We start from the raw sequence: 121,896 nt of genomic DNA, 5'->3' as shown, positions 1-121,896 counted from the left end.
TTGAAAGCAAAAAATGAGGCAGCTTGAACTCCAGTGTAGTGCGGTCTAATGTGATGCTTTCCTGGAACAGATTGGCGCTATGAATCATGGATCGAGTACCATAAAACCTCGTTACAAGAAACACTCAAGGGACCCGAGGAACATGTCTCGTGTAACCCAGCTCTCTTGCAACCAAAAAGACAAAAAACACTAAGGAGTCAGGCGAGATCTTTCCATATGCATCAGGATCGAACTGTGCTTAGGTGTGTCTAAGGGTAATTGCTCAGGGTAGCGTAAAGTAACTGTTGATAGTAGTTTTAGTGATTGCAGATTGTATTTCAGCTTCCTTCCCAACTTCTGGAGGTAAGGCACTTCACTTAGCAAGCCTTCCTGTTGCTCACAATAAATTTGAAGTGCTGTTACATGTTTGTCAGCCCAAGCTGCAGACACTTTCTGCCCTGCAATGTCTTCGTCATCACCCCTCTCCTCGATCTGGTTCATCCTCTAGGGCACCATTTACTTGCACGAATATCAAATGATCTGCACGCTCTTTGTAGCACACCAGGTACACATCTGCACACACCAACTCCTCAACAGACACTTGAACTTCTGCAGTCTCTTGGATGCTGGCCCATGCTTCATCTTCAAGGCAGTTTACTGCAGGACCTTCCACATAAGGCCCCTTTGCCATCTTGTCTCTTCTAAATATAGTGAAGAATTTGCTCTAAGGAGCTGAAAATGTTGCCCCGAGTAACAGTGTCTCTTGTATGCAATGCTGCTAACATGACGAACGCAGGCAAACCAAGCCATTTTCAAACGTCTCTTGTAACCAAGTGTCTCTTGTAACAAGCTGTTACTGTAGATGCATGAGGAGTTCTGGCTTTCTGCACGTGGGATACGAGACCAGCTGTAGCCGGAAGACTAACAGGTTAATTATTGGTATACTAAAATCTCGACACCAACATTTTTTTGCACCTAACAGAGAAATGACTACTCCAGTTAGGATCAACTCCATGTCGTTGTGCTTAGCAGCTCAATGCCTTAGCCACTGTGGCAGAGTAGACAGTTGGAAAGAACGAGAACCTAACCTAGAATAACCTAACCTAATCTACACGAAGTTCTGACCAGGTTGTTGGTGAAGGGCTCCTCAAAATTGTGGTGTCCTGCTGCTTGCCCACCCTCCAAGCCGCTCCAGAATGGCATCCTTGTACCTGCAATGTTCGGGCAACTTTTCGTTTGAATATACTCTTCCCTGTCAGTTGCTAAAGTGCTGTCATATTGGGGGTGGCGGGTATGTTTGCTTGGTGGCACTACCACTCTACTCCAATGGTAGGGCAGGGATAATGGTGAACTTCTAACACCCGAGAGTAACAGCGCTGGCACATTTAGCGCATGGTGGCACCTAGATGCATGGTGATCTTGTGGCAATTATTTAGATTGAAGCAGCAGGGTCCGAGGTAGCAGTGCGATTCTGATTATGTGACAGATTTGCGTTGAACTGCCCTCCCCCTCCCGCTTCCGCACCATCATGTCCGCACCCTAGCCGCCTCTCCACTTCATCACACCATTTTCTCCCCAGCCACTTCACTCCCTCCACCCTCCTAGCTCCTCTGTCCTCATCTGGGTTAAACACTGCATCTAGAAAACGCGGAACAACTGCACCACAGGAAAAGGGCCTAGAGATGCCCTATGCAACAGTGGTGCTGATGCTGCGCTGCTGCCATTGCGACCAAAACAAGAAGAAATACATATAAAATTAATCTCCAAAGATAGTCGCTACATGCAGGTGATTCTTTGACTTGGGAGAGATAGTGCAAGTAGTGAGAGTGTGTGTTGCACTTCTTATACTTACAACAACTGTTATGTATTCCAGCACACTTTTTGAGGTGGAAAGCTTGCACAACTGGATTTTATTTGGCTTTATGGTATATTGGAGCTGGTCAAGGTAAAGGTACTGCAGTGGATGTGATTGCAACTTTCCTCCCTAACTAGTGTTTAGAATGGAGTCAGGAGAAAGGTGAAATTCATGCAATGTGCTCGTTAAAGCATACAAAATGACAGCCTAACACTGAAATGTTGGAATATGGTTCCAAGAGCAAGCTCACACTCACCACAATTATCAATGCCGGCAGCCATTATATTTATCTGCATTTTGCAAGGTGTGTTCCAGCATGATTTAAATAAATGGCACAATGATATTTACATAAATTGCAGTTTTGAATGTAAAAGGAATGGTGCTAAATTCTAACCCGGGCATTGTGTTTTAACATTAGCCAAATTTCTCTGTTTCCAGGCTGTACAACTTGTGAGCAACACATACCCAGCGCGAGGTTCTTCAGTGTTCCACGCCATTTATGACATTTGCGACTTGCAAGCTTTGTGAGGTACCACCGCTACAAAATACTTTCTGGTACCCAGGACACTTAGCTGTTGAGGCTATGGAAAAGAGAAGCATGAGATGCTTGCACAACACAGCAAGTAAGTACACAAATTGGAAGGCCCTTGTACATCAGCTGCCGGTAGCTCCATGCAACTGGTGCGCACCTTTATTCAGTAAAATAGAGTAAAATAATAAAATAGAGTAAAATAAAATATAAATATCTCTAAATCTACGACTTGAGACAGTGTGTGCAACTTTTTGATCAGTTCCACAGGCTTCGCAAGTGCAGCCGTGTGGCACTGCAAGCTAGCCAAGGCTCAGCGGATGCAACATGTGGCGACTGCCTTCACTTGTCCCACGGGGTAACTTTGCGGTCATGCCAGACAAACTCTCCCTTGGGTGACTTGATGTTTGGGGGCAGCAGAGCTAAGTAAGTCGCAGCATCAGCACCTGCATTGGAGTGTGCGGAAAAAAGAACATAAAAAACTAAGGAGCCGAGCGACGACCTTACCTTAGGCATTGCTGACATCTGCACTGTGCTGTTCAATCAGGCTTTTGGAATTATAATCACGTTGGCTCCATATAATCCAACTTTTATGCAAGCCAAGGAGGCACCGCCAACGGCAGCAGTAGAGGAGCGTGCACAAAAAATTCAGGCATTCAGGCACACTGGCACTGCTGATCACTTTGTGCCTGCACTGATGTGCTCATCTATCACACCACATATAGGCATGAAAACAACTACAAAGCACTCCGAACCACTGTAGAATGGGCTGGCAACACATCATCTGCAATGCTTGCGCACACCACGACTGGCTTTGGAGATAGAGACCTGCCCATGCAGCCAGCGCCTAAGGGATCCTGCGCACCAAAAAACTGCGTCAGGTGGCACTGCGACTGCCAGCCTAAAATGCAGTGGCCATAACAGCCAGTAATGACCGTTACCAATCAGTACTTTCAGTAATATGCGGCTTTTTGCTACACAAACATCAATGTATACAAGTTTCATTTGTAATCTGTCAAAACCTTGCCAAGGATGAAAATTATATCTGCTGACACCGCTCGCCATGCCATCACGCCTCTCTTTTGCGTACAAACCAATGAATAATTATGACAGCCTCCCTGCTTATAACATATATAAATTCCTTAATCACGTCAATAATTTAAACAATAAATAACAGCTTATTTCACATGGAAATGAGCATGCCTTAGTATAAAGCACTTATCAAGAAGCAGTTCATAACCACAGTTGAGACAATGACCAGCGAGATGGTTACCTAGTGAACAGTTTAAAGAATGTGCATGTTTAGAGACTGTGCAAGCTCTTGAAGGGAAGGTGAAGAGGTTTTAGAATTAAAGGAAAAGTTGACTAGCAGCAAGTACACATTGAATAGTTCCCGTGTACGAAATATTTTCGAAATACGTGCAATAGAAGCGGCGCAATGCTCAAACAAAAGTGGCCCGATGCCCCGCCCCCATCTCGACGCGCGATGCCGGAAGACCGAAGAGCGCAGGCGAAAACCGGCCGGAAAACGTCATACCTGGACTTCCGGCCCGATCGGCCGCCTCTGCCATGCTCTTTTCGCCGTGTTTCCTGTAGAGGCTCGCCACAGGAAGAATGATACTTGTTGTTGTTTATACCACTTATTTGTACAATTTTCGTATTCAAAAAGTATGCACGAACGTCAAACGAGGACTACGTTACCATGCCGTATTCCTAAGCAGGATAATACCACCCCGGGATGTTTTATAACATACGGAAGCGACAATCGAGGTGGCGGTGCTGGATGACAGAGAATATACTACACTACGTTAGATACTTTGTAAAACGCTCCAATGCGTTTTTCCTTTTTTTTTTCTTTTTTTGATGCGACAGACATGAATGTTCACATTAGATGCTAGATTTAGGAAGGATGGTGAATACTGCTATACTTTGGCCCGGGATGTTTTGTTCCGTTTCAGAAACAAAGTCACATTTATTCAGGAAATACCTGTTTTGTTAAGCGCGTCGGCTTTCTTTCCCTATGGGCTTAGAACAGTGTTCAAAAACCCAATTTTTGGCGAAACTAAAACAAGGCATCAATGCTGATAGATGTTCTCTCCCGGCTAGTAGGTAAAAAGTATTCCTACAAAGCAAAAGAACCAAGACCACCACATTACTTATTTTGCAAGTACTATACATGCCACGATAACGTAATATTTGTCTGGATTGAAAAAAAAAACACCGCTCCGAATAATTTGTGTTGACTGCGGGGGCCTAATTCTTTGCCCAAGATTCTGTGTGCCTGCATATTATAACCTCGCAAGCACTTGTTGCCGCTGAACCTCAACTGTGCTCCAGCGATAGTCGTTGATATATACAACGATGAGACTAAAAAAAGTAGGAGCGAAGAGTAAATATACGGCCTTTGTCCAACTAGCGCGGTAAATGCGTAAATCTAGAAATTCTGAAACAGGCCAACTATTCATTATCACGAACGTTTGGCGATTGTTACCAAAAGTAACGTAACTACAACGTAACTGCCTTGTCCGACTGGTCTGTTAATTATAATCAGGTGGCCGTAATACGGTAGCAGAATGCGCAACGCAAATGCGAAAATCAAGCCCTACAAGAGCCGATAATGCTGCGGAGGCACCAGTATGTTACAGTGTTTTCAGAATGAATGCAAGTCAAGCAGTAAGACGCCACTCATCAAAGTGCAGCTAGCGGTCGCGGAGGCGCCTTAGCGCCGCTGCCCAAATGGCGCGCGCACGCGTGTGGGTGTGTATATGGGGATGAGTAAGGGGGGAGGGGTGGGCGACAACGAATAAAGAAAATTCGGAAGCAGAGTCCACTTGTTGGTTCATGCGTGTACCGGCAACATACGTTTCGCATATACGTTTACAGCGCAGGAACACTATTTTTTCGCGCAGTGCACGTACGTGCTTTTCGCTGGTAGATTGTTTATAAAACGCCACTTAATCTTGGGCATAAATGGATTCGTATATAGTAACAAACAGTTCAGGCAGTACCTAAGATTAACATAAGGAATATAAACCCCCTATGCTGGTTGCCAAATTCAGAAATATTTTGACGGAACCCTCTAGCCGACGCTACGGTCACTGCTTTGGGGTTCTCAGTCGTGTAAAGCAAATTTAAGCTCCAAGATACTTGAACCAACAGCACGGGAAGTTGGAAAACAAACTTGCAGTCATGTGCGAACATTAAACTGCACGCTAAATTGCCAAAAAGGCAAGCGCTGCTGCAGTGCGATCGTTCCCAATGCTTCCGACAACCCGCACGGCCGAAGGGTGTCCTCCTTCAACGTCATGACGGGCGCAACCAATCAGAGGCGTCAAAGACGAAAAGCGCGCGTATTTCGAACGGAACCACGCGTTTTGCAAGATAAATGCCGGTTGGACTCATGTACAATAAAATTCGAAGTGATATTTGGAGTCAGCGGGCAAGAAACTACATAAACGTGCCTCAAACTCAATTTTTTTTTGGAAAGCGCTTCAGCTTCCCTTTAAGTGACATACTGGTCATTGCCTCAAGTGTGGCTGTGAGCCATACCTTGACAAGTGGGTTATCCTAGGGAGACACAAGGCATGATTAATTTTCTCGTTTAAAATGTTATGTGGCCTACATTTGCTTTCAAAAAGCAAGAAACTTTGACCGTGAGTACAGTGGTGTGTCTGTCCTTTATTCCGGAAATTGTACCTTGCTTACTTTTTTTACCGTGAATACATAAAAGCCAGCCCACTTCCGTACAATTGTGCAACTTGACGGACACTTGTTATGCAGGTTACGTCATCACTTGAACAATCACAAATCTATGGGTTTGCTTTGAAGTTACCTTCTGCTGTAAAGTGGTACCTCTACACAGCTTCGCAGTAAAGTAGTTTGAAAGTGCATGAGGTGTGCACTGCATGGCCAGCTCCTTTGCCAGGAGAGGCTGTGCACCCACACCACACACAGTTCCCCATCAGCGCAATGCCTCTTCTGTCTACAACATTGACTGATACGGGCGAAATCAGAAAAGGCTTTTCATAGTTCCTCGCAAGAGTGAACAAGCGAAGCTAGGTCAAAGAAAAAGATCATAGCATCACGTGCCAACTTCCAATCTATTAATCTATTTCAAAAACACACCACCGGTGCTTTTTAAACAAATAAAGTGATCGGAAACGCACATGTGGTGCTGCCATCATTTTGTGGCACTTTTACACTTTCAAAAAAGAAAAAAAGAAAAAGAAAAAAAGACGGAACAGTTTCTCACCTTGGTCAGGTGTCAAGGGCCCCTTGTGGCTGGTCATGTCAGTGTCCACGTAACCTGGGTGCACCTTTTGGGGGAAAAAGTGAGGAACCCCGAGAGAAGTGCAAATTGAACTCAGCAGAAGAGAAGCAGTTTATATATAACGTAAACACTCGTTAACTCAAACTCGCATATCTCGAAATCTTGGTTAAGTCGAAACTTTTGTTCGCCGTGCATTAAGCTCTCATAGGTGCTATGTATTTGCCCCCTCTTATCTCGAAATGTTTTTCGGAGGGGACAGCGGATATCTCGAAAACTTGACCGGGAGGGCAGAAGGCAAAGTCCACTCCCAACAGGAAACGAGGGCTCCGTGCGAACGCTTAGCTCTTACTATAATGCCAAACGCGGTCGTGAAGGGCGAATTTGAAATTCCCGCGGACACAGCCGTTTCCTATCTGCCTTGTCAAGCAACTGTGGGAGTGATCACGTGTGCGCACCTGCGCGCGACTTATGCGCGATGGGGCGGCGTGTGCAGCGTGCGCCCGTCAGGACGCAACCTAGCCCTTGCATGTGCGAGCTGGTATTCTTTGTTTTCCCCGCGATCTGCGCGCGACGCATCTTGATTTCACTTTTTCTGAGTAGTGAGTGGTCTGTGCAACGGACGCTTCTGAATATCGACCAAGATGTCCCGCCCAAAGCAGTGCAGATCTCTGACGTTGGAGAGAAAAGTCGCGTTAATCAAGGAATTTTTTTTTCCCTGCAAATTCTTGTGCCTTTACTACGGTAGCTCTCTCATGCAGTGGAGCTTTTCCTGGCAGCACTGGCTTTTCTTTTACAGTGACCTGGGCAAACATTTTCAGCGTTTTGCTTAACTCGAAATACCGCTTATCTCGAAATTTTTCCCGGTTTTTACTACTTCAAGTTAATGAGGGATTACTGTATGTACAGTGTGTTGCGACGATAACTGGAACACTTTAAAAATTTTTCCTGAGCGATCCGCCGCTCTGTTCACGCTCAAACTTCACACAAAGGTCGCATTTTGTGGTCTATTTTGTTTGACACCCGGAACAACAACGGTACTTACCTGTTTATTCTGAAAATAAATAAAAACGATTTTTGCCTATGGGAAAATGGCGGCGATTTGGACGTGCGAGCCCGAAAACCGAGTTTTCTGATCGTCTGTTAGCTCATTTCTAGGTGCATTTTCTGATCGTCTGCTGCACCATTTGGCTCCGTACGTGAATCCCAAACATGCGTTTCACTCTGCAGGTGGTTCCGTCGTTCCAACATCAACTTGCGCTGGCTCGCACGTCCAAATCAGCGGCCATTTTCCCATAGGCGAAAATCGTTTTTATTTATTTTCAGAATAAACAGGTAAGTACCGTTGTTGCTCCCGGTGTCAAACAAAATAGACCACAAAATGCGACCTTTGTGTGAAGTTTGAGCGCAAACAGAGCGGCGGATCGCTCAGGAAAAATTTTTAAAGTGTTCCAGTTATCGTCGCAACACCCTGTATGTGTGTGTGTGTATATATATATATATATATATATATATAGTATAAGTAAAGAGTCGGATACACAGCAAGAACAATAACAAACAAGGTTTACTTACGTAGCGGCAACAGAACTTGCCTTCATCAGAGTAAAGTTACATGATTTTGCTGTCACAGCAAAATCATGTAACTTTACTCTGATGAAGGCAAGTCCCGTTGCCGCTACGTAAGTAAACCTTGTTTGTTATTGTTCTTGCTGTGTATCCAACTCTTTACTTATACTATTTCTGCGCGCTTTGTGAGTTTTATCTTTCTCTAGATTTATATATATATATATATAGTGAAAGCTTATTAATTTAAACTTCAATAATTAAAATTTCCGGATAATTCCAACCGGCACAATTTTGTCCAGCCAAGTCTCCATAGAAGCCCAATGTATTGAAAACCCTGTTAATTCGAATGCGAGGGGCCTCCACCACGGTTAATTCAAATTAAGCTGCACATGGCGGTAGCTTGGAGCCCGGCACACGGCTTGAGAAATTGCCCCGCTGCCTATACACGAGGCCGTGTTGCCTCTGAAAAGAGAGAACAACGGAGAGAGAAATTAAAATGGTTAAAAGCAACCTAAATCCACCACGGTGTAAGTTTTGCAAGAAGTTTATTTTTGGACTGCGTCAATGGGGACACAAGTTGAGGGTGTGAGGCGTGCTGACAGGTGACATCATTTCTGAGGTTAGAAGCGTAGAACCTGTTGCTGCCAGTGACCCCGAAAAGGGAACGGACATACACCAGTGTGGCCATCACTCAGAAGTAATGCCCGGCTAGAATGCCGCCTACCTCTTCCTTTAATTTTTGGAGCACACAAAAAGGAGGCCTTCCGCTACATCAGCTTCTTATTAGAGCAAGCTACAAGTGCTGGCTTTTGCCTTCAAGGATAAAAGGCAGGCTTCAATCGCTGCCTTTTTCAAGCATTCAGTTGCTGACATGCCCTGCTGCTCCACAAATGCATTGCAAGTCTTTTCTACTTCACTTTCGTCAATTCGAGCTTTCATTATTCCAAACTGAGGTGGCATCCCCTTGAAGTTAAAATTACTGGGCTCTTACTGCATATAATGAGCTTTTGGATTTGAGCGTCATCTCTGACTTCCTACAATGGGGTGATCTTCAGCAGATGATAATATCTACAACGAAACTTCATTCACAGCACAGAGCCAGTCACTGCACTCAAGCATGATGAAGAAAAGTTGTTCTGTTGCATCAATGAACAGTGCTGATTTGTTGTTGCTGTTAAAGCGGGATTCACACGACGGCGGAGGAGACGCGCGGAGGCGGACGGATATGTGACGTCAACAGCATGTGACCGGATTCTCCGGCTTGGCGGCGCATCCACACGTGCGGAGCTACGCGGAGTGACTAGCAGACGACAGCGCGGAGGAAGTGAGGAGATTCACGGCGAGGCACCCTACGGAACTGTATTTTTTTTTTTTGGCCTTGCTTTCATTCGCCCATTGCACCCCCAAACGCCAAGGCGCTCTTCTCCCTGTTTTACCGACAACAGCACCTACAGTAATAGCGATATTCCTAGCGGAGCCCGCACCTATTGTCACTTCACCACGTGTCGACCACACCACGTTGAAAAAGCCGCCCTTCCACCCGCTTCGACATAAAACCACGTGACCGCAATGACCACGCGCTGCCAGACTCAGTGCCGGCCTATGTGCGAAAAACAGGTTCCATTCCCTGCGGAGGGCCGCCGCCGCCGAGCGAAAACATGCGGAGGCATTTTCTTTCCCGGAGCATCCGCGGGCGATCCTCACCGAGGGGCGGAGCCTAAAACCGTTCACGCGAGCGGGTGCCGCGGACCAGAAAGAGAGGGTTTCTCCGTCGTGTGAATCCCGCTTAATCAACAGGCGGACCTAGCCTTGCATGGTGTGCCACCAACTGCTCCCCCCGATCAGCACCTTTTAACTATTGCACTCACTGACAAAAACATGTGGGGAAAACAAACAGTGAACATTTCAAATTTTTCACCCAGAATATTTAGCATAAAGGGATGCTAAAGGGTGGAAACAAGTTGGTCCGTACCGATGGATTATGGTGCAACTCACAACTAGTAACTAGCAGTTCTCACAACTAGCAGTTGTTCAATAAGGCAGAAAATGCCAGAAACGTGGAAACAGGCGACGACGCCCCGTACAGTTTTGGGTACTACGGTTTGTGACATCACAAAAGTGGTGTACGGCGGGAACTCATTAGGAAATGTATCTACAGATGTTCTTCTGAAATAATTAACAGTTCTGAAAGTAGTTGAGCACATGGAATAAATGTCAATCAAAACTTTCTGTGAGCTCATTGTATCTAAAAAAACACATACTACAGCATTTGTGGACAGTGCCTAGCTGGCTGCTTCCCTCACTATTCAGAGAGCCATAATGCTTTAAGTTTCATTTTTGAAAAGCATTGTTGCCCAACTAGCAGTAGCCTACGACGGTGAGCGCCCAAGCTCCTGCAAGCGATATATCCAGCAGGAAGCAGCTACAGTCCCGTCATTAGAATCGGCAAAAGGAACAAGACTCACTGCAGTTGGTCAAGCAAGCCGCCTGAGCTTCCATCTCCCGTTCTCCGAGCGCGGAGGAGATGGAGTAAAAGAAGGAGTAACACTTTGTTTAAAATGTTGCTGTCGGCAAAGCGCGCCCAGTTTGAACATAATCGCCCGTGAAATGAACTTAATGTTAGTGGTTAGCTGTCCGATCCGCCTGTTCACCTCCAGCCGCCGTTGATAATTCGTAAAGCGTGCGTCGCTCTGCCCTTGTTATGTTTCAGCCAGGGGAAGCGCAGGCAATGAGTTGGCACAGCTGCTGTAAGAGTGTTCATTTGGTGCTAGGTTTGGCCACACAAGAAAAGATAATATGAGATGTTTGAGATCGCCAGACGAGGTGAAGTGAAGGCGCCCTCCTGAATGACGCCAGCCGGGAGGCTCGCGACGCCGCGCTTGGTATTCAAAACGGCGCTCGTTGCTTCAAAAGCGACTTTGCCACAGACCTCTATGCTTCCAGCCAGCTCTACGTGGTCTGGGACACCGCATTAGGTGGGCACAGTGGCGCATAGGCTTATGCTGGTAAAAACAAATGCACGTTTTTAAGGAATCGGCGGAGGACGTTGCACAATCCCTGTGTGGCTACCATCACAGGCCAGATGCCTTCGAAATTTGAAGATCCAAACACTTGAGACTGAGATTGTACCTTTTGTGATTGTGACATTGAGGTTTTAGGTGGGCCCAAATTCTGCCCTTGTAGCCAAATATAAGCCTGGAATGAAAGCCCGGAACCCAAGGCAAGCTATTATATGGGTGAAACACTCTATGCACTAGCCTATTACGAGTTTGTGCCAAACTGCTTCCACTACAAGGACATGGCACCACCCGAGGTGTATGCATTGTGAAAGTAAAGCAGCAGTCCAGTGCTGCAACATCAAAGAAGGGCTGTACCACTGCATAGTCCTTCAGCGGCAAGGCATTTAGTAAATTTGGCGTTGGTTCCATCGAGTCAACTGACACCTGATCCTCTGCGGTGGCTTTGGCTAAGCTGTTGTGCTTCTGAGCCCAAGGATGCCAGTCCAATCACAGCTGGAGTGTTTGCTTTTCTGACGAAGACGAAAAACGAAAATGCCGGTGTGTCGAGATTTCGGCGCATGTTAGATACCCCCGTGGCAAGAACCAATCCGGAGCCCTCCACTACAGTGCACCTCATAGCTCAAGTATATCTTTGGCACATTAAATCCCATAGTCAATTAAACTGACAGCTGAAGCACATTTCAAAATGGTGGCAGTTGAATACAATGTCACCATTTTTAAACTGTTTCATTGCCATCGTTGCATTAACATTCATTTGGGTATCCACACTGCATGGTCACCTTTCCTCAACCTTTTTTTCTGAATCCTTTTTTCAACCCACATGGTTTTGAGGCTTATTCATTCCTAGCTCAGTGCCCAAATAACAGTGAGATTGTCCAATCCATAGAACATTTTCTTCTTTTGACTTTTAAAGACGATAGTCTTTCTTGGGCTACTAAAACGCAGAAATTTTGGTCTGCGTAATATTCTTATGTACTCAAAGTCAAATCTAAATGTCTATATCCGATGTAAGTGTTCATACTTAAACATTGTTGAGCAAGAACAAGACATTACGCAAATATAAGGCGGAAAATCAATACATAAGTGCTATTTGCAGTGTTCCTTTATTAAAAAATTCATGGATTCTTGGTTTTTGTGATAGCAAATAAAATACTACATCAACAGCAGAAAATCGCCGCCTGCTGTTGCCAGCACTACCTCCTGGCGGCATTTGAGAAATCAAACGGCAATAGCAGGGGCATTTTTTTACCTGACCTGGTGCAGATTAGTGCAGTGTCGTGCAGACCAGTGCAAAGTGTCACTGGGGATATCAATTAGTAAAAAAAATGAACATATGCTGCACTGCTTGCACCAGTACAGCTCAGGTAAAAAAAAGGCCTCTAGCAACGAAAGGTTCCACTAGATGGGATCCACGTTCCGCTTGGAACGCTCGTGGAGTATGGCAACGTGGTTCTATAAATGTTGTAGTAGGGTGCCTCGATTCACGCGCATCTCCGCCGTACGGCAGCGCTGGCATCGAGACACCCGACTTGGAGCAGTGAAACACGGCAAATTTAAATTGACTTGAAAGAACCCTTAGCGTGTTATCTTAGGAGGAACGAGATGGGAGAGGAACAGCATGAGAGATGAGCGGGAAAGAGAAGGGAGGCCTTTACTTGGCAGGGGCGCCAGTCGACTATTGTCTTTCGGTGAAATTTGTAATGAAAGAAGCCGATACGTGGCCTTTTTTTTTTTGTTACAGATCAAACCTCTTGCTATTGCTGCTATGTACAATGGATTAAACGGACACTGAAGAGCATCTGCCAAACTTATGCGTACCACATTGTTAGTTTAACCCGTGTCGTCCTTTATTTCACTGTTAGAAGACTGTAACCTTAGTTCATTCGTACTGCAAAGAGAAAACGTGATGCGCCTTTAGCAATTCACTTAAACGGCAGTGATGTGACATTATTTCCGATACGGTATTATGGTTTCGACTTTTTTCAAAATAAACATCCACTTTTGCTATTTCATGCACACATTACACAAGTTAAACATACTCACAACTTGTAAAATTTTGCTCTGCATATTCAGAGGTGTGTTGTCATAAGTAACACCAGTATATAAAGAAAATAAAGAAAACTTCACTTTTGAACGTGCTTTTCCAGTGAAAAAAAAAAAAAAATCCACGTAAATGGGCCAGAAAAATTTATAAAGCCTGCTTGTTAAAAGCTGCAGTAACCTAGAAAGTTATTTTGGCACTGTTGTAACCCCCTCCGGCCTCATTTTAAAGGGGCCCTGAAAGGCATTTTGAGCACACTAAATGAACTAGAGCAATCGCTAGATTGGGTCGCCAACGTCACCTGTGCCAAGTATTACTCTTTTACGCGCAGCGGAAAGCTCACACTTTTGTTGCAAAGTTTGTCGCTTTTTTCTCACCCTTTCCTTCGTGTTTTTGGACGCCGCCATCTTCACATGTCTACATCATCGATTCCCAGATGTTCGTCATGAGCTAGACATCCTGCTATTGGGCGGCTTTTTCACGCACTTCCGGCAAAGAGATGAGTCGTCTGCTCAGCGTCGGCTCGCCGGCTGATCTGCCAGCGGAGTGCCGGAGTGCTTTGACATTTTACGACAAACGAAACAAGAGTAAACAAACGCTTAACCGTTTGTATTGAATGCAACACGGCCATAACACGACGTGGATTTTATCTTACGTGAGTACGTACCATAAAGAAAGTCCCGTGGCACTTCTTTGGTGCAATCGCAGAGAACGCCCTGAGCCGAATGCCCGGGTTTGACGCGTACATTTTATTCAACTTCAAAACAATCCAGAGATGCGTTTCGAACGAACGCAACGTCACAACATGCGTTGCAAGTCTGAACCGCGATTGACAGACGATGAGTTGCCTCCTCCTGCCCGTCGTAAATTCGGCACTCACCTCACACCCGGTTTGCGGGGACGAGCAGCAAGTCACAACTCTGGCGCGCAAGCGAGAAGGCTTTTAGCCAGGCACACTGCACATACCCCATGCGAGGTTGAGTGGTACGTCGTTCGAGAAAGATAATCCAGACCATGGGAAGCACTATCCACCCGCAGAAGTACAATGTCGCATTTCATCGCGAAACGAACGCGTCCACAACACACAGGAGGCGATGCACACACACACACACACACACACACACACAGCTTCGGTCGCTGCATTGGCTTAGCTGCAAGCTTCGTTCGGACAATCAGCGATGCTACGACGATACAGAGCTGCGTGAGGACGACGTGCTAACCACTTCACGTATTTAAAAACACAGGGGCAAAGAACTAGGTTCATCGGAAGCAAAAAATCTTTCCTCCATTATAGTGCCTGAAATATACTGGCTAGTGTGCCGAGGGCGGGCTCCAGGCGGGCGCCGGGAGCGGTGTACGCGGCCATCTGCCGCTTGGGGCGCTGCCGTGCGGGAGTGTGCGCGTTCATCCGGCCCGAGCAGATCGCGCGGTTACCTCCGAGCTGCGTAGCAGATGGCAGCGGCAGAACTTTCCATTCCCGCTTGCGACGAAAGCGAGCGAAAGCGACGGGAATTCTGTCGCGCAACCAAAATTTGTCCCGACCATTCGACAAAAACGATCGTCGCGCGACAAAGCGACGGAATTCCTGCCGCTCTCACTCTCTTTCGTCGCAAGTGCGAACGGGCCTTTATGCGCAATCTCCGCCCCACATAAAACAAGCTCTTGCTTGTCGCCTGAGCATACGGTTGATATCTGACTACGTTACACTGTGCTTGCCAGTGTATTTAAACGATGTCACTAGGTTTGAAACGTACGCGCTCGGCGTGCAGCTTTGTAAACGCAAGCGGTTTCACATATGCACGCTATTTTGCTGCTAATAGAGTTTTAGTACAGCGTTTGTGGCCTTTGCATACGCTAAACGCTAAATTTTTGCGTCCCACTACGTGACACCGCGATGGGAGTTTTAGTAGAGCGTCTCATCAGTTTGGCGTAGCGACACACTAATGCATACGGCGCCATCTGTCAAATGTTTTCCGAAATGTCTCGCCGGCTGATCTGCTAGCGGAGTGCCGGAGTGTTTGGACATTTTACGACTATCCAAACAAGTGCAAACAAACGCTTTCCCGTCAGTGTTGAATGCAACACATGGGTGCAGCTTGTCAGAACACGGGTTCTCGCTGATCGAGTGCAGCGTTGGTTTGCTCTTCGCCTTCACGTTCATCGCCGCTGATAAAGCGATCCGATCCGGCGCGTTTTGTGCACGGGTTCTGTGTCGGTTGAAAATGTCTTTTTTCACATGCCGCCAGTAGTAGGAATTACAACCACCGCAAAATAACACCCGGCACCAGCGGGGCCACATCTGAGACCGCGCTTTTTGGATAAACAGTGCGCGGTGCACCAAAGGGAACGAGCGCACGATTCTCCCCACGCGGCTGCGAGTTCGCCGCCGATACCAACTGCAGCTACGTATACCGCGAAAGGGCGAGGCCAGGCCGCACACATGCGGCCAGGTCATTCGTTCGCTTTTCCAGCCTGTGTCCATGGTGTCTACAGAGATGAAAAAGCCGAAAGAGCTGGCCCGTAGCAGACGGCAGTCTGTGTGGGAGCGCAATAGCGGAAGTACGTCACCGCTGAGGAGCGGAGCATCATGGGAGGGGAGGCTAACAGCGAAGAAACAGTTGAAAGGAGGAGGAAATACGGCGCGACGATAATTCGCGGTTTTTGATTTACGATTTCTCAGCTAATACTCATCGCTTTAACAAAATTCTTGCAGGAGGAGATTGCTAATACATTGCTTTATTTGGTTACATGTACATCCATGCATCGGCGGAAGGCATTTCAGGACCCCTTTAAGGTCCGAAACACCGATTGCTGGACAAGAAGAGTAGCCACTGTGCCCACTTACAGCGTTCACAACCAGGTCCTCGCGGGGGTCTGCATCAAACTGGCGCTGCTGGATGAAGCTCAGAATGGTGACGCCAACCTTGGACGCAATGTAGGCAGAGTGTCCCCACCCTTTCTCCTCGTTCTTGCCCTCCTTGGCTGACCTGTTGAGTTACGGTCAAGGGTGAACCAAAGGCGGCGAGTAACAGTAGACCCTAACAAGCAGTGACAATCGTGCTACCCAAATCAAGAGAACCGCAGCCTGTAAACAGCCAACAACAAAACTCTCACACGATTTGGGGCAGTTTGATCTCGAAGTGCAACGTTTGGCCCAAGGGCTTGCGTGTTTAGGCCTAACAATAGCTAACCATTAAATTCCACGTTGCGGCATGTCAAGCAACGTCACACTCACTGCACACCAAGCTGCGGCTAGCGGTTGGCGACAGACTTCAAAATGGGACTTTAGGCGTAATGTTGGGCCGTCACATATTGCCCCCCCCCCCCATCTCTACTGCACATCAAGCTTTGCGCAAGCGAGTTAAAACTGGAAAGTACGGAAAACTTCACCGAAAGTTTCTGCTTTTACATGGGCGTAACTAACAGAGAAAGGAGCCTGGGTAACAAAAATAAATCAGGACACACTTCCACAGCCATTTAAACAATCTTTGCAGCATTTATGTTCGTGCAGCTCTAAAACTCTTATAAAATACGAACATGAACATTTAGGTGTGTTAATGTCCCTCCAGAAATTTAACCATGATTGTTTTATGAACTGCAGGTCTCACATATTGCTGCCACTTATCTTTTCCCGCATTAAAGAGCGTTGCAATGGCCTTCAAATGCACGTAAACAAGACAACAGAGGCTGCATGCCACAAAACCTGCACCGTGACGTTTGTGCTTTCTGGGCACACCAAATAATAATGGACAGCGCCAGAGGACATTGGTGAGAGAAAGCTATGTCACACGCTCAAGGCAGTCAACTGGAGTAACCGAGCTACTCACTGCACAAACTCATTCATAAGACTGCAGAGTTCATCCAAAGTGATGTTGGGGTTGTTCAACTTCTTCTTCAGCTCCTCTCCAGGTATCCTTTTCAGCATGCCACTCGAGCTGCTTAAATTGACCACCCTGCGAGAAACAAAATGCACTTGCACGTGTATGAAAGATGCAGCGATTATGAAGAAATGTTGACAACGTCTGTACTTGATTTTTACCATATTGTTTTAATGAACCATATTAATAGGAGCTATCACTCATTGCCCACCCCAGTCTATAGGTTGTATTCACTGGTGTGGCACGCATGCAGGCAACCATGCACATGCATGCCCTGCTGCTGCCGAAGCGTCTGTGTTGCTAAGGCAAAGCCGCACTGGTTACATCAGGCTCCACGAGATGGCAGTACTTCTCCATGTTGGTGCCTGATAAAGTGCAGCCAGCACAGCCCATGACAACAGCGAGCTGTTCGATGTTCCAAACTATCCCCACCAGACGCGAATACCTCGACACCAACTGTTACGTGCAGTACCCTACAATCTGCTTATTGCCAGACATGGTTGAAATTCTCGCACAACTAGGTAGAGCGGTAAAAACTTCAGAGCCTACATATGCGTGCCACTGTGTCGTGATGGGCCAGGACGCGTGCGTGCGCAAGTGAAAGCTGATTGCCACTCAAGGTCTTTCACGTGTTCAAGGTGAAAGCTGATTCGCAGGCGAAGGAGGAGAGAATAACAACAGAAGTATTGTTGCCGAAAATTTTGCCACGTGGAAGTCAAACTTAAAGGGGCCCTGCAGCACTTACCACCGACTACTCGTAATGTTTTTTGGGGCAAAGTCTATTGTCCAAGCAATCTCCTCCCGCAAGAATTATGGAAATCCGTTCACTATCACCGAAACTACGCGCGATGAGAAATCGCGCATAATCGTTCCCTCTCAACTCGATCACCGAAACTACGCACGATGAAAAATCGCGCAAAATCGTTCCCTCTCAACTCGACCGAAGACAACGCGACGAAAGCTGTGCGCTCTCTCCCGAAGAGGGGGCGATTCGCGGCGTTTTCTTCAGCAACCTTTGATATGCCGCAGGCTGGGAAGTTTTCTCCTTTCCTCCACAACATAGAGGGGTCTATTTACGGTCTGGTGCCACAAATAAGCAGGCATGGCTGCCTGCTCGCAAGCATGCGCTCGGGCTGGTAGGGCGCTTTTGAAGCAATAAGCGTTTGTTGTCGAGTGGTCTAATTAAAAGGGAAGTATTGAGCTCATCACTCAAACTCAGCGCGCACTCAAAACATAAAAAATTACGCCCACTGTCCCTCGCGGGAACCCTGGTGTGATGCGACGCTGAGGGGGGTTCAAGCGCAAGCGGAGAGCAACCGTCGACCGAAAGGCCGCCGGAGAGCGGCACACCGGTTATATGCGCAGCGCGCCCGAAGGAGAGGAGACCGCAGAGAGAGAGAGTACTGCACATGCGCAGCACCGCGCGCAGTGCCGCCCACCGGCCGAGTGAGAGCGCGCTGGGCCACACACCCGCAGATGTTGAGAGGGAGTGTTCGCTCTCACCTGGGCACGCGCCGGCGCCAGTGCGTCTGCCGCGGCTATGACGCAACACAATCCAACACAATCAACTTTAATCCAATCCAATCCAATCCAAGCCAATTGAATCGAATCCAATCCAATGCCCCTCGCGAGAGAGTGTTCGCTATCGAAGAGGATAGGGGGTGAGCGGAGCAGAGTGCGGACGCCGCCGCCGCCGACGGACGCACGCAGGAAGGAACGGGTTGCCGACAAGAGATGCTCTCAGCGTCGCATCTAAAAGAAACAGAAAAACTGTGAGTACAGGTTCAGGCATAGAAGAGGTTCGTACACAGCGCTGATGACGGTGGATCGCCACAGGAAATGCGAGAAATAAGCCGCGAAGTTGACCAGTGACAACCACTCGGACAGCCATGGCCTCAACGACGTCGTTTAGGCCGTGCCAGGGGTACATAATGAGAATTGAAGGGAGCGCGGCTAGTTTTTCCGTGTCTTTCAAAGAGAATTGCGCACTCACCACTTCACGTGCACGTGTAATATTTGGTTCAGGTACCCCTGGCCGTGTTAAGCTAAACGTTGCACAGGTTTACTTGCACTGCTCAAAAAGTGTTGCAGGGCCCCTTTGAGTGATTTGTCCAAACGTCGCTCGCAATAGTGCTGGCTGGTCAGACGACCTCACATGCGCAAGCTGCTGTGCTACTATTGTACCTAAATCGGCGTAAGCCGAAACTTTTCTTAAAAACCATTAATTGGTTGCCGAAACATTTCTTAAAAACCATTAATTGGTTTTTCTACTCAATCAAGCATTAGAGGGCACTTGTGGCGACATCCATAGTCGCAGGCAACTGCAGCGTCGGCCTCTTGCGTGTTGTGTCACTTCCGTTCGCAGCTGCAGTTTCATCCTCCGGGGATGTGAAAAGCTCAAAGGCAAGTAGAGTGCCACAAGATAATCTCAGAGAGTGCGTTGAATAATATATCTGTTGACGCCACTGCCAAGACTTGGGTTGAAATGCAGCAGACAATGCACGCTAGCATTTTTGTTTTTTTTTCCTGCAAGGTACGGGTGCAAAGCAGATGCACAGGCATAGCAGGCACAGTCATGGTAGTTTTCAGTGTTGCAAAGCGAAGAAATCGCCAGCTAAACTTTTAAGTGAATACCAACTATAAACAAACACAGAACAATACATGAAACTCCACCCCATGAACAGGTTCCTCGAAGACTGTAGTGAAAAATATGGCACGTGTTGCGAATAGTATGCCATCGAGAAAGAAGACATTGTTGGCCACTTCACAGGCCCATGTCCACATCTCTTCACGTCCTCACTAACCCTCATGCGAACAATACTTATGCAACCATTTTATCGTACAATGCCTTTGGCTTTTAGGTGAAGTAAGAAAAATTTTCACAACAAAAAAGCAAGCGCCAACAAACAGTGCTTTCATAGCAAACAGCAGGTCGTAATACAGAAAAAGAAGAGTGGCCTACCTGGCATGTGGCCGCAGCAAGGGAAACAATTCCTTGCAGACATTCAGGGTGCCAAAGAAGTTGGTCTTGACAGTAACGTCTGCTTGCTCAGCAAATGGCGCAGTTGAGGCTTGCTAAAGCAGAGCAATTGAGAAAAGACGCACAAACCTCATAACTTGCTCTGAGGCACTCTCATATCAATCCCCACAATGCGAAGAAACGTACAGTATTTCTACGCTTCGGTTTCAAATTTTCGTTTACGTTGGGCCGTAATACACAAAAGCTATTCATCCATTGCATTTACATTATTAGTATTGAAGTTGTACACATTTCGATCTCAGTCTGGTTTCTCCTGACCCCTCCCCCTGCTCTCCCTGCCACGCACTATTCACACAAGCATAATGCATAAGAGGTACTGTCGCAATCCAGAAGTTGACCTATAATAGGAACCGAAGAAATCCTACCCATAACCATAAGTATTACCGTACAAGCAGAAATTCAGACGATAGCATTGTTTATGCTATCAATGTCAGATGTCAAGGAGTGTGCATGGTAGAATTAAACCACCCTCTTAAAATTTTGATCTGCTTTCCTAAAATGCTTTGGCTAAAAGTACACCCGACACATCAAAATCCCAGAGGCTAAAGGTGCGTCAAACATACCAGGGACTGGGACTCTGTACTAGCAGTGTCTAAAGGTACATCAGAAATGCTGAGATCCTAGAGGCAAAAGGTACCTGGTCCAATGCGAATCGCAGAGTGCATCAAACATACCTGAAATTGAAAGGCTAAAGATACGTGGGACATGGTTGGTGAATGCCAGTACCACCTGCTGGTATATTCCAAGCAGCCCAGAGGCACTCCCCACTTGCCGTCCACTTCATGGCTCACAGCGAGAGCAGCCTGTATTGATTTCTACCCAGCCAGTCGAATCACTAGTGCTCAGTGACTGATCAGTCACAGTTTATTTACTATTTTTGGCATTGTGCGGGCGGGGAGGGGGGGAGGGGGGGGGGATCAGGAGTGCATCAGGCTGGTCAGTGAGTGGAAGTGGTTTGGGAGGTTAGGTAGAAATCAATACAGACTGCTCTCACTGTAAGTTGTAAAGCAAACTTTGAGCGTGGAGCACTTCTGGACTGCTTGGAATACACTAGCAGGTACGTCCCAAAGACCACTACTGACATTATATACAATTTGGGTACGTCAGGCGCACTTCCAGCCTATGGGATCCAGGTACAGTTGACAGAGACACTTTGTCTCTGAAATTTCTTGTTGACAAACAACCAAAACATGACTTTTCACTTCCAAACTCCCACAAAAACCCATACCCATCCCCGGCTTTATATGTGTGTGCGTGGCTAGGCGCGTGTATGTGTGATGGGTATATGAAGCACTTCAAAGGAGCAATACATAAATCCTGTACACACCCAAAACAAGTTGGCTTGCTGCCAGAAATGCAAGATAAAACAAGTAGAATTAAAACGGGGGATCCACTTAGGTTGAAGCCATTTTGCTGGTGAAGTGATGACTACAGGGGGACATTTTCTTTTCTTTTGGTTGGAATGTTGGTGAGCAGTGGCATGCATCGCAAAATTAGCGGCACTAGTTCAGAAGATCTTTGGGCAAGGGGGTTACAATTGCCCGCACCGCTCCCTGTTTGGGGTTCATTAGTGTATTGAGACATAGATGTCAAAATAATGACAAAAACCACTGAATGCCCACAATTGGCAGCTGTGTACCTACAGAACTAACAGTGCTAAATGAATTCACGCATTAAGTAAATGTGGTTCTGCTCCTTGAAATCCTCAAAGCTGTTTAAACATGACCACATTTGTGAGCATGCGTGTAAACTGCAGCTATATGTGGCACACAAAAAAAGAAGAAAAAAATAAAGCCCCCCTTGCCTTGTAAGCAATGCCAGCATTGTTCACGAGCACGTCCAGGCCACCGTAAGTGTCCTTGAGGTAGTCCCGAAACTTTTGGATGCTGCTGACATCGTCGATGTCGAGCTGGTGGAACTTTGGATGCAGCAGCTGCTTGTTTAGCTCTGCCACAGCATCCTTCCCTCGTTTCTCGTCCCTAGCTGATCAAAAAAAAAAAAAGACAAATTAAAGAACTCGTGGGCCGAACCATTCATCTGGTGATGGATTACCATAGCAAAGCTGTTTCGGTTTCATTGGGTTGACAGTGAGAACGCACTGTTAGTTCATTGACATTTTATCTCAGCAAGATTCCCTACATATGGCCATGGGCTGAACCTACAAAAGCAAAAAAAGGGGGAGGGGGTTATGTCCATAACTGAATCGGGGTACAAGACCTGCCGTAGTGTAAGGCTCCAGATTAATTTAGAGGGGCAATCGAGACAACATACAACTTTATTTTACTCAAACCACTTCATGTTTTGTGGTACCCTCAGTGGTTATTAAGTTTAGAAGAAACCAGCTGAACATGGAAACAAAGGACTAAATGTTAACAAAAACTGACAGGGACAATGCTGGCCCTGTCAGTGCTTGTCTGGCAGCCAACAATGCATTATTCACTCAGAAATCCAATGATGCAGCCAAAGTTTCAATTTTCCCACTGCACCGCGTGTTTTGCGATGTCAGCAATGATGCATTGGAGGCAGAGACCTCAGATGGGGAGAAATGCTGCAATTCAACAGAAACTGGAACTGAGCTTTCCTCCATGCAGGAGGCTATGCCAAAAAGCATTTGGTTTCTGTCGACCTTTTTAGATGGCGTAGTGATGCCACTAAGCGACCACTGGTGCTCAGTTTATTTCTGATCCAACCTGTACATGCCGTATTTTGTTACGGTTCATAGTAATCGTTTACTGAAACATTAGGTATGACTTGACAAACAGGGTATCGTCAGGCGGTGTGTCAAAAAATCATTTGCACACTAACGATGTTTTGCAGCGCCGACGGACAGTAGTTCCAAAGTATGTGGTGTGCTTATATTTTTACGTATTCATTTAGAACTTCTATTGTTTACCACATCATTGTCACTGCTATACAATAAGCACTTAATTTCAAGCACATATAGCTTTCTTAGCAATCTCTGCTTAATTTGTGTAACTTTGCCAGCCTAAGCCAATTCCATAAACGAGTCGTAATGTGTCATGCATTATGTGAAGTAGCTAGTTAACCACATGACGACTGCTTGGTTTTCTCACTATGTATACCTTGTTTCAGTGAAGTGTGCGTTCAAAGTGGTGTTGGTGTTATTCTAGTGATGCAATCTTTCTAATTAACCAAACTTGCTTTTGCCTTCATTTATTAAGCTGTGCCAAACCTTGACACATTGAGCCTGCAAAAGCAGCACCACACCATACAGCTACAGCAACCAGAGGGGTTGAGATAAGGGCTGCGCTGTGATGAGATAAGGGCTGCAGGTTCAACAAACCATGGGTGGGTCTACAATAACCTGTCACCCCAATTGCACCATACCTCAAAGTACAGGTGTACACCCAGTGCACTAAACATTAAAACTAAATTTAATTCCTTGTTTCCGTAACTAAACTAGGCCCCACCAAATACAACCAGCACTCGCCTGTCAGGAACACATCACCATCAAACTTCTGACACAGGAACTTCACAATGCTGAAACCGATGCCCTTGTTGCCTCCCGTAACCTGCACACAAAACAGAAACAATGGTTAGCAAAAAAAAGAAAGATCTCTTTCAAGTATGTAGATAATAACTGTATTTTAAATCCAATACACAATGTAGAACTTCAAATTCCATTTTCACGGTTCACAGTGCAAAAAGATGAGGAGGAGAAAACTTTTTTCCACAGTAAAATCAAGCTGGTTAGTGGGTGGGGTCCTCAGTCCAGGACTCCAAAGGTGCAGCCTTCACCCTTTCAGCAAGCCAAAGATACTTAGATCCGAGCTAGCAAGTTCTCTTTCCCACTGCTCGTATTTAGGATTAGGAATTGGTGCGAGGTCTGGGTTTGACTGGCGTGCTTAAACCATATGGTAGAGTGTTGCTGGATTTTCAGTTTCCTTTTAGGGATTTATATTGTGGGGTGAACCGCATGTTGAGCTCTGCCACAGCACAGTGGGGTGTGGAAATGCGTGTGTTGGAGGGTGACCTCTTGTTCTTTTGTGAACTTTTCAGCTGGTGGTGGGAATTCGGAGCGTCGTGTGAGCGTGTAGTGTTGGGTGATATCATTGTACGTAATGAGCGAGTGTCTGGCCCTCTCATTCTCCTCCGAGACCTTGAAAAGTACACAACATGAGTGCTTGTTGTGCACTTCTCTATGTCTTGTCTTTTTGTGCTGTGAACTGTGAATATAGCCCAACTGAAATTTTTTTCTCGGTTTTTTGTACTTCAAATGTAATTGCTTGGAATTACAAAATGTAATTGCATAGTAATTGCTTGGAAGCATATTTGCATTGTGAGCAGAGCACCACTAATTTATGCACAAGGAACTCACTCTAAGCTTATTGTTTTGATAAAATTTAAACAGACATGGTAGTTGTTACAGTGCGTCCCGATAAAATGAATGAGCAACCGGATACAAGCAATTGTAGTTACTTTCACAAGGTTCTCATCAGTGCCACAGTACCAAGGAAAAGGTACAGATGCTGTGACCTTGGCCACACATGCACATAAAACAGTGTTTTGGACACAAAACTGGCAAGCTTCATACCTCCACCGGCCCACTGGTATGATTTCTCAAAAAAATTTGGAACAGCCCAATCCCGTATGTCCAACAGCCATATCTGTGTGCACAAATGGTCCAAACAGTTTACAAAAGGCAAGGTAAAAAAGGTATCTATGACACAATTAAAAATACCATTGTATCAGCTATAGTGGATCACATTTATGGATATTTTGGTGACCTTGAGGCCACTCAAATTGGCAACGATTCGCTCACGCTCACTCAAAATGTTTTCATCGAACACTAACTCACACCCGCACTCCCCATTCAGCCTCACCACTTTCACTCAGAATAGCTCGCACTCGTCACTCCCATTATGCACTCACAGTCACATTCACACCTCACACGTACTTGTGTTCAAACTCAATACTCTCGTTTGTGGCCCACACACACTCACACTCGCCACTCGCGTTCACCAGTGCACCTGCACACACTCCACACCAGAGGCAAATAATGAATGCGGCTCACGAGTGGCCACCTGGTTGCATGGCACTCAGGTGCTATGAAGCCAGCAACAATGAACAAAGAAAACATGCTGCCCTGCATCTACGTCAGCTGTAGGCCCCTTGGAATGAACTAATAACTGTTCAAAGCATCAATGTGCACAAGATTTCAGTGCATTTCAAAGCATCCGAGGCGGTCAACATAAAATCTGCAGCACACCTAGCAGCATCGTGCAGTTTTGGCATGTCAAATCCTATTCATTGGGGTACTCGAAAGAATTCTGTGTCGAACTACTGAGAACTAATTTACTGACAGCCCAGTGTAGCCAAGAGAGTAAAGTGTTAAGCCAGATGTTTTCAGTTTTGCACACAGAGGTAGCCATTATTAATCGTATAATGTGGAAGCAAAAAATGAATGATGCTTGCTTGAGGAGTGATAGAAGGGAGAAAAAAATGGGTAACAGGACTGCAAGGGACAAGAAAGCTACATAAAAGGCAATGTCATGCTCCCTACTTGCCTTTTTTTCAGTTTTTTTTTTCCAAAGCTATCCTTGAATAAAAAAAAAATCTACGGATGGCTATGTGACCGTGGTGAGGTATGAAAACATTGGTATAAAACAGAAAGTAGAAACTACTTTTGATTATAGCTAAACCTTCAACTCCAAGCAACGTAATTTTAATACTCACCGCTGCTCAAGCAGTCAAACACTAATGAGCCCCATCAATAGGCATTGTAAAAAGAATAAAATTCAAATTCATTTTCAAACGTACCGAGTCTTTTTCACCAGATTATGTAGGTGTACTGTAACAGTTAAGCTTAGGATGAACATACACTGACAAAAGAAAGTAAAAGGTGTGGTTGATGGCAACCAACGAAAACTGTAAAATTAGCTAGGTATACGTGCAAGCCAATGGATGGCCGCCTCAACCACTGCCTTTGGTGGTTGTTTGCATGTACGTTTTTATGGAGCATCTCCTTGAGATGGAGAGATTGAAACTGCCACTGGAGTCCCTACATAAGCTTTTCAGTGACTAACTGCAACAATGGAAAGTATTCTTGCCACTGAACCACAAAAAATTCTGAGATCTGCAAACCCAAGCACTGGTTGCAGCAATGTCACAAAAGCATAAGAAAAACGTTAACTCAAATCCTTAAAACTATCCTATGCACAATCACTCGCATACGGTTCTGCTAATTTATGTTCAGGTCGGGATCCGGACAGTTTATCGAACGCCGTTTTATCGAACGCCGTTTTATCGAAGTCGTTTTATCGAACGCCGTTTTATCGAACGCCGTTTCATCGACGGACGTTTTATCGAAGCCGTTTTATCGAAAGTATTCTTCTCGGCCTTTTCGAGTAACAGAATTTCCAGTACGTTTTTTTTTAATTTCCTCCTTGCTATGTAATTTGCAAATTTGTAATTTTTTGTTTTTGTGATGCGCGAAAAATGTCACCAGAATTTTTTGTTGCGTTCATTGCGCAATTGGTACTGCCATAACGAATCTCCTTGTGTCTCTATCCCCTCTGATCCGAAGCATATCACGTCATTGTGGCGTATTGATTAAAATGCCTCGATATGCTTCGTACCTTTTTGTATACACCACTTTTGTGTCGACACATAATCTAATTATTTCGCCGCGTATGTTGTACATAAAAAAGGCACTTCTTGGCGCTTGGGGGTCCAATGTCAAAAGCTTAACTTGAACGCTAGCAAACGTCTCTCCTGATTTCTGCATTCCTAATTTTTAATTACTTAGTTCAATTGCTAAGAGGTTACCAAGCCATGTACAACTGTTCTCCATGCCTTGCATGAACTAACGAGAAAAACGTTAGTTACAAAATTGTCACCGTACTGCAGTTTGGTTCGTTTTCATCTTCCTCCGGTTGCACCCCACCATGTCTGCTGGGGTGCATACTTTTGCCTTTTTATCATAAAGCATAAAAACACTAAGATCAAAATAGTAAACACCAAAAATAGAGAAATCATGAAGGTCTACTCAAAATACAACGCCATGACCCGATTACCTGTAAATGAAAATGGAAAAATAAAAAAAAATGGGGACGAGCAATACTATGGCCCATGCGATTACCTGAACAAAGTACACAAAAACCAACGAAATGCGTTTCCTGGTCGGGCGCGTTCCTTTAAGGCCACCACGAAAACGTAAGGTTGGTGAATCGAAAGAGGGGCGAAGAGTGTTGACGCAAAAGTAGAAAAGTATACGAAATCCTGTATTTTTTTTTATTTGAGCATGATTAACAAAAAACGTAAATTGTGACGGGATGGGCAATTGTCCAGTTGTACTAGCTTACGAGTTTTCCTAGTGCGAGATGACCTCTGACGACTTGTCCTACTTGACGAGTTCATCTATGAATCTATGATGAGTTGGCTGTGACGGGTTCCCTTGTGACGAGTTCTCCTAGACTCCACCACCTCTGTTGGGGTCTCACTATCACGGTCGGAACGCCCCTGTTCCAGTCGTATAGCGCTAATCTTTCAGAAGTTCTTGGCCCAATATTTCTCCAGATGAAAACAATGTGACCCCAATGTCCAAGTAGGAGTCGCGTGTAAACCACGTGACTAGAACAATTAGGGGGGACAAGAGTCTGGATGACGTAATGATGAACCCTGGCGCAAGGGATATATTTGGCACCACTAACCTAAACACGCCGATACACATCTAAGGAATATTGCGCATCGGGGTTAGGGTTGGTACTATAGGGGCAAATTCTGTAATATAAACAAGGAGGTCATACATGCTTGAGTGAATTCAATAGACTCAAAAATTAAAAATAATTTAATAAAACAAAGGTGATCGAAAACACGGTAAAGGCGCACGGTAAACACGAAAACACGGTAAAATGTAATGCACGACAGAGACAATGTAGAATGAAGGTTACTGCAGTTTAGGTTAATGCGATGGCCAGTTAAACAATATAAACACCGAAAATTACAATGAAAGCCGCAAACCCGCACTTTCGATAAAACGGACGTAGGTGGTTCGATAAAACGGCATTCGATAAAACGGCGTTCGATAAAACGGGCATTTTTTCGATAAGACGGCGTTCGATAAAACGGCGTTCGATAAACTGTCTGGGAACCTTCAGGTCACGGCTTCTGATGTTCATTTTTCAAGAGAATAGTAAGCTTTCTGGTTGCGCCCAAATCGTTCCCCAGTTCCCCCCGTTCCCCGCAGGTTCCTGCAGTTTTGGAAGAAGGAAAGGCGGTCACGATCAGGGAAGGCACCTTCAAAATTGAAAATGGAGGCCGGGAGATCCGAGTATTCATGGAGGAAAGAAAAGGTTCTTTTCTTTCTTTCCTTTGAGTATTGGATTGTACTGTGATAATTCATCCTGAAAACTGCTAGTTTGCAGACAAAAACCCCAGTCGCCTGCTTCTCTTCTTTCGATTTAGTTTCGGCAACTTACATATGGCGACTAACGAATATCACGCCGAGGTTTAAATACTTCTGCGTTGTTAAACAGTTGCGGTAGCACTCATACCGAGTGGGCGTAACTCCAAAGGGTATAGCTCGTCTCGATAAAACTTTAGGGGATCTTTCGTTTCGTCTGGACAGAGCTGCTTTTGTCCCGTTTGTCACACTTGCCATGCGCGAATGCATGGCTTTTGTAGGAACGGCCGATGCTCCGCGTGGCTTGATTATGTGCGCAACCAACGAGGCGTTGGCGCAACATAAGCAACAGAACTTCAAAGGCAGCGAAGACATTTTCCGTTCTCTATGGAGCATCACCGCGCCCGTATGTAAAAAAACGCCGCACAAAAAACATTCTACAAGGCGAGTTCCGGAATGATGGCTTACCACAGCGACACGAGACGACGACATGGTGCGACTAAACAAAAAGCTGCACCTGCACTTTGCTGAGAGAAAACGATACTAACAACTACTTTGCCGACACACTCCTTTGCCGAACCAGACACGGCGCCAATGGCGTGGCTAACGTTTATCTTTGGGCGTGGTGATACCAGTGATACGTTAACGTACCAAATTCCGCGCGACTTTCACGAACGCGTGGATGAATGAATACACAAAGGGTAAAATTTCACACAATGAAACTCTGCGACGCTGAGGTGTTTTTTTCTTTTTGAACGTACGTGACCACTGCTATTTTAGCTCTTCTGGGGCTTTTGTCCATTGTACATTTTATATTTGTGCCCACTTCGAACGAAGATTTCTCAGAGCAGACGACACGCATGTGACGCAAGAACAGCAAGACAAGCAACGTCACGAATGTAGGAGGCGTTGGTCAGGTCAACGAGGCGTTGGTCAGGTCTTGAAGAGGACGCCAAATTGGCATTTTGTAGCGAAGATGTTTACCGCCATGGAGGAAGTTTTTACTTCCTCCATGTTTACCGCTACCCCGTGCAGGGTCATCCGAGCTTGGAAATGTTCACCAACAGAAAACCGGGCACGTGAAACCGGGTAGGGAGATAGCGCAGCGCGAGAGAGGGTGGAGAGTGTGTGCGTCGGCGATCGGCGTTGTGCGGCAGCGTTTTACCCATCTATCCACCCCAAAAAACGAGCATGCAAGAGCGGCAGTGAATGCAGGTGAATTCCCCTGAGGAGCTCAGTCCCCAGTATGGCATTTCTTTTCCCATTTCCCTTAAAAATCGAACCACAACCCCCCCCCCCCCGCATCGAGAGAGAGAGAGAGAGAGAGGAACTTCATGCGCGGGAAAGGGTTGAGTTTGGCGTCGGCGCTCAACGTTTGGCAACGACACCTCCCGCCGCCAATCATGTGAACACTGCCAGCCAGCAAGACGCAGCAACTGAGGTATTCTGAGTTGTGTTCATTTCGAAAATGTTCATTTCAATCGTGACGTAGCTATATGCACATGCGAAGCCTCTGAACAATGAATTTGCTGCGTCACATTTGGTCATCTACTTTCAGCCAATCAGGGTGCGCTCGAAATGGACATGAAATGGACACAACTCAGAATTCCGCTCCGGTTTCGTGCACTTAGGCTTGCACCCTGGTAATTCGTGTTTTGTTTCACGACTGTGTGAAACCTAATAAAATAAAAACAGCTTTACTATGTAAACCACCTCCACATGAACGGTTCGGCCAACATAAAATTTTTTGGGAGACACAACTCAGCATCTTACTGGTGGGGTCAAATTGCAGTCTTCTGTAGTTGGCTCCGTGTGCTGTTATCCACAACGTTTTTTTGCGCGCAGCCAATTATGTGAAATGCGTAAAAATCAACCCCAGAAAAAAAGCTCTGGCACCCCACTGAGAACACCGCGAAAGCTCGATTAGTACATCATTGTCCGACGAATCAAGCAATTTTTCTAAAGCAGCGCAGACATGGCACCAGTCACAATTTCTGTTTCGATTAATCAATTTTATTGATTTGTATAACTTTAAGATGTGAGCAATTTCAAATGCACCATATTTTAAAACACGGTGCAATCGAAATAGCTCCAGTCTTCATTTTTTCTGTTCCACAACTAAACTGCCCTACAGTGCGACGTAATGAAAAGTGGGCTCAGTTGGTTGATGTGCTTCGTGCATCGAACAGATCAAGGATAAGAGACCAGAAAAGGGCAACGATGTTGTGCTTGTTTTCTGCTGTTTCGCCCTTGCCCTTGCATGCTATGTAGATCGCAGTGATGTATTGTACTGATGGAATCAGCTCAGTTTACACTTGTCACATGCAAATTCTAAATTTGCATGCTTGTAATATGTACAATTTTGAAATCCGAGTGTCACCCTATTCTGAAGCAGTCACAAAACTACTGTTAGCGTCAACCTTTAGCAGCATCAGATGGCCAACACAGCTTGTGACTCCGTGTGTGCTCAACTGCACCATTGCTGCCAGTAGGTCATTGTCATCATCACCTTAATGTGAAATCCTAAAAAGATGGCAATATAAAAGTCACGAGTTCGTTGTCACCATAAATTTGAACAGTAGCTCAGAGAGAGAGAGGACGTTGCTAAAAAGCAGAGTTTTACCAGTGTTCACAGTTGTCTGCACACTCCTCAACAGAGGCGTGGGGATGTTGCTCTCCAGAGGAGGTGGGAAAAATTTAAACTGGCATGGACTCTGCGTGCAATGACGGACTATTTTCTTTTTGTCTTGTGTGACAGAATTTATAATTTCAAACTTAGGCCAATGACATGCAAATAGAATGAACCTTCCAGAGCTTGGCGCTGTTTTGGTGGACAAGTCCATGCTCCTAGAATCTTTAGATTTACTAATCTTTTTTCGAGGTGCGCAACATCCTAAAGAAAGTGCATGCTCAGTGTCAGATATGCTGCACATTCTAACAAAATATGCTCAACCATTTCTATAGAAGAACAATTGTCGCAATAGGGGTTTGTCGTCAGTCCAAGGTGATCAGGTAACTTTTTGTGTAAGTTTACTTTAGTTACAGGCAATGCAAAGTTTCCCACCCAGTAGTCTTGCATGCGGTGACAGAAAACCAGACTCGCTGTCAGTGTACGGGCAAGTTCCCAAACAATCGTGCCTTACATGCCGTCTGCATGTCTGTGGTCAAGGACGACACGTCACAAAACCCCTTCCTCGTAAGCAGCATCCTGCTGATGGAACTGCGCCTCTGGTCGGACGTGATGAACGTGGCCACTCCTGTGCCAGCCGTTCCTGCCCATTTTTTGCTCGCCGACATGGATCTGGACCTGCTGGGACAGACGTGCACCACAGAAGCCTGCAAGGGTTTCCCGAGATATTGGGCCATGATGTGAGGCCCAGACAACACTGTGAGCTATTGTGAGGTCTGTCTGCCACCGCAGCAACCTTGAGGGCCACATGCTACCAATGTGTCGCACCCACTCACTTCTTGGCTTGTTGTCGTCATTGCCGCTCGGTGTGACATCAGTGCCAGGCGTGGATGGCAGGCATGGCTGGCGAGTGGGCTGGAGTCACAGAACTGCGCCTGTTAACACTGTCCCTAGACCCTAGTTGTTTGTGGTTGCGCTTTGGAAGATAGTTCACTCTTGTGCAACATGAGCGGCTAGTTGGTTTAAACTGTAGACACGCTAGTTGAAAGCAAAAAAATGAGGCAGCTTGAACTACAGTGTATTGCGATCTAATATGATGCTTTCTTGAGACAGATTGGCACTATGAATCATGGATCAAATATAGTAAAGCTTCATTAGAAGACGCACTCAGGGGACCCGAGAAACATGTCTTTTTTAACCAAGATATCTTGTTATTAAAAATACAGAAAATATTAAGCAGTTAGGCTAGATCACTTTATATAAATCAGAACCAAAGTGTGTTTGTGTCTAAAAGAAATTGCTCAGGACGGCTTAATGAAATTGTTCATAGTAGTTAGTTTTAGTGACTGCAGATTGCTTCCATCCCAACTATCGGAGCTTCCATCCTAACTATCACTTGGCAAGCCTTCCTGTGTCTCACAAAACCTTTGAAGTGCTATTACATGTTTGTCAGCCTAAGCTGCAGACACTTTCTGCCCTGCAATGTCTTCATTATCACCCCTCTCCTCTGGTTCATCCTCTAGGGCACTGTTTACTTGCACGAATATCAAGTGATCTGCACGCTTTTTGTAGCACACAAGGTACACATCTGCATACACCAACTCCTCAACAGATTCTGGAACTTTTGCAGTCTCTCAGATGCTGGCCCATGCTTCATCTTCAAGGCAGTTTACCACAGGAAATTCCACATAAGGCCCCTTTGCCATCTTGTCTCCTCTAAATAGTGAAGCATTTGCTCCAGGGAGCTGAAAAAGTTGCCCTTAGTAACAGAATGTCTCTTGTATGCAATGCTGCTAACATGACGGACACAGGAAAACCAAGCCGTTTTCAAACGTCTCTTGTAACCAAGTGTCTCTTGTAACAAGGTTTTACTGTAGATGTATTAGGAGTTCTGGCTTTCTGCACCAGGATATGAGACCAGCTGTAGCCAGAAGACGAACAGGTTAATTATTGGTACACTAAAATCTCGACACCAACATTTTTTTTGCATACAGCAGGAAAATGAATGCTCCAGTTAGGATCGAATCCACGTCATCGTGCGTAGCAGCTCAATGCCTTAGCCACTGAGCCACTGCAGCAGAGACAGTTGGAAAGAACCAGAACCTAACCTAAGCTACACTAAGTTCTGACCAGGTTGTTGGTGAAGGGCTCCTCAGAATTGCTGTGCGCCACTGCTTGCCCACCCTCCAACGCTGCTCCAGAATGGCACCTTGTTATTGCAATGTTTGGGCAGTTCTTCGTTTGAATATTCTCTTCCACGTCAGTTGCTGAAGTGCTGCCATATTGGGGGTGGTGGGTATGTTAGCTTGGTGGCACTACTCCTATTTGATCATTTGGGGTAGCCACCACTCTACTTTATGGGCAGGCAGGGATAATGGTGAACTGTTAACAACCGAGAATAACAGCGCTGGCACACTTGGCGCATTGTGGCACCTAGATGCATGGTGATCTTGTGGCAATTATTTAGACTGAAGCAGCAGGGTCTGAGGTAGCAGTGCGATTCTGATTATGTAACAGATTTGCGCTGAACTGAATTCACATCTCGGCCCTCCACCTTCCGCACCATCTTGTCCTCACCCTAGCCACCCCTCCACTTCATCACATCTTTGTGTTCCCACTCTGTTCACCCAACCAGTCCACTCCCTCCACCCTCCTAGCTCCTCTGTTCTCATCTGGGTTAAACACTGCATCTAGAAAATGAGGAATAACTACACCACAAGAAAAGGGCCGAGAGATGCCCTATGCAACAGTGGTGCTGCTGCACTGCTGACGGACCATGCGACCAAAACAAGAAGAAATGCGTGTAAAATTTATCTCCACAGGTAGTCAATATGTGCGGATGATTCTTTGACTTGGGAGAGATAGTGCAAGTAGTGAGGGTGTGTGTTGCACTTCTTATACTGACAACAACTGTTATGTATTCCACCACACTTTTTGAGGCGGAAAGCTAGCACAGCTGGCTTTTATTTCGCTTTACAGTATATTGGAGTTGGCCGAGATAAAGGCACAGTGGTGGATGTGATTACAACTTTCTCCACTAACTAGTGGTTAGAATGGAGTCAGGCAAAAGGTACCATTTATACGATGTGCTAGTTAAAGTGCAGAAAACATCAAACTAACGTGGACTATAATGGAGTACAGTAGAGCATGGTATGAAGGATATGTAGGATATGGTAGAATATGGTACCATGGTGGAATATGGTATGAAGAGCAAGCTCACACTTACCAATATCACCAATGCAGGCAGCCATTATATTTATCAGTGTTTTGCAAGATGTGTTCCAGCATGTTTTAAATAAATGGCACAATGATATTTACGTAAATTTCAGTTTTAAATTTAAAAGGAATGGTGCTAAATTCTAACCCGGGCACAGTGTTTTAACATTGGTCAAATTTCTGTTTCCAGGCTGTACAACTTCTGGGCAACACATACCCAGCCCGAGGTTCTTGAGCGTTCCACGCCATTTATGACATTTGCGACTTGCAAGCTTTGTGAGGTACAGTCTTTGTCAAAATTTTGTGGGCCAAGTCGGAAACGCGAATTAAGACTGCAAAAAATTCAATGTACAAGCTTACGTCTTGAGCGAGGCTGAAACTTTTTATGCAATAAAGCTAGAGAAAACACCTTTATTTCTTACTGCCTTAAAACATTTTTGCCTCATTTAAAGGTAAAGCCAATTATTTGAATTCTTTGTGGTCGAGAAGGCTTAGGATTGGCCCACAAAATTTTGACAAAGGGTGTACCACCGCTACAAAATACTTTCTGGTACCCAGGACACTTAGCTGTTGAGGCTACAGAAAAGAAAAGCATGAGATGCTTGCACAACACAGCAAGTAAGTACACAAATTGGAAGGCCTTGTACATCAGCTGCCGGTAGCTTAGCTCCATGCAACTGGTGCGCACCTTTATTCTCGTGGGAAATACAGTAAAATAGAGTAAAGTAAAATATAAATCTTCTCTCTACAGCTACGACCTGAGACGGTGCGTGCAGCTTTTTGATTTGTTCTTCGTGCAATGGTGTGGCAGTGCAAGGCCAGGGCTCGGCGATTGCAGCATGTGCTGACTGCTCTCACTCGTCCCACGGGGTGACCTTGCGGTCATTCCAGACAAACTCTCCCTTGGGCGAGTCAATGTTTGGAGGCAGCAGTGCCAAGTACGTCGCGGCATCGGCACCTGCATTGAAGTGTGCAGAAAACAGAACATGAAAAACTAAGGAGCCAAGCGACGACCTTACTTCAGGCATTGGTGATACAGTTAAATCTGGATGTAACGAAGATTTTCAATCCCCTATTGCCAGCCCCATTGAAGCCCATGCGTTTGCGACCTCTATGTAACGAAGGCGTTGCGGCGGTGAACCTTGAGGCAACGAGCTCGCTGAGCTGATCAGTCATTGTTTTTTGAATTTTTACAGAAAAATAGGCTGCTAAAACGCAGTAACTTACCGAATACTAGCCCTATTTTAATCAGCCAGCAGCTACAAAAACGTATAGAATCCCTGGAAACAAAATTCGTTATGGTGATGATGGTGATGATGAATGGAGCAGCTAGCCCCAACCAATGCCTAACATAGCGCCCACTTGAGGTTTTGGTTGTGTAGCGTGACACTAGGAGGCATCATTAAGTACACTTCCCTTTTTGTTTCGCCCGCACCGCAAACTACGGTGCATTCCCACATCTAAGTGCGGTGTCACTTCGACACAAGTTTTGAGGTGCTATAGGCCTGCCTGTCGGCGTGTAGTCATGCGTCTCCACTGCTATCTGTCGTGTTGGTTCGTCTGTGACGAGTTCTGCTGCCGGAAAACAAAACCTTTTCACTTTTCAAGACAAGCAAATAAGTGACATCGCCTCCCTGTACCGTATACCAGCTAGCACCCTCTCAACAGTTTTGAGTGCAGAAGTGAGCATCAAGTTCGCGAAAAGGCGCCCTTTTCAGCATAACTTTGGTTCTTGAAATGCGTTTGGATTCAAAAAGCTTCGAAAAGCAAACGTGATAATTAAGCTCTGCTTGTGAACATGGGGGTAAGTGACCTTGCCTCTTTGGAGCGCCGCGTAGTGCCTGAGCTCGTGCAAAAGCAGCAGGTGCAAATGACGCAGTGTTCTACCGTGAAATAAGTCCTTGAAGAGTGAGTTCACCTTCACTGATGTCTAGCATTCTGGTTTCGTTTCTGCTTCATTCGCACGAGCCTTAACTCGAAACCTGCATGTAACGAAACCCTGGATGTAACGAAAAATTGCGAGATTTTGTTAACTTCGTTACACCCAGGTTTAACTGTAGCTGCACTGTGCTGCTCAATCAGGCTTTTTGGATTATGATCACACTAGCTCCATATACAACAACTTTGATGTAAGCAAAGGAGGCACTGCCAACGGCAGCAGTAAGGGAGTGTGCACAAAAAATGCTGGCATTCAAACACACTGGCACTGCTGATCACTTTGTGCCTACACTGACGTGCTCATCTATCACACCACATGTAGGCATGTAAACAACTACAAAGAACTCAGAGCCACTGTAGTATGATATACAGAATGGGCTGGCAACACATCGTCTGCAATGCTTGCGCACAACACGACTGGCTTTAGAGATAGAGACCTGCCCACGCAGCCAGCACCTAAGGGATCCTGCGCACCAAAAAACTGCGTCAGGTGGCGCTGCGACTGCTGGCCAAAAATGCAGCAGTTGTACCAGCTATTAATTACTGTTACGAATCAGTTCAGTACTTACAGTAACGATCATACCGGATTGTTATACAAACATCAACATACACAAATTTCATTTGCGATTTGTTAAAACCTTGCCAAGGATAAATATTAAATCTGCATACACCGCTCACCATGCAGTCACCCCTCTCTTTTGCGTACAACACAATGAATAATTATGACAGCCTCCCTGCTTATGAAACAAATTAATTAATCATGATTATAATTTTAACAATAAAGAGCAGCCTATTTCACACGAAAATAAACATGCCTTAGGATAAAGCACTCATCAAGAAGCAGCCTAGAACAAGCTCTCTAGTGACATTTGCCTCAAGTGTGGCTGTGAGCCTATCCTGGACAAGTGGCCACAAGGCACAGTTAATTTGTTTACTTTTCACCTTTACCTTTACCTCGTTTACTTTTTTTTTACCGTGAATACATAAAAGCCAGCCCACTTCCGCACAATTGTGCAACTTGACGGACCCGTGTTATGCAGGTTACATCATCACTTGAACAATCAAAAATCTATGCGTTTGCTTTGAAGTTACGTTTTGCTGTAAAGTTGTATCTTTACACAGCTTCGCAGCAAAGTAGTTTGAAAGTGCACGAGGTGTGCACTGCATGGCCAGCTCCTTTGTCAGGAGAGGCTGTGCACCCACACCACACACAGTTCCTCATCAGCACAATGCCTCTTGTGTGATACGGGCAAAATCAGAAAAGGCTTTTCATAGTTTTTCGCAAGAGTGAACAAGCGAGGCTAGGTCAAAGAAAAAGATCAAAGCATCACGTGCCAACTTCCAATCTATTAATCTATTTCAAAAACACACCACCGGTAAGAAAAAGATCACAGCACCATGTGCCATCTTCAAATTTGTTAATCTATTTCAAAAACACACCACCGGTGCTTTTTAAACAAATAAAGTGATTAGAAACACACACATGTGCTGTCACTTGGTTTCAGTTTTACACTTAAAAAAAAAAAAAACACAAGCTTGGGAGCAGTTGCTCACCTTGGTCAGGTGTCAAGGGCCCCCTGTGGCTGGTCATGTCAGTGTCCACGAAGCCTGGGTGCACCTTTTGGGGGAAACAGTGAGGAACCCCATGAGAAGTGCACATTAAAGTCAGCAGTAGAGAAACATTCTTATATATATAGATATAAGAGAGAAATAAGAGTTGGCAGACAAGAAAACCTCGGAAACAAAGGGAAGGATGTGGTAGGTCATTGAAACAGATAAAGAATTTGGAAAGAAAGAAAGCGGAGAAAAAATGTCCGCCAGGGAGGACCTACCACATCCTCCCCTTTGTTTCCGAGGTTTTCTTATCTGCCAACTTTTATTTCTGTCTTATTTTCAACGAGCCCCTCATTTCCCATTCTGATTCGATATATATATATATATATATATATATATATATATATATATATATATATATATATATATATATATATAGCGCTTGACTCCCTCGTGGCGCTAGCGTTCGGGGACTGGTTTCGAGACGGAGTGGGGTGGTCCCCGTAGGCAAGCGCTTGCGCCGACTGAGAGACAGCCAGCGCACAGGTTTTAAAAGATGTTGTTGTCATTCCTGGGCTACTCAACCGCGAGAATTGTCTGTACGTATGTATGTATATGTCTGCCCTGTCGCTCGATCCAACCGCCCGGCTGTGACTGAAGCAGCCAGAAGTTAAAGTAATTCTTGAATGAAATATAGGCAATACATTTTCAATCTAACAAATCTAAAAACATGCCTCATATTCAACAACATTGTTAAAAAAAGATAATATTCAACAAAAAGATAATAACCACGGGTTAGCTTTGTCTGAAAACGTCTCACACACAGCACGTAAACCGCGTTGCACAGTTTAAAGCCGCAAGTTGATTAGTTACAGTTCAAGCGGCAGGTATATGGTGGGAATTTATTCGTCCGAAATTTCAAAAATGTCACCTTTTCTCGGGAAACGCGGCGTCGACACACGGGAGAGCGATGAATATTTGCCGGCGATGGATTAAAGCTTGCCTTAAATACACTACTTTGAAAAAAAATGTAGGCCGGGCGGAATGCGCACCTCATAAAACGAGGACACGCGATAGGATTGGTTGAAAAAGGATTTGAGAAGACTCAACATTTTGCTATGCGTGTCTTTTGATACTCTTATACTGGCTCGATCATGTCTTGCCGCGCATAGAGATTTGGGTTGTTTCATTTTCGCAGGCACGACAATGCCTTTAAATGCGCTACTGAAAACTTGATGACAGAGGTTGTATAGAAAGAAAAATAAATGCACCGCGCTGTGTTCAAGAGACAGTGCGTACGGTCCACGCTCCTAGCTGCTAAGCATTTTTCAAACTTTGCAATGAGAACTACCACTAGGTACATTTCCTCCGTTATTTCACCGCCGATTCAAACCCATATGCATTTATCCCTGAAGCTAGCGGTCGGGCTCTTGGAGCAGCACAAGTATGTGCTCAAATTAGCGCGCTCTAAAGACGTTACGATAGTTTTGCTCTGTGAACATACTGCGCTTCAATTCGAATCAATTTTCGTAGCGTAGGAAAATTTTCACATACGTTATTATTATGCCAGCTTTCTTTTTTGAGTACCCAAGCATAATCTCTACGTAATGCAAGAACTGTACTGCCTTGTAGCTGCACAAAAAATGCGTAATTCACGCAGTTAGAACAATTAATAATTATGATATTCAAGATGTAGATTGTTGGTTTAAAATAGCAAAGAAAGGAAGAAAATGTGAAATGAAAAAACGGTGTTTGAATGCTTACGCATTATTAGGAAATTTTTGGAATTTCTGTACAATTTCACTTTTTGCTTTTCTGTCCGGGCAAAAATTTAGCTTGCCCAGCTCGCCAAATATTTTTTTAAAGTTTTTTGTGGACCCGGACATCCCATGTGCTCTCCTTAATTTTTTTTCGAGGCTACAGGGAACAAGTAATAATATCAGGTAGAAACTGGAATCGCTTTTCATTCAACTGTATATATATATATATATATATATATATATATTGTCAAAATAAAAAAGGTCCGACATAGCTGTGATAGTAGTATTACTTCATGTATGTATGTATGTATGTATATATGTATTGTTCTTAGGAAAAGGAAAATCCACCAACAGGCGTAAACTGTCTCGCCTAGGGGGCGGACACCGGAACGCCTGCTGGTGTAGGGGGGGGAGGATAGGGAGAAAAGAATAACTCATAACTAAACAACGTGTAATCAAGTCACATGTGCCGTGAGATTAATACGAATTGTGGTGTTTTATTTGTGCACGAGGAAAAACCTACATAAAAGTTGGTTATGTCTTAAACATTGAGAAGTGTTCGCACTCATAAATAACAAGCGCCGTCACAAAAACATTGTTCCCGTTTGTCCGGAATTTTAATATATTCTCTGCAGTCGCAGCTTGCAGACAAAACGTAAATCTCTGCCGGGGGTGAGGTCACAAAGAGCATGCCGGGCGATGTAAGACACAACGACACAGCAATGCGAGACAGAAGGCACACTATCAACGCGTAATGCTGCTGCTGCGAACGGAATTTAACTTCCATCTTGACCAAATGAAGCTCGGCAGCCGCTAATCGTGTTTGTCTTTTAACAGGCGTAACATTAGTGGTGGTAGATGCCTTAAGTGGAGCGTGGAACGCCGATGATAAGCCCACACTTCGAAATAAGCGGCCCGAAAGACGGCGTCCCGCGAGCCGCGCTCGCCGCAACCAGTCCCGGAATGGTGGCGCCGCGGTGGCAGTATTTGGCTCTAGGCGCACTCACGCCGCTTTGGAGGCACGCGGCAGGCCGCACGTCAGTGCGCCTTTCATCCAGCGGCCGTGCCTCTGGCTTCCTACAGTGCGGTGATCTTCAGCAGATGATAATACTAAAACGAAACTTAATTCACAGCAAAAGCTGGTCACTGCACTCAAGCACGGCAAACAAAAGTTGTTCCATTGAATTGATGAACTGAGCAGATTTGTTGTTGTTGTTAGTTAGCAGGCAGACCTAGCCTTGCATGGTGTCCCAGCACCAGCAATTGCTCCCCCCCCCCCCCCCCATCAGCACCTTTTTAACTGTTGCACTCACCGACAAAAACATGTGGGCAAAACATAAACAGTGGACGTTTCAAATTTTTCACCAAGAAGAATTAGCCTCAGCACAATAAGCTTTGCTGCTAATTCACTGGCTTCTGCCTTTGCTGCCCTACGGTTCTCAACTTGCCCACGTCTATTAAATTATTAGTGAGCTTATTGGGGACCATAATACAGGCCTGTGAGGATTGGCTTATGCTGGTGCAAATGCAAATTTGCAATAAATCGGTGAAGGATGTTGCACAATCCCTGTGTGGCTACCATCGCAGGCCAGATGCCTTCGAAATTTGAAGATCCAAACACTTGAGACTGACATTGTACCTTTTGTGATTGTGACATTGAGGTTTTAGGTGGGCCGAAATTCTCTCCTTATAGCCAAACATCAGCCTGGAATGAAAGCCCGGAACCCAAGGCAAGCTATTAAAGGAATGAAGCACTTTATGCACTAGCCCATTACGAGTTTGTGCCAAACTGCTTCCACTGCAAGGCCATGGCACCACCCGAGGTGTATGCATTGTGAAAGTAAAGCAGCAGTCCAGTGCTGCAACATCAAAGAAGGGCTGTACCACTCATCGCCTTTCAATTGCAAGGCATTTAGTAAATTTGGCGTTGGTTCCGTCGCGTTAACTGACAGCTGACCTGCCATAGTGACTCAGTGACTGAGGTGTTGTGCTGCTGAGCCCAAGGATGTGGGTTCAATCCTGGCCTGAGTGGTTGCTTTTCTGATGGGGACGAAAAGGGCAAACGCCCGTGTGTCGAGATTTCGGCGCACGTTAGATACCCCCGCGGTAAAACATAATCCGGCGCCCTCCACAACAGCGCGTTCCATAGCCCAGGTGTAGCTGCGGCGCAATAAGCCTCAAAATCAATTAAAATGACAGCTGAAGCACATTTCAAAATGGTTGGCCCCAGAATAAAATGACAGCATTTGAAAATCGTCCCATTGTCACATTAACATTCATTTGGGCATTCATGCATCTTTCGTGAATCTTTTATTTTCTTTTCTTTTTTTTTTTTGTACAACGATTCCTTTTTTCAACCCACCTGCTTTTTCAGCTTACTTACTCCTAGTTCAGTGACCACATAACAGTTTCCTTATCATTTTTTTTTTTACTTTTTTGTTACAGATCAAACCTCTTGCTATTGCTACCATGTACAAATGATTAAAGGGACACTGAAGAGCATTACCCAAGCAGAATTTCAGAAAAAAGCGAAACTTTGTTATGGGACCTAAATGCAACGATGTCAAAGCAATTATGTGATATGTGTTTTTACATGTCAGATGGGGGAATTTTATGGCCACATGTGATTAAAAATTAGTTAGGTAATTAATAATTGTTATTTTAGATTAATTAATATCTTAAATGATTATTTTATTCCACCTGACAGTTCGAGCTGTCAAGCGGGAACTCACAAGGAGGCTGTCATGTTGGTAACAAAGGCGTTAAAACCAAAGGCACACTCCCATCGGGAAAATGGACGTGGCTCATTTTGATCTGTGCCACAACAGGATCTGGCTCATTTTCGATCCGAAATACAATTTGCATACATGTTCGCCGGGCATTACCTGACCTATTTTGTTGCAACCTGTTTTCTAGGGAAAAGTTGCCAAGTTTTTGTTGTCATTACAGATTTATCTGATTTAGTTTTGGTTTCTGGATTTGGCTCATTTCAAGGGGGAAAAAAAAACCTCATATGAGTACCACATATTGTTAGTTAAATTCGTGTCGTCTTTTATTTCTCTTTTAGAAGACTGAAACCACAGTTTACACATCATTTATACTATATTCTGGTTTCCACTTTTTTCATAATAAACATCCACTTTTTACCCTTTCATGCACATATCACACAAGCTGACCATGCCCACAATTTATTAAGTTTTGCTTTGAGTATTTATAGGTGTGTTGACACAGCTAACACTAGTATATCAGCAAGGATAGTCTAAAGAAAACTGCAGGTTTGAACGTGCTTTTCTAGAGGAAAAAATTCGTGTAAATGGGCCAGAACAATGTATAAAGCCTGCTTGTTAAAAGTTTCAAAAACCTGGCAAGTTATTTAGGCTCTGTTGTGACTCCTTCCGGCCTCCATTTAGAAAAGAAACGCCGATTGCTGGACAAGAAGAGCAGCGGCTGTGCCCACTCACAGCGTTCACAACCAGGTCCTCGCGAGGGTCTGCATTGAACTGGCGCTGCTGGATGAAGCTCAGAACGGTGACGCCGACCTTGGACACGTTGTAGGCAGAGTGTCCCCACCCTTTCTCCTCATTCTTGCCCTCCTTGGCTGCCCTGTTGAGTTACGGTCAAGGGTGAACCAAAGGCGGCGAGTAGCAGTGGACACCAACAAGCATTGGCAATCGTGCTGCCCAAATCAAGAGAACAGCAGCCTGTAAACAGCCGACAACGAAACTCTCACACGACTTGAGGCTCTTTTATCAAGCACGATGCTGGATCCTTACACTTTCTGGCCACTCCCCTCGCTTTCAAAGAAAATGTTGGCAAGCTTCTGCAGATCTTACAGTCAGTGAGGTATCTTAATAGAGTGCACTTCTCAGTGGGACAATCACTAGCTTCAAAGTGAAGTTACAACACACAACTGCACAAGTATAACAGCGTTGAATTTCAATTACAGCTTCTCATCTGCACCACATACCTTTGAACAATTTCTAAGCTTCTTTGTTTTAGTCACTCCATGTTTGATATGGTCGGCTATTTCTTTTTTTCTGCGCTATAAAAGCATTAGAAGGCCTGCAACTGCAGGTACAAGAGGCGACAGCGACTGCAGCAAACAAATGGTATTGGGCAACGCCAGTGAAGAATAGTGAGTGAAAACTGTGTGTCGAGTGCACTAGGCAGTCAACCGGAGGACTGAGCTAAACCTTAGGTACTCACTGCACAAACTCGTTCATAAGACTGCAGAGCTCATCCAAAGTGATGTCGGGGTTGTTCAACTTCTGCTTGAGCTCCTTTCCAGGAATCCGACTCAGCATACCACACATGCTGCTCAAATTGACCACCCTGCAAGAAACGATACGCACCTGCACGTCAACCTCGCAAAGATGAAGCCATTGGGAAAGAATGTGGACGTCCCCTCAATTTTTACCATTTAATTTTATTGAGCCTTCCTAGCATGGAAGAACCATCACTCATTGCACACCGCAATATATAAACAAATTCAAAAGGAGACACAACATTCTGTCACTGGTGCAGTTTCTTTGAAGACTGTAGTGTGCTATGGCACACATAATAAATAATGTGCCAAAAAAAAAGGGGGCTTTGCTATGCCCATAGCTCCTCAATATCCTCACTTGCCGCAACGATACTACTTTACCTTAGTATACCTATTGAATTTTTGTAAATAAGGAAAAATTTTGTCACAAAAAGATAGCTGCAACAAACAGTGCTCGAGTGAGGCAGACAGCAGGCCGCCATAGGGGGAAAGGAGGATGCCCTACCTGGCATGCGGTCGCAGCAAGGGAAACAGTTCCTTGCACACGTTCAGAGTGCCAAAGAAGTTGGTCTTGACAGTGACCTCTGCTTGCTCAGCAAATGGAGCAGTGGAGGAATTCTGCAGCAGTGGAAAAAATACAAGAAGCATGTCATCACAAAACTCGTACTAATTTTCTCCGAGACATTCTGATATCACCCATCACACTGCAAAAAACATGCAGTACTTCTCCGCCCCATTTCCAGATTCTTGCCTGTGGGAGTCGGGTAGTAATAAACACAATTCATGAGCCATTCCACTCTGTGACGGTGGATGACTAGAGAAGCTGGAGTCTGGATTTGGTGCAGTTTCCCCATTACAACAACAGAAAAGAAGGGAAATTCAAAATGGAGTTGGGAAATTTGTCTTGATGATGGATCATGGGACCGCTGTCCTGAGAAGCCGGAGGAAATTAGACACACACGTGCTTGGAACACCAACAAAGTGAGGGCGGTGCGAACGTAGACAAGCTTTTGCAGGTCGCACAGCAGCGAATTCTTGGGAAACCTTTATTACCTACCTGAGAGTGTCTTGATCTTGAAAAAGGGGCCTATCGACAACTAATCCACCAAAATGCATATGCAAGTGATGAGACTTATAAGCATGAGGTCCAAATCATGTTTTGAGCAGCATGCGACTTTGATGGTGACCACGTGCTAATAGCGCTCCCACCAGGACGTTCGTTTTCCCTGCGTATGGAGCTCATGACTTTGCTTTACGTCATGCACAAGGTAAAACTGGACCTTCTGAGTTCTTGTCTATGTCCATGGCAAATCCACAAAACCCTAGTCATAAACAGCATTGCTGTAAAAAAAAAGCAATATCCACCACATTTATTGCAATTGAGGTTGTACGCATTACCATCTCTGTCTGGTTTCTCCAAAGACCCACCCTCTTTTCCGCACACCATTTGCAGAGGCAGTTGTAATGCAGAAAGGGTGAAGCCATTATCTAGAAACCTACCCATAGTAGAAATTAAAAAAATCTTAGCCGTAACTGTGGAAACAATTGCCAAAATATGGTTGTGCATTTGAAATTAAAATGACAGTGCGTCGTATGATGTCAACATCCAATGTAAAGGTTTGTGTATTGTATAATTAGACCACCTTCTAAAGTTTTTATCTGGGATCCTTAAAATTACTTTACCAACAATGAAAACATTACTTTTTGCTTCCGATCTGGAAGACCATCCTATATCTATAATCGTACATATGTTTGTGCATGCGGGTGCATGTGTGTGCGACCAGTATAAGCGGCATTTCAAAACAGCTACATAGAAATTCTATACACTAGCAAAGCACATTCACAACAACAGCATGTATTTTTTTTTAATGCGATATAGATTGCCCTACGGCATAACATGCTAATAACATAATAACATGCTAATTACAAAGGTATCAAAGAACGTTTAAGGTAATATAGAACTAGCTGGGGCAATTGTCAGCTTGTCAGTCATAGCAAGAGAGAAGAAAATGACGCAATAAGAAAAAAAAATTACAATGACTGTGCTGAGAGGAAGCAATCGCACTACTGGTCATGTTTCTGCTGTTGGTGCTGTCCCTACCGCAAAAGTCTGCAGAGCGTCTACCTCAGTGGCACCTCACAAACGTGGCAGTATTCAAAAGTACACCTCAGAGGAAGATGCAAGGGAACACGAAAATGCAGCAAGGCAAGCGATCTAGCAGGATCTTCCTACAGCTGAAACTACTACCAGCCGACGCAACAGCAACCGTTACGACGTGAAGACTACAAGATACACATATCCCCCTGATGACAAAGACATTGTTGCAACAGAAGGTGACATAGCTACGACAGACCTTCCATTAGACAGAGAATTGCATAGCCTGAAACAAAACACAATCCTTTCGCATTTCCGCACATAAGCACTCGTGAAATGCTCTCTGATTACCCCATTAGATGGCTACATTGCCCTCTTAGCGGATATGTTAAGCCCTGTACCAGTTCTAACAAAGCTGGCAAACAAGAATGCTTTGTGAAGGCAGCATTGAATTCAACAACGATGCAGGCTACTTCACTGTCTAAACTGAAAACCAACACCAGCGCCACCTTTATGCATACTTGTGTTGCAACAAATGAACTTGTTCTTTTATCTAAATGCTTCATTTTATTTATTATTTGTGTTTCTGCCCTTGCCCACTTTCCAATTGCATATGTTTATTATAATAATGTATTTGCCTTTTACACAACTGTAGTTTAAGGGCCTACTGCACTCAAATTTCACGCTGGCCAAATTTACTTTGAATGTACAGTAAGTACCACCAAACCAACTGGGACATGACTGGTAGCCCCATGAAATGCATCGTTAATTAGTTAGAAATGTTTAAAATAGTTCCATCTCAGGCGACGCTGCACCTGCCGGCAGATTGCACAAACAGCCATAAAGCGAGCGGAAGTTACATTGTGGCCAGCCAGGAGAACCGGTCGAGCTCCACTGGGCGAGCTTCTTCTAGGGCGGCAGCAAGGGCGAAGCGTTGTGCGCAGGTTCGCTTCAGCCGGCTGGCTGCGTACGGCCACTTGCTCGCTGCGCTCTTCGCAATTTACATTCCAAAATCTCCGATCTTTGATGGTCCTTTTCCCCACGGATACACGTAATTCAGCAGCCATATTTCGTATCTCGCACTCTTTTTAGACAGACTATACACAGGTAACATTTTGAGGAGGTCGAAATTTTGAGTGCAGTTGGCCTTCAATTGCTAAGGGGATGTACAGCACAACAAAAGACGAAGGACAATAAGTATGCACAAGGAATTTGCACTTTGTCCTTTCCATCCTTACTGTCCTTTGTCATTTGTTGCACTGTACATCCCTTTCGACCAACTAGCCCAACATTGAACCTTATCCTCGGTATTCAATGGCGTGGAACGCATGCAGGCAACCAAGTGTGCGCCGCCGTATCTGTGGCCAAGCGTCTGTTGCTAGGCGACGTTGTGCGGACGGCCCGCAGATCAGGCACCCCTCTTCTCCTCCATGCAACCGTGTGAGTGCACCGTCAGGCCCGTCACTCGCTACGTCGGGCTCCACGGGATGGCGGCACTTGTCCGTGCTAAGCACGACTGTGAAACACATGACTGTGTTTCACGTTACGAACTCTTCGCCGAACACAAAGTATTGCGTCGAGTTCACTGTGAGTGCGATTAATAACATCTCTGTTGGTGTCACAGTTTAGAATCGGATTGGAACGGAGCAGATGACGCACGCCGGTGTCTTTTTTTTCTTCGGCGTGCGGCCGCAGTGGCCCAGGTAGCGCCGTTTCCGTGGCGCATCGGCCATGTCTGTGGCTGTTTCCAGTGTTGCCAAGCGAAGAAATTGACCGCTAAACTTTTCAACGAATACCGTCTATAAGACTTCAATTGCATTTGTTAAAGGAGTACTGACACCAAATTTTGACGCCTAAAAAATTATATAATTGGGTTCAGTAGTTTGTACAGATGCCTCTCAGAAATTTTTGCAGCGATCTGCGGCCGGAATCGCATCTAAAATCGATTTTGATTGTCCAGGCCGTGAGCTTCCACAAATCGGCAGCACTAGCGAAATCGCTTTCGGCGTGACGAAACATCGGCCTGCGTGTCTGGCCGGTTCAGGGTGACGTCATGTAGTCGTTTTCGGAACCGGAAAGGATATCCTGCGCTGCTGTTGTCGGTGGTATTCATATGGGCAGGAGATGTGGGCGTAGCTGTATGAGCAATGCTTGTAAACGTTGCGTGTTCGACGTCTTTGCTCTTCAGTTCGTGGCGGGCGCATGGTGTTCCCTTGCACTGGTACCGACAACTGCGCGGTGCCGGCACCGCGCGGTGCACGATGTCGACGGGCATCGCGGCGACGCGGCGGTGCGCGTCGCCGAGCTCGCCCAAGCTGTGCTATGGCAAGCTCGCGGTATACGAAGTACTGCTCGTGGAAGCCTGTCCAAGCAAATCGACGACGACGCCAAGATGCATTATTTTCCACGCGACGACATGCAGCGCTAAACGTGGACTGAGTTCGTGCGCGGCGGCGGCCACAAGAACTGTCGCCCAAGCCAGCGGGCTCGGGGTTGCACGGGTCACCTTGGGTGTTGGGAACTTTAGGCTTAGTATCGTGGCGACTATTTGATCACTGGTATCTGTACAACTGCGAAAGACCATCCCTTACACAACTTTTCACCACACTATCATCCCCTTTTTCGCATATGGAGCTTTATTTTGGCAATAATTTCAATTTCAGCGATCGGTGACCAAGACATCTGCCGCGGCCTGTTTTGATTCTAGCGCGCAGGTGGCACCATCTTTCGGCCGCTCGCCGCACCGCAGTGCCGGCAGTGCTGGGTCGGAGCGCCGAACCTCCGCTGCTGGTCAGCGTAGGCTTACCATCGCGGCAAATATCTGAACGCCACTTTTAAATTCAGCGCTGATAACAAGCCCTAGCACAATTTTTCAACACACTAACATCTACTTTCTCGCATGTGGAACTTCTTTTTCGCGATCAGATTGATTAGAAGAGTGGCGACAAGCTGTTGCTATCACGGTCTGCGCCGGTTCGAGCCGCAGTGATATTAAATAACGGACGACGGCGAAAACATTGCCGGCCTAATCGCCTGGCCAAATAAAGTTGCTCTGTCTGTCAGGTGGCAGCGACTCATTTTAGTCTGACGATTCAGACGACATGTCGACTGCGCGGGCGAGTGCGGACCATGTGTAATCGTAGCAAACGATGCGGCGAACGCACGGAGGAAAGAAAAACGTCCCTGACGTCACGGGTGAGACCGTGACGTAAGGCTGGCCCGCTTGCAGGCTGGCCTTCGAATGGCCATTTTCCCGCGCGGCGACCAAATTTGAAATTGGTTGCAATAAACGTGCTATAATTAATTCTGTGTTGGCGGCTGACGGCTTTCGGTTCGATTTTCGTAATTACTGGGCCAATAGGTATTCTTTACAGCATAAAAACTGAGAGCGAGAAATTTCGTGTCAGTACTCCTTTAATGTGCTTGCTACGTTGTTTTCGTGTGATGTGGTGACTCGTGTATCCTGTTCAAATTCTTGCTGCTTCATGCATGCAATTACACTGCATCCTGAGCTGCCTGCCATGCTGTCCGTGAATAGGAATGAATCCTTAAGGCCATGAAGACAAAATACAACTTTCTTCAATATGTAAGAACTAGACTTTGGTGGTCCACTCAGCTCCATTCAAGTCACAAGACGTTTTTTGAACTGAAACAATTTCAAATTTCACACTACAGTGATGGAATATGGGAAAAAGTCATACCATAGAAGTCAACACAAAAAAATATAGTTGACAGTGTGTTAACTGCCCATTAGCGCACAAGTGATGTGATAAAATGGAGCTAGAGGCGCCACACGAATCGCTCAGACATGTTTCTTGGCGGTTGTTTTGATCGGCGGCCGCTAATTGTACAAACAAGATTCTGCAATATAATGGAGAAGTGCCAGCGTCTCACCTGTTTTCTTGAACATCTACATTATTTGTGTGAAGCTTGTGAGAAAATTGGTGTGATCTTTATTGATGCAAAACAGTCTTTTTAATAAACCGAACTTGTATTTTGTCCTCATGGCCCATTTTTAATTATCTCTCGAATTTTCTTTCTTTGGGTGAGGGGAACAGTGGCACGCATTGCAAACCTACCAGCGCTACTTCAGACGGCAGAACCCACCACGGTGGCTATGTGGCTTAGGCTTAGTGGTGCTGAGCCCAAGGTCGCGGGTTCGATTCCTGGCCGCCGCGGCCGCTTGTCTGATGGAGGCGAAAAGCAAAAACGCCTGTGTGTTCGAGGTTTCAGCGCACGTTAAAGATCCCCAGGTGGTCAAAATTAATCCACAGCCCTCCACTATGGTGCGCCTCATCGCCTGTGAAGCGTCGGCGCGTTAAAACTCATAATCAATCAACTTCAGACGGCAGAAAGGCAAATGCAATCACCTACACCACTCCCTCTTCGGAGTTTGCCACTGTACTGACGCATGATGTCAAAATAATTACCAAAACCACAGAATGTCTCCTACCTATGGGTATGTACGGTGCCTGCAGACCCAGCTGTAAGGCATGAATTCTCACACTGAGTACTATGTGGTATCTGTTTCCTGGTAATTTAAAAGTAGTTTAAATCTGGCAGCATTTGTAAGCATGGATGTAATGTTGCTATATATGGCATTTCAAAAACATAACAAAGCAACCCCTTGCCTTGTAAGCAATGCCAGCATTGTTCACGAGCACATCCAGGCCACCGTAAGTGTCCTTGAGGTAGTCACGAAACTTCTGAATGCTCTCAACGTCATCGATGTCGAGCTGGTGAAATATGGGGTGCAGCAGGTGCTTGTTGAGCTCTGCCACAGCAGCCTTTCCTCGCTGCTCATCTCTGGCTGATCAGGGGAAAACAGAGAACGCCAGGTCATGCACTCCATCCAGCTGAATGGCTGGCAGCACACAAATGGGATGGCAGCACATACATATAATGAGAGAGATTTACATTCTGAGACCATGAGTACAGAACAAGGGCAGAATTACTCCAGCAGCTAGCAAAAATCAGCACACGTTGTTGGCACAATCATTACAAACAGAACAATGAAATGTGGCACTTAACAGCCAAAAGCAGCTGCAAACTGTGAATGCTGCCATGGCAAAGAAAAGAGAGGCGATTGAGCTTATTGAGGCATATCTGCCAAACAGAAGAATTCAATGTCAAGCAGTTTCCTATAAATTATTATCTTAAATTACAATGCCAGCTGATAATGAGACATTCCAGGGTTTGTGCCTACAATACAAAGGGGTTGTGGCAACACTACAAAGTGTGACAACATCCAAAAACAATTTAATTGCATGCGCGTCCATCCGGACGACCTCCCCTCGAGACGCCAAAGAACTCGCCATTGCCTTAGCCCTCATCCAATACTCCAGCAAAGCCATCGTCACTGACTCTCAAGCAGCCTGCCACAGTTTCCTGTCAGGAAGGGTGGCATCAACAACCCTACAGGTACTTCAACACTACCGTCCAACTTGCCGAGTGGCGATCGTTTGAGCACCTGCCCACGCCTCTGTAACGGACAACAACTTTGCCCACCAACAGGCTCGCGAACTGGCCCGCTGAGCCCGTGAGGTGACCGCAGCTCCGACGCCACTTCTCACCTATCAGGACATTACTCAATTTTACCGGACCACCAGACAAAAATTCCCGTGCCCTCACCCATCCCTCAGCAAAACTCAGGAAATAACACTCCGACAATTACAAGCAGGGATGCACGTACGCCCGGTTCGAACGAATTTATTGTTTCCCACACAGTACACTGCTCTATGCAAACTTTGTCTCCAGCTAGGTACCCCCCAGCATATACTTCTGGAATGCGCCCACCCATTACTTTCCTGAGCTGAGGGAGACACTGTTGACCAGATGTCAACCAGAGGACCAGGCTCTCCTGGTGACACGAGCCAAGGTGCCTAGGGCAACGCATGGATTCCTGGACTAGGGTTCCACTCTCGCATTGGAGCTCATAAAAATGTTTTATCTCTCTCTGTAAAAACCACTTCACTGCTAGCCAGCAAGCTATGAAGGAAAGCAACCTCCACAAAAGCAAGTTAGATAAATCATTTCAATGCAAGAAACTTCCAGAGCTGTCGTTAGGCCAAGAAGCAAACCAGAGGCAAGTTTAGCACTTTATAATAACGAGTTAAGTAAATATGGCTGTGTATGTCAGCATGATGCACATGTGTACCAGACCAGAGAGGGGGCCCTGGGGGCCAGGCCCCCCTCCTAAGGCACTTGTTCTATCCCCTTGCTTTCCCCTTTCATACCCATCTCCAACGAACCGTTTCATTTGCCAAGAATGTGATGTTCTGTGCATGGCTTAAAGGCTCATAATAGGCGCTTGTCGATTTCACCGCCATCTCACATTTGCTTAGAAACGTTGGCAGCAAGCACAAAATGGTGCCTCTTCAGCAGCTTGTTTCAAAGCCACTAACGCAGCGAAAGAAATTGCTGGGAAAGGACAGCAGCCTCATGCAAAAAAAAAAAAAGCTATCACTCGGCTATTGTGAGTTCTGAGAGAGAGTTTTCCCAGCATATTAGTGCACCTGAGAGAAGCGTAGAAAACCAGCTCAATGCCCATCGATTGCTCAAGTTCAAGAAAATCGCCGAAAGCTGGTTTCAATCACCGATCCTATCATTGTTCTTGGCCGTCAAAATATTTCTTTGTGGGGACACAGAGATGATGGGGAGCTCTTGAAAGATGGTGAAATGAACTTTTCTTCTTTCGTTAACGAAGGAAATTTCAGAGAACTTTTACGTTTCCGGCTTGAAAGCTGAGACAAGGAGCTCACTGAACACCTTACTCGTTCGTCATGCCAGGAAACGTACATCAGCTTACATCACTACATCAATGAACTTACATCACTACGAAGAAAAACAGGACAAAGTAAGGAACCACAGAGAGAGAGATGAAACGTTTATTTGAAATGAAAGGTCTTGATTGAACTAGGGTAGGTTCCCTCCTTCCAGGGCCCCTGTTTCCTCTGCCCCAGTCTTGGCCCTAAAGATCAGATACTTCTGAACCCCAGGGTCAGAGCTGGCCAGAGCTGCCTCCCATAGCTCATATAACTTGGTGTTGGTGTTTACTGAGGGCCATATAGTACGACAACCCCAGGATGCATGGAATAGGGTGGATATTTCACCGCACTTATTACATGCGTTTGAGAATTTCTCGAAGAACATCTTCAATAGTCTGAGGATGTTGGGATAGGTGTTTGTCTGTATTTGTCTGAGAGACTGATGCTCTGCAGCTGTTAAGCTTTTATCTGGTGGAAGAAAGAGAGCTCTGACTTTTCTTTGAATGTTGAGTCACTCACCGAAGGTATTGGGGAGAGGGGTGAGGAAGCTAAGACTACTGGCTGAGCGGTTAGTAAGTTCTCGCGCAGCTTGGTCTGCTCTCTCATTACCCTCACGCTCCTCATGTCCCGGTGTCCAAATGATATTTTGGAACTTAGTGATATTTAGAGGTAAAATTTTTGCGAGCCTTTTGTGAATTTGGCCATTTATAATGTTTTGTACGGCTTTCTTAGAGTTCAAAATTATTTGGAGGCTTTTTTCTTGGAATTCTCCATACCTTACGGCCAATAGAAGGGCGCCAGTTTCGGCCTCCTCTGTGCTGGTGTTCGTTAATGCGAGGCAGTCCCTGATTACTCCTTCTTGGTTGACTATCACTAGGGAAGCATTGGTCTTGTCGTAAAAGGCAGCGTCTGTATATACAACGTTTGGGTTTTTTTCCAACTTTCTGTGTAGGAAATTGACCCTGGCTTTCCTTCTGTCTTCAAGTAAGTGGGGGTCCATGTTTCTTGGAATGGGGAGCGCTTTCAATTTCTCTCTGGCGGCATTGCTTAGGTCTTCTTTGTCAATAATTGATTGTACATCTAACCTGGAGCCTACTCTTTGCAGAATGGCCCTGCCAGTTCTCGTCTTTTGCAGCCTTTCCTTTTGTGAAACAAGGGTAGCTTCACAAATTTCTTCAAAAGTGTTAGACACGCCGAGATTCATGAGTTTTTCATTTGCCGTGTAGAGCCGCTTTGTATGCAGTACGCAATACAATGTTGGCCTGTTCCTTTTCCTGCCTGTTTAGAGAGTGAAAAGGCAGACTGCAAGCAACTCTGCTTACTACTAATGCCTGCATGATACGCAAGGTTTCCTCTTCCTTCAGCCCTGCTCTCTTTTTGGTTATCCTCCTAACTATCTTTGCAATTTGCAGCGTTGATTTTTTATAACAATTTTTGCAATTGCTCTGCCATTGCTTTGAACAATCATCCCAAGGATTCTTAATTTATCTGTCTCTGCTATTTCGTGGTCCCCAAGCTTGATTTTTATCTCCCCTGGGCTCCTATATCTGGCGTCGTGGACTCTGATAACTTCAGATTTTTCTGGTGCGCACTCTAGGCCGTTATCCCCTGCCAGCTTTTCCACCCAGTTCGTGGCTTATTAAAGTGCCTGTTCCTTTTGAACCAGGGAGCCTTTAGTGGCCCAGATGGTTATGTCGTCGGCGTACAATATGGAACCTATGTCGGGGATGTCTTGGAGTTTCTTTGCTATGTTAATCATTGTAATATTGAAAAGCAAGGGGGAGATAATAGATCCCTGTGGTGTTCCTTTGTTTGGCATTTTGAGTGCAATTCGTTAAGTGCTTGTAGAATGGCCCTGTGGGACACATGATCAAAGGCTCCCTTTAAATCTAAAGCCAAGATAAGGTGCTCGCCTCCTCTCACAGGTGCTGACGAAAATCTGAGCGCTTGTGCTTCGTGGTTCTGTACTTTGTCCAGTCTTTTGCACTGTTTTCCTTCATATTGCAATGTACCAACTGGCCCTTGAGCAATTCCTTCTGGAACTTTGGTGTTCCAGAATGTCCCAAACTTCTGAAGTTTGGGAATGGGCTACATTGACATGAGCGCTTTCTGCAGTGCACTGGCCTGGCTTTGCGCAGTCTGAGTAGGAATAAAACTATTAATATTAGCATTCATATCTACCACTTTAAATTATCCTCACTGGTTTCAATGACTACGGTTTCCACACAAGCCTTGACGCTGGGATACCTCGATATGTGTGCTTAGAACAGAAAGGCACTTACGAACGAGATCAATTACCGTGTGGTCGGGGAAACGTCGCAGTAGTTTACACTTTCTTTCTGTAACTGTGAGCTTTCTGCCTTTAATTTTGGTGAGTGACACTGTGACAGCATGGGAGCCTGAGAGCCGAAGTGGAACTCCCACCTTTGTAGAGGTCATTTTATCAAGAGCCAAAGTTATTCAACTACCCAACAGCCCAAGCTACAAACCATCTCCCCTTCCTTTCCCATTTTACCACCTGCGTGGAATAAAGGCTGGCACTGGGAGTTAAAAAATGTGTCAGCGTTAACGTCAGCCTGTGTTTTTTAATGCTTAAGTATTCTTTGCTGAATACCTAAAAAAATCGTGTAGTGCCTTGTGAAGAAACCAAAAATGCGCGACTAGTTGAATGAAATAGGGGTGCATTAGCCCGAGTCACCCAGCACAGACGCATTTCAGACACACTGTAAGCAATTAGGATTTGGAGAGGGGTGCATGGAAGTGAAAAATAAAACAGCAAAATCATCCAGCCCTCCATTTAATGACGACAATGTCTAAACGCGAAGCTTTCTTCATGCGAAATATAATGGGAAAGGGTCAAAGTCAAAGACGCTGCAATCAAAAAACCAAACTGCGCGCTGTTAAAATTCAAAGCTCAACTAGTCAAAGTTTAAATCCAGAAGGCAACCAAGGAAACCCACTTAAGAAAGCTTTGCGATAAACCATCATCGTCGTACAGAGGAGTGCATGATTTTTCAAGTGTAGGTGGAAGCTTGTAAAACTTGACCGCAGCATTCAGTCGTGAAACTGAGGGAAGGTTTTTGGCACCCTCCTGTCTCTCATCTTTCAGCCACGCAGGCATTGTTTTTTGAAAGACCATTAACCAACTAGCCAGCAACTTTTGCAATTCTTGTAAAGCAATGCTTTTCCACGACAAGAAATAACGTTCTACTATCATGCAGTATTTATTCTGTAAACGATTTCCAATGAGTGTAGAAAGCGTATTTCTGAGAAATTAAACACATTTCTACCGTAGTTAATGAAGTTACAGAGCATCGTCCATCACAATTTCTGTTTTGAGGTACATCAGACTGCACCCCCCAACTTTGTCTTTTGCTTGTGCACGGTGTCGTTTCATCATCAACTACCAAAGGCCAGCGCTGCAACATTCTTGGATTGGCTGCACACACCGGCTTTGTAGAAGCATTTAGCTGCAATATATTCCTCGATATGCCAAACTGCATGCAGGCATGAAAAATTTGCACGAAGGAACAGCCTTACACTTTCAGCTTGACTTCCAGCTTGGCGCATTGAGCGTCGTCTGTTATTTGTAAGTACTGAGTATGGGCATAAACCACACACATGGCATGTCTCGTAAAGGTCACCTCCACACTCAAGATTTACCGATCTGAAACAAGTCCTTGTGGTTATTTACGCTTTGCAAGCCACACCATAGCAGAACGACAGAAAGCCACGCACAACAACGCTGCACTGACTGCTACCGGCATTCCACTGACGAGCAGTTCACCACGGGCGGCCCTGTTCGCTGAAGTGGTGCCATACAATGGCCACCTGGTCCCTATACAGCCTCATTGGTGCCTGTGAGTTTAAAGCTCTCAGTCATCCTGTAGCAAGAGTGCATTTTAAATTCTTTCACAAACATGATCATATCATCCCACCCGGATGCCCTACCTATGGTTAGAGATTGAACCTGCAAAATAAAAAAAAGGGAGGGGTGGGGGTTGCAAAGCTGCACTTGGACTACAATTTAAAAATTCAATTCCTTGCGTCTGTGACTAAACTAAGCCACCAAAATACAACCATCACTTACCTGTCAGCAACACATCACCATCAAACTTCTGACACAGAAACTTCACAATGCTGAAGCCAATGCCCTTGTTGCCTCCCGTAACCTGCACACAAAATAGCGACAGTTAGCAAAAAAAAATCCTTCTAGGCTATTTTGCTTGTGCTATGTAGTCAACGAAAATGTTTTAAATCAATAAGCAATTTACTACAACTTTGTTCTAGCATAATATTCGCCTCACAAGCACGTATTGATTATTTTGTGAGCACCAAGCACCACAAACCTATTCACACAAAATGCACTCTGTATCATGATAGCGTATGTCAAAAGGTACCTAGCTACACTACTGCATTAGTTTCACAAACTAAAAAAAAAACATGCCAGTCATTACAGTGTGTCCCTATCCAATGAATGAGCTAGCAGACAGAAACTGCAGCGCTGGGTTTCCATGGTTCTCATCAAAACCGCGGTAACAAAAAAAGGAGCTGAATGGTGTGACCCCGGTCATACACACATGCGAAAATAAAACTCAGACGGTCAGGCATTCTTTTCCAATTCCTGTAATGCAAACAATTTCGAATACGCTGGACAGTGTCTTTCAGATTATGTGCGCCTACTGAAACCGTTGAACTTGGGCTGAACATACACTGAGAGAAAAAGAATGAAAGGTATCCAATAGCCACCGACAAAAGTGGCAGGATTAGGCGGCGCTTATCAGTAGCCCCAAGTGAAGTCAATGGCCGCCAGCCCAAGTTATTTGCACCTCATCTCATGCTTTTTAGATGGTCAGAATAGAGCAGCAGTTGTTTGCCCGTCACCTCTTAATGGAGCACGTCCTTAAGATGAACAGTAGCTGCGACAATGAAAAGTATTTTCGTTACTGCACCACAAAAGTCCAAATGAGGGGTAGAGAAAGTACAGGTACTGCAAATCACAGCCCTGATTACAACAATTTCACAAAAGTATAAGCCATATGCCAATTATGGTGGGTACAGCGACAGGAAAAATACATTGGACATCCTAAAGAGACACTAAAAGCTAAGTAACATTTTTTTTAACTCAACGAGCGTACAATTTTTAGCTCTCTCGGTTTTTGTAAGATGGCCAACGATGGCTTGTTTGGTGAGAAATAAATCATTAAAGGGGTAACCGCATGCAGCAATTTTGGTGGGCGATGCGAAAATCTAACTCAATGGGTGCAGTAAACAGGGAGTGCAGGCGACAGCAACGAGTGAAAACAATAATACACTGCCGCCGGGCATTCCTGCCACTGTCGCTTGCATCTGGCCAGCCAGATGGAGCCTAGAAGCAAGCGACAGCAACGGAGGGCGCTGGCACAAGTGCATGAATTTTGTTTGCCCAAATGCATCTTACCACAACATCTATCAACTGCAGTATCTCCATGATATTTGAACATAGCAAAGCGTTTCAAACTTCAAGAGCACAGCCAATATTTTGGAGCTGCAATAAAAAATTATGCACATCCCTGTACTTAACACCTCATACTTAGCCTCATATAAATCTTTATTTGTCATACAAGGCTAGTAACCTAGCCTTGTGTTGAATGCAGGATTTCGTAAATACTTTGTCATTTGTGAAGTGTGTAAGTGCATGTTAAATTTTTACGCTGCTCCTTTTCTAGGGTAATGAAACTTACGAACAGCTTTTTAAAACTTCCTTCTTTTTGTGTTAGCACAATACTGGAATGCCGTGTGGATTTGGCTAAGCACGGTTTGGAGGCTACTGATGCAGTACAGTCCAGCTTGCATTTATAACAAACACATCGGGAAACGGAAATCAGTTTGTTATATCTGTTTTTAGCTATATCTGGACATAAAATTTATGTATACAAATGGTAACAGGAAACGAAGCTTTAATTTGTTCATTATAGCCGAGATTTCATTAAAACCAGGTTCGGTATAAGTAAGCTATACTGGAGTGGCAGGAAGGACGCAATTGTTTTTTTTTTTTTGTCCCTTTTTTGTTTTTCAATTGCCAGCATGTGTATACATCCCGCGACGAAGCCTGATGTTCACTAGCATACATGTATAAAAAGTACTAAAATGCAAAATTGAGATAATGGGCAGTAAGGTTACTTCTTACCGGTTTTTCGAAATTTTGAATAACTTTCGAAAAAATATATTCCCCGAGGTAATTTTGGCTAGCATGCATACGCTGTTGTGTGACCAGAAAAAAATGTTTTTTTTTTTATGGCATGCGGCACAGAGTTAAGGCATGCTGTGTGTCACGGAATGCGCCTCAAAAGTCGGCGATGTGCGGGCAGAGTCATTCGAATTGCGGTAAGGGCAAGTTGAAAAATAACCGCCGCGGTGGCTCAATGGCTAAGGCGTTGTGCTGCTGAGCACGAGGTCGCGGGTTCGATTCCCGGCCGCGGCGGCCGCTTTTATGATGGAGGCGAAAAGCAAAAACGCCGTGTATACGAGATTTCGGCATCCCCTGGAGGCCAAAATTATTCCGGAGCCGCACTGGGTTGTATGCAGGTGAGCCCCCGGTGAACCCCCAGTGCACTTCACTCCAGAAAGAACAGCTGTACATGTTTCCCTTCGTATATAAAGAGAAATGGGCATCTTGTACAAAGCTTTTCTCATAATCGCATTGATTTCTCAAGGCCAATCTAAAAAAACATTGTTATTTTGAGCTTTCCTTTTCACCCGAATCACCTAGTAGTAGTAGTAGTAGAGTAGTAGTCTACTACTGCGCGCGCCTCATCGCCTGCGGTGCGTAGGCGCGTTAAACCCTACAATCAATCAAGTTGAGAAATGGCCGCACTGCATTGATGGGAGTATTATTTCTTGTTTACGGCGAAAACTTTGTTAAGCAACCCATTCGTTTTAAGTTTGCCACTTGGATCCGCGCGGAAGGTTTTTTTTATTATTATTTTTTTTTAGTTCCTACAACGTTGCCGAACAACCTGCCGGCGTGCATATATACCTACATGGAGCGATTATCATGCGACTCTACGCGCATAATCATACCTTTGAGTCCATTCATTCGTGTCCTGATCAGCTGAACGGATAGTTCGTCTGGACGGAAATTTAGAGGTAGCTATCGTTTTTAACCAACGCCCGGCTGCACTGCGCCTGTTTCAGAGCCGGCCGACGCCGCGTACAATTATGTACGCGACATACGCAGCAGAACTTCAAGGCCAAGCAACCTGCGTTCTACGAAGGATCGCCGCAAGCGCACGTAAAAGGGACGCGAAAAAAATCTCCACTGAGTGAATTGTGGAAAGATAGCTTACCACAGCGACGCGAGATGACGACATGGCGTGATAAAATGACAAGACGCACTTCGTTGCAAGTGAACAAGTCGAACAACTCCGTAAATGCTACGCGTAACGGAACACCTTATAAGTTATAAACCGATTGCACTGAACCACTCCGAATCCGGAACAAACCGACGCGCCGACACGCCAACGCCGCCTGGCTGGACCGACTGGACCACTCCTTGACCGAACAGCGACACCAGCGACACAGCGCCGCTAGCGACGCAACCAACGCAACTCACCAAATTCCGCGCGACTTTTGCTCGCGAATGCCTGCCTCTTTTATTTGCCATTTTGAACTGCTCAGAACTCCACCAGATCAGCTTGTTTGCCCATAGAATGTCATTGCAAGAGCAGTTTGGACTGCCAAAAAACTGCTGGAAATCGCCCAGGATGCGCAATTTCCAGGAAGCGCAATAAAAGAGTACATGTTACATATATTGCACAATAAAAGCCCAATAATGTCTATGTGCATATCGCATGACCAATTAAGCATTTATTTAAAGTAGTGTATGGAGAAGAGACTAGCTAGTCTTCTATCCTCCATATATTATGGGGCGGCAGTGTAAACGTGGCGCGAGCGACCCTTCCTGTCGATTTATCGATTTTATTGATTTGACGTACGCAAAACAGCTACGGGTGGGGATCGGTTGTTCAAATCTTTCTATTCTCTGTTCCGCAACTAAAATTTTGGTCACTTAATTGACGTGCAGCGCGGATCGAACAGCGCAAGGACATCAGACCAGAAAAGAACATCGATACATTGTGCTGACGGAGTTGGCCTGGTTTACGCCTTTTCCTTAGTATAAGCAAAGTCTAAATTTGCATGCCAAGCGTGGCAAATCAGCCGTACCCTTAATGATAGTGGCCAATAAGCTTAGCCACCATTATTGGCAGAAGCTTGGAAATTGTGACAAGCCAATATGACCAACATTAAACAACGCATATTGTTGTTTGTAAAATCTATCGCCAGCATGCGCATGGGCGCCGGCAGGATTTTGTTTTGAAGGGGGCAAATTCCTTGCGTCGCCGTAAGGGGTAATAACGTGAATTAAGCTTTTCAAAATAAGGATTTTTAAGAACAAAGTTTCAAGATGCGTATTAACGCTCATACATATATCACAACAAGAAACGACTGCCACATGCGCATACGTTCATAACGGCAACATGTTCTATCGAATAAAGACAGAGTTTTTTAGATCAATTGTCTCGCAGCGACAAGATAATCATGTAAAAATAAATGATGTGTTAAGGCGAGATTGTGGAAAATGGTATTTCCTTTAAATTTGTGGAAGCCCGCACCATGCGTATGCACGAGCATCACCATGTAATTATCTCTGTGAACGCTCTTTGCCTCTCCTTTTCGATTTTTTTGACGGTGCAACTAAAGCATGCTGAGTCCAGCGAAATGGTTGACGGACAACGTCGAACGAAGCCACGCTTTCAGATGCCGAATCACGTTAACCGAGCGCTCGATCAGGACATGTCGCCAGGAGTACGATAGCCGTTTGCAGAGCGCGACTGATATCGGGATTTAATTGATTTATTGCGGGGAATAACGCCCCGAAGATGGGCTATGAGGTTGTCCGTAGTGGTGGGTTCCGGATTAATTTTGATCAGCTGGGGATTCTTAACGTGCACGGAAATTTCAACAAACGCGCGTTTTCGTTCTCGCCTCCATCAGAAAAGAGGCCACCATGACCAAACCCGCGTCCTTGGGCTGGGCAGCACAATGCATTAGCCACTACGCCGACGCTATAGCTGCGGGTCTACATCAGGTTGCATGTCCTTTTATTTATTTATTGAATTATTTATTGAAGTTCGTGTTCTTTCACGATCGACGCCAAAGCGTATAGCTTAATTCGCAGTCGAAGTTCTCGATGCGGTAGTATTTCTTAATTGACTCGCACATGTAGCTTCGTTTTGAAATGTTGCTTGTTCCCTCGACGAATTCCATGGACGAATAAAATAAAACTAATGCGGGGGTGACCCCAATTTTTTTATCTCGTGCTGATAGCAGATAGTCCAAGTAAAAGATATATAAAGATGCTACGATTATGTTTTCGCAGTTCCGGAGTGTTTGTCCGGCATGGATTCGGCAGAACACTGAACTCTGTGGCAAGCAGTCCTGCTGTCTCCTTGTTCTCTGAATATATAGGTGCGTAAAGTCCTAATTCGGTTTTATCTTACCGTTTCCGTCAGGAGACGGCATGTGCTGCTGCACCTCTAAATTGAAAGTCTCTCCATTTCAAATGCCTATCTTTTGAAGATATGTGTAGAACAAAATAAAATAACATCTATACTGATCTCCTTTCTACTGATTCTTTTTGATATGTATAGAACACCTATAGCTTTAGCTCAGCCAACACCACCAGACTTGTTAAATAGTTTTATTCCTTTCCCGGTGTGAACCGGTCGGGCACCCACCCAATAGGGGAGGACAAAGCAGAAAATGCAGCTTTCGATGAAGTTATCTTAAATTTGCTTTACCGAGTATAGGGTAAGAACAAACTAACCCAATGATTAATTATTGAATAGCCATGTACAGTAATCCCTCGTTAGAACGAAGTCAGCGGGACAGCGAAAAGTTTCGTTATAAGCGGTATTTTGATATAAGCGACCACTCGAAAAAACTAAAGCAGTTGAGCTTTAATTGCACCACAACTGCAGGGAATCAAACCACAAAGTATTCAGTGAAGCAGAGTTATTCAGGTGCAAAAAAAGGCAGCCTATAGCTTTGGCTGTTTCAAGTTATTGACGGGCGTGAGCAACCCCTGCTCCAATTTGACCAAGCATTGCATGAGGCTGTGGTCGCCGCCCATTAAAGTGGCAGTGGCTGTGGTCAATTTACAGGGGAACGTGCTGGCGTCACGGAACGCTAAGCGAGTTTCGCGATATGGAAAGCGCCGCAAATGCCGTGGCTCGAGTCTGAGGTAGCGATTGTTGCACTAAAAAAAATGATTAACCGCTCAATTTGGGTGCACAGCGCAATCATGAAAACTGACCGGTTTTACACTAGGGGCTTTGCACGATTTCTGGGAAATTTTTCCTCGAGGTGTGCAGCAGTGAAGACGTCGCCATTGATAATTGTCTATGAACGAAATTCAATGAGCCTACCACGCACTCGGACCGTTTGTCTAAAGTCTCATGGCGCGAATCGAGCATGACCGGCTCGGGAAAATCGCCGCGGAAAGGGCAGCTTGCGTTGACCCACCTTGTCGGCAGCCCGACTCACCGCTGGGTCACCGCCGCTCGGCCATGCCTCCGCTCGCCACTTCGTTCTAAGCGAGTCGAGCTCTTCGTGCACTTCGAGTAATGCGGCCTAAAATGCATGCGCTTGGGTTGGGACCAGAATAAATTTCGAATAAAGCGATATTTCGAGTGAATCGATTTCGTTATAACGAGGGATTACTGCACATCGCACGTAACGGGCCAACTTCATGGGCCACGTTAAAGCCACGGTTACGTGGAACAAGAAGATTTGTATCAAGTAAAAATTTGTATCAAGAAAAAAAAAACAAGAAATCGGCCGTGAATAAGGTTTGATCAGTTTTTTTTTCCCCAAAAAGTGACTGTACCGATAAGTTTTGAGCGCTAAATACTGGGGCCAGACTTTTCTGCTCGATGGAGTTACCTGCGAGGGATGATTTCAGTCTTCAGACGGAAGCGATGTGGAGACGGTCCTGCGATGGTGGGCTGCTCAGGTGCGCAATAATGAATATTTGCGGATTCGGGATCGTCGACAAGCTCGGAATGTTTTCCCTTCTCCATCAAACAAGGCGCTCCGTTAAAATCAGCATCTGCATTTCCTTTAAAGAAGCTTCTGAAGTCCATTCTAGGTTTGCAAAATGCTAAAACGGACGGGTTTTAAACATATCCTCGATACACAACTGACGCGCGGAGGCTGCGAGGTACATTAGCCGGACTTTTCTCTACCCGTTCTGTCTACCCTATACGAGGTAGGCGTGATGGCCACGACATGGGGGAGGATTGAGTTTTCGATGCCACGCCAGCTTAGCGGCTCAAAGCTGGTGCTGACGATTTTAGGGCGCCTGGATGCGCGCCCGCCAGAGCGACGGGGGCGCATCCAGCTCCCCCACCCGATTTCACATGTCGCTGTCACCCAGCAACCGAACAAAAAAGGGGGGTGGGACATGAATTGTTCGCCTTTCTAACGGGAGTCGCAAGTATACGTCTTCAGGCGACGCAGCGCACTCGCCAGTCTCCTGACGGAGGAAAAACGACAACACGAAAGTGAAATGTGCAGCGAAATCTGCAGCTGAGCATGATTTGCGGGTCAGCGGCTGCCTTGTGGGTGTGCTTGGCGAGCGACGTCCTGCTGGCGGGTCGCTTCGACAAAGGTGCACTGGCGTCATTTTTGTGGCGGATATTACGTCAGTGAAATCTTCACGAATCCCGGAATAAAACACTTTCGTGTTAAAATTAAGAACAGAACTCCCACTCCGCTGTTCTGGCAGGGGGCGCGCGAGCACTGCGAATGTAGGAAATTTGAGATGCGTTGGACAAACCTCCTTCTTTTAGTTCATCAGGAGACAGTGAGGCAGGGCGGCGAAGAGCGTGATGGGTCACTGGTAGCAGTGAGCGGATAACGGCGCCACAGCTTATGGTGAATCCGACTGCTCTGCACTTCCGACAGCTTTCACGTTGAGTGAAACGGCTTTGATTGTTGTGTGCCTAACCTGAGCGGTCGATCCCTCTGGCCTATTGTGTTAAGCACGGCGGGGGCCCGAGGAGTCAGAATGGGTTATCATATTCACCGGAACCCCATATTCTACAGTCATGGCCTTGCAGCTTTAGCAAAGCTGTGCGGAAAAAGTAGATGTACTTTCTAATTCCAAGCAGCAGCTTCCGCCCAAAATGTTTGACAGGAGCAAACGCGCAGAAATCAACCTTTTGGATACATTTGACGCGGCCCTTAAGGAACTCAGCACGTGCCTTTGGGCGAGAGGTGCACGTTAGCAAATAACCGAGGCATAGCTAATCCGGGGATGAACAAGGTAGGTCCACTGTTTGCCCTAAGAAAAAAAAAAACTTCGGTTTTTCAGGGAAAATACCACGGGCAGAACCAGCACGATAAATGTGTCCAGGGGTACTGATGTTTGTTTATGGGGCCTGCTTGCGTTCCCGCTGAAGAAACCCCAGCGGAAGAGCCCCTTCCTCCCCATTTTTTTTTTTTTTGACATTGGGGTTGCTATGAACCTTCAGGGGAGGGGTGGCAAGTGGTGGTGCGGCTTGGGGGTGGGGGACAGTGCCCCTTTTGCACCTTCCTGCCGACGCCCATGCCACGAGGCTACTTTCATGCGCTTTCGCTTCCCGAAATCCAAATTGCTTCGCCCGCGTCCGAATGGCGCAATGGGATAGACGTCCGCTTCTTAACGCGAGGGATCCGGGTTCGACTTCGGCCATGGGAAGCATTTTTTGTAGCGTAAGCTACACTGGCCGAGGTTGAGCAGTTTCGCGTGTGCCGTGAAGGGCCGTTCTGCGCAAGCGCGAGGGACATTGGATTGGATTGACTTGACTTGGATTTGGATTGGATTTAAGTTGATTGCGTTGCGTCATAGCCGCGGCAGACGCACTGGCGCCGGCGCGTGCCCAGGTGTGCGCCTCAATTGCGCAGTAGCCAAGTCTGACGCTGCACCGGAGCCGCTTGATAGCCGTTTCGCGTGGCTCGTACGTGAAGAGCCGCGCTGAGCATGCGCGAGGAGCAGTGACTGGACAGGAGTCAGGACTGGACTGGACTGGGCTGTACTGGACTGGACTCGATTGGACTGGATTGCTGAACCTTAGCTCACGCTACGTATATCCTGGCATAGCAGAGCTAAGCTACTAATTTTTCCCTTTAGGCGCTTGATGTGCCTTCGCTTATCGTCATCGTTTTGTGAAACCAATTATGTAAAGTTGGCTTTCCTGCAGTGCGTTTAACGCAACGAACGATGCCATCAGTGAGGCATCGAAAGACCCGCTTTGAAAAACAACGCCTGCGTCTCCATTTACGCTATCGCCTCTTGGCTTCGAGCGTCAAGCGACCGCAGCTACGAGCACGGCTTCAAAAAGCGGCCAATGTGACGCAAGGTCGGGGCGATCGCGTTTGCCTGCAAGCCCATGTTCCGATATCCCATAGCGATCAATAGGAAGTCGGTACCATATACGCAAGAGATTACAAATTCCTTGGCGTTGTTATCGACAGGGAAATTTCATTTTACGCACACGTGACTTTCCTAAAAATGAAATTCACCGCCATTGCCCACATCTTCAGATTTCTTTCGTCAGAGGAATTATCCAACACTTTTATTGGGCGTCTTGCGTTCTTGCGGGCGATTTCCTGTATACTCCACTAACCTTCGGGAAATCCAGATTATGTACTTGTACGAATAGGTGAAAGTAATAAAACAAGGTAGCATGACATCCATCGGACATTTTGACCGGCATCCATGCCTCAGCATGTATTGCCACGATTTATTGGTAAGTTCTGAAAAACTGGGATAGCTGGTAAACATGCTTTGTGTATTAAAGTTAACCAGCGAATGTGGAGACAAAAAAATGAAAACGACGCATTCTGTTCTGTCGCCGCCTTATGCGTTGCATGCACGTAATATGGCCAATCTTACTCACTGAATTTTCTTAATTTGCATTTACTTCGGATCACACGTAAACTTTTAAATTTGCCACAAGTTTTCAAGGCGTGCCAATGACGCCATTTTGCGGGAATCTCTGGCGTGGCCTCGTGCTCGTTTCACCTATCGTTGGTCTACGGAACGTCGTCGTCCTCTTCCTCTTTTGCCCAGACGCTACTTCCTTTCGGTGCAGCTGCATGCCACATACCCGAACCGGGAGGTTGCCCCATGGCACACAGCCAAACACCTTGTGACAATATTTACAGCTGCACGGCACATACCCGAACCGGGAGGTTGGCCGATGGCACACAGCCCAACACCTCGTGACAATATTTACAGCTGCACGCCACATACCCGAACCGGGAGGTTGCCTCATGGCACACAGCCCAACACCTCGTGACAATATTTACAGCTGCACGGCACATACCAGAACCGGGAGGTTGTCCCCTGGCACACAGCCCAACACCTCGTGACAATATTTACAGCTGCACAGCACATACCAGACCCGGGAGGTTGCCCCATGGCACACAGCCCAACATCTCGTGACAATATTTACAGCTGCACGGCACATACCCGAACCGGGAGGTTGCCCCATGGCACACAGCCCAACACCTCGTGACAATATTTACAGCTGAACGGCACATACCCGAACCGGGAGGTTGTCCCCGGGCACACAGCCCAACACCTCGTGACAATATTTACAGCTGGACGGCACATACCAGAACCGGGAGGTTGCCCCATGGCACACAGCCCAACACCTCGTGACAATGTTTACAGCTGCATGGCACATACCCGAACCGGGAGGTTGCCCCATGGCACACAGCCCAACACCTAGTGACAATATTTACAGCTGCACGGCACATACCCGAACCGGGAGGTTGTCCCCTGGCACACAGCCCAACACCTCGTGACAATATTTACAGCTGCACGGCACATACCCGAACCGGGAGGTTGTCCCCTGGCACACAGCCCAACACCTCGTGGCAATATTTACAGCTGCACGATACATACCAGAACCGGGAGGTTGTCCCATGGCACACAGCCCAACACTTCGTGACAATATTTACAGCTGCACGGCACATACCCGAACCGGGAGGTTGCCCCATGGCACACAGCCCAACACCTCGTGACAATATTTACGGCTGCACGGCACATACCCGAACCGGGAGGTTGCCCGATGGCACACAGCCCAACACCTCGTGACAATATTTACAGCTGCACGCCACATACCCGAACCGGGAGGTTGCCTCATGGCACACAGCCCAACACCTCGTGACAATATTTACAGCTGCACGGCACATACCCGAACCGGGAGGTTGTCCCCTGGCACACAGCCCAACACCTCGCTGCAATATTTACAGCTGCACGGCACATACCAGAACCGGGAGGTTGCCCGATGGCACACAGCCCAACACCTCGTGACAATATTTACAGCTGCACGGCACATACCAGAACCGGGAGGTTGCCCGATGGCACACAGCCCAACACCTCGTGACAATATTTACAGCTGCACGGCACATACCCGAACCGGGAGGTTGTCCCCTGGCACACAGCCCAACACCTCGCTGCAATATTTACAGCTGCACGGCACATACCAGAACCGGGAGGTTGCCCGATGGCACACAGCCCAACACCTCGTGACAATATTTACAGCTGCACGGCACATACCCGAACCGGGAGGTTGCCCCATGGCACACAGCCCAACACCTCGTGACAATATTTACGGCTGCACGGCACATACCCGAACCGGGAGGTTGCCCGATGGCACACAGCCCAACACCTCGTGACAATATTTACAGCTGCACGCCACATACCCGAACCGGGAGGTTGCCTCATGGCACACAGCCCAACACCTCGTGACAATATTTACAGCTGCACGGCACATACCCGAACCGGGAGGTTGTCCCCTGGCACACAGCCCAACACCTCGCTGCAATATTTACAGCTGCACGGCACATACCAGAACCGGGAGGTTGCCCGATGGCACACAGCCCAACACCTCGTGACAATATTTACAGCTGCACGGCACATACCCGAACCGGGAGGTTGCCCCATGGCACACAGCCCAACACCTCGTGACAATATTTACAGCTGCACGGCACATACCCGACCCGGGAGGTTGCCCCATTGCACAGAGCCCAACGCCTGATGACAATATTTACATTATTTTTAAAGCGAAGCTGTATATGTCTCGGTTTCTATATAGCGTGCGCATACAAATCTGCGTAGAACGTAAATTTTTCGTCTCCAGTGCTATATAGTTTCTTTTCTGCCCTTGAAGGTGTTCCTGGAGGCAATTTTGGCCAGTGTTTTTCCCGTCCAGACACGAGCACCTTGAAAGGTTCCCGCGGAGTGACGCTTTGGCCGGTGTCCTCTTTTCTGTCTATGCACACGACATTACAGGTCACCCCTTTACGTGTGTTTGGGAAGGGGGGGGGGGAGGTGGAGGCGCAACCAGGCTTCGCACGCTTGCTGGTGACATGTTCGTTGGGCTGGTGGGAGATTTCGACGCCTCGACGCGACCTGACTGCTGTCCTCCGTGGTACGTAAGCGGTTTGGGTTGGCGCGTTACAGATACCACGTGGGAGGGAAACGGTCAGTTCCACGTTTGTTCGCTGGAATAAAACTCTAGTCCTTCCAAGATCGATTCAGCTAATTAACTAGGATGCATCCAAAATGACAAACAAACGTGTTTTGTTTCGTGCACTCCTTGGACTTCGTCCATCTTCACTGGCCATCCTTCATAACTGTAGAAGGGCACTGAATTTTGTTTTATTTTTTAGCCAACTATCACACGTTTAGTTCGGAGATAGGCCGGCCCCAGATGAAATTATTGTTATATATACAAGCTTGCTCTCTCGGGGTGGATAGTTGCTGTAATTGTCGACGAGGTGATCATCAAATTTACATGAGGTCTTACGCACTGAGACGGCTCCGGGTTGATTCTGCACGTAACAAATATTTGCACGGGCGTTTTTTCGCGTCCGTTATTGAAATGGCCCCTGAGGCTGACATAGCAATCCCGCGACATTGTGCGCAAATGCCTTATCCGCTCAGCCATCGCAGCTGGTAAGTCATCATCAACATCATTCCCTCAACGCAAATAACAAAAAGACGACGTCACAGGTCACGCGTTCTTATTATCATCATCATCACCACCACGAAATGGAACAGTATAGTGCATGCAGGGGTTCCCACGCGGCAGCCTTCCTCGCTGTGGCATAAATAATTACCAAGGACCCACAGCCTGTTTGTGCACACGTTCCCGCACAATCGCGCATGGGCGTCGAGCACTGCATCGAGCAGTGCACCGACTGGGAGTGCTGCTCCGGCTGGACGCCCGTTGTGGCGGGTGCAGTGCTCGCCTTGTGGGTCTACTATGCGTACGTGTTTGCCTTCTGCGGGACCGTGGTAAAGGACGACGCGCCCCGCTACACCCTCCTCGTGGGCTTCCACCTGCTTCTGGGGCTGTTCATCTGGTCGGACCTGATGACCGTGGTCACCCCCGTGCCAGGCGTGCCCGCCTACTTCTCGCTCACCAACGTGGACCTGGACCTGCTGGGAAAGGCGCACACCGAAGAGGCCCGGAAGGGCTTCCTCGAGATACTGGGTCGTTCGCGCGGAGTCTTGCTGCGGGGCCGGGACGGGAGCGTGAACTACTGCGAGGTCTGCCGCCGCATAAAGCCGGACCGGACCCACCACTGCTCCATGTGCCGCCAATGCGTACCGAAGATGGACCACCATTGCCCATGGTTCAACAACTGCGTCTGCTTCTCCACGTACAAGGCGTTCCTGCTCACAAACTTTTACGTCATCCTGCTGTCCGTCTACACGTTCTGCACGGTCGGCGTCTACTGGGGACAGGTGCCCTGGGGCCGCTGGGACTTGACGGGTCCTACCGTGCACGTGGCCGGCCTCCTCCTAATCGCCTTAGCCTTCTGCTTTTCAGTCGGCCCATTCTTCTACTACCACGTGACCCTGGTAGCGCTCAACCGCACCACCCTCGAGTCGCTGCGCAAGCCTCGCTTCATGGACAAGGGCGACACGTTCAACATCGGCTGCTACAACAACTTCGTCGAGGTGTTCGGTCGAAACCCGCATCTCTGGTTGCTTCCCGTCTTCTCAAGCATCGGCGACGGCTCGCGCTTCCCCACCAAACTGCACCCGGACAACCGAGAGCGTTACCGACCTGCCGCCGCCGTATGAACTATCTGAATTGGTGTTCGATGTGACACTTTACAGACTCACGCCGTAGTGCACTGCAAAGAGTCTCGTATATATTTGCCGTGTGTTACCATGCGTATATTATTACCATGATGATTCATTACGCATATATTACCCCCTGGAAACGTTATACCGACCAGTATGTGAGCTTTAATGCCGTACATCCAAACGCGGGAAAACAATCTGGACGCAATTTCTTATGGTTACTTTATGGAATATACTTTTTAATTGCTGCGCCACGTAACGGTCGCCTGCTGGAATTGTCGACGGGCTAATGGAAAACAAATCATGGACTGAGTAGAAGCACGTGAATTCCAATTTTTCCAGTGTGGGAGGTTAACGCATCGAACTGGGAATGAGGCCTGCCATACATAGAGGAGGGCTACGAGCTTATATAAAGAGTGCCCCTAAATGAATTGCGCTATTATTTTAGAGAATAATTTGGAGTATACGGGCCTTTTCGCCTTCATAAGAAAAAGGGCTGCCAAGAGTGCACGTGCCCAGCAGCAAAAACCCTTGGATAATGAGCCATCGCGGAGTAGTAGGAGTCCGAGGAGAACCAAAGCCTCTCCCAAACACCTCCCGAAGTCCCGACCCCTTGTGTGGATGCGAGGTTGCTGCACCTTTGGGAAGCACGCCATAGCCTTGCCCGTAGATGGAAACGCCAGCGCCACAATCGGAAGCTCCGTAGGAGGATATCTCTTCTCAGTCAACAGGCGGCGGAGTATGCACAGTCGTTGAGCAAAGAAAATTGGCTGCAGCTTTGCGACAGCCTCCAAGGCACTCTGACCTCCCGCAAAACCTAGAACCTACTTAGGTACCTTATTGACCCCCTAAACAGCAAGGGGGAATCAAATCGAAACATGGCCCGCACTCTTCACGCTTTCCCCGGCGCTCCAGTACACCTCATTCAAGACTTAACGGCTAAATACCTCCAAACAGAGATATTATCCCCGCCGCCACCGTACTCTGGTACTCCCAACGCAGATTCGAGATATCCAACTTTTTGAACTGGAAGCAGCCCTGGCGGAATGCAAGAAAAGGAGTGCCCCGGGTCCTGACCAAGTAACCTATAAGCTCCTGGCCAATTTAGGTGATGATGAACTTGCCATTCTGCTTAAACACCTCAATGAATTTTGGACATCTGGCCGCCTACCTATTCAATGGAAAACCGCTGAAGTCCGTTTCATTCCTAAAGCGGGCAAATCCCCACACATAGACAATCTCCGGCCTATTTCCCTCAAAAGGCTCATTATACTCATAGAGTTTCTAGTGAGAAACTCTATGATTATACTCAACAGGCTGCAGCCATACCTTGAAGACGCCAACCAAATGCCCAAAACGATGTTCGGCTTTCGACAACATTTAAGCACCCAGGATATTATGCTGCGACTCAAAGAAGAGGTAATTGCACCTGCCACTCGCCACTCACCTCGAGCCATTTTGGCCCTCGACCTGAAAGGGGCCTGCGATAACGTTGCGCACGCAGCGATTCTCTCCAGCCTTAATAATACTGGCTGTGGCAGCCGAATTTATTCCTACATTTCGGACTTCCTCACAGGCCGCCAGGCTGTGCTCAAAATTGGAGATATAAAATCCAAACCAATCTTTCTTGGCAGTCGGGGTACACCGCAAGGCTCGGCATTGTCTCCACTCCTCTTCAATGTCGCTTTTCTGGGTCTACCAAAACAGCTAGAGCAGATTCCGAATCTTCAGCACGCACTGTATGCAGACGACATCACCCTCTGGACTGACACAGACTCACTCGGTGGGCTGCAGGACACATTGCAGCGTGCAGCCGAAGAAGCCTTAATTACGCCCAGGCTTGTGGCTTACATTGTTCACCGCAAAAATCAGAACTTGTCATCATCCGGAAACACCCCCTACGACACCACGTCGAGCCCATCGAAATATCTCTTGACGGTGTTACGAATGGGCCAGCGCCGCAGTACTTCCCCGCATCACTCCTCGGCTGTGCGGCGAAGCCACTCGTGCTCCTTCGAAAACAGGCGCAATCATGTCGGCAACAAGTTGCGACAAAGCCTCGTCAGACGCTTCGCTCTCTGCGCATTCGGCGGCTGCCTGCGGCGGCTGAACTTCGGCGGCTGCCTGCACGGCTCGTCTCCACGCTCTTCAAGGACACAGAGGCAGGCCCCGGTGATCGCAACGGAGTCCTCCTCTCTCCCCTCTCTCGGACTCAACGTGCCCGAGGCTATGAACAGCTTACGAACTCTGGAAAGAGTGTAGTGCGTGTTCCCACGTGTTGCGTTTGACCGTTACCGCTTTCGGGTATAAATAGAGCTCCCAAGCGTTGTAAACCATTCCTGTAAAAGCAGCGAATCGATGTTGTCGCTCTGCTCGAGTCCTGTATTGTAACCTCGCCCGTCGGGGCATTGTTCTTTGGCTTCGGCTCACCTCTCGCTATGAAGTAAACAGTTACGTTGGCCTATCAGCTCTCGGACCATCTTCCCGGCTGCAGTCGGCCTTCTCGGTCGCAACAACTGGTTGGCAGCGGTCGGATGGTAACTTCGTAACACCTGAAGCCAGCGGTGCGAGATCCAACACCACGGACGTCAAGGCGGCTTCGGACTTCGCAGAATTCACGGCGGTCAAGGGTGAGTGCGGGACTTGTCTTCACTGAGTTTTACCAGGCTTCTGAGGATAGCTGGTAGGGCGTGTGTTTTTGTCGCGTGGGTTATTCGCGCAAAACATTTTTGGAGCAGTGGGAAAGCAGTACTCTAGACCGGCCATGAATTTGAAGGCGTTGAAAAAACCGCAGTTGTTGGAGCTTGCGAAAGAGCTGCGCTTGGATGTTACGGACGCACTGAGAAAGCCAGAGCTGATACAGGCTATACTCGCTGTCGGGGCTGACGATGAGGAGCTGTCGGAATGCATTGAGCTGGTCAATGGCAGGGAGACCGCGAAACGTCAAGCCGCCGAGGCGGAGGCTGAGCGCCAGCGTGAGGAACGCGAGGAAAGAGAGCGAGAGGCAGAACGCGAGGAGAAAAAGCGAGAACGACAGCACCAGGAAAAGATGCGATGGTACGACATCGAGCTCAAGCAAATCCGACGGGAAAGAAAGAGGCTCGAGCGAGAGAGACTCCAACGGGAGAACAAGCACCTAGAGCATGAAATTCAACTCGAACAAGAAGTGAAGCCCGAGTTAGAATCGTTGCTCGAAAAAGACCTCGTTGTCGTGGATAGAGAAACTGGCCACGGTAACGAAAAGAAAGTAGCAGACGCTCGGGAGCGCGAGTCGGAAGCGACCGTTGCTGCCCCGCAGCGCGTCAAGGTTGCTGAGAGAGATAACGACGGCGCATTAGCTCAGACTGTCGGCAGAGGCGGCAGAGGGCAGTGCCTGTCCACTGAGTGCGATAATGTATCGGCGTTTGTTTCGGAGATCTCGGCAGAGTGTTCGGACGGTTCAAATTCGCGGGAGGCCTTGGGAACGGCAACGGCTACCGACTTGAGCGTGAACACTTCGCGAGATAGCGACGTTTCGCGGGAGTGCGGAAACCATGAGGCTACCGAAAGGCAACACGACTCCGCTGAAACGGAGGTTGTTCCTTCGGACGGTAGTGCAGAAACGAGCGATGTGGTGGCAAAGCCTGCATCCGAGGCAGCGAACGGTTTGCACGGTTCAGTTGGGAGAAATGACGATCTCGCCACTGAGCAAGCCGATTCCGTCCTGCCACCAGCTCAGGAGGAATGCGTAACCGATGAGGTTACCGAGAGACCGCACGAGTCCGCTGAAACAGAGGTTCTTTCGTACGGTAGTGCAGAATCGAGCGACGTGGTGGCAAAGCCTGCTGCCGAGGCAGCGAGCGGTTTGCACAGCTCAGTTGGGAGTCATGACGATCTCGCCACTGAGCAAGCCGATTCCGTTCTGCCACCAGCTCAGGTAGCTGACCTCGAGCAACGGCCAGCCGAGCACGCAGAGATTCAGGTGTCGCGGGCGGCTGAGCCGTCTTTTGAGAATCAGACAGGGCAGCTTAGTTGTAGTGTAGTTCTGGCAGTGAGGAATAAGAACGGGAACACGCTTCTGTCTTCGCGGGCTGAGGCTGCCGCCGAAACAGCGGGGCACTACGAAGTAGTGACTGATGGATGCTACGAGGCGTCTAATGAGCACATCGTGCCCTTGTCACTCCCAGCTAATGCTCCCGACGATAAGCCAACATCAGCTGAGCTAGTTGAGATTCCAGTTTCTCTTGTGGCTGAGCCGAAGTCGGGAACCGACCAGCCAAGGGGAAGGAACGCAAACGCGTTCCGGCGTTTGCTTGCCGAACGCGTTCGTAAGAAGGCGAGCAACGAGGAGATAGCGAAAACTTCCGCGGGTACTTGTGGCGCGCGTTTCAGGGCGGGCACGCCGAGAGGCAAAGCAGTGAGCTCGCTTCGCGCCAAGGGAACGCCGCCTCCAAAAAGGAGTGCGCGCCTCTCGTTTGAACGTTGGAAAATCTCGTTCGCTCCTCCGCGCGCTCGACTGTTGTCGAAGCGAACGGCCGGTGTACTCTCACGCGGTCGCAGCAGCGTTCAGAGAACGGGCGCACCTAAAGTGCGATACAAATTGGGGAAAGCTCGGAGCAATGATGAGAGCTCGAATCGCAGCTCTCAGCGCGAGAAGTGGCTTGTAGACGCCTGACTTTCTCAATTTCATTGTTTTTCCTGGAGCAGGTTTCGCCCTTTCCGATTACATTTCTTTTTGTGTGGGACATTTCCAATCAAGCGAAATGTCACCTTTCAGGTTTGTCACTTGTCTAAAGTACTGCTGGGCAAAAATATAACTACAGTAGTTAGTTATTAGCGTATTTTATCGCTACTAAAAGCCTGGTAGATCTTCAGTGTTGATTTGTCTTCGCGCTTGCCGGCGATGCGGTTGTGTCTTCCTGTGTTGTTCTGTTGCTTGCCTGGCCAAGTCAGAGACGTTCTTGGGGAGCCACTACTCGTCCAGTGACCCGCCCAGTGAAGCTCCAGCACGGTGTCGTACAGCCAAGGCCTGGAGTCGAGCGTCTGCCGAACACTTCACTTCGACAGCATCCCTCCGGACAACGGTTGCAGACCCTTATCCATCGGGATCTCGGACCCCCGGCGGAGAAGCTGTTACGAATGGGCCAGCGCCGCAGTACTTCCCCGCATCACTCCTCGGCTGTGCGGCGAAGCCACTCGTGCTCCTTCGAAAACAGGCGCAATCATGTCGGCAACAAGTTGCGACAAAGCCTCGTCAGACGCTTCGCTCTCTGCGCATTCGGCGGCTGCCTGCGGCGGCTGAACTTCGGCGGCTGCCTGCACGGCTCGTCTCCACGCTCTTCAAGGACACAGAGGCAGGCCCCGGTGATCGCAACGGAGTCCTCCTCTCTCCCCTCTCTCGGACTCAACGTGCCCGAGGCTATGAACAGCTTACGAACTCTGGAAAGAGTGTAGTGCGTGTTCCCACGTGTTGCGTTTGACCGTTACCGCTTTCGGGTATAAATAGAGCTCCCAAGCGTTGTAAACCATTCCTGTAAAAGCAGCGAATCGATGTTGTCGCTCTGCTCGAGTCCTGTATTGTAACCTCGCCCGTCGGGGCATTGTTCTTTGGCTTCGGCTCACCTCTCGCTATGAAGTAAACAGTTACGTTAGCCTACGGCTTCTGGACTTCTTCACGGCTGCAACAGCGGCTGGCCGCTCGCATCATACACGCTACCACTCGTATGTCGGAGGCCACGGAGATCGGATCGGGTGCCCCCGCCCGGTCGCAACAACGGCCATTCGATCAAACCTAGCCACTCACTCAAGATATTAGGGCTTACCATCCAAGCCAATACCCGAAATGACTTTGCCTTGTCAAAACTGCGTAATATGTCAGCTCAAGTCGTGCATATGATTAGGCGGGTCACTAACCGGCATCGAGGAATGAAAGAAAATGACACAATTAGACTAATTCAAGCTTTCGTCATTTCTCGCCTCACTTATGTCGCTCCATACATGGCCCTAACCAAATCCGACATTGAAGCACTAAACAGGATCATTCGGAAGGCATTTGCACTCGGGCTCCCTATGAGTACATCGACAACCAAGCTTCTTGAAATGGGTCTTTACAACAACACTATTGAGGAACTCATTGAAGGTCATCTCGCAAGCCAGCGCCTCCGTCTGACACACACCCCAGCAGGCCGCTTTGTTCTGCAATGCATCAACTGGCCCTGTGCAGAACAAACCCACCTGGCCCCTTTGTCAGACGAGTGGCGTAAACATATCTCTGTACGACCTCTGCCAAAGAATATGAACCCCGACCTCCATCCCGAGCGCAGGACCGCCCGCAGAAGCCCATGAACGCTTATATGGCAATCGCTCTGACGTGTCCTACACCGATGCGGCGAGCTACGCTGACAACCAAACCATGGTTGCAGTGACAACAACCAGAAGCCATTTAACTTCATGCGCATCCATCCGTACGACATCCCCACGAGACGCCGAATAACTCGCCATTGCCTTAGCCCTCATCCAATGCTCCAGCAGAGTCATCATCACTGACTCTCAAGCAGCCTGCCGCAGTTTCCTTTCAGGGAGGGTTGCACCAACGACCCTGCGGTTACTTCAGCGATACCGTCCATCTCACCGAGTGGCGATCGTTTGGATACCTGCCCATGCCTCTGTAACGGGCAACAACTTCGCCCACCAACAGGCTCGCGAACTGGCCCACCGAGCCCCAGAGGTCACCGCAGCTCCGCCGCCACTTCTCACCTATCAGGAAATTACTCAATTTTACCGGACCACCAGACAAAAATTCCCGTGCCCTCACCCATCCCTCAGCAAAACTCCGGAAATAACACTCCGACGATTACAAGCAGGCACGTACGTTCACCCGGTTCGAATGAATTTATTGTTTCCCACACAGTACACCGCGCGCTATGTAAGTTTTGTCCACAGCTAGGTACCCTCCAGCATATAATTGTGGAATGCGCTCACAACCCAGCCCTACCACCCCTCTCCACCTGTTCCTTTCCTGAGCTGTGGGAGACACTGTTGACCAGCTGTCAACCGGAGGACCAGACTCTCCTGGTGACACGGGCCAAGACGGCGAGGGCAACGCATGGATTCCCGGACTAGGGTTCCAATCTCACATTTGAGCTCATTAAAATGTTTTCTCTCTCTCTCCCGACCGGGTCGTAGTGAAGGGTTTCTCGAAGTAACGGCCCGCCGTCGTAGGGGTACGCAGCCGCTGATGGCTGACCCCCCGATGCTTATTCAGAGTGTTGCTTCGTCTTTGCGGCGTTTGGGCGACTCTTACTTCAAAGTCAGTCGCTAAATTGCCGCTACATTGTATGCACTCTGCGTAAGTAACGAGTGACGCTGCAGCTCCTTGACCACTGGAGGCAGCCACCGCTCTTCCTGCAATGGTCAAGTAGGGCGATGGGTCAAAGAAAAGCTTACGAGAGGCCCCGCCATCACGTCTATAAGCCAAGAACGCCGTTGTTGTCAGCTGCGTCTGCGCCTGCCGACCATTGGATAATGGACTGCGCCCATTAAAACACGCCGGTGAGCCCAGGAATGGCCCAACTAAGGTCTGGAAATGTGTCTTGCTGTGCAGCGTTAAGATCGATTCGAATGGTAATGTCCACATCGTTGATGACCAGATCGATCGGCGGCGTCGTCAAGAGCTTTACCTCGCGGGGGGGGGGGGGGGGGGGGGGTTAGAGTAGCCCCACGTGGTGCTTCGCGCATTGAAGTCCCCACCTAGTAGTATCGGTGCTGCGCAGCAGGAAATAGGGAAGCCAAGGTGGAAAGCCAAGTGAAGCGACAACGTGACAGGCTTGCAATAAGCCGTCGCCACAATGATTGCTTTGCCGCTGGGAAGGCGAATGTGCACTGCAACGACTTCATGGGAGTTCGAATAGAGTTCTGCGAAACATATTTGATGGCTGCCCAAAGAAGAGGGCACTAACACGGCCGCATAGCCGGGTACCGCAGCAGTTGTAATGGGGCCGCGGAGAGTATAGTGCGGTACAGACGGGGTTATGTATGTGGTATATCGTGGCACCTTAGGCGCTCATCGGGCTTCTTGCAACAGAATGTATAGTGGTATGAATTCGTTTAACTTTCTGTTTGAGAATATTTTGCTGTTGTAAAAAACTTCGGCAGCTCCATTGCAACTTCGTCAGCAATAGGCACATCACCAATAGTATTGGTGATGTGCCTATTGCTGCGGGTTGGATGTTCGGAAGGCTACGTTTCGGGGTGGTTCCTCGGAATCTTCAAACACGGGCAGCTTCTTTATGACGCACGGAATAAGGGACCTTGTTTGAAAGAGTTGATCGTCCATGTATTCCTTAACTTTTTTATTTATTTATTTTTTTTTTTCAGTGCGCTTGACGTGCTTGACGTTCGTGGTGGATGTCAGTGCGGACTGATCGAAGAGCTAACTGGAAGGGAGATTCAGTGGTCGGTTGGGAGGTAGGGGGTACGTTTTGTGCTCTTGCTACGGCTAGGTCGAGTCTGGTAAGTCGGGAGACGCTTTGAATTAGGCAGGTCTGGTGTCTTGTTGTTAAGGAGACGCTTGAGTTTGATTTTCGATGCGCAGCTTGGATAGCTGCACGCAGTGCATTCAACTGATTCATTGTGGCGACCACAGTCGGTATTTTTAGAGTTGCTGAATTGTTCGGGGAGAGGGATGGGTCAGTTGGGCTAGGTGAATCAGATACGCGTGTTCCCTGGTGTGATCTGCCCACGTGGCACAACGGGTATACCGTCCTTTTGGGGATTGTTGGCCGGTTGCTTAGGTATTCTGCCGAGGCATGTGGGGTTTAGTGCTATGTGCCCGGGTTTTTTTCGACCCAGTAGGTCGAGCCCACAGCATTCAGTCCCCGGATAGGGCTTGCCGCAGGTGTTGCACACTGCCTGCGCAGTGCGAGAACGGGCCATGTGCCCAACGTTATGGCAGTTGTAACACACCAGCCCTTTCGGTTGGTAGGGGAACATCCATGTAATATTTGACGACCTTTGGTAATGTAGGCGAGTGAAATGTTATCACAGCCCGATTGGTGCGACCGAGTCGAGTGCAGGATATAGCATTTTGGCCTGTTCGCATCGTAGCCATTTGAGAGTTTCTTCGTGGGTCTCATCCGGCTCAGTCGTGATAACACACTTGTGGTGTTTGGTTTGAAGGGGATAATTTTACCTCAACAGGGACACAATTGGCGCGTTCCTCGGTGGTCAAAAGAGATGGATGTAACAGTAAGGCGAGACACGTACGCGTGTATCATCGTGGACGGTTAACAGTAAGAAGGCGAGACACGTACGTGAGTATCATCGTAGACGGTTATGTAGATATGCAGTTCTGCAGTTCCCTGCGGTGTCAGATCTGTGTGAGGCGAGGGGTAGATGTGGAGCCGCCTGGTCTGGCTGGGAGGTCCCTGAATGCAAGAAACGCAAGCGGACTTCTAGTCGTTGGTGGAAATCTCCTAAGATTTTCATGAGCGAGCATGTTGTGTTTAGAGGCTCCCATATTTTTTGGGCACCAGACGCTGGGTTCCCCTGTTCTGAAAATAACACGCGGACGCGAGAATTGGAATGTGACCTTGCTCTGCGGAGCATGTGCGTCGGCTGCTAAAAACGCTGACGTAATGCCGAATGGATATCGATGGCTGCACGAGGACTACGGAGCAACGGGGGCCTTGAAAGGTGTTACTAGGTGCTCGCACCATTTCGAGGCGCAAGAAAAGAGTGGAAGGCCCATTGCCAATTTTGAAACTATCTTTTGCGAAAGGCGTTTCTTGGACAGTGCTCCCAACGTTTGCGGGCGTAAAAGCGCAGCCCGCCGACCCCTATATCGAGACCCTCAAACAGCCGCTTTGTTAGGCCTACATCCAGGCTTAAAAACCTTAACTTTGTGTCTGACGACGTGCCAAGCAACGTCAAACTCGGTGTTCGCCATGCTGTGGGTACCAACTTAAAGGAGCCATGAAGACAAAATACAAGTTGGGTTTATTAGAAAGACTGCTTAGCCCCGATGACAATGATACCAATATCATCGCAATCTTCGAACAAATAGCGGATATATTGAAGAAAACGTGTGTAGCAGTCGCGACCCCCTAGCCGATTTCCCGCAACTTTTCTATGACGCGATTGGCGCCCGCCTAACTGACCTGTCGCGACGACACATGACTGGACGTCTGTAATGGGGCCTCTAGTTCCATTTGACCGCATCACTTGAATGCTAACGTGCAGTTAATGCACTGAAAATTGTTTTATTGTTGGCCCGTATGACGTCATTCTTGCTCATAACACGTCACTGTGGCGCAAAATTTGAATGTTTTTAAATACTACTTGCTTTTTTTTGTTAAAAACATATTTTGTGGCTGTAATGGAGCTGAGTGAGATACTGTATTCTAGTTCTTTCAAATTAAACAAAGTTGTATTTTCTCTTCATGGCTCCTTTAACTGTCGTCGTTGGACCTCAGAGCACAACGTTAAGCCTAATGTCTGACTGTCGCATATACCTGTGTCCCTCGCCCTCTGGTGCCAGCAGTTCGGCTGTTTATAGTTCTACATTTTCATCATTATCCTTTCCTGCAGCCACAAAAGGCGTCGCAGCCAATGGGGAGGTCGGGCCACTCATACCCGCATTCACAGACAGGCAGGCCAACTGAAACGAATCGCGGACATCGGGCTAGTGCGTACCCACGTTCGCAGCCAATTATGATTTTGACGGCAAATTTCTGCCTGCACTTTGTGGCACGCAGATCTGGGGACGGTGAGTTTTAATGCGAAAGCATGAGTCGACCGGTAGGATGTAAATCCGCCATCCATGGCACACAGGCAGCCCATAAAATGGCCGATGGATCAAAGAACAAACAGTAGATGAACGAATGTTCGAGCACGAGTACCATTCCAAGTTACAAGAACTGCTGGCATGTTTCATGCACGTCAATATTGTTAGCGCAAAACAAAACCTTAAGCGTATGTGAGGCAACAGATAAGCACATAACCAAGAGTTCCAGTGTACTTTTTGAAATACCGGTTTTCACAACGGCGTTAGAGGAAGGCGTACTAGATACAAGCAAACACAAAAACAAAATATATTGGCTCCAGCTCCTCCAAGCTCAAGAATAAACATTTATTGAGCGCAAGTGCTGATGGGAGGGCACTCGCCCGGTGGAGGGCATCCTTATTCTGGGATACCCAGGCTTCGACTTGCCTTCCAGGCCATCTTTACCAGTTCTTGCTGGTGTGCAAGGTCCGGATCGACCAGACGAGCCATCCACTGCTCAGAAGATGGGAAGGGGATAGGGGGTAGGTTTGGACTTCGTTGACTGTCTGTTGCCAGGGTACCACCAGGTATAGGAAATTCAAACAAAGAAAAATTCGAGGACATTCATCCCTGCGAATGTGAATGACAAGTAGCTTTGTTGTCGCTATGGTATAATATACATGCACTGATCGGCATGCTTACAACCGCAGGCATTCTTGGATAATGCCGAATCGATATGTACGTGCACTGCTGGGTGGTCAGTTTGGCTGGATCAGCGTGGCACCGCAACCCAATTGTCTGTGACACAAGCCGTGCAAACCAATCGCTTTTTGGCACCGACACATCCGCATTGATATCACCAACTATAACCATATATGACAACTGGGCTACTATCCCACGCGGCCCGAAGGCACTCTGCGTTCGTCCGCTTGCCGCTTGACGCAATCTGCTTCGCGATCCGCTTCTCCCTATAACTTCGAATGGTTTCGATCTGTCTTCTTCGCGTTGAGCTGCTGCTCTTTTCTGCAGCTGCGCATTGAGGCAGTTGTACGATGATGGTGGCTTTCGATACTGTTCACTCGCTTGGCTGCGTACTTCAGCTACTGCCCCCCCCCCCAAAAAAAAAAGAGTTTTAATGAGAGGGAATAAAAAATATATGGAAACCTAGCCATATACAGCTCCAGTGTAAATGCAAGCTCACACTCATCCCGATTATACCGGCAGGTAACCATTTATATAGTTAAACCTGGATATAACGAAGTTCACAAAAAATTAGCAATTTTTTTCGCAACCCCCCCCCCCTCCCCCCGAGGGTGCGCCACTGATGTCCATTGTCCCCTGAATACTGCAGAAAATTTTATTCACATCCATCCATGTCAAGAATTCCTTTACTGCGGCTTACCATTCAATAGGTTCATTAAGATGCAACACAGCAGCTAACATGACCGATCTTGTAAACATTCCCTTTTTTTTAAGACATATGGGTGGGTTGTCAGTGAAATGGCATGCGGAACTCAACAATTTTATGCACTGTCCTTAATTTAAAGTAAGCACCGCAGCCAAATATGTGCTTCCCCTCAGCCGAGCACTACCATTTAAACATATAGTATGTCCAAGCAATCAAAACATTGAGTGCATGACTTGCCATTATATCACTGTGATTAAGCTATTTTATATGTTTGTGTTGATTGGCCATCAGCCACAAGGCAGTAGAAGACGACAATGGCGACTGGGAGATTTGCCAAGCGACACAAGAAAGAGGAAGAAGAGGGGGAGGAGGTTGCAGCCGTTGGTGAAGCTGGGTGCGTCTCGCTGGCTGATCCGGAAGGCCCGTCGTCACGTGGTGAGGCCTAGGACCAGCAATGACAGCCTCAAGAGGAGAGCTGGACTAGCCATCGCATGTGGCTCCAGCCCTCCGTGGAATCATCAGGCTCCATCCCTAGTGGAAGGCCCAGCATTGCAAGGCGAGGCCTAGCCACATCGCACTGCAAGCACCTCAAGGGCACCCGGACACACCACTGCGTGCGGGACTGCGGGTCCTGACAACCCAGCGAAGGACCACCCTGGGTTCAAGAGTAGTCGCTTCGAGAGCAGCAACGCTGCTCTCATGTGCTCCTGCGCTGTTTCGTGGACACGCGATGGTCATTACACCACGACCACTCGTGAGAACGTTTTATTTTGTTCCCGTGGCACTGTCGGGGACTTCCAGACTGGTTTGCACTGAGCGCTGCAATGAGTGCGGGAGGGAGACCACATTGTAGTTTTCTCGACGTAGCTTCGCGTTGGTGTAAATATTTTCCTAGTTGCTTTTTCACTCCCTTTTCTGTCAGTGCAAATATAGTCTTCCCTTAATTCATCTCTGAGTCCTCATGAGTGCCGTGCAGTTTCCTTTCCATGGTCCTACCCATGGCACTCAAAGTTGTTTCACATGCCAGCAAGAACCTCCCTTAAATCTTCACAATGTTTAAATGTGTCCAATCATGGCTGCAGGAAGTGTGCTCTGGCAGTATTGGAGGTGGTATGCTACCTGGGGGTTTGGAATTCGCATTCGAAATTGTGGGATTGCGGAGCTCCGCTATCTCGCCATCTTTCCTATCTCTCTCGGCCCGCCGTGGAGGCGAGAGGGGTGGTACATCTCGCGCACTCCCCCCCCCCCCCCCCCTCCGGGGGGATGCTCGTGAGACCGTGAGAGCGGGGAGGGGGGGCGGACGAACCCGCTCACGTGACATGTTTTGCCCAGGGGCAAAACATGTCCGGGGCGGGCGACGGAGGAGACTCTCTTTGCATGGATACGAACCATCATCGGGAGTGGCCGTAAGTACGACTTGCTCCTTTTTGGCCTTCCTTTGTCCGCCCTCGCGCCTGTTTCTTCCGTCCTGGCTAAGGTATACTCTTGACGGTCTAGAGCGACACGCCCGACGTCCCCTTATTGCAGTGCAATAAAGGTCGGAGTGGGCAAATTCTGTGTCCTGTGTTCCTTGCTGTTTGCTGCCGCTACGCCAAGTTGGCGATCCGTGGCGGTGTTCAGCGGAGCTAGCCTTGAGGCCGAATCTCGAGGATCGAGCTAGGCCGCCGTAAGAACCCTGGTCCCCACAAAATGGTTCCTTGCCACTGGTGCCACCAAGGTTTAATCTGTAAAATTAGTTCCAAGCAGTGCATCAAAAAACCGATTCTTATTGCACCTTCCAGGGTTCATAGTATTGGAAAATATAAAGATTACTGTTTTATGGCTAACACTGTTTTGTCTATTGTTCCTCCAAAAATGACTAATTATCTCTGATTATCTTGGTAACTAATTGACTGACTCAAGAAATAATGCCATCTGAAATCAGTGGGGAAAAAATCAGCACGACTGACAAAGTTTCACAGAGTTTACTTGAGCCATCCTGAAGAACCAGCTCATTTATAAACATACACTTGAAAAGATATCCCACCGAAGGTGCACTTTTCTCATGCATGCACCATGATATGCCATGTTTTTCAACTAGTACGGCACCTTAAAAAATTGCACTGTTGGCCTTTTCACAGGCCCACATCCTCACCTCATCACTAGCCCCAACGCGAAGCTCACTTGCACAATCATTTTATACTACAATCTCTCTGGCTTTTCAGAAAAATTTTATTCTCAAAAAAAAAAAAAGCTCCCACAGCATGTGCTCAGATATTGCAAAGAGCCGGTCGCAATAGTACAAAAGGAGAACGCGCTACCTGGCATGTGTTCCTTGCACACATTCAGGGTACCAAAGAAGTTGGTCTTGACAGTGACCTCTGCTTTCTCAGCAAACGGCACAGTTGAGGCTTGCTAAAGCAGAGCAAAAAATAACAAAATAACATCATCACAAAACTTTTAAACCTTTCCAAGGCATCTTGTATCAACTGTCATGGCTCAAAGAAACATGCAGTATTTCTAAGCCAAATTTCCAGATTCTTACTTTTATTGCTGATAATGCACACACACACAAAAAAGTGGGTTGCCACCCGGCCTTGTGAAAGTAGATGTCCAGCGAAGCTTTCGAAAACTACTACAACTGCCGATGGGGTATGCTGTGCTATATAGCCTTAGAGCTCTGATAACCGCTTTTTGGTTGCACCGTGATAGGTTCTAGCTGCGATGACTTTGGCTGCCTTGATTGCCTTGGCTGGTGGTGCCATTGTGTAGTGTATAATCAATCGTGCAAGCAGAGACCCGACACACATCCGCAGTATATGGCGCATAATACACCTCTGCGGGAATGTGCTATATGTTTCTCGTTAAGCATAAAAGTACGTTGCCCTAACCTTGCACCTATCGTTGTGAGAAGCAGCGTAAAAATCCCTGTACATCATGCAGTGAGTACCTATACCTGTTAATTAGCCCAACACCAGAAGGTCTCAGGGAGGCCTTGGCCAATAGTACACCTCTGCGAGTAGATCCTCTGTAAGTTCGTTTAACAATGTGTGGATTATTTTATCACACATGGGTGCCCACAGAAATTCTGGCCAACTAAAGGCTATACAGGTCCACTGTACAACTTCGAGAACACGTAAGCATGTATGAGTTCTGTGTGCGAAAGTATTAATGCCCAAATGAACACTGCTGAGCGTTCAATTAAATGTCGCGTAGTGCTCTGCAGTGCACAGAGCACCCGGCTGAAGGGTGATTACTGTGCCGCTGGGAGAGACAAGGAGAAATAGCTGAAGTTTGACGCTGAGCACAGCACATGCTGAAACCAAACATGTTTAACAACAGTTGTTAATCTCTCTCTCTCTCTCTCTCTCTATATATATATATATATATATATATATATATATATATATATATATATATATATATATATATATTAATGAGAGAAGTGGCAGCAGCCACTGCCACAATCTCCATTCTTCCATGTGGCGCTGTGCATGCCCAGGAGTTGGCTCGACAGAGCTGTATGCCCCCTCTCTTTATGTTTTATTTCTGAGCTACACACTTGGAACTGCATGACGCTTCACATACAATGAGAAATTAAGTGCTGTTACATTGCTACTGACAACACCAACCCTGGCTTTCTTGCTCGATGGGTCATTAAATTATTTCTCATTTTCTTTTATCACTCATTATATCGATTTTTTTTTTCATATATCACTCGACACTCACCCTCATCCTTTGTATGGCCTTGCTGCTTGCACTCAGCCTCACTCACCTCTTTCATTATCCACTCACACTGACTGACACTTGCATTCACAGATCGCCCTCAATACGCTTCTTGTTTTGCTCAAACTCAGCCCTCGCATTCGCCTTTTACTCACAATCACACCATCCGTGAGAGGCAAATTGCAAGTGCCAGTTATGAGTGGCCACCTGCCCACACGGTGTTCACGCGTGCTATACAGGCAGAAACAAACAAACAAACAAAAAACATTCTCGCTCCACACCAAAAACCCTGCAATGAACTACATATTAACTGCTGTTCGCTGCAAGTTTCAGTGCACTTTCAAGAACCCCACGTGATCTACATAATACCTGTAGCCTACCATTATGGCACACCTCATAGGTACAGAAACAGCAGTTTCAATGTGCAAGACCCTATTTTTAGCTTAGAAACTTTACACTGAGTTATGAGAGAATTTTTTCTCACAGTACAGCAAACTAATTTATAGACCACAAATATTGCAGCCAATATAGTGAAGTGTCAAGCCACAACTGCCACACGCCAACGCGTGCCTTTTTTAGAGTTGAATAACACTTTACGTGCATCTATTACGTGCGCAACGATACTTCAAGGCTAAACACGCTTCCCAAAGCCATTCAGCAGCAGGCTAACAGGCACGCCTATGTAGGCAGTGTAACCTCTCTGCCTAGCCATGCAGAGTACTGGGTGGACATGTTCACTGTGCAAATAAAATTATTACTAATCATTTTTCCATCCCTCGCAGAATCACCCCAAGCGACGCAAAAAAGGAAAGCTCTATGAAATTTGTTGGGGAGACTCGAGAGATAGCTTACTACAGCGACACGAGATGATGACATGGCGCAGCAAAATGAAGAGATGCCCTTCGCTGCGAGTGAACAGGTCGAACAACTCGGTGAAAGCTGCACGTGATGGAACGCACACTCTAAACCAACTGGCAGAAGAGAGCTGTTAACCTCCCTCTTCTTTACCTTACTACAGTGGCTTGTGCACACAGAGGGGGATTAGCCAGGGCTTGTGAAGGGCTATTTAGTAAAGTAATAAAATGGTAAATACAGGAGAAAAAAAAAATCAGATCCACACTGTCCAGGGAGCGGAGAGTGGATGAAAAAATTGTTTCAATGAAGGAGTCGCTCGGTGACCAAAATTCAGCCCTGAAGCAAAAAAAGTGTACTATTTCCTTATTCGTGTTTTTGAGGCCATAGAGTTTCTTAAGAAACTCTATGTTTGAGGTTACTTGTGCCGATGTTCTTTGCAGTTCCATGGTTTACTTTTTTTTTTTTTTTTTGCAGTGGCTGCTCACACCTATTAAGGGGGATTGGCCAGGGTTTGAGAACGTTTCAGGAGCAACCACATGAAGCGATTTTTGTGAGAAATGCGATGAGTACCGTGACATATTTAGAGACAACAGCAACAAGTGCAAGACAAGATCAGGCTGTTGGGCTAGAATCGAGCAACGTGACAAAAATAAGTGATGGACCCGTGCGTCAATGCATAAATATAAAAAGGAGGGCAAGACAGTTTGCAACGTAGTTATTACTACACTCGGGTCCACTTATAATGATACCGTTTATAACAATATATCGGATATAACAATGAACAGCTATGGCACTGTCAACTTTTGTATTCCTTCTATGGTAAAATAAACCGCTTATTACAATGCCCCAGTGCCACGATATCGGATATAACGATTGAATCCAGTTCTATTGTGCACCAAAAGTGCAACAGTGACGACTCTAATGACGCGGTTGTGCAGCCTACTCAGGTTGTGTCTTCGTGGGAGGCTAAGAGGCCCAATGCGTGACGCAGTCCCTCAAGGACTTTATTTCCGCCAAGGACATTTACTTCAGCTAGGTGAAGCACCTATATAGGGGTGACCGACTGCGGCTTCTTTTCCGCAAATTAGTAGTAGTACGATCGACCTTGCCGTCATGTGAATAACATGTTTTGAGATCTGTTCAGAAATTTATTTCCTGACCCACTTTAACTAACGATGGGATTTCCTTGGCACTTGGATATTGTTACAAGTGGACTAGACTGTACCTGTTTAACAAGTGGAGTTGCAAAACTCCTTGTCAAAAATCGTCCCCTAATTTTTTTAGGTTGCCCGCTGTGATGAAGAGCGACTGTCGTAACTTTACCGCGCAACTATTGCGTTGCAATCTTTCAGCAAAAAGGACGTCTGCCAAATATATATCACAATGTGTTACAAAGTAGTTCTCTTTTTTTCCATTTTTTCCCTAGAGTGTCAATCTTCTTGGTATGCTGACCTCTCCAGTTCATCAAGCAATCTTTCTTACTAACGCCTGCTGATCAATTGACATGCTCTTGCGGCACTCTTTACCATAAAAATAACAGAATTTTTTGACCTACACAGTTTATAAAAAGGTCATGGTTAAGTTGAAGTGCGAGTGGCACAAATGCCAAATCTATATAATGGCATCACCTGTAAACAAGTCTCTACAAGGAATTATTTCTGTTAGTCACTACTAACTTTACAATACAAATGTAAATGTGCTACTGTCTGTGCTTAATCACAGCCTCTCCTCATAGCACATACCTTGCACACCACTTGCTTGGTGTGCACTTAATCGTATCCCAGCTGAACAAGCAACTCCTCTGTGCATAATAAAGTGTCATACCTATGACATCACCCCGTGGATATAGGCAGCACCCATGACACGAAATGTCATTTAATTGTGATCTACGCAAGTGGTAAAAATGGATTTTGGTTGTATTTTTAGTTGTAAGAAAAAACATACGAAAACCTTATTTATGTATTTTTGGCACTTGCAAAGTGGAATGAAAAGTATTTCGGAATAATTGAAAATTTGGAGTTTTGGTCTTTGGTACAAAGTGCTGGGTTAGTTGGTTCACACTCGAAAAAGCAGCGCTGGAAGCTACTTGTACGATATCCATAAATACAAGTAGCGGCTATTTTCTTCACAGGTGCACTTGCACAAACAAGCGTGACAGCCTAATTAAGAGCGTTTCCACTTCAAGGCATACCTGCGCAAGAAATTTTTCACCAGCAAGCCCACCCATCAACTTCCTCTCCCTCTCGGGGGTCCAGTTAAATAGTGTGCCTGCTGAATAGCACGCCCACCTTATCAGTTCCCACTGCTGGCGTGCAGGAGTCTTGCAACAGTTCGTCAAGATTCACAACAGTACTGTAAGGAAATGCAACAGTCCCCCAAAAATTCAGACATACGTAACGGGCAAAAGCATATGTGTGTGTGTGGTTATGTTAATCTTGCAGCCAATGAGAATTGGTTACGAGCATCTGACAGCAGCTATCATTGTGACTGGTCAATTCACCTGAGCAATTATGTTGCCAAGCAACGTCACGGTCATTGTACGTCGAGCTACAGGTACTGGCCAACAATCTCAGACCCTAGTGTGACGTTAGGCCTTATGTCTGGTCGCAGCATACTGAAGGGAGGTCAGGCCATGCATACTTGTGTTAGCACACAATGTCGCTTACCCCTGTTTTCAGGCGTATGATGCGTCGCAGCTAATGGGCAACGTTGCATACCCCGTACGCAGCCAATGGATTTTTTGGTATCATTGATTTTCGGCACCACATCCTTTTTACGCCACCAACATAGTTCCGCGTTACAAGTCGTGTAGCGCTCGCGCTAAAAATTCCCATTGGAAGTCGGGAAACTCTAAAACAACTCATTGGCCCCACGAGTCAGCGCAACCGCCCACCCACACGAGGCAACACAATGGCTCTCTCCTTCAAATAGACAGCCAAGCGAAATGCAACAGCTCTCGGCCTGCTTCAATCACAGAAACGGGTTCCACAAGTATTCACTTCAACTACACCTGGCCTGTGAGGCACACTGTAGTGGAGGGCGGGCTACTCCAACATTGTGGCATCCTTCAGTGTGCGCATGCAGAATTCTTGTACACACAGGCGCCTTCATTTTACACGTTCATCAAAGAAAACAGATACTCCGGGCAAGAACTCGGCCTAGGGCCTCGTGCCCAGTGGCAGCCCACTGGGTATTGAGCCAGTGCACGCCACATTAAGATATTTAAGAAACCCAAGAAAAAGTTGAACAGCGTTCAACTGAAGTATGCCGCAGCAACAGGTATACTAACGTCTATGACAGCAAGATTCGATAAACAGCTTTTTTTTAATGACAAATTGGCACATTATTATAAAGCATTAAAACTGAAACAAATACATTAATATAAAGCAAGAGAACAGAAAAGGCTCAAATTCTAACAAGTCACAACAATGGGAACAGAATTCAGGAGTTCTCTGTTGTTACTACACAGAACAAGGACATCATGAGAGCAGGGCTTCCTCAATCTTCGTAAGCTTCAAAATGCTGAGCTCGCCTTTGTTTGCAACAAGCAACTTCACCGACTTCTCTGGAATACACGTCAAGAGTTTTTTCACACTGCATTCAACGCTTTCCGAGTCCCTCAGCAGCATGTACAGAAAGTAGCACAATGCACTTTCTTCACTGCAGCAAACGTCATCTTCATGCAGCATGGGAGGAAGGCACTGGACGATGGGGCAGCGCACAGCCAGTAGGAACACTTCTTTCGGGTCGCCGAACAGAGAGGTGGGAGCCCTTTGGAGAACGTACTGCCACGCCGAAAGAAAGGCGCGGTTGGACCACAACAAGGGGCGGCCCCCCAGCGCAGACAGAACACGAGAGACAATGTCCGGCACTCCGACGGTGGTGGCAGCCGACAAGACCGCCTCCCACACCGAGACGACCTCCACGTCGTACTCAATGCACAGGCCAGAGACCACGCTGAGCACGGTGGCGTTGTGGCCGTGGGAATAAAGTGCAGCCCTGGTGACCTCAGCCGCGCTGTCGGCATCGAGGCTAGCCAGCTGCAGAGGCAGTCCCAGCTGCTGCAACTTTGCTTTGTAGCCCAGCACTCTAATGTGCTCCAGGGTGGCAGCGTCACTGGGCAGCGGCACACCCAAGTGATGGGGATCCTGGACTCCAGCGCCGGCCAGCATGCACATCAGTGCCAGAGCACGTGGCTTCTGTCCGAAGAAGCCGTCACTGGCTGAAGCGATGCAAGAAAGCACCTCTTTCACCTGGTCTGGCACGTGCTGCATGAGATGAACAATGGTGACGAGGCCTGCACTTCTGTTTTCTACGGGCGAGCTATTCAACTCGAAGCAGAATTCCAAGGCACTTTCATCGGCAGTAGTGTCGGGGGTTTGGAACCCTAGCCATCTCTTGATGGATTGGTCAAGGATGCCAGACAGGTCCCCAGGGATGATCTCATCAGCATGCACAATTTCGCTGAGGCATCTGTACAGAGCCGATGAATCAGAAAAGAGGACTTGCCACCTGGAGTCTTGGAGTAGGGCAGCCGCCAAATCTGCCGTTTTGCCACACAGTGCCACATTGGAAGGCGAGTTGGCGCCATGCTGCTTGAGAACTTCCTCGTTCCTCAGCTTTATGTACTTTCTGGTGAACTTTGCCTTTGCGTCACCCAGCCTGGTCCGCATCTCATCCTGAGCGAAGAAGCTATCCGGCAGGGCAGCGCACTCCTTGGCCACCCTCGTAGCCGTCGGGCCCTTGGGCAGCTTGTCCAGCAGGCCCATCAGGCATGCAATGGCTTTTCCCTTTTTGTTCATCTGCTCCACAAGCCTCCTTACGCTTGACAGAAATGCCACATCTAGGACATTTCCCTTGTGCTTCTGAGATTTCCACATCAGGATGGCGTTCTCCACCGCTATAAATCGGACATCATCCTTGTCCAGTCTCAGCAGGTCGGAAACGTCGAGCCACGCATCAACGGTCTCGGGATACAACTCATCATTGATGAACTTCCAAAGGGTCGGTTGGAGCAAACAGTGAAACGGTAGACGCGTCTGCATGAAGGGTGAGAGCTCCGCTGACGGGTACTTTTCGCACCACTGGTCCATCTCGATCATCGAAGGGCAGCTGTATCGCCGGTATGACTTCAAAAAACACAGTATGTCGATTTCCCTCTGAACACTGCTGTCAGGTTCTTCTTCAAGAGCTCTGAGGTTGTCGTAGCCAAACTGCAAAACCTCATAATGATATGGGTCGACTTTTGCTAAAATCTTCAAGAGAGCCTTGTACGCCAGTGTCCTCGGCAATTGTTCCAGGGTGCTTGCAGCTTTTGCAAGCACTTGGGAGAAGACCACGTTCTCGGTGTGAAGGTCCGCTGACTGAAAGCACATTAGACATTCCAGCCTTCGAATGAGAGATGCCTTGCTGTCCAGGTTGAAAGAGCTGCAATAACTTAAAAGGTCATCCGCATCAACTAACAGAGATCTCTCCATTTGTTGCAGAACACCCTGTATGGTGGTGGCACTTGGGTTGGTCATTGCATCTGCAAATGAGATGGAGAATTTGGCAAGCTTGAGGCACCAGTACGCCCCTTTGAGAAGTGATCTGTACATGACTTTCTGAGCTGAACACACTTCAGAACCAACAACTGCGAGATGCATGAGTAGCTTCGGGTTGCCATTACACTGCGCAGCAAGCTGCTTTAGTAAGCCCAGTGCCTTCATGGGCTTCAGGCTGCACAACAGGGCTTTCACAAAGGGCAGACTTATTTGTTTCCGAGCAGAAGTCCTGATCAGAATTGCAGCATTGTTGTTGGTGGTCTGGCTAACTGTGAACTTCTCGAGTCCTTTTTGCTCCGAGACTTGCTGCAGGTTACCTTGAAGAAGCTGCCCCACTGCCGCTACGACACACAAGCCGAGCTCTTGTTGGGATCTCTGACAGAGGTAATGACAGGTTTCAAGCAAGTGGCGCTGGACGTCCTCGAAAAGAGACAGCTGGCTGTTTCCTAACAAACTCCACACGGATCTTCCCAGAGCTCCGAGCAGCATCAACACTTGGTCTTTGTCTAAACCGAGTCCATGCCTCTGTTGCATAAAACTTGCCTCCCAAGACACGCAGGCGATTGAAGCAGCAACCGACGAATCCTCAGGGCCGCTCAGCAGCAGTGAAGCCTGCACCAATAGGTGCGCCCACAGAGCAATGTCGGCAGCCTCCTTGATACAGCGGCCTCCGCATGTCAGCGCTACCCGGGAGGCAATCTTGTAAATTTTGGAAGCCAGACGCAACACATCCTTGCACTCGCAAAATACCCTGGGTAGCAGAAGCAGGATGGATTCTTCGATGCAGCGCTCTTCAAGAAGGCGACTGCACAGCAATTCTACAATGTCTTCTCGTCTAAGCTCGAGCGCTGAGGCCAGCGCGACTTCTATTGCAGACTGTGCACCAAGTTTGAGGATCCCAGCAAGGTAAAGCACCTTCCGGCAAACATTCTTTGACTGGTCAGGGTTGTGCTCACATTTGGCAGACAAAACTTTATGGAAGCCCTGGTCAAGCACTCTGCGCTTGTCATTTTCGCAGCACAGGTTAGTGGTTGAAAGAACGATGCCAAAGTCCCTTCGCAGTACCATTCTCTGCCGGGCCAAGCAGTGCATTGCACTGTAATCATCCACGCTACCCCTCGAGGCTTCATTTAAAAAATTCAGTAGGTACTGCCAACACTCCATTAAGTTGGTGGCCATTTCCTCAGAATCAGGCGGGGAGCGCTGCGGCAGCCTTTCTGCAAATGGCAACAATCTAGGAGCAAGTATGAGGAGGATGTCGTGAGGGACTCTTTGTATGGCCTCAGCGAACCCATCAATGTCGGCCTTTGTGAATGCTTTCTGCAGGTAAAACAAGAAAACATCAGCCTCGGACATGTCGCCCAAGTTTTCGGCGACAGCCAATGCATCCTGCAGGGTGTCTGGCTTGTCAGAAAGCAAAACACACCTCACCAGCGCGCTTGTACTACTGAGTGGTACGGACCCAAACAAGCCCACATCGTGGCGTTTGAGAATAACTTTGACCTGCATTTGCTTACGTTCGTGCTCAATTTGTTCAGCAGCTGAGCCTTTCAAAAGGGAGCCCTGATCAGCAAGCCCTTCAATAGTTTCACTCCAGGGCACACTTGCATGGCTGAGAATTTTCCTAACAGCAGACAGCCAGCACTGCGGATGGTCGACAAAAGCCACTAAGGCGACCATTTTGTCCTCCAGAATTTCGTCGTGTATCGGACTGATCGGCCTGTACTGGAACGTTTGGTCTACATAGTTTTGGAGAACTTGTGAGATGTCTAATCCTCTGCGTCGCATGAATTGTGTCAAAAATCCTTGCAAAAGTGCAGTCACTTGTTCACCCGTCATGGCTTCATCCAGGATGGTGAATACAGCTTCCTCCTTCTCCGGGCTTTGCAAATCCTTAAGGCTGACACGACACTTGTACTTGTCCCACAATACTTTCAAGTCTTGTAGGTCTACCAGCAGGTGGTAAAGCTTGCAGAAGGCGCTCTCTGTGTCTGCAATTTTCTTCGGCGCACTGTACACTGCCAGCCAAGTGTGGAGGGGCAAACATTCTGCCTTCGCACTCATCGCTTCAAACAGGTCCACAACAGCTTTTGTGAGGCTCAAGGCCCCAGAAGGCCAGGCTGACTTGTGGCTCACTTCCATCTCCACAGTTCTGTCCACGATCCACTGGCAGACACAGTCCAGCGCCTCGGGCACAGACTCAAAGATGCAAGGTAGAAAGCTACCACGGAGCCACTTCACCAGGGTGGATGGCTCCACACCTGTTGGAATGGCATCTAGCAGGTACTGCACAACTTCACAGTTCAATTCCCTCACTAGCTGATCTCGATGGCGCTCCCAAATCAAAAATCCTGCAGACACGTCATTGCTTCTGAAAAAGCCACACATCTCCTGGATGAGATTTGCCTGGGAAAAAGAAAACCAATCCCTTCCACCATGGCTGTCACACAGAAACCGGAATGTGGTAGCTCTGTCAAGAAGCGACGCGATTTGGGCGCGTACTCGGTCACGTTCATCACTATCCGAGCACTGTGCTGACGACATGTGACCGTGCAGAAATAGCAGCAGTTCAGATGCAACGCTGGGCGAAGCGATGTGAGTCTCAAGGCAGCAGGCAGCTGCTTGTAGCACATCTGGGAAGACCTTGATCAGATTGCACACCTCACGAACTTGACTTCGCTTAGCTGTTTCATCTTGCAGCACGTCTTGCTGCGTGGTGCCAAGTCTGTTGAGGAGGTACAACAAATGGTGCCAGTGGACATCGTCAAGAGGCAAGCCGAACAGCCTTGCGAACTTCTCGGCATCCTCAAATTTGTTTTTCCTGACAAGCTTCATGAGTTGGTGTTCCGGAAGAGCCTCGCTGACTGATCGAATACGAAGTTCGGTGACGACGTCCTCCTTGTCAGCAAAGCCTTCCACTAACCAGAAATCGTCTAAGACATCGTTGAACGTCAGCATGTGGCACAGCTCATTAACCTCCAATACATACTGCACGGCAAATTCAGGAAAGGTGTATATTTCTAAATGTCTCCGCAGCGTTTCACTCGGGGCAGTGAGCAGCGCTATTCTGCATCCCTGGTTTGCTCCGCACTCGGATTCTGCGACGTCCGCTTCAGACAAAACAAAGTCGTCTACCATCTTTTCCGACCAAATGTCCTTGATAAGGAAAGTCTTCAGGCAGATACTGACCAAGTGCTTGTGCTCAGTGAGAGCTAGCAAAGTGCACTGGCTGTCGACGACCACCATTTTCTGGGCCTTTCCGCCGGATATGTCGTTCAGGACGCCATAAGCCAAACTGTTCAGGCTGTCAGGAACGCAGCAAAGTGCGCCAGAACCCCCGGTGACCAGCAGATCGTCACCCACCAAACAGGCGGCATCCAAAGGCACAACAGAAAGTGTCGTGTTTTCTGTCGCCAAGCGATGGCATATATCAACGAAGCGGATCTGAAGCGACGACAGGTCTAGCTCGTCAGATGAAGCCAGTTGCGCGATAACAGCTTGGCTGATGGTTGCCGTTATTACGTGGTATGCGGTGAGCACGCACACGACGTAATCATCTCCCCTGCGTTTCACGTCCACCGAGAGGAAAAGCGCAGTTCCATCGTCATTTGCTGCCTTCGGCACGGGTATGGCGGCGACGGACTCAGCCGGCTCAACGGTAAAGATGTGAAGGTTCCCGCCTCTTTCCGCCACAACCAGCAGTCCGCCGTCACTACACAAGGCGATGGCGTCGACGACATCAGGGAAGGATTTGCAGAACAAGAAGCTGTCATGCCTGAAAACGTTGACATCTCGATCTATCGCAACAGCAAAATGTCTGTAGGAGACAACACCTTTAACCGCCGGTTTTTCGTGGACCCTTTCTTCGTCAGCAGCGCCGATCACGTACTGCGTACGCACTTCATACAATTGGCACCCGCCCTGCTGTTCGTTGCGTTGACCGAACACTGTTGTCTCGCCTCCGAAGTTTGAAGAAACAATCGTCCACGCCATTTCACTGCTTCGAACATCACACAAGACGACAGGTTTGACTTTTTGCGCGCTTACGCCATGACCACAGCCATGACTGACGTTCAAAACCGGCACAAAAACCAAACTGCGCAAGCGCAAACAAAAAAAAAACGTTTTTTTAAACGTGACGTAATGATTTGTTGCTAAGCTAAGATAAGATACCCGTTTGCTATTAAAAACTATGCGACTAACATAATGCTTGCGCTCGTGGATCATGCCTTTATAACAAAATATTCCAGTAGATGGCGCGGGTAGTGCAACGCGGGAAAACTGAATTAACTTTAGCAAGCCTCCTTTGCGTTTATCGTCTGAGGGGCGGAATGGGACGAAGAGCATGAAATGTGTAGGCTGGGGAAGAAGAGAAGCGTTTACGAGGCAGGCGGCGGAAGGCTATCGTCATTCGACGCCATGGCCAGTTTTTTTTTCTCTCTCTCTCTTGAGGCGCTTGATGGCCTTTGCTTATTATAATCGTTTTGTGAAACCCATTGTGTAAAGTTGGCTTTTGTGTGCAGCGAGTTTTGACGCGCAGGGTGGCATGAAAAGCTCCGCTTTAATCAATATGTGATCATTACGCAAAAAGTTACGCAAAAAACTGATGCGTGCACGAACTGCTAGGCATAGCACGTCCCTCGTTCCTGCTGCTGTACGAGGGTTCCTCTCACTGCCGGCAAGCCAGCGCAAGCCTCTGCCCCGTGGCAGAGAGGAATCCTTAGAGTTGTGTCACTCGTATGCACGCCTCCTTCTGTCAAGTGCCTCCTAGTCTCCTCCACGCCCCGCCATGTACTATAAGTCTATATTATTCTCCGTGTGTCCTTGCGTGTTCTCTTCCTGCGTTTCGTGTATGTTCCTACAATCTCTCTGCTGTCATTTTTTTTGTCTCTGTTGTCGTCTTTTCGTTTGTTTGTTTTCTTTCCAATCCCTGTCTATTTATTCAACGCGTTTTACGCTCCCTCCACCCACTCAGTGGCGGGCTAGCAGGCGCACCTGCGTAAGGGTCTCTACCTTTCTGCCTAGCCGTGCACGCCCCTGGGTGGGCACACTGACTTTGCAAATAAAATTATTATTATTATTATTATTATGTTTAGCCCGGTGGACGAGCGAACCCGGCTCACACAGAAAAAAAAAAAAAAACGCTACGTGGGATGCTTATATTTCAATAAGAATGAGAAGGCGAAAGCCTAGTTAGATATTCGGTTGACCTGATGCTGTTAACCTTTCTGTTTAACTTTGCAGCCGCTCCCGCCATCACTTGACCAACCCCCTGGACAGCGATCGTTCCACTCGCTCGTCATCGCCAGGAGCCAACTGGTTGCCCTCTCCAGAACCTTCACCTCTAAATGCGCCTTGTATTGCACGTGCGGCGGCAGCATACCGTCCTTTCCTGGTTTAGTACTTGAAGTACATCTCCTTTTCTCTTGTTATTTTTCCCCCTCAAACACATCCTGCTCTCACACTCTTTTCTCTCGCCAACCCCCTTTCTCACTCAATCTCTCTCTGACGCGACCTACCCCCATATAAGAGCTTTCCAAGGATGGCCCTGGTTGCCCTGATGGCGGCAAGTCGTCTTGATGAAGTGTTGGCACCACTCGGAGGCCGGCCGCTACTTTGTCCAAAGTTTTGTTTTACGTATATATTGATATGTGGCAGAAAACGCGAAAAGATATATTTACAGCACGAGATGCACCGCGACAGTAGGCATCAGCATAGCTGAAACAGCTATTCCAAAGTCTGCCTCTTTCTCCTTTTTTCCTGTGCTCATGCGGGTTGTCCTCTTTGTTAGACTTGACCATACAACTCATTGCACAACTCCCCGGTGGAGCAAGCACCGTCTCGGCGTTGGCTATGGAGGCGGAGGGTGCGATGAGTGATACAGCTTAAGTCATGTAACGTTCACGATGTCAGTGCATGCAGCTCGACTCGAAGTGGGTGGAGCAACAGGAGAAATCTCACATGTCAAGTCAGTCACTTCACGCAGTATACAGTAGGGACCAGAGTACCAGGGGCAGGAGTTTTTCGCACAAACCCACACGGCAAGACCAACGTTGGTAGGATGGGGTCCAAAGGAGCGCCAAAGACCTTGGAGCAAAGTGCACTGGGCGGTGCCGATGGTCGTAGGTGCAGTTTTTCCGTGACTGCGATGCAGATAGACAGGCACAGGCAATCTGGCGTGCTAGATCAGCCCGTGCTATGGCGTCTCCTGTGTACTCAGAAGGATCCAAAAGTGAGTGAGCAGACAGGACCAGGGTGTCGAGCAGCAGAGTAGGTTCACGACCGAACAAAAGGTAAAAAGGAAAATAGCCGGCCATGTCGTGTGTAGACGAAGGTGACATTAGGCAGACGAAAGTGACATATGGTGACATATGGTACGGTTAAGACACTCGGTGAGTCCGTTCGTCTGAGGATGATATGCTGTTGTCAGCTTAAGGCGTGTTGAACAGGAGCGAAGAATATCGGCGACGACTTTGGATACGAATGTGTGTCCACAGTCAGTTAGCAGTTGGCAAGGGGCACCATGATGAAGGATGAGGTCATGAAGCAAGAAATCTGCCACATCGGTTGCACAGCTTGTTGAAAGTGCACGTGTGATCGCGTAGCGTGCAGCATAATCAGTAGCTATGGCGACCCACCAGTTTCCCGCCCGAGACTTGGGAAAAGGTTCAAGTAGTTTGAGGCCAGCACGGCAAAAGGGTTCAGCCGGGATGTCGAGTGGCTGCAGCAGGCCCGCCGGGCACATAGTGGGCGCTTTACGTCCTTGACAGAGGTCACACGCCGTCACGTAATGCCGGACCAACTGACACAGGCAAGGCCAAAAGAATCGGCGACGTACACAATCATGCGTGCAAGCAACCCCAAAGTGCCCAGCCGTGGGCATTTTGTGGAGCTGTTGGAGGACAGCTGAGGGACCACTAGGATAAGTTCTGGTCCATCAGGTCGCATCTTCAGGCGATAGAGGCCACCGGTGCAAAGAATGAAGAAGCATTCTGGCAGATGGGGTGAGGCAGCATCTAGACGCTCCATAACGGGCCAGAGACCATCATCCCGACATTGCTCTTCAACAATGCTCAGCAGGCCAGAAATAATAAAAAAAAAGCATCATCATCTCATCAAAAGCGTCATCTTTGTCGTGGTGATCTGGAGGGTCCATGAAGTGATGAAAAAGACAGTCTGAATCCTGGTGCAAACGACCAGATTTGTAGACAGTTTCATACGTGTAGTTGGGATTCAGCCATCCCGATGCAGCCACCACTGTTGCGACTGGCCATCTGAGCGCAGTCACCGGTGTAGCGAAGTTGCCTCGCCCTGTCTGCTGTTGACACGGCGCAGAGCAGAGCGATGAAGTTCTTGAGCCGACGAAAAGCTGAAGCAACATTTATATACAGTATGTACAAGGGTAACAAAAGCGTTACATGGCTCACACAAAGGCGGCAGCACGTCTCCACTCGGTGTCTCTGAAAAGTGCCACGCTTGCTGTGCTTCCAGGTGGGTTTTATACCCCTGGGAGTTCATTGCAGCCGCGAGTGGTTTGAATTGCTCCAATGAAGAGTCTCAGTGGCCGAAGTTTAAATCCAATGAATGGAGGCGAAGCGGTTGCGTCAGCCGAGCCGCCACGACGAGAAAAGGGAAGGCGACACAGCGACACCCTCTCCAGGCATGTCGCTGCGCGTCTCCCGCCGTCCGTTTGTCCAAGGCATGATTCGGCCCAGCCGTTGAGAAGGGAAAAGGAGACGCGACTCTGCGGCGCCTTCAAGTTGGGGCACGTCTGCCGCGGGCAGTTTGATAGAGCCACGAGTCGGCCCCGCCCTCGTGCTTCACTGGATGCAGCAAATTTGTGCTGGGTGCTCAGGCACAACAGTGTACTCTTGGAGTTGCAAAGCTTAGCGCCCAAGTCTTCTGGTGGGGTCTTTTAGAGAAGACAGCCAGCACAGGGCAAGGCGGCCTGTCACCACAGTGAATGGCCGTCCATACAGATAGGGGCGGAACTTGTGGACAGCCCAAACGAGAGCTAGGCACTTTCTCTCAGTGATCAAATAATTTCACTCAGCGGAAAAAAGGAGCCTGCTGGAGTAGGCAACGACACGGGTTTGGCCTGCTTGGTGTTGTGCAAGCACAGCGCCTATACCATGGCGGCTGGCTTCAGTGTGCACTTCGAAATGAGCAATGAGAAATGACGAATCGGCGGAAGAGCAGAACCAATAAAGCTGCTGACATCTGTGGTTGGGCGTGGCACTGGGAAGCTATTCAAGGCGCGGATTTTATAGGGACCTGGCTGCACTCCCCACACATCCACTAGGTGACCCAAGATAGTGATTTCACGACGGGCAAAATGCCACTTGGTGGAGTTCAGCTGAAGGTCCGCACGTCAAAAAACTGCCAGAATGTTGTTACGATGGTCTATATGGTCTCGAAAAAAAAGGGGAAAGAAAACAATGATGTCATCGATGTAGCAACACCAAGTCGTCCACTTGAATCTCTGGATTAAGGCATCCATCACACGCTGGAAGGTTGCAGGCGCATTACACAGACCATAAGGCACGACTTTAAACTGGTAGAGACCGTCGGGTGTTACAAAAGCTGTTTTTTCCCGGCCCATGTCGTCAATGGAAATTGGCCAATAACCGAAGCGAAGGTCGATTGACGGAAAGTATTTGGCGCCGTGCAGACAATCCAGTGCATCATCGATACAGGGAAGGGGGTAAACGTCCTAGGTGGCGGTAATTTAAATGGAAGCACCATGACCCGTTTTTTAGAGAATGACAGGTGAGGCCCAGGGGCTGGAGGATGGTTCAATAATGTCCTTCGCTAGCATCTTACCGACCTCCTTCTGGATAACCTGTCGCTCCACACGGGACACTCCGTATGGCCTGCGGTGAATCGGACTAGCATTGCTGGTGTTGATGCGGTGCTTTACATGCTCTACCCAGGCGACAATTGTCTAGGTCAAAAATATCTGAGTAGGCCGCCTGGAGGGCGCAAAGTTGGTGTGTCTGAGTCAGAGGGCTGCAAAGTGCTCAGGGGCTGCCGCAGAGGGGGGTAGGCAAGAACCAGCTTGTCATGGAGAGTCCAAATACACCGTGATATCTTGTGGCCAGCAATAGACCACGTCAAACCCAAAGCGATCCCGCTGGGGATAAACTGGGGCACAAGCCGAAATTCAGAATAGGCATGGAAGCTTGATTTCAGCAGATCGCCACGACGGTGTGAGGAAGTGCTATGTTGTGCCCCCGTAAAACGGAGGTTATCTCCCTGATACCTGATGGAAACAACTCAGCCTCCATCAGGTACTGGGGCACTAGTAAATAGTGGGACTTGCGTGGCGGCTCCAGGCGGCAAGCAAGCATCGTCAATGGAGCACAAACGTGTGAGCAATGTGTTGTCATTGCACGGCACAAATAGCAGGTCGAGATGAACGTCGCCGGCAGAGCATTCAGTAAGGGCAGAGTGCTCCCTGAGAAAGTCAGCACCAAGGATTATATCATGAGCACAGTGCTCCAGTACTGTGAACAACAGTTGTTTGCAGGACACTGATTGTAATACGTGCAGTGCACACACCAGCAACGGCTGGAATACCATTATCAGTGATGCGGACGTACGTCATGGCAGGTGTCAAAACTTTACGCAGATGATAGCGAAGGTCGAAACTCATCACAGATACTTGGGCCCCGGTATCAATGAATGCGCACGCAGGTACACCATCCACTTCAACATCGAGTAAATTTTGTTTCATAGGGAACTTGAACAGTAGGAGTTCGAGGTCGGAATGCAGCAATATAATGCACCCACACATATAATATATATATTGTGGGGCTCTTCAATTTACAGTGTCGGACTCACCGTGGACTCCCCGAGAAGCAGTCCGGCATTCGATTTTCCCATGTATCCCTATGGCTTCGGAGAATCCTCGGACTACCCGCGGACTATCCGCGGCAAGTCCGAGTGTAAATCGAAGAGCCGCATTGTAAGCACTGACTAAGGCAGACTAAGGCAGACAGTGGCTACGTGCCAAATGCTATGTGCCACCTAGTTGCCGAAGGCTATGGGTCAGTGCCACTTGCCTCGCTTGCCGCGCACATCGTCGTCCACGACCTGAGCTCGCTAGCCTGTAGCTCTCTGCGAGATTTGCCAAACTGGCGCCCGACGACTTCTGACCTGTGCCTTACAATATACACATTTGTGGGTTCAAAGAGGTTACTCATTATTAGGTTCAAATTATTAAAATGTTAGGGAAAACCAACAATATAATAAAATCATTAAAGCAAATATTGTTTCAACTGTGACTTTTTAACATTGTACACTTGCACATATGCATCAACACAGCACAAAGTAGACAACTGAGGCCTTCAAAAAACAGTGCAAAGAACACCACCCTTTTGTAGCAGACAGTCTCTGTCCCCGAAGAGCAGTATAGCGAACATCAATATGATGTTCACTATACTGAGATACTGGGCAAACTTGAAAAGGACTTGGGTGATTTGGAGGAACTTGTCAGCACCCGAGGTACAGAGAAGCCTATACTTTTTTTTTCTTTCTGGTCAGTGTTACTTATCATCAGTATCAAGGACGCTAAGGTGTTCTTGGGTCCAGGGATAGCATTTAATCTTCAAAGTACGGTAAGTGTTTATCTTCATGTTGGTGGTACAGTGCAGAATTCAAGATGAAGTGAGGTGAATGCACTTGTCTTTTCCTGCTACTGTTTGCTTCTTAAAGATACAAGATTGCAAATTCACTACCTAGGGGCAATGCCGACCCAAACTCAACCTAAGCCAGGAGCACTTTGTGGAATGAGGGGCTCGCACCCTAATCTTGCCCTTTGTCAGCTCTGATGCACACTAAGGTGTGTGTTGTGCCTCAACGCCTTTTTATTCTGCTGATCAAGTTGCTAACCCTGACTCCTAACACTGAGCTCCAGCCAATCCTCAGGCAGGCACTGAGGAGCCAGCCAGTGAGAAGGATGTCTTGTAGTCTGACGAATAGAATACACTCAACAAGAAGAAGTAAGTGGCATGCACAAACAGGTCTTCATAGTGCCCCAGCCTGGAATTACTGGAACAATTTTTTTGCTTTCACCTTTCATGGCTGGAACACAGGAATTGCTGTGTCCCAGCTACAAAAGATGTAAAAAAAAAAGACCAGCAATATTTCCAAACTTTCAAATTTCTTGTAGATGGTGTCGGCAGTGGCACATTGGGGGAAAGACTAAAGTAATCAGCATATTAACTGCACATTGGCATTTAAGTGATGTGGTCAAATGGAACTAGAGGCCCCACTACAATCACCCAGTCATGTTTCGTGGCTGCCAATCACAGAAACAAGATTCTGTGATGTCATGGAGACCTTGCCAGAAAGTGGCTGGGAACTGCCGCTGCCTCACGTGTTTTCCAGGTATCTTGATTATTTGTTTGAAGTTTGCGATAAAATTGATATTATTGATTGACTGTATGGTTTAATGTGCCGACGCAACGCAGGTGACGAGGCGCGCTGTAGTGGAGGGCTCCAGATTAATTTTGACCACCTGGGGATCTTTAACGTGCACCGAAATCTCGTACACACGGGCGTTTTTGCTTTTCACCTCCATCAGAAAATCGGCCGCAGCGGCCAGGAATCGAACCCCCGACCTCGTGCTCAGCAGCACAACGCCTTAGCCACTGAGCCACCGCGGCGGGTATCATTATTATTGAGACAAAGCAATCTTACAAATGAACCAAGCTTGTATTTTAAAGGGGCCATGAAGACAAAATACAATGTCGTTCAATTTGAAAGAACTAGCCTGGCAACTCGTTCAGTTCCATTTCAGCCATGAAAGATGTTTTTTTAAAGCAAGAAATCACAAAAAATGTTAACTTTAAAATTTCGGGTATGGACCAGCACTAAAAACGTAGTCATCAGTGTGTTAAGGCACGTGTTAAGTGATGCAATCAAACGGAACTATGGTTCCTGACGGTGGTTTAGGTTGGCTGCAGTGAACGTCACAAGCGGCCCTCCTGTCCGGAAGACAGCACGCAGCTCTTGTTGCATTGTCCGCAGTCGAGTCCAGAGGGAACGATTATGCGCGATTTCTCATCACGCATAGTTTCAGTGATAGTGGACGGACTTTCATAATTCTTGCGGGAGGAGATTGCTGGGACAATACCAGGGGTGAGACAGCCCAAAGAGATTTGGGAGCAGTTTTCGGAGCAGCAAAATTTCGATTTTGGAGCAGAAGAATCTTGATTTGGAGCACTTAGGGACATTTATTACATCGTCTTGGGAGCTTAAAAAAATCATAATTTTAGCAATTTGAAGGGTCAAGTACACATTCCAATCAGTTTTGAATACACAGAACACTGAAACAGCCTTACGTGAAAGAATTTTTTAAGAGTATCACAAAGTTCTTACTGCACTACCTTCTTCCGAACTAGTGATATTGTGTTGCGGCTGTACGCAACACTGACAACAAAACTGCCGTTAACGTTATCAAATTTAAGGGATCTGCAATTTTGGCGTGTTTTTTTACCGTTTCAATGCTCAAATTATTATTTTTGTAATTCCAGGCTGCGTTGTACGAACGAGTGTAGTCACGGCAGCAGTTGAGCAACTTCAAGCTAACGGTCGCATAGCCCAACCAGCCTACCCGTTGCAGTCCGTGGGGCGCACGTTCACCTCATGGTTTTCACGGCCTAATTCACTCTGCCGGACACGCAATAAAGTTTCTCTCTCTCTCTCTTGAATAGCGTTACTGTTTAGCCACCTAGATTTTGGCATTAAATTTCACTTCGCATACATCAAGTGTTATAAGTCGCATGCTGTGGCAACCATGCAATCCTGCAGCCATTGGGCGCTGCCTGAACACATCGCGGCGCCGCAGCACAGCCCGTAACCTTCGTGTCGACCGTTCCACCCCCTCGAAGCTCGCGATAACACTTCGAAGCACAGCAACACCTCAGCATTTTATAACACCACAGTGAGCCAAGAAGTTCCCTTCACGAACCCGATTATAGATGCACACACCATGTTTCGCACTCCAGGACAAGCCACGCGGAAGTCTTAGGCCCCACATTTCAATGAACTTTTGTTCGAGCCGCGCAACTTCTCGTAATCTCGCACCAATCTCAAACCATAACCCAGGGTTACGTCACTGTTCAGAGCCACAACTGATAGAATAGACTGGAACCCAGCTGATTGCGTAAAATAAACCAGGGAAAATATCGGCGATGCGCACTGAGTGCGTGAAGTAGGCAGTAGCAGCCGGATCAGGCGGTGGCCATGTTTGTAGCCACAACGATGCCCAATCAGGAAGGCCGTTTCAGTGAACCGGGACGGAAAGCCAATCGTGTTTTAGAAGCTATCGTTTGCTTCATTTCAGTCTTTCTATGTCTGTCACTTCCGTGTTTGCAATTGATCGACAATAACAGTGGTGACCAGAATGCGCGAGGCTTTCGTCCCCGCCGGAACTGACATGAGCATCAAAATCTGTGCCTTTCAGGCTCTTCTGGAGCAGTTTGGCGCAGTTTTCGCAATTTTCATGCTTTTGGAGCAGCTTGGCGCAAGAAAATGGAATCATATCAAAAAGGCGCAATATGCGCAGCTGTGTCACCCCTGCAATAGGCTTTACCCTAAGACACATTCCAAGTAGCCGATGGCAAGTGCTGCAGTTTAAGCGAGCAAGCGAGTAAGCAAGCCCTGGAACTCATCGAATTCCTTCTACTCTCGCAGATTTATGCATCTCGATTTCCTGAAAATAATTCTCTGCAAGCTTTGTGCAGCCCTGAAGACTTCTGTACAAAACTTGATTTGATTGATTGTAGGGTTTAACGCGCCGACGCAACTCAGGCGATGAGGCGCGCCGTAGTGGAGGGCTCCGGATTAATTTTGACCACCTGGGGATCTTTAACGTGCGCCGAAATCTCGTACACACGGGCGTTTTTGCTTTTCGCCTCCATCAGAAAAGCGGCCGCCACGGCCGGGAATCGAACCCGCGACCTCGTGCTCAGCAGCGCATTCTGTACAAAACTTGCTCATGTTTAAGCTTGTTAACAAACACTTTGGAAATCATGTCTCTTATTAAAGGGTTTCCAGCCCACTACTCATGAAAGAACACCAGACCACCCTTCCTCAAAACTTTCTGGCACAGCATTTATTTTACACACACAAGCATTCTATCACTTTCTCTTAAATAGCATGAAGACACACTGCCAAAACAGTCACCACAAGGGCGTGTAACATACCGTCAGAAAATTATCTACAGGACTGGAGAGAGGGGCTGGTTAAAAAGGAGAAAAAATAAGAGGGGGGGACAGTGTATCAGACTACACAAATGAAGGCCAAGGGAGTTGGAAAATAACTACAGTTCACTGAGCATCAAGCAAAAAGACTTGAACACAGGTTCTCTGCAGAAACATCATTCTCAGAGAAGTTAAAAGCACTCCATTCGATAAGGAAAGTGCACTAGATCTACTGTTCTGCCTCAAAGTTGGGAGGACACTGCAAACCTGAAACTGCAGCTAGCAAAAATAAACAGCATTGACAGGGGTAGCTTGCCTGGAAAAGAGAAAAAAAAATTTCCAGTTTAACTAGCAGTGTTAGCTTCCACGCGACAGCTTTGGGGCTGCGCTTCTTTACCAAGCAAAACACTTGGTAAAGAGACAACCTGTGTAAGAGGACCAATAATGTTTTGCTACCTTGAGCCCATGGAGAGCAGTTAGAAACAAGGCACAACAAGCCTCTCCGCATAAACATTCAGAACTTGGTCGACAAAACGAACAGCAAGGAGTGGTGCCGCCTTAGTGGTGGCCATTTTGACAAAGGCTGCGCTACCGGATACAAGATTTGAATGATGTTCAACTGAAAAGCAACGAAGGTTTACGAATTTGGCGCCAGTGAAGTGAAGACTACTCCCAGAGTTCAGCCAAGTCCCTTCATCCCTTTTGTGGTCTGTTCACACCTCGGCTCTGCTCCTCATTCACACTAAAGCACCCAGCATGGACCAATGTCTCAACACATCTACAAGTCATACACTAGTCAGTCAGCACTGGACAGGCAGGCGCACAAGACACGCAATGATTTGGTGAATGATTCGCAAAATGAGTTCACTGCCCAACCACAAGCGGGGTAGTTTGCAAAACTCAGAGCTGTCCACAGACGCTGGGCCACCCAGCAGCTGAAGAAGGTGGCAGGACTCGGAGGAGGCAGCTGGCAGCCGCCATAGGCTGGGAAGAAGGCATTGCTGGCCAACGAGTGTGTGGTCGCCTCTGCCGCGGTGTCGGGGGGTCCACTAGCCAGTCCCCATCTGCTATGCCATGATCTTGTTGACAATGGTCTGGTGCAGCGTTCCCAGCTGGCCCGTCCACTTGTCCAGTGCATTGTAGCGTGCGGCGCCCTGGCCCTTGCTGTCCAACTCGAGCACCTGGTTCACCTGGTCTATGCGGCCCTGGATCATGCTGGTCACGGGGCGACCGAGAGAAGAGAGGGCAGGACCGCGTGAGCCGGACAGGGAAATGCCCCAAGCACCATCGGCAACAGAAAAACCAAGAGGCAACAGAAAAAGCTAGCCCGCGTGGTCAAGGCACTCACATGTGCACTGCAATCAGTGCGGCTCAGTCATTTACGAAGCACAACGATAATATATTGGCACAGACAAATTACTGACATTAGCTGCACCTTGATATATATATATATAAAAAAAATGAAGCCTGAAAACAAGATGCACGCAGACAGCACACACTGGACGAAGGGCTCAATTATGTTTGTGTTGTCCATACTTCCAAGCTTGGACCTGGCTAAGGCGTTGCGCCGCTGAGCACGACGACGCGGGTTCGATTACCAGTCGCGGCGCCCGCTTTCCTGATGGAGGCGAAACGCAAAAACACCCGTGTGTACGGATTTCGGCGCACGTTAAAGATACCCAAGTGATCCAGAGCCCTCCATTGCGGCGCACCACATCGCCTCCACTGCGTCGGCGCGTTAAACTTTACAAATCAATCAATCAATCGGAATATTTTAATGCGAAGCTGTATATGGCTAGGCAAAAAGAAAATCTGTGGTCCTATGTACGCAGATAACTGCCCGGCACAACCTCAAGCACATGCACAATAAAACTGGGATGGAGAGGAGTTAGTAAAAGGGAGTCAGCGATAAGGAGTCTTTCTCGCATGAGTGCACGCACAGGGGCTGCACCGGTGCACCGGCTGCACAAAATTCGAAATGGGGGAACATCATACGAACTTGTAAGGAGTAGGCAGCGTACGATCAGCGACACCACGAGAGGGAACATCTATCCTGCGCCAATGCTGCAGTCCGGGCACAAACACCTCAATGAACCATAAGGAGTAACACATGGATAAACACCAGCCACACTTTACAGCTTCACTGGTTAAGCACCTGTATGGAAAGCATGGGCACATTTTCTTTGGTTGCAAAGATGCAATACAAGATAAAGGTGTTAACAGATAACACAGACAGGAATCAGGGCTCTATCCAGTATGGGTTGTTGATTGATTGTAGGGTTTAACGTGCCGACGCAACGCAGGTGATGAGGCGTGCCGTAGTGGAAGGCTCCAGACTAATTTTGACCACCTGGGAATCTCTAACGTGGGCCGAAATCTCGCACACACGGACGTTTTTGCTTTTCGCTTCCATCAGAAAAGCAGCCGCTACGGCCGGGAATCGAACCCGCGACCTCGTGCTCAGCAGCACAACAGTATGGGTAGTCCATTTTGTCTCATATCTAGTTCAACATGGCACCTTTTCTTGAAAAATATCAATAATAGCATTTTTCACTTCTTGGCATCAGTTGACCGGTATGGAATAGTCATTATTAGGCCACTGGTTCATGTTTTCAAGTTTGCACCAAAGGCTACATACACGCTGGATAGGAATGGAGCTGCACAACCCAACAATAAGTTTTATAAACAGACATTCCGGTCAATAGAACCTGAGCTCAATAGAACACTGCAGTTATTTCCACTGATGGCACAGCGATGTCTGCTTTGTAAATTCCTTTGCCCTTCCCCTGTCCGAAAGAATGACATATCTCTGATAAATTACTGATCCTGCCCAAGCCATCACTTTTACAACGCTTCACACAACCATACCCCAATTCTGTATAACATTGCTTGCCCAAAGGCAATCTTTGCTATATGTGTTCACGAATGCCACAGCTGGCACCACACTCTACTCGAATTTCTTTCTAACAGTAGTTCAAACCAGGAATTTCTTAGGAGAATCAGCACTGGCACACTGCTATCGATACGAAATCAAACAAGGCAAATGGGGACGAAGGTGCAGAAATGTTACGTCCACAGCAAGTTTGAAATGCTGCTGCGACTCAGGCGTAGTTAGCAAAGTGACCTCACCCTAACACTACAATACGACAGCAGTGGTGTGTGCATCTGACAGGAATCGACGACGAGGAAGTTGATACAAAGATGAAATGGCCGAACATGGACAATCACGTTTTGTGGCTATGTGCCAGGAAAAAGGAGAGACAAAAGATGGGAAGGTGATCTGGTGACGAAGAGGGTGGAATCGGAGGAGCCGTGGTTCGGAAGGCTGCCTGCAATGATGCGGTAGGCGTGATATCCCCAGGCCGTCGCAAGGATGCCCAGAAACCCAGCCAGGCTGCACTGGCAGCCTTGTCTACTATACTCGGCGACAACTTAAGAACGGCACCGGAAGTTGCCGCTGTGCCTTATCACCGTAGCCGGATGTTTCTCCGTGCGGCACAAGTAGGGCGTTATTGGGAATATTTTGAACATGGTGTGAGCCGTTTCCGTGATTTTTTGGACTTAATATGCTTATAAACGACTCCAGGGACGACAAACAAACTGTGTGAGACAAGGCAGACGATATCATGCATTTATAGCAAACCCCTTTCAAAACGCGCGCGCACTGACGTCACGGGTCCGGCGCTTTGGCGGAGTGATACACTACATGAGGTGGTGCCGTTCTTGAGTTGTAACTGAGTATAGCTGCGCGTTGACCATGCATTGAATCGCCGGCCTCGACTGTGCAACAGGGTGTTCTCATGCTGATCTACCGGAAGCTGCCGCCAACCAGGACTGCCCAACGTATCCCCTTTAAATGTTCCATACGACGAGACGTTTTATCTATCACGGGTGCGTCTTTCAATTGAACTGACAACTATTGCTATTTCTCTTGCCCTCGCCAAACTTGTGTATCTTTTGTCTTTAGGATAAAGTTTATTATCGCATTCTGCTTGTCTCTGTAATAGCTCATCACGTATCGATAAATGTTCTTCTTCTTCTATGTACTTTTTAAGTGCCCGTCTCATGTTCTGCAACACTAATTCCTATTTATAGCCACTAATACCATCGCAGAGACTCTTCCCATTAATCTCAACCAAACGAAGCACCCTGTTCATTTTTGTGTTTCACATTGCCAATTCCTGATATTCTGCATGTCTATACCTCTGTGCTCTTCTGAGTTTTGCGTAATTTGAAACAAACAAAACATTGCTATATTTCAATGCTTTACTATATTGTACATTTTTATAAATGAAACCCCTTGGAAAAGGGACAGCGGAGAGGGATGATAACCAGAGTTGTCCACATTGCCTACATTTTCACGCATTTTATCACAAAAAAGTGCTTTCAAGGGTGCTGCTTCTTCTGCACCGTTTTCCTCAGCGATACATCTGTTGTGACGACTTACTAGCGAATCTGCAGGGTGGTATTTAATGAATTGCAAGCATCGTCTAACCCGCAAAACTGTCCGAGAACAACCACAAAGCCAGTGTTAACCAAGAAAGAACCTGACGTAGCATTAAACCCCACCACGAAATCAACGCGACCTCAATACGATATTTGTTTGTTCGGCAGCCACAAATGGCATTTTCTATTTTGCTCAACTTCAAACGTGAACTTCACAAAGGCTCCACTTCCAGGGGCCCGTGAAACAAAGCACCTCTGAATGATAACTCCCTTTAGCGCCTCTCAAAGATGCTTTTTCTTGCCCCAGCTTGCAGTTGAGAAAGCCAGCAACTTCTGAAGCAGTTAATTAAAGTAGGTACCAAAATGTAGGGTTCGCATGCCCATCTTGGTTTACATACCTTTTGAAAGATAAAACCAGCAACAAACTTGCCACATGCACTGACAGAAAAGAGGCCAGTGCTCTTACAAGTAGTTTGGAATAAAGTGGGCAGGCTGCAACACTCCCAAAAAAACCCAAAGACAAGCCCCTTTAATAGGTGAACATGGTGAATGTTTGACCACAGGGATAAAACTGTCCCACGCCATACACCACTCATGTTTATTACACGAGCCCCCACCCCGTTTTCATACTAGTGTTTGTCTTACCCCAAATTAACTAGAACAAAAGATGAAGGTGCATACCTGTCCAAGATACAAGAAACCAGCAGGTTCTCAACCTCGCTTGAGTCTATGTTGAGTTCCTAATGGGGAGAGAAAAAAAAGAAATTCAGGCATAAATATTGGCTCCACAGTGCCATAATAATGATTAACACTCACCTTAGATATGAAGGGTATGTGAATCCTGGTGTAGGGTGTGATGAGCTTTATTAACACTTGCGTCCTAATGTTCCTAAGCAGGTCTGTAAACAGTGCACAAGCGTCAGACCAACAGTCAACATCCAAGAGTGCTTCAGCGCGCTCACCTTCTATGTGCTCCCTGATGAAGGGGTCATCCATGATGTTTCTCCTGTTGGTTTTCAGTATCAGCTCGAACTCACTGATGTCATTGTTCTGGTAGGCACTGAAAAGGAACAGAAAAGCAGCATTGAAGAGTGAGATAGACGTTTCAGAGTAAAAAAAATCATGCCTCTTCTGCGGGCCTCCCTCACCTGACCAAGTTGGTCATGGCGAGGATCTCGGGGTCGTTCTTGTAGGGCTTGGCCTCCTGCGAGTCGAAGGGGTTGATGCCAGACTTCATGAGCATGTTGGCCAGCACCAGGTACTTGAGGCAGGTGGTGCGCCGGGGGCTGCCGGACTCGTCGTAGTTCTTGAAGGCCTCAAAGAAGTCCGTGTGCGCCCGCTCGTACTCGGCCTCACGCAGGTGCATCTTGCCGCCGCACTCGCGGATCACGCCCATGATGAGCGGGTGCGGGATGGCCGACTTGATGTGCAGCGACTGCTCGTACAGCTTCTTCAGCTTCTTGTTGTTCTTCTGCGCCGTGTACATCTGGATCTCCAGCGCGTAGATCTCCAGCAGCTGGGTGCCCTTCTTCAGGTCGTCGCAGCCGTCGTCCGTCTGGCACGACTGGTGCAGCTGCTTCAAGATCTTGGCCAGCTTGGTGAACTCGCTGCGGTCAAAGTACAGCTTGCCCAACTTGGTGTTGGTTTTGAACCACAGCCGGTCGTTCTTGGCGTCCTTCAGCGCCTCCAGGGTGGTCTCGTAGAACTCCTGCAGCAGCTCCATCTGCAGCAGCAGGGCAGTATTTTAACACGGTTGCAGCTCCCGCTGTGTTGCAAAGAGCACTGAGACGCACCACTCTGCAAAAATATGAGGTGACATCCTGGCAACAACTCGGTGAATCACATTCTCTGTAGCAAATCACGCGCAGTCACAAGAGCTAGTAGCTTCACTGAGGAAAAACGAGGGAATGGGCAGGAGGTGCTCTCAAGCCCATATCTACATATCAGGGGCCGAATTCTCTAAAAAAAACGGGCGTCATTTCAAAACAATGGCCCGTCGTTTTAGAGAATTAGGCCCCTGGTGGCCACTCACTGAATGAGATGACCACTGATCAAAACAAGAAAGTCACAAAAAAATAATGTGCTTTGCTGGAACAAGCTATGACCACATAAGATTAATCCCAGCTGATACATCTCAGCGTAGTTTTTACGGTAGATCTGTGCAAGCAAGCGGCGAACACTGCCAGACATGAAGAAACATTGACTCGTTTACTGTGCACAACCCCTGACCTGCTTGGATGTAGATATGTAGTCCAGGATAGAATTGATGGACTTTTCAGAGTAGTTCCGCGTCACTGCACTCTTGATATAAGTGAGCAGCTGCTTGTACCTCGCCATCATCTCCTCGAACTTTGCCTGCACAAACACACACACAAAAAATGCAACATAAGTGTTTGGCGAGAGCATAAAATTTCTTCCAGATGACAAAGTGGGGAAACTCGGGAATTCTGAGGTGACTGAATGCAACGATTAACTTTTAGTGCTTCAACCTCAACGCACCTGTACACAGAGCATTTCGCAACCCGTTTAGGAACAATTAAAAGAATTAAGTTGTGAGCACTTTGGACAGAACAAAATGGTTTAGCCTTCAATGAACTAGGCCTCTTGCTCTAGAATTGACGGCAGGCACCACTGCTCCCCCACATGTAAAACATTGCCATCTGCTGGAGCCAGCACCTCAAATGAAAGCTTTTTTTTTTTTACCATCTTTAATCATCCTGAGCAGAAGCAACCTATGTACACTGTGGTCCCTGTTGCTATGTTATACGAGCTTCACACACAAAATTTTGGTGTTGAACAAGCACACTTAGGGGAGAATAAATTTTTAATTTTTTCTTTTATAAAGGCACCGGAATACCTTCAATGCCATAAGCCTAGAAACCAAAGGCTAAAATGCTTCGCAAACACGACTAATACGAGCGCAGTAAAACATTTGCTGTTAAAGGGGTCCTGAAATACCTTCCGCCGATGCGTGGATGTGCATGTAACCAAATAAAGCAATGTATTAGCAATCTCCTCCCGCAAGAATTTTGTTGAAGCGATGAGTATTAGCTGAGAAATCGTAAATCAAAAACCGCGCATTATCGTCGCGCCGCGTTTCCTCCTCCTTTCAACGGACTCTCCGCTGTTGACGGCGAGCGAGCCTTCCTTCCCATGATGCTGCGCTCCTCGGCGGTGACGTACTTCCGCTATTGCGCTGCTCACACAGCCGTCTGCTACGGGCAAGCTTTGTTGACACCATGAATCTCGCACTACGCTCAAGGCTGGAAAAGCGAACGAAAAATCTGGCCCCATGTGTGCGGCGGCCTGGCCTTGCCCTTTCGCGGAGTACGTTGCTGCAGAACTTTGCTATCGCTATCGGCGGCACGCGACTTTTAAGTGCGAATGCACTTTATAAGCGACCCCAAACCATCCACCGCCGGCGGCGGCGTCGGCGTCCGCAGTGCTCCTCTATATTTAAAAAAGAAACAGCATCCGGCGCCAGGTTTCGATCCGAGGACTTTGCGGCCGCAGCGCGACGCTCTACCGACTAAGCCACGGACGCCACGCTGATATCAGTGTGAGTAACACGCCTTATATCTTTAACGCATTCAAACTACGTCGTCAGCGGTGTGCGTTGGCGACTCAGCGGCGTTATACGCCTCGAGCTTCGCGATCGCTGCGCCGCCTGTCGCCGCTTCTCCGCGGCGTTGACGGGATTTGCGCTGCGTGACTGATAGGGGCTCGTGCAGTGTTTTGGTTCTATTTCGCTTCTTTTCGCCTTTCCTCGCCCTAAAAAAACTTGTTATGGTGACGACTATAGGCAAAGAGTACGTTTAGGAAAGCAGCTGCGTCTTCGTAGAGTACGCGATCGCCTGCAAGAGTTACCCGGGGACGCGGTTTAGCGCGCTTCGTCGCCGCTCTTCCGGGCGTCGGCGACGGCAGCAACATATCACCCATGTCACCTCCAAAACATCAGGCACAAATGAATTCTACTGACGCCTCGTTTAGACCTGATACTGGCACAATGAGAGGTTGGCTTCATTTTGCAGCGTGGACAACGAATGCGGCTTCGTTTCGCATATATACGCCGCAGAAAAATATGTTTCGGGGACGTGATTACCCAGTCCCGGACAATAACTTATGCCTTTTATAAGAATATAAACCATGCGAAAATGTAAAGCATATCCCAAGCCTGTGCGTCGTTAAATATGTGCCCACACACGCCATATAGCAAGAACCAAGGAAATGAAACCACAGAAAAATAAATGCTGTGCCAATGCGGAATTTAGAAACATAATAGCTCTAACGGAAATGAAAAAAAAAAACAGTGCAGCTTCTGGCATGCTAAAGACGTTCGTCTAAACTTAAGCCAGGTAGGTTTCACTAGACCAACTATACGCGAAATGCACTGGTATTTCGCGAGAAATCGGTAAGGGGGGGGGGGGGGACGCCATGTACAAATGCGGAGCGGAATCAAGCAATGAACGTTTTAGTAATCCCACACATAAATTTCGCGTTCACTTTCCTCTTGTTTTTCTACTTCAACGAAGAGCTGATCGTACGGCGGACGCATTTTTGGAAGTATACAGGGTAGGCTGTTCAACAAGCGATGAAATGTGTCGTTGGAAGAGTGTGGTATGTGATAAGGCCCTCTGATTTCAGTTTCTGGTTTATTCTGCAGGCTCCCTGTGCCATATGACGATATTTCGAAGAAGCATTTAGTCGCGGACGCGGATTATATTGTAAGCCCGTCTCCGCGCTGCTCGCAGAGGATATATGTAGCAGATGAAGGTCTGCGGGCGCGCACCTCACGACAAGACGACTCTGTCGTGTGCGGATCCCCGAGTATAATTATGCATTATCCAGCGTACTTTTGTTGAATATTCCCGAAATTAACCCAGACTGGCTTGTAAATGGTGGTGATCATTATCTGAGGTATAATATTGGCAAACGTAACTGGTGTGCTGTCAGGTATGAGTGCTCCGCTGATTATGTAAGCGCACAAAACCGATTTAAATCGTAGTGTATAGCCGTAGCATGAACATCTGAGGAACCGGTGGTTACGGAGACACGGCTAGTAAATTCAGGTCAGTGTAACTACAATCGGCTCCATCATACGCCGGTTCCGCGACGCTGGCCTGTGACACACACCTGGCGCTTATACAGACCGAAAATACCACACTAAGATCGCGTCGGAAACATTTACACTCTCGTAAACACACCCCATTTGCGAACAGAGTGACTGCTCCACAAAAACATGAATTTCAAACGCCCACAAACGGTAAATCTCAGTCATGAACGTGCCGCAAAAGCAGCGGCGGCACTGGGGAGCGGGGCGCGGACTCCCGCGCCTGCTTTCGAAACGGGCCGCTAGGGGGATTTCAGTGGCGCCCCTACAGGCCGCGCTCGAGGCGTATAGCGGCTTGATAACTGCGTGGTGTACACGTGATACTACAAACCCGATGGAAGAGATGGAAGAGAAGGCGGCGAGGCGGTGGGCTGCGGGGGCCGAGCGCAAGCGCCGCAAGCGGGCCGACAATCGTGCATTCGCACTTTCACATTCTCCCCCTCGGGGAAATGCGGGGGAATTTTTTATCGGCGGCGAACTCGCAGCCGCACGGGGAGGATCGTCCGCTCGCTCCCTTGGATGCACAGCGCACTGTTTATCCAAAAAGCGCCGTATCAGATGTGGCCCCGCTGGTGCCGGGTCTTACTTTGTGGCGGTGGTAATTCCTGCCGGCGGCATGTGAAAAAGACATTTTAAACTGATACAGAACCCGTGCACAAAACACCAGTTCAGCTTGGGGCGGCGCGTGGTGGAGAGCGGCAACGTTGGCAAAACATGCTCCGTCGCGGCTTTGAGCTTTCTAGCGCTGGAGCGAGCACCATTTCTTTGACGATATCAAACATCGGTTGCCCTGGCAACAAGGCACAACCCGCTCTAGAAGTCAGTTACGGTTGCGTGATCCCGGTTCAGCTTGGGGCCCCACCTCGCGGCATATGGGCACTGCAGGCATACTACTCACTCCCATTTCGAAGTGCGAGATGCGTTTGGCATTACAGGAGGCGATGGTGTGTGTGTTGTGGACGCCTTTGTTTCGCGATGAAATGCGACGTTGTGCTTATGCGGGTGGATAGTGCTTCCCATGGTCTGGATTATCTTTCTCAAGCGGCGTACGACTCAACCTCGCATGGGGAATGTGCAGTGTGCGTGGCTAAAAGCCATCTCGGCTTGTGCGCCAGAGTTAAGTGACTTGCTGTTCGTCCCCGCAAACCGCGCGCGAGGTGAGTGCCGAATTTACGACGGGCAGGAGGAGGCAACCCATCGTTTGTAAATCGCGGTTCGGACTTGCAACGCATGTTGTGACGTTGTGTTCGTTCGAAACGCATCTCTGGATTGTTTGGAAGTTGAATAAAATGTATGCGTCAAACCCAGGCATTCGGCTCAGGGCGTTCTCTGCGATTGCAAGAAAGAAGTGCCACGGGGCTTCAACGTTTTCTTTATGGAACGTACTCAAGTAAGAGAATATTCATGTCGTGTTATGGCCCTCTTGCATTCAATACAAACGGTTAAGCGTTTGTTTACACTTGTTTCGTTTGTCGTAAAATGTCCAAGCACTCCGGCACTCCGCTGGCAGATCAGCCGGCGAGCCGACGCTGAGCAGACGACTCATCTCTTTGCCGGAAGTGCGTGAAAAAGCCGCCCAATAGCAGGATGTCTAGCTCATGACGAACATCTGGGAATCGATGATGTAGACATGTGAAGATGGCGGCGTCCAAAAACACGAAGGAAAGGGTGAGAAAAAAGCGACAAACTTTGCAACAAAAGTGTGAGCTTTCCGCTGCGCGTAAAAGAGTAATACTTGGCACAGATGATGTTGACGACCCAGTCTAACGATTGCGCTAGTCAATTTAGTGTGCTCAAAACGCCTTTCAGGGTCCCTTTAAAGTTGAGTCATCCAGGCTTAGGGCAAGCATGCGGGGGCATGGCCGCCCATTGAAGCAAGGCAATGTGCACGCAGATGTAGTTGGAGCTGGTGCTTCGTTTCAGCTGCTCCGAAGCTTAAGTGTGCTGTGTCTACGTTGCACCACTGTGATGCGCATTTGGCTGCACAATTCTGTCGTAACTCAGGGCATCCAGGTGCCTCCAGTCTTGATAAGCACACTGTTACTGCTCTATCACATGGCTACTGCACGTGGTTGGTTCCATCCCACAACCCCAATGAAATGCATGCTTTGAAGCAAACTCCTCTGGACGTAAACGACATGGTCCCACCTTAAAAGTGACGAGGAGAGAGAGAGAGAGAGAGAGAAGTGTGACATATAGTAATTGAAAAATTTTTTTTTTCAATTGGATGTAGCAAAAAAAAATTGCCATTGCGCCATTTTTATAAACACAAAAAGAAACATTTTGGAACCCCCACATGCTTTTTGAGCTAGTAGCTATTACATCCTCAGCTGTGAAGCAGCCTGATCACTGCATTTCATGCATTACGGACAGGTAACGTAGGTTGCATGTCTCAAATGTACGTTTAGGAAGGGCAGCTGGGATGCCGCACTCGGCTCCTCACATTAGGCAAAACTTCAGTCCGTTCTATGCTGGCCAAAAACAGACACACAAAAGGCCCGCGCGCGCGCACACACACACACACACAGAAAAAAAACAACCAGAAATGATTCCTACAGGTTGTACACTAACATAATAGACCCTTTGCAAAATGGCCAAATCGTTGGCGGAAAAGCAGCAAGCCACTTTGGCAACACTGTGCACCCGCTGCGCCGCCATTAGAAAGGAAGCGAAAGGCTGCAAGCACAGAGTTTCTATGGGGTAGCTACCGTCCACGTAAGTGCACACGCGTCCCGCGCAGTGGTGTTTCCCAGTGCAGGATGGGAAAATAACTTTGCCGCCCTTCCTTCGAAAGAAGAGCGGCATATTCAGGGTTTTTATTCTTCGAGGTCGACCACTGAAAGGACGAGCGATCATACGTCAGCGTGGAGTCCTACGTTACGCCATCGTCAGTGTTGAGAAACAGCAGCAAGCAAAGGTAGGATTTGTTGCTAATAAAGAATAGCCTTAGCGCTGCCTCCTTGTTTGGTTGTCGAGTTTTGATTGTGTTTAATCGATGCGCCCTTGCCCCGTGGTAGCGGCGGCTGGCCGCTATGAACAGGCCATGAAGGGTCCGTCTCTGCTGAGCGCTCACTTTGCGTATGTTCAAACTTTCAAAACTGTTCGCGAAAATGACCAAAGCATGCATAATGAAACTGATTTGATGTCTCTGCTAGAGGTCATGTTTGCGATTCACAGCCTCTGTACTTGCGGCGCTTCATTTTTCCGTCGGTGAATGCGGTGCTAATGCGGGAGCGATAGGTCGCACGCGTGCGTCAGCAGCGAGCAGAGGCAATCGAACTTGAGAGGAACTCAGAGGAAGGAACAAACACAGAAGAAATAGGAGAAAAGAAGGGCACGTCTCTCCCCAGACGGGCCGTTGTGCAGCGGGGTAGATAAGCGGAAGCGATTTGACCAGGATTAATCTTCGTAAGGTAGCGTAAAACACCACTTTAGGAGAGAAATATGACTACGGCGATGGGGCAACAGACTCGTGAAGCCGTGGGCAAAAACGTGCAACCGCAACGGCGTTGCTACGACCTGCTTCCTTTCTAATGGCGTCGTCGCGTTCACTACCAGTGTTAGCACCGCTGAATTCTCAGTGTTGTCCGCCTTTTTGCAAAGGGTCTATTAGTATAAGCAAAGGAGAGTTGGCTACTACATAGTAATTGCCGGAATTCTGGGGTGAATGAACTGCACCACCAGCGCAAATATTGTTAATGAGTAACAAGTGTGAGCAACGGGGTGCATTCTGTAGAAGTGTCTACAGTAGCCGACCGTTTTTTCGGACTCCAAAAACTTGATCTTGCTGGATATTTCAGACTTTCCTGAGGAACCACCAGTTGTCTTATAGGAGTAATGACTCACGGATGTTTTGGACTTATTTTGTTCCTCTCCAGGTCCGAGATATCGTTCGGCTACTGTATTTCACCACAGCTTTAGAGTTTGGTGGGGCCAGACGGAGGGCTAGAGTCATCAGTCAGTTGCAATTTGTTTGCTGTCGTACTGCATCTCTTCCTCCCATAAACAGGAAGCTGTGCAGAACCAACATTTATTCAGCCGCAATCATATTCAAAGGTTATGTGATGACAGTCCATGCATAACATGACCATGCTACTCTCACTTCTCCGTTGTATGGGCAAACATGCAATGACAAATGGTTGCTCAACTAAGGGGCTGAACCGTTACAGGGCAATTTTTTTAGCTCCAAGTCACCAGAAATTCTTTTACAGAACATACTTTTATCCACTGACACGAGGGCTATCAGCTTGAGAAATATGAATGCTGTTGCTTTTCATTTTTCTGTTGTTTGACGCTTTATCCACAATAAAAGCACTCTAACAGTGCACAATCATTGCAATTTTAAATAAAAATTCAGCAAACCATTTTGGCAAGCTCACAGAATTGAATCAACAGCCACAGTAAAACCACGACTATACTCGCAATGACTAAATCGAGTTGACTGCACTTCACAGTAATGCAGACACAGCACTCTGAAGTGCCACACGAAGCACTGCCTTCAGCTACATCAGCGCCGGCGTTACTTTGCATTGATGAAAAGCAATTTTTTAAATCACATCACTAACAGACGCTATCTGCTGTGAATTCTGCTGCCACACTGAGAAACAACAGACGAATTCCACTGGTCGGGCTGAACCAACCCTTCCTTTTATCCATGGTGGGTTATGTTTCACTGGTCATTTCTGATCGACTTATTTTACTTAGTCGTGCTTCGGTGAGTAACCCTGGGTTCACCCGAAATAACTTGTTATGCTTGTCATGTCCCTGCTGCACATTCAATTTTGTTGCGACTACAAATTGGCCAGTGGAAACAACAAAGGGTACACCCCCTCCCATCTGTTTCAAGATTCGGCCACAACCTGACTCCCTAGGGTTCATGACTCACCAGTTTGAAGTTGATTTTGATCATCTGTTTGAGG

The 121,896-nt window shown here is 47.5% G+C and overlaps 4 protein-coding genes and 1 pseudogene across 6 annotated transcripts in view; 1 reads left to right on the top strand and 4 right to left on the bottom strand.

Annotated features, from left to right (window-relative positions):
- Positions 1–2,470: 2,470 nt before the first annotated feature.
- LOC144169775 (carbonyl reductase [NADPH] 1-like) lies at positions 2,471–29,175 on the bottom strand. Of its 2 annotated transcripts, XM_077699108.1 has the most exons (9): positions 28,692–28,813; positions 24,731–24,803; positions 23,627–23,708; positions 21,980–22,158; positions 20,098–20,210; positions 17,085–17,210; positions 16,103–16,244; positions 6,616–6,679; positions 2,471–2,809 (listed from the first exon to the last, which is right to left on the bottom strand). In XM_077699108.1, exons 1-9 carry the CDS (start codon positions 28,808–28,810, stop codon positions 2,706–2,708), a joined length of 1,002 nt encoding a protein of 333 aa, XP_077555234.1. In that variant the 5' UTR covers positions 28,811–28,813; the 3' UTR covers positions 2,471–2,705. The 2 variants fall into 2 exon arrangements, with proteins under 2 accessions (XP_077555234.1, XP_077555235.1); XM_077699109.1 differs by lacking the exons at positions 24,731–24,803; positions 28,692–28,813 and adding an exon at positions 29,009–29,175.
- A 5,841-nt stretch (positions 29,176–35,016) lies between these two features.
- On the bottom strand, positions 35,017–60,299 carry LOC144169776 (carbonyl reductase [NADPH] 1-like). Its single transcript, XM_077699110.1, has 8 exons — positions 60,092–60,299; positions 56,854–56,935; positions 50,628–50,806; positions 44,407–44,519; positions 43,844–43,969; positions 43,099–43,240; positions 37,878–37,941; positions 35,017–35,343 (listed from the first exon to the last, which is right to left on the bottom strand). Exons 1-8 carry the CDS (start codon positions 60,113–60,115, stop codon positions 35,240–35,242), a joined length of 834 nt encoding a protein of 277 aa, XP_077555236.1. The 5' UTR covers positions 60,116–60,299; the 3' UTR covers positions 35,017–35,239.
- Positions 60,300–70,029: 9,730 nt separating this feature from the next.
- LOC144168474 (palmitoyltransferase ZDHHC20 pseudogene) lies at positions 70,030–70,956 on the top strand (annotated as a pseudogene).
- Positions 70,957–86,586: 15,630 nt separating this feature from the next.
- Rod (kinetochore component rough deal) lies at positions 86,587–97,424 on the bottom strand. Its single transcript, XM_077699107.1, has one exon. The coding sequence runs from the start codon at positions 97,202–97,204 to the stop codon at positions 91,148–91,150; it is 6,057 nt and encodes a 2,018-aa protein (XP_077555233.1). The 5' UTR covers positions 97,205–97,424; the 3' UTR covers positions 86,587–91,147.
- A 9,883-nt stretch (positions 97,425–107,307) lies between these two features.
- Alien (COP9 signalosome complex subunit 2 alien) overlaps positions 107,308–121,896 on the bottom strand; it is a 16,068-nt gene continuing 1,479 nt past the window's right edge. For both annotated transcript variants that reach the window (XM_077699106.1, XM_077699105.1), the window contains exons 3-9: positions 121,863–121,896; positions 114,097–114,222; positions 113,016–113,590; positions 112,830–112,927; positions 112,684–112,766; positions 112,549–112,607; positions 107,308–108,636 (exon numbers count right to left, since the gene is read on the bottom strand). The exon at positions 121,863–121,896 is cut by the window's right edge and continues 47 nt beyond it. In XM_077699106.1, coding sequence (XP_077555232.1) covers positions 108,489–108,636; positions 112,549–112,607; positions 112,684–112,766; positions 112,830–112,927; positions 113,016–113,590; positions 114,097–114,222; positions 121,863–121,896 — 1,123 coding nt within the window. In that variant the 3' untranslated portion in view covers positions 107,308–108,488. The remainder of the gene's footprint in view (positions 108,637–112,548; positions 112,608–112,683; positions 112,767–112,829; positions 112,928–113,015; positions 113,591–114,096; positions 114,223–121,862) is intronic.

This window comes from Haemaphysalis longicornis, unplaced genomic scaffold (assembly GCF_048455015.1).
Source record: "Haemaphysalis longicornis isolate Haplotype H1 unplaced genomic scaffold, Haemaphysalis longicornis Haplotype H1 scaffold_2, whole genome shotgun sequence".
NCBI lineage: Eukaryota > Metazoa > Arthropoda > Arachnida > Ixodida > Ixodidae > Haemaphysalis > Haemaphysalis longicornis.
The sequence above is the reverse complement of the archived record's forward strand: the minus strand, read 5'-3'. Positions and strand labels throughout refer to the sequence as shown.

Excerpts from the sequence above, each read along its gene's own strand:
- Rod (XM_077699107.1), bottom strand. The coding sequence starts at position 97,204 with ATGGCGTGGACGATTGTTTCTTCAAACTTCGGAGGCGAGACAACAGTG.
- LOC144169776 (XM_077699110.1), bottom strand. The coding sequence starts at position 60,115 with ATGTCGTCATCTCGCGTCGCTGTG. Across the intron at positions 56,936-60,091 it reads CGTCATCTCGCGTCGCTGTG|GTTACGGGAGGCAACAAGGG; the intron begins GTAAGCTATCTT and ends TTTTGTGTGCAG. Across the intron at positions 35,344-37,877 it reads GCCCTTGACACCTGACCAAG|GTGCCGATGCCGCGACGTAC; the intron begins GTGAGCAACTGC and ends ACTTCAATGCAG.
- LOC144169775 (XM_077699108.1), bottom strand. The coding sequence starts at position 28,810 with ATGCATTCGCGCATGGCAAGTGTGACAAACGGGACAAAAGCAGCTCTG. Across the intron at positions 17,211-20,097 it reads TTGCTGCGGCCACATGCCAG|GGTGGTCAATTTAAGCAGCT; the intron begins GTAGGCCACTCT and ends TGTTTCTCGCAG. Across the intron at positions 2,810-6,615 it reads GCCCTTGACACCTGACCAAG|GTGCTGATGCTGCGACTTAC; the intron begins GTGAGAAACTGT and ends ACTCCAATGCAG.